Here is a 144,179-nt window from a genome sequence, read left to right on the forward strand (position 1 = left end):
ATTTCCAGCTGCTCATTTCGATTGGTAACGTTTATTACAATATTCTTCCAGTATCGAAACTGCGTAGCCGGGAAATGAGCGATTAAGTCGTGTTGAAAACTTGCCAGGGTGGGTAGGTCGCAGTGTATCGCATTTACGACATCGGGGTTCACGACCTCCTTTAGCATTTCCAAAATGGTGCATTTTTCGGCGAAATTGATTAAGTGGCGAGTTTTACTACGAAACAATACCAAGCTTCGCTTTAGTCGGAAACGTTCTTCTTCTATAACAATTTGATTTCAGAAGCAGTTTACTGGTTGGTCTGTCGCTTCGACCGCGTAGGTCAGTGACAGTTCGCTGTGAACAGTCGCAGCGTCTGACGGAGGTTCACTTTGGAATAAAAAGGTTGTTGGAATAATAGGAACAAGATAGATCCTGGAGTCCCTGCGGTACTACCGCTAGGCAATGCTTCTCAGGGCCAGGGTGCGCTTTGTGTTACTCCGGTGGACGTATTCTGGCTCTTTCCCTCTCAGCTGCACGCAACCGCTTCATCGAGTCCGCAGCGAAATTGCTGAACTGGCCCCAGAAGCACTGGTCCGAGATCATACGCTACCCTATGGTCGACGGCTCCATTATATTCCCCATTAAGCCTTCCCGGTCGCGGTCGAATCTCCGGCAATTAAAAATAATGTGCTCGGCAGTTTCCTCGACGCCGCATTCTGGGCAGTTGCGGTCATCATCGTGGCCGAACTTGCTTAGGTAACTTCTAAAACACCCATGACCGCTTAGGATCTGGGTCAGCCAGAAGTTAACCTCGCCATGACGTCTTAGGGTCCATCTGGTCACATCCGGGATTATCCTGTGGGTCCATCGCCCCTTCGTCGACTGCTGCCACCGACGCTGCCACCTTTCCAAGCTATGAGCTCTGGCGTTGGCTTTTATGGCTCGCCTCTGAGCAGTGCTGCACTCTTCTCCGATCTGCTTAATCGCGTCGTAGATCTCCTTTGCCTCTACCGCTAACAAGTCTATTGGGATGGTCCCAGCTATAACCTGGGCTGCGTCATCCGATATTGTCCGGAAACCGGAGCACACTCTCAGGGCACACAGTCTTTGCGTCGCTTCCAGACCCCTGATGTATGACTGCCTGTTGGTAGCTTCGGCCCATATGGGGGCTGCGTAAAGTGCTGTCGCCCTACAGACAGACTGTAGCAGAAGCCTGCGTCTCTGCCTAGGGCCCCTACAGTTGAGCATTATTCGTGCTAGGGCCCTAGCGACGCTCGCCGCCTTCCGATTTGTCTCCGCCAGGTGTTCTTTAAACGACAACCTGGTGTCTAGCATAATTCCAAGGTACCTGATTGCCCTTACCGACGTGATGGTGGCGCCACCGACTTGGATGGTGGCTGTCTCGACCTGCTTGCGGCTGGATATCAGCACGGCCTCCGTTTTGTGATCTGCGATATCTAGCCCGACCGATGTGAGCCACTCCACTATGGTGCAAATAGATGCATTACCAAGGCCCTCGGCTTCCCGAACTGTTTTTGCCACAACTACTATGGCAATATCGTCGGCGAAGCCGATCACCTTGGTTCTTCCTGGCAGTGGTAACCGCAGCACCCCGTCGTACATTGCATTCCACAGCAGTGGCCCAAGTACTGAGCCTTGTGGGACTCCGCAGGTTACCCTGTGCTCCAGTGTGCCTCCTTCTGTGTCGTAGACTAGTACTCGGTCGCTGAATTATGGCTTAAGAATGCCCACTAACGCATCCGGTACGCCTAGGTTCCGTAAGGCTCCTATGATGACGTCCCATCTTGCCGAGTTGAATGCATTACGGATGTCTAGTGTCACCACTAGACAGTACTCCTTGGTGCCTCCTTGCCACCTAGTCCCTTGCACTGCCTTCGAGGTGATCTCCTTCACTGTAGCGATCGCGTCCACGGTAGATCTCGCCTTCCTGAAGCCAAACTGCATTGGCGAAAGGTCCCCTGCAGCGGAGATAGCTACATGCAGTCTACTGCTAAGGCATCGCTCGAAAGCTTTGCCCAAGTATTCAATCAGGCATATCGGCCTGTATGACGATGGACTCTCGGGGGGCTTGTTTGGTTTGGGAAGCAGTACCAGCTTCTGTCTTTTCCAGCGCTTTGGGAAAAGGCCTTCCGTGAGGCACTGGTTGAAAACCTTTGCGAATGCTTCCGGGTGCTCGTTCATGCCTAGCTTAATGGCGATGTCCGGGATTCCATCTGGCCCAGGTGCTTTTCCCGATGGCATATCCCTGGCTACCTTGCGAATTTCATCCGATGTGAATATCAGTTCCGATGCGTCCGCAGAAGCCGCGTCTGCAGCTTGCGGAGCCAAGGGCACTACTGGGAACAGGTGTTCCACGATCGCCGTCATGTGGGCGGCGTCTCCGACTTTCAGGGGTTTCGCTTGACTTATCATTTTTATTACTATTTTGTACGCTGATCCCCACGGGTCCTGCTCGGCTGAATCGCATAGATCCAGGAAGCATCTCCTTTTTGACTGCTTGATGAGTCTCTTCAGGGTCCGACGGTTTTCCGCGTATTCTTGCCTCCGGAACTCGTTGTTGGGGGGGCCCTGCTCCCTTTGCTGTCGCCGTCTTGCCCGTATACAATTTCTGCGTGCCTCTGCGATCTCCTCTGTCCACCAGTAGACTGGCTCCCGATGACGGTGATGGCTCCTCGACACCTTCATGCTGGCTCTACATGCCGTCTCATGGAGTTTTCCACGGGTGGATTGCCAACTAATTGGTTACCACCTGGAGTAGTGCTGTTAATAATCGATATTCTTTACTCGTATACGCATTTTATACCTACTGCCAGGTTTGTTTTGCAGCTTATACCTACAGCCGGCCATTGTGGCACAGACGCAGACCACGGAGCCGCCCATTATGGGTCAGACGCTCCGTGGATTTCAGTGAGATGGTGAGAAGTGGGAAAGGGTTCTTCACCGGTGGGAGTTATACCGCTCCAACTCGGTCGCCAGTGCCCCAGCTTTAGGTGTTGGTCTGCTCCTTGACCTTTAACACCTATAACTACTGGCCCGAGTCTTTTGGGTCAATTTTCACTGTGATTCCATGAGTTGTCGTCAAGGATTCTCATCAGCAGCCCAGGAAAGTATGCTACAGCCAGCGCCAAGATCGTTTGTCGAGTTGCATAGCAAGTAGCTATTGACAGTTAGCGATAAGAAGTCCCCGAAAACCACAGCGCCACCTGTGGTTGGAGACGCTTGCGGCTGTCGTTTTCCAACACTGGGTAAACAGCTGGCTTAGATCAGCTGGTGTGACATTGCATCTCGCGTTGCACAAAAAAGAAAGGGGACGAAAGAGAAAACTGAAGAGAAAGCTCCGAATAATTCTCTCATCCTGACCTATCCCATGGCCCTGGAGGTCGCAGCCGGCGGACGGTCCATGGAACTCCGGAGATCATGTCCTCACCGGGTAAGTGCACTGAACAGCGTCGCTGATATAGGCCGCAGCCCCTGGCGCGTCCCCGCTGACTGAGCGCATTTTGGAGTTTTTCCGGGAGCGCCAACATGATGCAGCCGTCTTCGAACACTTCGCGCCACTCTTCCCTTCGTGGCCTAGTGTGACTCACTCTCTTTGAGGGTCCTAGAGATCATAGTAATGGGTCTTTTATCTTGTGATAGAACCGCCCCGATACCGTTCGCGGAAGCATCCATCGTTAAATCGAATGGCTTCCTGAAATCAGGGTATCTGAGAATTATATCCTCAGAAGCCAAGACATTTTTCAGCCTCTCGAATGCATCTCTCTACAAATCACTGAACTCGATAGGAGTTTTCTTGGACATGTGCTTGCTGACAGAGCCGTTTTTTCCTTTCATCAAGTCTGTCAAAGGCCTCGCGATCGCCGCAAAGTTTTTAATAAAGCAACGGTAATAACTAGCTAGACCCAAAAATGACCTTAGCTCATACAAATTTGTAGGTTCTGGGTATTCCTTTATGGCCTTTACCTTTTCTGGGTCGGTTTTTGCACCTCCACCCTGTCACCTCCGGTGACCTTCTGGTTCTAATAATGCCTTTCTGCAGTAAGTGTGCGATTTCTCGCTTAACAAACTCAGATACACCCATGGGGTTCGGGTATAATTTGGAATATACCGGCTTATCATAGCTAGTGCGAATTGTGGCAACAACGGAAGTGTTAAACGTCAGTGCCTCGTTAGAGGCTGTAAATGTCTTAGATCTGTTTGCGATCATGTTTCTAAACTCGGTTTTTACAGATTCCGGTACCGTAATGTCATTCACGTTAGTGAAATTTACGTCGTCACACTTATGATGCTGCAGCTCTTTAACCACAGAACCATAGTTGATTGTGCCTTTCTCTGTGTCTAGCTTTGCTCCAACTTGAGCTAGGAAATCAATACCAATAATGCCATCAAAAAGCGTTAAGGAAAAAATTCGCTGTTTTCCCGAAAACGTTTCTGTTCAACTCTGTTAGCACGGTGGATGGAACTAACCGTGAAAGGGGATTTGACCGGCACTACATTTTTTAGCTCCTTTACGGGCTTGATTTAGTTTTTCGCCGCCCCTGTAACTATTAAGATTTTTAATTTTCTCCCATGTAACTGGCGTTCAATGAACGGCAGTAGGGAGCGTTCCCTAAAAAATTTATTTGGTCACAACCGTCGGATTCTTCGTTTACTTCGGCGACAGCCGCTTTTAACTTTCGTCGTCGACGCGTTGCATGGTATTCTGCACTCTTTGACGTCTTTGATCAGTAGCGCGTGTAGATCTATGTCTTTTCTGGCCTCGAATATTCTCGCCCCTAGCATTGGCAGACTGACCGCTTCCGAAGGCGGTGGCTTGCCTGTGTTGTGTTACAGTGGAGCCTAACTTCATGGGTTCTGGTGACTGGTTAGGGCCATCGTTTGTGTTATGGGCCGCATTATTTCTTCCTTGGCCATCCACGGCCCTGCTACTTTTTCCTTGACCTTCCTGCGAACGGTTTTGGTTCTTTCGCTGCCCATAGGTGAATGACTTTTCTTCCACCGCCCTTGCATACGTGGCCGCGAAGGCGGTGCGCTCCATGCTCGCCTCGGATTCCCTAGCCAAAGCCAAGGCTGAGGGTAAATCTTTGGGTTGAGCTGGCAACACTATGGCTCTCAAGGGTTTCCTGAGCCCCGAAATGAAGGAGGGCATCATGTGTCATAACGATTTTGTTCGTCACTAGTGTTAGTCGCTTTCCTACCTCGTCATAGTATTGCATCAAGGTAAGCCGCCTTGCCTAACCGTTTCAAGACCCTGCCTAAGGACACGCAGCGACGTTTTGTCCGCGTCGGCTGACTGCCGCCACGCCACATAATCGTCTTGGTCCCCCTCAAACTCGGGAATGGACTTTACTATGTCGAGTTTTAAGTCACATTTAACGTGTGGCTTAAATTCAATTCTACCTGCTGTGCTTCCTTATTTCCGCATTTGTTGCTTAACCTGATCTAGTTGGGTCTGAAATGATTGCATCAGCCTACTTTCCTGCTGAGCTAGGGCCTGGTTAACGGCTCCTTCTATGATTGCCTGTAACTGAGCAGCGTCCATATCTGTACTATTGTTAGTCGTCGGGCGAAAACCTTGTTCTTCAGAATCCCACCCGTCGTCACTATCGTATTCTACCTTCACTTTTCTGTATTCTGTATTCGCCCGCCCAACTCATTTACCGATGGTTGGCACTTCGCACATATATTTTCTCCGAGCACAGTTTCGGTTTTCTCGAGGCGGCACTATTTAGGTGCGCGAGAAATAGAAATCGACGAAAAAATTTTTCAAAAGAAAAGGCTTGCGCAAAGGAATAATTTTATTTACTTATTTATTATTTATTTATTTATTATTTATTCCTTTGGGCAGCAATAGCTCACAGTAACTTGGGGTATGCTGTAGAATTTACTCTTGGTAAAAATATGCAATGGGATAACTAAGCCAATTCTTGAAGGCTGCAGAATTGAATTCTCTAATAAAACTTACATGGTTTCTCTTCTTAACTACCCTGTTAAGATACTCTAGGTTCGTAATTATAGTTGGGTGCCAATTAATTTATAAGTAGTGGATCAGGGGACGGTCCCCCGCTGCAGTCACTGTACTTTGGCCGGTTGGCCGATGAGCGTAGTCGGGTGGTCGTTCCTCGCTCTAGTTGGAGATCACTAAGAGCGTCTAGCCGGCTGGCTGTAGTTCCTATGTTAGATTAGGAAGATTATGTTGAAAGGGGGACTACCCTTCTTAACTGCTGGCCTAGAGACACAGTCAGCTTTCAAAATGATACAAGATATTTAACGGCTGTTGCCGGAGTAATTAGCTCTTCATTAGTAGAGGTCTCGCTTAGAACTAAATACAAAGTATATGGAAAATATGAATTTACCCTATCTCCAATGCATCACGCCATAATGGCCGGCAAGCCGACTCAGCATTTATGCAGCGCAGTTCGGTGCCCCGGCTACTGGGTGTCCGATTGCCGCTGCTGACCGTTCTTAGCGTGGAGCGCTGAACTCAGTTTGGGCGCATCAGCATTTTATATATGAAGCTACTTAGTTGCTAGGGCATTATAAACGTGAACTATGTAGCTGCTTTTATATTGGTCGCTCTATCAGTTGTTAACTTATACATAATATATATACTTTATATGGCCGGAAAGTCTTCTTTCTGCCTGTTACATACTTTTCAACGAGTCTTGTATACCCTTTTACTCTACGAGTAACGGGTATAATTAATTCTAATATACAAAAGATACATTAGTTGACAATAGCAAAACTATTTAAACAAGCTATTGTAAGCAAGGGTTATACTCCCCACTGAAAAGTTAACATTATTTATAAAAATATTAATAATCAAACATTTAATTTTAATCAGGAAAATGGCGGTGGCTGGAAGGGGCTATAAAAAATATCTTTTTAATGTCTTATACACTTTTGTTAATGCTCTTACAGAGGTATGTTGTAGGTAAGAATAAATTGAGTTGTCAATATGATATGTGTGCAATGAATATATGTGTGTGTAAACAGATAATAAGACAATGAAAAAACTGTGTTCCGTCAAATCTAATTCTATGCGATAAGATTTCAAAGCTCTGGATCCTGGGTATAAGAAGATATAAAGCCAAGACAACATAAAATTCTATATTTGAGTTCGCCGACTATCCCCGTTACTCAGCTAGTGGCAGTGCAAACAAGAAATTTTATGAAATATCGACCGAAATTGGAAAAAAAAATAAAATGAAAAAGCAATTATGAAGTGTGTGGGCTTCACAGTTTTGCGCGGCTTGTGGTCGTTAAAATGGGCGTGGCAAAAATTTTTTTGGGAAATTTATAGAAATTTACAAAACATATAAAAAAGTGAAACACTTTTAAAAAGTGCGGGCGTGACAGATTTGGGCAGTTTGTGGGTGCTGGCAAAATGCTGCCGATAGATAACCTGGAAAAATATGCTATTCTCGGAAATTTTTTATCCATTGGCAATAAAACGGTCTGCCATAAACTAGAGGGGAATAGTTGCATCCCTCGAATACTGAAAGGAGGAGGAAATAGTGGAAGGCATCTTCCTGACGAATTTTAACGGAACGGCTTACACTTTGACAAAAAGTCACTTCCTGGAAGGATCTTACATCATCCAATATGATAACGAAACGGTCATGATTGCTGACCAAATTTGTCAACACACTAAATGGCGATGTGAGCCCACATAAACAATTACGGGTTACGCATTGTCCTTTAAATACGTTCACAATTTTAGCGTGAAGAACCTAAGAAAACTATCCATCATGTCAGACGAAATTTTGATATCCTTTTCCACAGCAAAAATCATAGCCCTGTCCATCATGCTCCATGTATCTCATTTGGAGGAAAATCACTTCAACCAAAGGCATTCCGAAAGCCCCAGCAAATCTTAAAGAGCAGGATATCGTCAAAACAACACCTAAGGCCTAATCATCTGTGGGACACAGATCTTGCGGAGTCCAAATAACGCACTTCCCTTTACCCCTCTCGAATCATCCACAACGTGCCAGAAAGAAGTTCAAGTGGCTACAACAATGTAGCAGCTAAGCTATAAAATCAACAGGGTCGAGGCGAAATAGCAACCAGCGCCGAGTAGACAGAAAGGTCTTTTTTTTATTAAATATTAAAACAAATTGGAATTTAAATGAAACGTTTTATTCTACAGTAGATTGGTTGATTATATCAAAGGAACCCAATTGAAAACTTCAGCAAAGAAGAAAGAAATTTAAACCCAATTAACTTAACAAAATATGAGAAATACAAAAGAAACATGAAAACGTAACTTACATAACACGGTCAAACTAGGAATGTGGGTGACCAAACCTCGTAATAATAAGATACAAAGTTTGGGGGTGCTAGTCCTGTAGTTAATCTCCAATAATAAAATCTAACGATTAACTGGAGGTGTTGCATGGCCAACATGCCTCCACTGATAGTACTTAAGTCCAATGTTCTATAAATAGTCAAATTAATTTTAGCAATTGAAGATGAAAGTTATGCATGTTTAGGTACACCAATCTTACACTATAGGAATCTTGATCGTTGAACAATAACACTATTCCTTAATGAATACGAAAATTCCTTAAGCGCCATTTCTGTTTAGTGAGCATAATAGAGCCTGGAAATAGACTTGTGCTGAGGCAGAGGCATCATTCAGGCACCAGCTCGGTCGTGGCTCGCCGTATTTAGCTTCTCACCTCTCCAACATAACGAGCATGAAAAATAATTAGTGCTTCTACATTCCGCCATCCCCTGAATACCCATAATATTTTAATATAATATTTGTGCGCTATACAAAACTTCATGAGCATGAATGATATCAGAGTTAACAGAGTAGGAATATTATAATGGGTAACAATTAAAAACGAACATTTCATATAATAAAGAGGTTAAGATCATGTTAATGAGCTTGACCGAACAGAGCCGACGCTATCGATAGAATTGTCCTTTTCGTGGACGTTGCAATAAAGTTCTTTGTATGAAGTCCGTGTGCTGGTTCCAGCTGATCCCAAGAGCTTGTCAGTTCGCCTTTATTGGCGTTAAGGTCCTTGTTTGCATGGCTTTCTATAAATTCAACGTGATTCGAATGCCATTTGTTGAAGGGAAAGTGTCCTTGACGATGAGTTGATATTTCATGGTCCAATGCGTGTCCAAATAGTCAGCGCCGGTCAGCGGTTTTAACTATTTAGTATATTTATTAATACAAATTACTAGTAAACAAGTAAAGAAATATGCATACTTCTGTAACTGATCAATTTTCAGTATTTTAAATGCAAATTTTATTTTGTTGAATGTTTTTGTTATATTCTAATTTGATATTTGTAAAAACCGCGCAATTTTGGGTGGATTGAATTAACACATTGAATTAACTTAGAGTAGATATTTTGTTGGATATATTGCTAAGGGATCCAGTTGCGATAAATGCAAATAGAATCGGATTTCGGAAACTTAAAAGCCACCATCTGATCTCTTTTTTAATATCTGCAAAATACACATTTAAGTTTTTGAAAATATTTTTAAAAATAATAAAAAACAAAGGTGTATAAACCAATTTAATGTAGAGCAATGCATTAAGTGCACAAATGAAAGTAGCGATTTCTCATTATGGTTTAACTCAAATAATGACTGTTATGTGCATAAAATTGATATTTTACTTATAAAAGTTAAACTTATAAACGTTTTACTTTTTAAGCATTGCAAGTGGACTGTGACAGCTGAAAAAATAAACTCAGTATTCTATCTCATAAATGAAAAATTAGTGACGACTAAAAATAAATATATACATAATTTATAAATATATAGTACAAAAATGTAATAAAAATGAAATAAAAAAAGGAGCAAATTATATCAAAAAACAATAGTTAGAGAACTAGCTTAGTTGGGGAACATGGAAATATTTTAATGTTTAACATTTATTATTTCAAGTATACTCGAAGGTCATATACAAAATATACGACCCCATTACAATTGTAATGTCCTCCCCGTTGTGGGTACTAAAAAATACATATATTACAGATAATTAATAATAAAAATATTTATATGTAAACGTTAGCTAATTCGAGCGGTGCTTTTAACTAAAGAATGTTAAAACAACTTCTTAAAAAAAAATAATAGTCACGGCATAAATTTTTAAATAATAATATTATATATTTGGCTCATATTACAACGAAATTGACCAAAACAATAATCAAATTCGTTTCTTAGATCAAAATTGATTTCCCACCGAAAATCGTCTTCTAGCAAAACTACGCACACATGCACACTTTTTTGTTTACTGTTTTCACTCACACAAGCAAGTGAATTCTATTTTTAGATTTTTATGCTCTCAATTTTATGCGAGCGGGAAGAGAGCAATTACTGCCGCCACCAAAAAAGTGGCTGCATAGTGCAAAACCAATGTATGGCCGTTACGCATCTTATTATTCTAGTGTCTTTGCTCTGGAGCAGTAATTGCGTCATTGTTCGTTTGTGTTTAGACTCCTGTCAAGTTAATAAACATACTAGGAAGGACGCGTATTCCTTACCACACATTAATGGAATTTTGAGTCGCACGCCTTATATCTGGTCTCGACATGAAACATGCTTTGGAAAAGCACGCCCCATAGTACACCGCGTTTACTGTCTCGAATACCAGTATAAAGTCATGCCCTTTGGGCTCATTAATGCCCCGCAGACTTTATGCCGATTATGGGACCACGTTATACTTGCACAGCTTTGAAATAGAATTTTTGTATAGATCGATGATTTACTTATTTTATCAGAACGTTTTTACTCATACGTGATTCCGATTCAGGTAATCGCACTTTGTTTGAGGAAAGCGAATATGACCATAAATGTCGGATAATACAAATTCTACGTGCTTCCTGATTTCTGATGGGCACATAAAGATAGATCCGTTTATAATTCAGGCGATTAACAGTGGTTATCTGAATGCTAAAGGCGTTCAGTTGACAATTATGCTTCTGTGACTTATCTACTGACTGGGCTTGGGATAGGGCAGCGATAAACGCTTTTCAGGAATTGAAACGAAGACTAACAACTGCTCCTAGCAACTTACTTTTCTATTCCTTTTGTGTTGTGCAACGCGATTTCCTATGGACTTGGATGTGTTCTGCCCAAAGGAATGACTAGGGGTTCGAGATGCCTGTCGGTTACATGTCCGTTAAACTCTTAAAGGATCAGCAAAACTATACCGTCACAGAGCTAGAGTGTCGTGCAGTTATTAAAGGAATAAAGAAGTTTCGTGTGTACATAGAAGGCCTAGATTTCTTGGTACAATGGCATTACAATGAAAGACATCGAAGAACAACGGTTTAAGGAAAATCGCAAATCGCCCAGGACTTTTTTGCGATTTTTTCTTTGTTGCTATACGATATAGTGATCCCATCCGTTCCGACTAATTCGGACTACTATAATGTAATGGTACGGCTGTCGATTGATTTCCCGGTTACAGCTTCGGTTGGAGAGGGAATCGAAGTTTCAGTGCACTATGCTACGCTCTGCGCCTAGCTCGCCGGTTATGGGGTCGGGGTTTTCTTATTCCTATGTTCCCTTACTCACTATTCTCTTAAAAAAGTAAGTGCTTTTCCTGATTATTAGTTATCGCGCGTTCTATACCTGCCCTACCATGGTAATGGCTTGCATTACCCCTAATATAACTTCATATCGTGTCTACCCCAGATAGTTCCTATGGCATTATGTAATGAGACGGACTCAGAATTTACTTTAAAATATCATGTTATAATTTTAATAACAAAGAAAAATAGTTATACTTTTATATTTCTATTCAGTTTTGTTGGATATTCTGCATGATAATGTACACATGACTGACAGTATTACATTAAATAATCTAGGAAATTTAAGTTAAATTCATTATTTCAAAATTTACGCGTCATTAAAGAAATGTACCACACATGGTTACCTACTACAAGATCTTGGGCCTACTGTGCAGTAGCTGTGGAACAAGCGTTCATAATTTTATATAGATGTATGTATGGTAAATATAATGACTTCTACCCTGTACAGTATTGGTTTCGGAACGAATAGTTGGTTTTAAAGCTCCCACTTTCGAAATGCTGATGTACGTTTGTTAGAATTCGAAATAATGTATGACATTTCTACTTTTGGTATACTGGCCATTAGAACCACAGATTATGTTCAAGATTTTACGTTGGAATCGTAATCTGAAAAAAGGCCGTGTTTCCTTTTTTTTCTTCTATTTTATTTAAATATCGTTTACTTGATATACGCCCTATATTAAACCGTTTTAGTTGGAAAACGAATAATACGCAGGACTGAGTTTTCTTGTTACCGTCGCTGTGAGGAATACTCGAGCTAATTTATGAATGACTTGTTTGCTAGCATTGCTCTGAGAGAAGTTACGTACGGAAACCTGACCTCCGGCGTTGAATTGCCTATGTATACTTCTCAAAATGTATATTTTAGCATTAGCCTCATGGGCGGGCCCTTGCAGTTTTCATACTGTCCACTGTAAGGCATTAGGATAAACTAACCTCGTGTCATCTGATAGTAGATGAACTTTTCGCAAACATGTATAATATAATCTTTACCACACAAAATCATGTTTTTTCCGAAAGTTAGGAAGTTAAGTGAAAATCCAGTGGTCGTCTAAAGACTAGATGGGATAGCTCCATTTATCTCATTTAATCTTTGATCATTCTCTACGTACGCTCTAATAGCTTCCAATACGTATCGGTTCAAGCGTTCACTAGCGTTTGCTTGTTAGTTAGGCTTTTCTTAGAAAAAACCAGAACAAAATTGAGACACATTATCTGTCAAAATTGATTCTAGTACCTCAAATGTGAACAAAATATGTTTTTTGAACTGATCAAAAATGATTAGAAAGCCGATATTTCAAGCCTTCGAACGGGGATATGAACCTAACACATCCATATAAAATCGTTGACTCGGTCTATCTGTTTCTCTGAGTAACCCCATTCGCGGTCTAAGTACCACATTTGTGCTTTTCACACATCTTAATTTTAACTAGCTTTCTTAAGCCATAGCAGGTATCTTTTAAGTTTTTCAACCGCAATTGCCTATACCGCAATGACCAGACCCTGGCGAATCCTGGGCTTGCTGTAGAACTCTATCAAATTATTCAGAAGTCACCCATAATTTCCATGAACTCTCATTCGATTCAGTATCTTTAGGGTCAGCTTTAGTGCACTTATACACATAGCCGTCTGTAATTCTTAGGTCGGGAAGTTTCTCTTGATGGTGGCGAATGTGTTTGATCAGGTTAAGATTTACCAACGAACGAAAATCTTATGATTTTAAATCATAAAATATCGGTTATTTTTGGGACACAACATGTATTTAATAATATTTATATATAATATAATTCAAAAGATGACATGCGAGATTTAGTTTATGACATCTGTTTGCGTCTGACTAATGCTTCGGATTTGGATGTTGTGCCTTTCCCGCAGCAAGGAAAGGGTCTGCGGGAAATCCTCCGTTATGAAGTTCACCTGGGAACAGGAATCGAGAAGCACACTTCTGATCTTGAAGGTTCCTGATGCATCCTTTACGAGAACCATTGCGGTTGCCAGTAGGACCTGTGATTTGCTTGCAGGATTTGAATGTGTGTGTTTATTTGCTTCTAGAATAAGTGCTGGAGGTGCTGTTGTCTGTGGATGAGAGCTTTCTAAAGAATGGTTATTGTGCATATGCGACAACGGTTCATCGATGCGCAGCTTGCCAGGTGATGGCTGCCGCACCGGCTATTTAAGCAGATTCAATGCGATTTTACCAAATTAAAGCGTTTTACAAAATTCATTCACTTGAACCTGTCGCAGCCAAATAGCTTGTGTGACGTCGATTAGCAAAGTACACAAGAATTGTTGGTAAGTGCAAACACATTGATTCCAGGATGGAAGAGTAGCGTAGTCCAATGGCTTATTCCACTTGGCTTAGGTTTGTTGATCACACTTTTCTAATATAATGTAGATAATCATCACCTGCGAAATTTCTGCATCAGATTCTAAAGATGATAACGAACTAAATAGGGCAGATGCGTTGTCAATTAAGCTCCGTAACTGGTGGGCATTACATGAGCCAGCTGACGGCAACTTGAAAATTGACGCGACCGATTCAACGAATATAATTGCCGGCTTATCATACCTAGACTTCAGGGGTTCCAGGGATTAAATGTCCGATTGCACAGAAAGTGCTTGTTTGAAGTACGCTTCCAAGGTACTCAAACGACATTGAAGTTCAGATGGCGTTATTTTCGACTTCTCCGACTGAGTCTCGATCATTCCCTTGATGCAGGAAATATTTCATTTGATATTTGCCCGTTGGCGTCCTCTAATCCCATTTTTGTTGGTTTTTGTGAATGCATTTTGAAGTGACGACTACGTAGTTAGTAGAATAAGCGAGAATTAATACGATTAGAAATGTCAACTGCGGCGATAACAACTGATAGTGCCGTACAGCAATTCTAACGAAAGCAAAAATGAGGCGAGGGCAACAACTGTACCAAAAAGTTCCCAAACTGCGACTTTTTGGTCGAGCAAAACGAAATGAATGCAGTGGCAATAATAGGAATAGGACCTTTATGCGAATGTGTTGTCTTTAGCAGTTAATAATTTTTACGAAATTTGGAAATGTGTGTTGAAACTAATTAATTTATATTGTTACGCGAGACTTTATGTTATGCCAAATGTGGTTGCGGAGAAATAGAATATTGTTTAGTTTTCAAAGTATTTACTAGTTTAGCACACGAGCTGGGGAACGTCACAGAAACTTTTAGGAATTGATATTAATTTTTGTTAATAAATTGTTTATACGCAGCCCCACGTTGGGCGTCAAAATTATTGATGCACAACATTTTTTTGTGCTGCATGATATATCAGTCTTGGGCGTGTATAAAGCCTTTATACCTTTGTTAGTTTCAATGAGATTTCCGCGAGATGTGTGGTGTGTGTGAGAATTTGTAAACGACTGGTTTTATTAACATAGAAGAGCTTACGCTCTTCATGAAATCAGTGTTAACAGAGCATTTTTTAGCATACGGACTTAGCATACACGGACGGCCAGACGGATATGGCTAGATTGACTCGGCTATCGATCCTGATCAAGAATATATAAACTTTATATAGTTGGGAACGCTTCCAACGAATCTACTGTATGAATCTAGTATACCCTTTTACTCTACGAGTAACGGGTATATACAGTGGTGGACAAAATAATAGAAACAAGAATCACTCCTGCATGTAAAACAAAATTACTAATTATGTACGAAGTGTGTGTGGATAAACCGTTAGCACATAAGCCACTCATAAGGGTACTTTATTGTGCTCTTCTTTTTGAATTGATTTCGATCTTGTTATTTGCGGTACATAGCGATATTTGAAGTGGTCACGTGTTTGAGCTGGAAAAAATAATAGAAACAAGCTACGTTTCTGCGATTTGTTTGAGTTTTTCCATGTTAATTTTGTAAGTAAATTAATATATTAAATACTTTCAGGTATGTTTAGCTCATAATAAGTGATTTTGTAAAAAAAAAATGTTTAATTTCGCCTTTATATTCAGAATGGGGCGCGGAGTGCACTGTTCACCTGTAGAACGAGATATTATACAAAAACTAAAAAACGAAGGAAAAACAATAAGGGAAATTGCTGAACTAATGCACTGCTCTGCAAAAAAAAGTGTTTTCCGCGATTCATTATAAAGATACGAAGGAGAAACGGGGCAGGAAGCGAGCCACATCCCAAAAGTTCGACGACCTTTTGATTCGAACATCCAAAAAAAATCCTTTTATGTCGTCGACGGACCTGAAAAATACTTTCCAGACATCAGTGTCAAGTCGAACAATAAGAAATAGACTAAATGGAAAGAATTTGAAGGCACACTCGGCTAGGAAAGTTCCACTGCTTAGTAAAAAAACATATCGCTAAAAGACTGTCTTTTCCAAAGCGACACCTAGACCGTAAAAACTGGAATAATGTTCTATGGTCTGATGAAACTAAAATTAATTTGTTCGTATCTGATGGCAAAATACGTCCAGACGTCCAAAAAATACCAAATTTGATCCAAAGCACACAAAAAAAAAAACAGTAACACATGGTGGAGCTAACATCATGATATGGGGATGCTTTTCCACGTTGGTCCGATATTCCGGATAAAAGATAGGATGTGTGCTCCCGACTACTTTAACATATTGGAGAATGTTATTAAACCATAAGCTGAGGAGGAAATGCCCTTAAAATGGGAGTTCATGCAGGATAATGATCCGAAACATTCGTCAACCCTTGCTTAGAAATGGTTTCAGGACCAAAAAATTAATGTTATGGAGTGGCCTGCTCAATCCCCGGACTTAAACCCCATAGAACATTTATGGGGAATATTAAAAAGAGGAATTTGAGGTTTTAAATCAAAAAATAAGGAAGAGCTGTGGAAAAAAGTTAAGTCAGAGTGGTATGCCATTAACCCCGAAATTTGCGCCAGTTTAGTGAATTCAATGCCCCGTCGATCCTCAGCAGTTATAAAAAATAAAGGAAATACCACTAAATATTAATATTACAACTATTTTTATAAGATAATTCATAAAAATTACGTTTCTCTTAGTTTTAAGAGTTTTGTTTCTATTATTTTTTCCAAGCGCCAAAAATGAAGTTATTTATTTTTAGTTAATATAAAGATGAAAAAAATATTTTTGTTCCTTAATGTAAAATATACTTATATATGAATTTAAAAACATAAAGATTAAAAAATATTACTTTCGTTCTGAGCACAAAATTTAAAATCAATGATTCAACCAACGTGTTTCTATTATTTTTTCCACCACTGTATACTCATCGTATGGTGGATACAAAAAGGGTCTTGGAATAATATACTTGCTTGTTCCAAATTTTTTTCGGAGGTGAATTTTATGAACTTTCTGACATGATGTGCAATACATATTTAAAATGTTCTGGAACATATATAATATTTAACAAGATAGAATGCTAAAGTCGAGTTCCCCGACTATCAGATACCGTTACTAAGCTAGTGCAGTGCTAACGAGAAATTTCAAAATTTTCTGGAATATCGGTAGAAATTGCAAAAAAAAAATAATAAAATGAAAAAAAACTAAAAAATTTTTAAAAGTGTGGGCGTGAGAGTTTTGGGCGGTTTGTGGGCGTTAGAGTGGCAAAAAGTTTGTTGGCAAATCTATTGAAATTTACAAGATATATAAAAAAGTTAAAAAAATATCACAACATACATACATATATGAATAGTGTGGACGTAACAGTTTTGGCGGTTTGTGGGCGTGACAAAAAGTTTTTTGGTATATCTATTGAAATTTACAACATACATATATAAAAAAAAAAAAGAAAATTCACATTTTCCAAAATTGTGGCCGTGACAGTTTTGGGCGGTTTGTGGGCGGTTTGTGGGCGTTGGAGTGGGCGTGGCAACATTTGGAAATAAACTTGCGGTGCGTCTATGTCTCTGCAAGCTGCATGCTTAATTTCAACTTTAAAGCTTTTGTAGTTCCGAGATCAGGGCGTTCATACGGACAGACGGATATGGCCAGATCGACTCGGCTATTGATCCTGATCAAGACTTTATACTTTATATGGTCGGAAACGTTTCCTTCTGCCTGTTACATACTTTTCAACGAATCTAGTATACCCTTTTACTCTACGTGTAACGGGTATAACATTGTTTTAATACCAATGAAAGTAGTGCCCCCTTGGGCTAAGGTGCTCAGATTCTTATTTGATTAAAATTTAAACAAGAAATCACAAACTTTTCCCAGCTATTAATAAAATTTTTTTCGCTTTCGGGTGAATATCTTTCTGAGAATTCGATGTAAACTTTAAATAAATATTTTCTGATTACAAGCTGGACGGTAAAATTCAATATAAGTCAGATGATTTTAAGTCAGAAAAATTAAAACCTAATCACATTTGTTCCATGAACGGTCTACGTTATTCGCGTACTATGACAACATACGGTAACAGTAAGAGTTACAGTAAAGAGTTACAAGAAAATAGTGCCTTTTAAATATACAAGTTTCTTATACAAATGTTTTCTTTTTTGCTTGAGTTTGAACACTGTTTATATTAACGCAAACAATGCTCGACACATTTGTATTTTTTGACAAGTTTACCCTTGAAAATATTAAAAATGATTTTTTGTTGGCCGGAGTGCACGTTATAGAAACTACAAATATGCTAAAAATGCAAAATATAAAATGAATTAATTGAAACGAATTTATTAACCCTTAACTATTTAATAAACTTCCAGTGCCTATGCCCGCCTTCCAGCCTCCACAAAAGTCATCCATTTTTTCTACACCTGTAGACAGCCTCTTCAGTTGTTTAAGGGATAACAAAGTCAAAGCTTCGCATGTGCCGTGTTGTCTTAAAAGTTTTTATAGTTATTTTGTCGTAAATTATATAATAAGTACGTAGACATACGGGTAAGTACAACAAATATTATTTAATATTTTTACCGACAAAACCGACATTTTGTTATGATTAAAATACTAATTGGATGACTAAATAACTAGTTCTAAGTCTATGATTGTAGTACCAACATTATTTAAAAATTAGAATTTTTTAATGATTTTAAAATACCTTTTATTAATAATTAACCATTTTCTAAGATGTCCGATAAACGGTTAAGCTTCTAGGCAAATAATTTAAACAAGTTAACCCAACATTACTGTGACTGCATTTCGTGCGGGAGTACAACATGAGAAAATAATATACATACACTATATATACATATATGTATATATATATACACTACACATTATGCCAAATAAATTGCTAACCGCAATGAACTCAGCGCTATTCATCTTATTTTTATGGTCACCCGCAAATTTTAAGCAAATTTGGATATATTTTAATTTTCTTTTTTTCGACTTGTATTCATAAAATCAGACTTTGTTAATACATATTTATAATGTATTGAAATTTGTTTTGCAACTATTTTCCAACCAAATACGTTTATAATTTGTATTGATGTGTGTTTTACTTGCAAAGGAGGTTGTGTCTTTTTGCGACGAGTGCATCTTATGAAAGGCTGAAGGGAGTTGGAATTTGTATTGATGTACACTTACACATAAATATGTATCATGTTAAACTAAGGCTGTCTAAAATTTTTAAAATATCGTATCAATAATTGTTTTTTGAAAAAAAAAAACAATATGGCATTAAGAAATATATATTTAAAAATTCGATACATCGATAATTTTTGTGTTTTATAATTTTTTCAAAATAATAAATCCAAAAAGATCGATTCCTGGCCTTTGAAGTCAAAAGTCGCATTTTTAAAATAATGCCGTTTCCATTTGGAAAATTGTATAATGAAATTAAATCTAATAAAATTTTAATTGGATATCCATTAAGTTCGAGTTAATTAAATAAAATTGCTCCCTTATGCCTTTTTCTGAAGTCAGGATACACCAGATGATACACCTACTGCAAATGACCCAAGGACTCGCATAATTAATCCTGAGTTTTTTACCCTGCAAGACTCATAGGGTGCGGAATACATATATTTGTGATGTAATACCAACTCAAGTTGCAGCCTTTGGCCGAACACTTTATGATATTCCTGAGTGGATAAAATGCTGCTCGAAATGGACACAAGCGCTATGTTAGCTAGCTCTGCCAAGTTCAGCTGCGTGGTGTACGGAACAGGCAACTGGTGTACTGATTTTATCTAGTGTCCGGCCTAAATCCCTTCCTTGTTTTTAAGCACATTGAATTATTCGTATACTTCATCTTTATTTTTAACGAGGCATACAATTACTTTTCTGAGTATTAATAAATGTTATAAATATGACGCTTCTTCACTAGATCTCCAGTAGCTCTTCATGAACAACAGGCACCGGTTTACTCAGAGAACTAAACACAATTGATCCATTAAACCATCAAATATTTTACCAATTTCCCAGATTTGACATCTATTTTATACATACGTACATATATATAATTACAACTTCGCGGTTTGTTGGTTTATAAAAAAAATATTTTTATTAATCAAAAACTTAAGCGAACGTCGGAGAAAAATTCACGTCTTACACAATTGAAGTATGAATAAAATCTAAATCTAATTTGCAAAGCGAACGCTTAGCAAACTCTTGGCTGAGCTTATTTACTTCTTCATATTGAGCTTACATAGGCTCTCATTTATGTTCACGTTAATTAACCGCTCTCTTGAGTGGATTGCGCATTGATACAGATCAGCCGAGTTTGAGCTACGTGGAAAGTTTTGACCCTTTAAGCTGTGTAAGCAGTTTTCACCCTTCTAGTGGGAATAACGAATAAGACTGCGGATGTTTATGTTAAATTGTTTACATCGGTTGGGGTTCTTATGTGCTAAGGCATTCTTGGTTCTATGTTCTATTGTTGCTAAGTAAGAGAATATATAAAGTGGCTGGTATGTGTTGTAGATATATGTTATGTGGTTGAGCATTACATATGTTACTATATATATTTTATCCAGTTAATCAATTTTGATGGATAATATATTATGTATTATCTTATTTCTGTTATATATACTCTTGTTTTCCCGCGGTGATGAGTAAGCCAGAGTTTAAGGTTTCCAAAATTCTTATTGGAAGAAAAACGTTTTCCCGCGGTGAAGAATAAACAAGAGTTTAATGTTTAATTAATTAATCGTTTAGTACGTTTGGCACGGTTTGGTGATCTTGTACATACGTATTAGCTATAGTAGTATTTCGGATCAAATGTGAAGACCGGGTTAGCAATTTTCAATTCTAATACGATTTCATTTTATATTTGATATTATTATTTATAAAAATGATTATACCTGTTACTCGTAGAGTAAAAAAGAATACTAAATTCGTTGAAAGTAACAGGCAGAAGGTAGCGTTTTCGACCATATAAAGTATATATATTCTTATATCCGTTCGTCCGTCTATGAACGCCTCGATCTCAGGAACTACAAAAGCTAGAATGTTAAGATTAAGTATGCAGCTTCCAGAGACATAGACGCAAGGCAAGTTTATTTCCAAATATTGCCACGCCCTCTCTAACGCCTATAAATCACCCGAAACTACAGCGGCCACACTTTTGAAAAATGTTAAGATATTTTACCACTTTTTTATATGTCTTTTAAATTTCTATCGTTTGCACTGTGGTCCAGAATTCGATTTTTTTGGCATAAAGTCGAAAAATTGAGTTACATGGTTCAAACTTCACACATTTTATTGTTATGGCATTGATAATTTGTGACAAAAAAATTTTGCCAGTAGATTTACACTAGTCGACATAAGTATTTTGACAAAATAAACGCTAAACGTTTTGTCAGTAAAACTATAAAATGGCTTGATATAATACTAATGATTAATTTTTATTTCTTATTTGTAAGTAACATAAACTTAAAAATTAACAAACGAATATTTCTTCTTTGAAACCTAAAAAGAAATAAACAATTTAATGAAATATGATGAATTTTTGTATTGGCATAAGTATTTTGACAAGCCTTAATAAGAAAAAATAAGTTTAAATGAAGCTAGAGCTTGGAAGTTTTAAAACTTTTTGGAGTCGGTCCATTACTGAATCCACCAAATTGTGGAGTATCTCTAAAGTTATCTCTTTCTATAAGGAAGGGATCTCAGAAATCGTCTTCTCTCGAGTTTTGTGTAACGAAACTGTTCTTTTGCGTTTTAAAAGGGACCAGATGTTCTCAATAATATTTAAATCTGGACTTGGAGGTGGCCAGTTCAAGACGGTGACGCCAATATCCTTTAGAAAATTGATTATCATTCGGGCTTTGTGGCACGGAGCATTATCTTGCTGCAGGATAAATGACTCCCCGATCAGCCTATCTCCAGAAGGAAATGTATTTTCGTTTAGGGTTGTCAAATATTGCCCTTGGTTCATCCGAGAGATCCGGAGATAGGGACCAAGTCACCCAACCCATTGTAGGCAACACATCCCCACATCATGACATGGCTCACTTCACCATGGCTCACTTTCTGACAAACGGGCTTTTTTTTACCTTTGCTGAGTTGGCAATCTAACAAAAATGTTTTGTTTTGACGAGTTATACTATTAAGAGTTTTCATCTGTCTATAAAACAGTTCTCCAGAACGACTGTGGCTTGTCCAGATGTTCTTTTGCAAATTTCAACCTTTTAAGCTTGTTAATTTTTTAAATATACGGCACATCCTTAGTAATATATGTCTTCATGTCCTTTTCCTTTAAACGTCGCCAGACTGATTGCCTTACGATCACTTTTCGGAAGGTTGGCGGTAAGATTCCACTGCGTTGCAACGGCAGTGTGGTTTCGCAAGAGGATTTTTTAAATTCCCGTATAAGGATTTAGGACCTGTTCTTTTTAAGTATTTTAAGTCATTATGTGTTTTAAACTTTTTAATTTGATAATATACAGTTTGACGCGACACATTAAACTCTTTTGCAATGTTTTTTACTTTAAATCCAGCGTGCTCCCATTGATGATCTAATAAACGAACTTAACTAAGCCTTTTTACCCATGGCCATAAATTAATTTTTTACTTTTTAATAACGTTTAATATCCAAAGAAGTGAAATTTGAACAATTGTTGAAATACACGTGCTCAAAGGCAGAATACCATTTACTAAATGAGATTGTCAAAATACTTGTACCAAACAAAAATTGGTTGTCGGCGTGCATTTTTGTAAGTAGAAAGAGAATGCAATGGGTAAGCCGTATAAAAATGAACATTCTGTGTGCTAAATATTCATTCTTTGCTTTGCTAATCATCTTCACACCGTTAGTTAATGATATCAAGCGCAAGCGAGTTTCCAAAGAAGCTAACAATTTTGTCAAAATACTTATGCCTACTAGTGTAGAAAAAATGCATATTATTTTCTGTTCTATTTAATACTTAATTATTTTTTTAAATGCAATTTTCTTCTTCATCCAATTCACTCCAATGGACTGCAAAGCTTCAGGCTTTGGGTCAAAAAGATCAGAATTAAAACGTTATTTCTAATATTTTTTTTGCAGTGAAACCACAGATAGGAAACATTGAGTAGATTTGGTTGCAGTTAAAACGTTTAGCCCTTTGCCATCAATTAGAGTCATATGCATTTGATACGTTACTGTTATGTTACGATTTTCATTCAATTTATAAACAGAAGGTTTGAGATTATTTATTTGAGAATCTACAAGGTTCTTTTCCATCATTCCATACTCTTACTAGTTCTGTTATTAGAGGCCTGCAAAATCGTATAGATTGCGGTGTTCTATTATTCCATATGTTGTTTTCAAAGGGTCTATAATTTTTATGGGTATAACAGAAGTAACAAAAATTTAGTGATCTGAAAGCTGTTCGCCAGGTGTTTCGGAAGTGAGCTTCTGCTTGTATATTTAATGACCCGTTGAATGTAACTATTAAAATTACTGATTTTTTTGTTTATTTCCTTTAAAATCTTGAACTCCAAAACGTTTTTATTAGTTTTGGTGTATATCCAATCCGATACACATTGAATTTTTCTATTATTGCTGCGCCATATTTCGAAAAGTTCGCTGTGACTAAAACTTTTAAAAGCCCTCATAATGATTAAATGGAGTTTTAAAACTTTTAATTAAAATTTTTTTTATGTATGATGTATTTACTTTAGAATTAAAATATGAAAACAACGATATATTAACATCGAAAACTTGACTTTATGTCATAAAAATCGAATTCTGGACCAATATTGCAATGTTTATAATAAGAGTTTCTATTGTTGTATGATCTCCTCGGTGCTCTTTCATCTTGGCTATAATCTGTTTGGTTGTTTCTGCTTTCGTAGGTAGATTGCTTCTGACTTGGTTTGTAATCGTCAACCTTTTCGAGTAGTTGTTTTCCTGATTTTTATAGGGCTCTTTTTTGTTATTTTCTTTATTTTTTCGTAAAAAGTTGTCTCTTTCCCTAATAGAAAAGTCATAAGCTTCCTGTATATCCTTGGGTTAGCAGACTCTTAGAGGTAGAACCAAAGGTGTCTTAATTCCCTGTAGGAATACATAAATCCAAGTTTTAAAAAAGCGTTATTCCTTTTGTTCGATAATAGCTGAATTAGAAATAGAATTTTCTATAATGCTTGGAAACACTGTTTTGATAAACAAAATTGCCTAATAAAAACTGAAAGTTTCTTCTGAACTGAATTATGTAGTTCGAAATTTAATGTATCCTAATTGCGTTTGTTCGCAAGCTTATTTTAAAAAGTTTGCTTAATATTGTCTCAATTTAGCTGTGTTCTGTGTTCAGCAAAATTTCTTCAACTTCCTTGGTAAATTCACTAAGGTATACTGGGTTTCCTTCAAAGGAGATAAGCATTTTTATTCCATCTAGAACCTTTAGAGCGTCACAGATGGGCTAACAATCAGACCAGGGGAATATATTGGAGCTCGAAGTTCCTAAAGATGAATTCATATTAAAGCTTGAATCTCGGCTAGTTCTAGCCAGGGTTCTCGGTAATATCTCACAGACTTGCACTTAGTCTTGTCCTGCTTTTAGTTTTTGCTATTAATTTTTTAACTGAACTCTGCAATTTCAACATTAGTTTGGTTGGGTAACTTAATTTAAATTGTGTTATGATCTTAATTAGAAGTGTGACAATGTTAAAATTTAAAATTTTCATTTGCATCTGATTTTAACCACGTAGAAGTTTTTATATTTAACAATTTTTCGGAATTTATATGTAATAATGGATCATGTTTTAATAAGTCTTGTTAATTGCATACCAAGTTCTATATCTTCTTCAATGTATTCGGTAAAGTGTTAAATTATATATAAATAAATTAAATATTAAAAGTTCTAATCTTCTGTCACCTTCACTTATTGCGCTTAAATGGCTGATTACTTCAATGCCTCTATTGACTACATCTATTACTTCATTCAATTCATTAATTTGAATACTATGTTGAGAAAGATAGTTTATTTTGTTGTTCTAATTATTCGTTGTTATTTTGATCTAAAATGCCAAAAAGGTATTTAAATATGCGGTACCTATAATATTAATTAAACCACGTTTATTGCGTTTTATTATTCTTATTCCATTCATCTCTCTGTCTAATTTTTCAGTTAAATATTGGATTTGGGCTATAGTACCATATTCTTCAGCTAATTTAATTAAATTTGCAAAAGTTTGTTCGGTTTTTGTAAAGTTTACGGACAAATAGTGATATTCATAGTTATATTAATTGATCCTGTTTTAAATATAAGATATCCATTTTTAGCATGTATTGGGTTAACCTCTAGGCTTTGACCACGGACGGCACGGACGAAACATATTATAAATGTTATTATGAATAACTGTTTAATCGGACTCCTCTTGATTTTCGGGAGTTGAGCTGGAATTGTATACAAATTGTATTAATTGAAAATTGTATTAATTTTCTTTTGTTTTTTAAATTTAGAATTATAATATTCAATAATGTTTTCTTCCTCTATTTGTTTCTTCGTAATGTTTCTCATCTATTTGTTCTATGCGTCCTGTTTTCTTAAATGGGTTAGTTGTTTTACTTTTTACGAATGGTGCTTGTTTATATCTGGTATCTACTTGATACCTATGTCTATCTTTATTCAACTTATCTATTTTTGATTGTTTCTCCCTTTGGGTGTCATATGCAGGTGTTCCTGCATAAATGAAAATATCAGCTGGTATTCTCCCAGTTGTATTGTGTTTGGTTTTATGATTATATACATAGAGAATAGTTTCAAATTGTGTTATCTTATTTTCTGGGTCGGACTCACTATTAATGATTCTTAACTTTTCATTGACTGTTTTATGGAATCTTTCAATGTCAGAAATTCCATTTTTACTTGTTGTGATATTTATATTCACATTTTCGGACCTAAGCCATAAGTGTAACGCGGAACATATAAAAGCTGAATCTTTATCGGCCTTTATTTCGGACGGTTTTCCCATTTCATTGAAAATTTTAAGGAGAGCTCTTTTTGCTTCCAGCCAGTCTCTCCTGCTGACTTCAATCAAGGCGGCATATTTGGAATAAATGTCAATGCATGACAGGAATGTTTTATTATTGATTAAATAAAAATCAATAACATATTTTTCTCTGAGATTAAAATTTTCTGGTGTTAACTCATAGTTTAGTTTAGTATCTCTATGTTCTGTTTTGGATATGTTACATACTTTGCATTCATTAATAATGTTCTGTATTAACTTTTGGTAGTCTGGGTAATAATATAATATAAAAATATAATATTTTCTTTGAAAAGGTTAGTTTCTCTATTCCTGGGTGTAAAAGTTCTCTGTGGCTTTTTATAATTATTTCTTTAAATTCTGAATATGTTTCAATATCTTTTAATTTGATGTTTGATTTCATAACTTTAATTATGTTATTCGGACTGACAATTTCTATGTAAGCGTTTTGAAATGTAAGGAAATCTATTTCGTTATGAAAGAAAATTACGCTTCTTTTAGTACATAAATATTCTTTAATTATTTCTTTGGCATGGACATTTGTCATTTCTATGTAATGAATTTTAATTTTTGTTTTATGAAAGTATCCTTTGGTTTCTAAGGTATTATTATCGTCTTTTATAAATTATATCTGCCTGTGTAGTAATTAATTGGTCTTTCCGTTAAGGAAATATAAGATTGGTTATCTTCTTGAGCACTGTGAAGCTTGTGTTGGTAACGAAATGTTACTGGAGGTTTCTCCTAGGAAGTTTTCTTCAATTTTTACTCTTGATAGAGCATCTGCTACATGGTTTTCTTTACCAGGGAGATATTTGATATGGTAATCAAATTCATTTAATTTGATTTTCCATCTCTGAAGTTTCATGTTTGGCTCTTTAATTGAATCAAGCCAAACCAATGGCCTGTGATCACTGTAGATCTCGAATTTTCTACCAAATAAATAGGACCTGAAATACTTAGTGGCCCAAACAATACCAAGGAGTTCCTTTTCTATTGGGGAATAATTAATTTCATATTCGTTCAGAGTTCTGCTCGCATAGCATATAGGTTTATGCTCTTGCGATAATACCGCGCCTATAGCAAAATTGCTGGCACCAGTAGTTAGTGAAAAAGACTTTTTAAAATCTGGGTGTATTAATATGGGATCGGACGTTATTAACAAATTCAAAAGCTAAGTAATAGTCTGAGTCTTTGATATTTATTATTGATCCTTTTTTTTAGTCGTAATGTCATTTTTTTTTGCGTTAAAAACCGCAAAGACCAATAAATGATTTTATTTCCTTAGTGGACATTGGTATAGGGAAATTCACTACAGCTTTAATTTTTGTGGGATTTGGTTTAATACCATCTGTTGTAATTATATGCCCTAGGAATTCAGTTTCTTTTTTAAGGAATTCGCATTTGTCTAGCTGTAATTTTAAATTTGCTTCCCTGAGATTTAAGAATACCTTTCGCAAGGACATTATGTGCTCTTCCAATGAAGTGGAATACACAATTATGTCATCCATATATACGAGACAGTTTTTGTATATTAAATCTGCTAAGAGATTATTCATGCAACGTTGAAAAGTTGCGGGTGCATTTTTTAAACCAAATGACATTCGAGTATATTCAAAATGACCATTTTTGGTGGAAAAAGCTGTCTTCGCTATGGAATTTTCATGCATTTGCGAGGTCAATGGTTGTAAAGTATTGGCAATTTCCAAGCTTGTGCAATATTTCATCCATTGGGTATTGGTTATTGTATTGGGTATTTGTCATCAACGGTTATTTCGTTGAGGTTGCGATAGTCAATGACTATGCGAAATTTCGATTTTCCCGATGCATCTGGCTTTTTGGGTACTACCCAAACCGGAGAGCAATACGGAGAATTCGATTTTCTTATGATGCCTTGTTGCATCATGTCTTTCATTTGGTTTTCGACTTCTTCGTCGAAGCTTTGTGGGTATTTGTATGGACGTCTGTAAATTGGGTCTTCGTGTTTAATTGTTATGACATGCTAGTTGTACTTGTGAAGGTCAAATTTTCACCTTCTTTGTACTGTATGTCACTAAACTCGTATAAGACACTGGTGAGGGCTTTCCTCTCTTCATCGCTTAGATGATCAAGTCGAAATTCATTTGTTTCATTGAGTTCGTTGTCAATATTACATAATTGACATACTCAATATTTGGGGAATCTAATAGGTTTTCTTTTAAACTCTCTTTAGGTGTTTTTTCTTCTTCATTAATATCTTTATTAATATCAAGTCGCAATTTATATGTGTATTTATTTAAAGTAACTGTATTGGATGTGTAGCATAGTTGCTTTGGAATCTTCCAAATATTCTCTGCCTAACAAAATGTCGTATTTTTCTGAGAATTTATTTAAATAAAATGTTTGTTTTGTCGGACATAGTTTACTAGGTTTTAATGCAATTTTTGATTTTAAAATAATTTGACCTTTTTTTGTGTGTACATCCAATTGAGCTTTTGAGTTAATCGAACAATTGAAAAAATTTTTACTCATCAAATTTATTGATGAACCTGTGTCAATCAAACATTTGAGTTTGATATCGTACATAGTTATTTGTATGAATGGGTAGGTTCTTCTTCTTCTACTTCTGATTCCGATCCCGAGGCAAGTTGATGAAAATTTTCACTAGTGTCCATTTTAGACTGACCACTAGAACTTTCACGCTGCCTTTTTTGGGGCTGGTTAGTAGTAGAATAAGATGTGGGTTTTTGATAATTTAGAGCGTTTTGCGCTCTGCCTTGGTCTAACTTTTGTTTGAACTCACTGTATGTCGCTTGGTTATTTTCAACTTTTTATGAATTATTACTTGCATATTTATTTTGATTTTGATTTTGCTGTACTTGAAAATAATAGGGTTTTGTACATTGGTCATTATTATTTCCTTTATTCTTTTGAGAATCATTATGAAAGTCATGAACATTTTGTCTGGAATTCTTTTATAAATTACATCTTTTATAGTATTAGCCATTGCGGCGGTATAAAGAGTTGTATTTGTATAATTATTTTCTAGTGATAATATACTTAAAATTTCGAACATCTTATTTTCTAGTTCTTCTACAAACTTACGAATACTACCACTCCAGAACGTGTTGTAAAGTCTTTTTAGCAGCTCTTCGTATGGCATTTGGGTTTTGAATTCATCAATGAGGACTGATCGCAGTTCTGCCCAAGTGTTGCACTGTTGTAGCTGGGACACTTCTTGTGCGTGTCGGGACAGCTGCATCTCGATGGCACTGTAGAGTACACTATGTTGCCTCTTGTCTGTTGTCGGGTATAGGGACATCACGAAGTCCACACGTCTTACAAATTATGCCAGTTCTCTTGTGGAACCGTCAGATTTTGGGATGTGGCGAATCTGGCCCAAAGCCTGATTCAAATGTAACTCGGATAGAATCATAATTTGTTCATTTTTGCTGATATTTTTGATTTTTGCTTTTGAATCACTCGGTAGATTTATACCGGGGTTTTTTTAATTTTAAAATTCACACCTTCGAAGCGGTCCAATCAATGTTAGATGGGCTACCCAACACTGACCTGGTAACAGTCACACCTTTTATTTTATTTACAAACGAAACTTTGTTTGCCACGAGCTGCGCTTTATTAATCTCGAACTAATCTATTAGCTCTAAGAGATTATGTTCACACGCCAATTACATCTTCGCGGTTTGTTGGTTTATAAAAAAAATATGTTTATTAATCAAAAACTTAAGCGAACGTCGGAGACAAATTCACGTCTTACACAATTGAAGTATGCATAAAATCTAAATCTAATTTGCAAAGCGAACGCTTAGCAAACCCTTGGCTGAGCTTATTTACTTCTTCATATTGAGCGTACATAGGCTGTCATTTATGTTTACGTTAATTAACTGCTCTCTTGAGTGTATTGCGCATGGATACAGATCAGCCGAGTTTGAGCTACGTGGAAAGTTTTGACCCTTTAAGCTGTGTAAGCAGTTTTCACCCTTCTAGTGGGAATAACGAATAAGACTGCGGATGTTTATGTTAAATTGTTTACATCGGTTGGGGTTCTTATGTGCTAAGGCATTCTTGGTTCTATGTTCTATTGTTGCTAAGTAAGAGAATATATAAAGTGGCTGGTATGTGTTGTAGATATATGTTATGTGGTTGAGCATTACATATGTTACTATATATATTTTATCCAGTTAATCAATTTTGATGGATAATATATTATGTATTATCTTATTTATAATATTTCTGTTATATATACTCTTGTTTTCCCGCGGTGATGAGTAAGCCAGAGTTTAAGGTTTCCAAAATTCTTATTGGAAGAAAAACGTTTTCCCGCGGTGAAGAATAAACAAGAGTTTAATGTTTAATTAATTAATCGTTTAGTACGTTTGGCACGGTTTGGTGATCTTGTACATACGTATTAGCTATAGTAGTATTTCGGATCAAATGTGAAGACCGGGTTAGCAATTTTCAATTCTAATACGATTTCATTTTATATTTGATATTATTATTTATAAAAATGATTATACCTGTTACTCGTAGAGTAAAAAAGAATACTAAATTCGTTGAAAGTAACAGGCAGAAGGTAGCGTTTTCGACCATATAAAGTATATATATTCTTATATCCGTATATCCGTTCGTCCGCCTATGAACGCCTCGATCTCAGGAACTACAAAAGCTAGAATGTTAAGATTAAGTATGCAGCTTCCAGAGACATAGACGCAAGGCAAGTTTATTTCCAAATATTGCCACGCCCTCTCTAACGCCTATAAATCACCCGAAACTACAGCGGCCACACTTTTGAAAAATGTTAAGATATTTTACCACTTTTTTATATGTCTTTTAAATTTCTATCGTTTGCACTGTGGTCCAGAATTCGATTTTTTTGGCATAAAGTCGAAAAATTGAGTTACATGTTTCAAACTTCACACATTTTATTGTTATGGCATTGATAATTTGTGACAAAAAAATTTTGCCAGTAGATTTACACTAGTCGACATAAGTATTTTGACAAAATAAACGCTAAACGTTTTGTCAGTAAAACTATAAAATGGCTTGATATAATACTAATGATTAATTTTTATTTCTTATTTGTAAGTAACATAAACTTAAAAATTAACAAACGAATATTTCTTCTTTGAAACCTAAAAAGAAATAAACAATTTAATGAAATATGATGAATTTTTGTATTGGCATAAGTATTTTGACAAGCCTTAATAAGAAAAAATAAGTTTAAATGAAGCTAGAGCTTGGAAGTTTTAAAACTTTTTGGAGTCGGTTCATTACTGAATCCACCAAATTGTGGAGTATCTCTAAAGTTATCTCTTTCTATAAGGAAGGGATCTCAGAAATCGTCTTCTCTCGAGTTTTGTGTAACGAAACTGTTCTTTTGCGTTTTAAAAGGGACCAGATGTTCTCAATAATATTTAAATCTGGACTTGGAGGTGGCCAGTTCAAGACGGTGACGCCAATATCCTTTAGAAAATTGATTATCATTCGGGCTTTGTGGCACGGAGCATTATCTTGCTGCAGGATAAATGACTCCCCGATCAGCCTATCTCCAGAAGGAAATGTATTTTCGTTTAGGGTTGTCAAATATTGCCCTTGGTTCATCCGAGAGATCCGGAGATAGGGACCAAGTCACCCAACCCATTGTAGGCAACACATCCCCACATCATGACATGGCTCACTTCACCATGGCTCACTTTCTGACAAACGGGCCTTTTTCAGAACGACTGTGGCTTGTCCAGATGTTCTTTTGCAAATTTCAACCTTTTAAGCTTGTTAATTTTTTAAATATACCGCACATACTTAGTAATATATGTCTTCATGTCCTGTTCCTTTAAACGTCGCCAGACTGATTGCCTTACCATCACTTTTCGGAAGGTTGGCGGTAAGATTCCACTGCGTTGCAACGGCAGAGGATTTCGCAGGAGGATTTTTTAAATTCCCGTATAAGGATTTGGGACCTGTTCTTTTTAAGTATTTTAAGTCATTATGTGTTTTAAACTTTTTAACTAAGCCTTTTTACCCATGGCCATAAATTAATTTTTTACTTTTTAATAACGTTTAATATCCAAAGAAGTGAAATTTGAACAATTGTTGAAATACACGTGCTCAAAGGCAGAATACCATTTACTAAATGAGATTGTCAAAATACTTGTACCAAACAAAAATTGGTTGTCGGCGTGCATTTTTGTAAGTAGAAAGAGAATGCAATGGGTAAGCCGTATAAAAATGAACATTCTGTGTGCTAAATATTCATTCTTTGCTTTGCTAATCATCTTCACACCGTTAGTTAATGATATCAAGCGCAAGCGAGTTTCAAAAGAAGCTGACAATTTTGTCAAAATACTTATTCCGACTAGTGTAGAAAAAATACATATTATTTTCTGTTCTATTTAATACTTAATTATTTTTGAAATGCAATTTTCTTCTTCATCCAATTAAATAGTATAAGTATCCTCATCGTCATCAGAATCGCACTTCAGATCGTTTTCATTTTCAGATGTAGACGGAAGCTCCAAAAGACGTAATACCTCTTTTGAGAAGGGATTTTTTTTATTTTTTCTTTCTCTATCCTTTAGAGAAAACTAGACAATAATGGATCCGATGAATCTATAGCTCTATGAAAGATAACAGTCATGGTATTTAGCCGACTATTTTTCCTTGAATGCGACAATCTATCTTTCTTGTAAACTTTGTTGCGTGCTTCAGAAGCATTTTGGAAGCGGCAATAGCAATGACAGTAAAACGGCCTACCTTTTCTTGAACATATTTTTTTCTTTTGCTCATTTCAATCTTATCATCACCTTTTCCCTTTTTTTTCCTATATTCCCTTTTTTTATATTCATAAAATTGAAATGTTCAAGAACAAATCAAAAAATCGAATCCAGGCATGCATTGGTCTTACTCCAATGGACTGCAAAGCTTCAGGCTTTGGGACAAAAAGATCAGAATTAAAACCAGTTATTTCTAATATTTTTGTTGGAGTGAAACCACAGATAGGAAACATTGAGTAGATTTGGTTGCAGTTAAAACGTTTAGCCCTTTGCCATCAATAAGAGTCATATGCATTTGTTACGTTACTGTTATGTTACGATTTTCATTCAATTTATAAACAGAAGGTTAGAGATTATTTATTTTAGAATCTACAAGGTTCTTTTCCATCATTCCATACTCTTACTAGTTCTGTTATTAGAGGCCTGCAAAATCGTATAGATTGCGGTGTTCTATTATTCCATATGTTGTTTTCAAAGGGTCTATAATTTTTATGGGTATAACAGAAGTAACAAAAATTTAGTGATCTGAAAGCTGTTCGCCAGGTGTTTCGGAAGTGAGCTTCTGCTTGTATATTTAATGACCCGTTGAATGTAACTATTAAAATTACTGATTTTTTTGTTTATTTCCTTTAAAATCTTGGACTCCAAAACGTTTTTATTAGTTTTGGTGTATATCCAATCCGATACACATTGAATTTTTCTATTATTGCTGCCATATTTCGAAAAGTTCGCTGTGACTAAAACTTTTAAAAGCCCTCATAATGATTAAATGGAGTTTTAAAACTTTTAATTAAAATTTTTTTTATGTATGATGTATTTACTTTAGAATTAAAATATGAAAACAACGATATATTAACATCGAAAACTTGACTTTATGTCATAAAAATCGAATTCTGGACCAATATTGCAATGTTTATAATAAGAGTTTCTATTGTTGTATGATCTCCTCGGTGCTCTTTCATCTTGGCTATAATCTGTTTGGTTGTTTCTGCTTTCGTAGGTAGATTGCTTCTGACTTGGTTTGTAATCGTCAACCTTTTCGAGTAGTTGTTTTCCTGATTTTTATAGGGCTCTTTTTTGTTATTTTCTTTATTTTTTCGTAAAAAGTTGTCTCTTTCCCTAATAGAAAAGTCATAAGCTTCCTGTATATCCTTGGGTTAGCAGACTCTTAGAGGTAGAACCAAAGGTGTCTTAATTCCCTGTAGGAATACATAAATCCAAGTTTTAAAAAAGCGTTATTCCTTTTGTTCGATAATAGCTGAATTAGAAATAGAATTTTCTATAATGCTTGGAAACACTGTTTTGATAAACAAAATTGCCTAATAAAAACTGAAAGTTTCTTCTGAACTGAATTATGTAGTTCGAAATTTAATGTATCCTAATTGCGTTTCTTTGCAAGCTTATTTAAAAAAGTTTGCTTAATATTGTCTCAATTTAGCTGTGTTCTGGTCGTAACTGAGACTCTATTTTCCTCTCCAGTAATTTTGCTTCTGGTCGCTGATAAAAATTGTCCGTAAGGGGTCTTGTCCGTTCCTCTAATGATCAGCAAAATTTCTTCAACTTCCTTGCTAAATTCACTAAGGTATACTGGGTTTCCTTCAATTCAGCAATTTCAGCATTAGTTTGGTTGGGCAACTTAATTTAAATTGTGTTATGATCTTAATTAGAAGTGTGACAATGTTTAAATTTAAAATTTTCTTACCGCTATTTTTGCTTTTTTAATTAATATATTGAAACTAGATTTGTTATATGTATAAAATTAGATTTTTTTAATACTTGAGTTGAATTTTGAATTTCCTAATTAATATAATCCATGTGTACAAAAAAAAAATGGTTATGTTGTTGGTGTAACTCAACAGTGCGAGTGTGGTGGAGTAATTTCTTTTAAACGAATCTGTAAATATGATCGTACTTTAGTATTATTCAAAACAAGAAAAAAAGATAGTGGTTACTTGTTCAAATTGTATGGTCGAGCATGTGTGTCGCATACACATTCGTCATTAAATAAATAGTTTGAAACGGCTCATACAGTGCATTGGTTGTATGTTTGAGACGAACGTGTTCAGTCGCAATACAACAATTTCACGTGTCAACAAACAGAACAACTTGTTGGTGTGATCTGCTTTCTAACAATTATAATGACCTCTTCACAGATTCGAGCATGTTTGAGTCGTCATGAAACAAACTCACTTTCAAGCACTTGCGGTACACGACAATTTGAAGATCATTAAAAACATAACACACCCTTGCATTAGGCAGGCCACAAATCAATGTTGAGAGGCTTGAGTTGCCATGAAGCAACGCAACGCAACTCGTAGCCAGGCCACTCCAACTTGTACGACTCAAGATTAGCAAAGACGGCTTCAGAAAAAAATGTATTTAGGTGTTTTTTTTCTTTTAAAACTTTTAAAATATTTCTACATTCACTTGAAAAAAAAAAATAAAAATTGACACATACTTTACACTCTACTCAGAAAAAAATCCAAGAGAGCATTTTTGGTTCGTAGTCGACTGCGCAAGCTAACGGTTGATAAAAGTTATCCGTTGCCCAGGATTAATAAAAGGTCATTTTACTTAACGTGTAGAACTCGAATATAGCATTCTATATTGTTTTTTTTTTTTCTTTTTTAGACAAGATACATGATACATCGCATTATGCTCTTCGAATTAATCGTGCTTAAGAATCTTATAATATTATATATATTGATAATCAGGATCCCAAGCCAAGTCGAAGAAAGAAGCCTAGTCTTGCAAGTTTTTTTTTTAGCAGACTACCACGCCTATTCAAACGACCAAAACTGCGACTCCCACACTTTTGAAAAATGTAGTGATATTTTAAAAATGTATTTATAGTCTTGATTTACTTAATATTAGCTTATTAGTTTTTAAAAATATATAACAGATGTGAGGAAGTATTTCAGTGTTTTGTCTGAACAATAATTTTTGTCTGCAATATTCCGAAAGTGTTAAAGGCAGTGAACATTAAAAATTATTCCGTTGGTTAAGCAAGAATGGTTGGTTAAGGAGTTATATTTGTGCGCGTACCAATTAACGGAAGCTGTCGCTAATTTTTCTTTGTGATCATGTTCTCATCTTGTTGCTGTTGCAATGGCTGCTGAAAATTCTAGAAACGTTACCGCTGATGCAAACAGGGTGACAAGACCACTGCAATTTATAATATAGTGGAGAGTTTAGTGCACTCTTTTTCAAGCTCAGCTATAATTTTTTTTTACGAGTCCGTTCTTCATGTGAGGTTGGAGCTGATTGATGAGCTACAACGAACATTTAGAAAAATTCTAAACGAGCTGAAATAACTTGATTTGGTCTGAATTGATAGTAGTTTGAGGCAGAAATTGAATGATATTCTCGTAACGCTTAACGCGGAGGGAATTTTTAAAGCGCGCCTCGCAAATGCACTCCCACTCAAACTTTACTGACGTCCACTCCCCCTTTTGAGCTCCCGAGATTCGCTGGAGGCTATGCTAATTGGCTAGATTTTTATTCTATGTTTACTACAATCATAGATAGCCATCTTGCTTTCATAAGCTACAGCATCTACGATCATGTCTGAGGGACAGTGTGTTGGAAACCATTGACTCACTGCAAATTTCGGATGGCAACTATGCTACAGCATTGGAGTTATTACAAAACATATTTGCTAATCGTTGTTTGGTGTTTCAGACACACATTCCTGAGATTCTGGGGTTAAGGGCCAGGCAAAGTGAGTCCGTTTCAATAACCGTTTCAAAACCGTTTCTGTACTTTTTCAAACGCTTGATCCTCGGAGCCTGGCGAGGTGCGTTTGGAGGACCTTGCTTTACAAACTATAAATAAACAAAAATAAACAAACATACGAACTGCTGTACGTCGGTTAAGTCAAGCTTCTGCCGGAATTGCCCTTAATTCAAAAGACCCGTTCAGCTGGATTGTTTCTGGAGGTTGCATATCGCAATAAGAAAGGCCATGGACCGTCGTCTCGTTGTAGCCTCATAACTGATTGGCCACCTACGACATCAACAGAGATGCTAGTGCTGGAATTTCGTCGAAGACTCTTGTTTGGAAAATCTCCGTACACTTGCATCGCTTTCATCCTTTGTTGACCAAAATGGTGTTCTTCGAGAAGTCTTCGTTTGATTTTAATGACCACAACGTACCGAAGGATCGTGCACCAACATTATCGACGAAGCGAGCAATGAATCAGCTGCGTCTGCTACACCTTAAGGATGCTGTTGAAAGCTTCTCCTCCAAGAGGGGGGAATGTCGGGCCTCGCAGTCTACAGCACTTCCTAAATGTATTTATTAATTCATTTGCACACAATTGAGGTCTTCGGGATCTCAGCGATAATCTTTCCGAATCAATGCAGAGAAGCTGCGTCAGCATCTAAGCTCGCATGGACCTTTGCCGTAGCGCCTGCAGTCGCTCATCATACATTCGCTTTCGAAACCCATGCATGCGCGAGTTACAATCCTGTGGCCGAGGGAGGAAAGCTTTCAAAAAAAAAAAAACTGAGCAGCTTGGGGTATGAAATGAGAATCCTCTTTATTACAAAAGTTGTATGCTTCTCCCAAATGCGTATTCGTCCGAGTTCGTATTGGCGATCTTCGTTGAATTCACTCACCATACACAGCAGTTTCTCTAACACACTTTTAGATTTTACCGTTTTTCTTTCCAATTTCTATTTTTATGTCAACAAAATCACAAAATATCTTTTAAGCACTCCCTAACCTGAGTAACGGATATCTAATAGTTAAGGAAATGACTACAGCATTTTTTTTGTTTTTGTAAGGGTTTGGGATGCAAATTTTGTTTAGTTTTTGCGCTACGCTTCTTTACTCCTTGCATATCCAACCCTATGGATTCCTATTACCCAAGTAAACAGGTATCTATTGCCAAGGATCTCGAAAATAGCGCTCTCCCATGTTTTGTAATTGCTTACCAGACACATTTTTAGTTCAAGGTAGTCTTTACTCTGCAGTTACATTGGTTTTTAAACAAAGGACAGATAGCGAAACTCACTTACGCGAGCGAACACTGTGCAAACATCTTTTTCTGCATTTCAGTTTTTTTTTTTTGATATCGTTAATAACGTCACCTTAGTGTCATCAAAATATCACGATCAAAACTATATCGATATGCAATATTTCGGGCAAAAATATATTGCGGTAATAATATATCTTTTTTTTAATATCATTGATGTATCAAACAAAGGGACACCCCCAACATACCACACTAAAAATGTATCCTACACCGTCGGTGAAATATTCAATGATTATCAATATTTTATTGAAAAGAAACAGCTAAGAGCTATAAAACCATTGTCGGTGTATTTGTTATAGTTTCATACCTTCATAACTTATAAATTTCTTTACACTCAGAAACTCATTTCTTTTAAACTCTCAGTTTAAATTTATAAATAATAAAAACAAGATAGAGCGCTATAGTCGTGCTTCTCGATTATGAGATACCTGTTACTCAGCTAGTGGAAGTGCGAAGGACAAATTTCCACATTTTTCTGGTAAATGTGTATACCATGTAAAGTATAAATATTATTGATCAGGATAAATAGCCGAGTTGAACTGGACATGTCCGTCTATACGTCAGTCTGTTCCTCCGACTGTCCGTCCGTCTTCCCGTCCGTATGAACGCCTCGATCTAAGAAACTATCCAAATGTTGTATCCAAATGTTGCGACGCCCACTTTAACGCCAACAAGCGATGCAAAACCGCCACGTCCACACGTTTGAAAAATGTTTTAATATTTCTTCATTTTTTTTATTAGTCTTGCAAAGTTATATTCATTTGACAAAAAACGTTTTGCCACGCCGACTCTAGGGCCCCAAACCGCCAAAGCTGTCACGACCACACTACTGAAATTTTTTTAATTTTAAACTGAGTAAGGGATATTTGATAGTCGGGGAAGTCTCTTGTTTTAATTAACGTAAATATAATTCGTATGTGCTTTTTGACCGACGTACTTGGTCCAGTCGTTTAAGAGGTTCAAGTCCATAAAAAGCAGATGCGCAGATACTACGGTAACGCATTTGCGATGCGGTGCGGATATATCGTTTGTTTGTCGACCCAGTTCAGATGGGGTGGGGGGAACTGACTAAAGCTGCCGACTGCTGGGGGAAGCTGCCGGCGTACAAGGCTAACGAGCCAGGTCGTTTGAAAGGTTAGAGTCTTTATGGCTTCCATTACTCTTTTTGAAGCTTGAGTACATATCGGTCTTATAGCAGCAGTTTGTGGAGTCCGAATAGTCGCCTGATTTTTCGACGACTGGCGACTATTAGACTTTTCCTAGACGAGACTTGATGGAAGATAGACTTTTTGATCGCATAAAAGCAGCCCCAAACTTTTTATCTCATTATTTTAAGTTTAAGTCCGCCAAATTCGTTATACAGCGTTTCATATATTTATACATAAAGTGTAGAACGTTTTAAAAAATTATGAAGAAAGAAAACTCCAATACCTAAAAGAAGGGGAAAACAAAGAAATTGTTATTCCAACCAATCACCGGGGAGTTACCCGATTACGGACACCGGGGTAGACGCACTTACACTGTACGATACGCTTGATAGGGAGAGTCTGAAAAACATAGAGAACCTGTCAAAGCAGGTGGAAATCTTGACGCACCGAAGTATGTTCATAATGGATGAAGCAGCCGGATGTGTAGACTTACCACTAGTCCAACCTAGGGGTCGGTATGCTTCTAAATATGCTTCTGAAATACCAAACAAATTCGGAAGATCATTCGGATGACAGAGAATTAATAGATTTGTGTAAAACAGAGCAGGAAGACACGACTAGAGATGAGATTGCAAATGAAAGCTCTGAAGAAGTGGCAGGAAGTGGCAGAATTGCAGGCTTCGCAGACCATGCACGAACAGCAAGTCCAGCCACCACCGTCTGTACCGCCCTACCTATACCTTTTTACCCCTTTTTTGAGGCATCAAGATACGCCGACAGATATACCGATTAAGGGAGCACAGACGAACAGAAACACCGCATCATAGACCTCCGTAGTGCACTAGACCAAAACCTTTTTCAAGCTTCAGTGGCGAAGGAAGTTCGACTGGACAAATAGAATTTAGAATTCGATGAAACCGGTTTGATGCACAAAGATTTTTTTGTGCTGCATGAGATATCAGTCTTGGGGGTGTATAAACTTTTAATTAATTGTTAGTTTCAACGTGATTTCCGCGAGAAGTATGATGTGTGGTGAGACTTTGTAAACGACTGGTTTTATTAAGGTTTTTATTAATTAGCATAGGAGAGCTAACATGATCAAGATAACAGAGTAAACGGAATAAAATCTGTAGGAATTTTATAACGGGTTATTACCCCATCATTCATGTTAATGAGTTTGGCCCAACATCCCGCGCCCCTTGAAAGTATCCACTTTCAACAAGAAATGGCGGCTTGTGGACAGGTCGACAACAAGATCCCTTGCTGGCCCGAATTTGGGCCACTCGAATGAATACATCTTTGCCTGGTACGACCCCTTCGATCATCGTCATCAATGAGGATCATTGCGTCCACCCTAATGTTCGATTATGGTGTCGTCCATTTTGTTCGTCCTCGAAGCTCGTTGCTTAGCATTTGTCACGTCGTCAAATCGTTACAGATTTCTAGGTATAGACGTAGGGATGGTGTGTTCTGGAAGAGCACGATGAGATTTTCCTACCAGGAAATGGCCTGGGGTAAGTGCTCCGACATCACTGGGATCTGGAGACTGTGGCGACAAAGGGGATTAGGCGGTTAAGAATGGCTTCTACTTCAGCTGTGATAGCGCAAAGTTCTTCAAACGTAAGTCTAGATGTCGTCAGTGTTCTGTAGTGTAGGCGCTTTGCGCTCTTCACGGCTAAATCTCTGGCATTTACGATCCAGTATTCTGTAACTAGTGCTTTGGGTGCTGGATGTCAATTTTACAGATGCAAACGAGTGAAACGAGTGTAGACACTTACATCAAGCTATGTGAATAGCTTACGGCATACTTTCGTCCCAATTGAGTCCGGAGAGCCACAGCTCTTGGAGAATTATCTTAGCGACAATAATAATTGGTGGCAGGAGTTCTAATGGGTCGAACATAGCCGACGCTATCGATAGAATTGTCCTTTTGGTGGACGTTGCAAGACAGTTCTTTGGTATGAAGTTGAAGAGAAGCATGTCCGTGTGCTGGTTCCAGCTGATCCCAAGAGCGTGTCAGTTCGCCTTTATTGGCGTTAAGGTCCTTGTTTGCATGGCTTTCTATAAATTCAGCGTGATTGGAATGCCATTTGTTCAAGGGAAAGTGTCCTTAACGAAAAATTTATATTTTATGGTCCTCCAAGTCATCCAAGTAAAATTATGACTTAATGAATGAAAAGCCGAGTGGATAGTCTGAGCGATAAGTCTCAGCGATATGGTGCATGAACGGGGTATTGCCCCGAACGGGGCAGCAGCGGTACCGTAGGTCACCGTGTTCAGCTGGTGCGAAGAATGTTGTCTGGAAATGCTCTCCAAAGGATGTACTGGTATTTGAGGTCATTGATGTCAATAATTACATTCCTGTACATTTTATTCACGTCTGCTGGGATGGCGGCAGTAAATATACATCTTCCTGAATAGTCGGGCCAACGAGTAGTAGATCATTGAGCGAAGTTTGATTTGTCGTCCGACAAGACGCGTCGAAAACCACTCTGAGCTTAGTCGACTCACTGCTAGGTTTAGTGACACAATGATGGGGAATGTAGTAGTGTGGTTCGTGTAACTTAGGACGAATCACTAAAGACATGTGTCTTAGTTTCTCATAATCTTCCATAAATTTTGTATTCCATTCTCGCAATATTGTGTCCAAAGCGGAGCTGACTGCGACAAACGACGTTCCATACTCAGGAACCTGCGATGAGTGATATCAAATGAAATCCCCAATTGGCTTGGATTATCCTTGAATGGCAGTTTGACGACTATTCGGCCCGTGCTATCTAAGTATGTAGTTTTCTTGTTTTACTCCTCGCATAGATTATGATCGGGCTTCCTATTTTTTGATAGCGCCTCAACACCCTCGAGTTACCGTAGTTGCTGAAGACTGCGATCAATGGTGGTGGTGCTGAGAGCCAAGCAGATTGATGATTTAGTCTTGCCAATGGGCTGAAATCTGCCAGTCCAAATAATGTTCTCTGAAGCATTGGGCCAGAAGTACCAAGTTTGAGTTGTCCGATTGAGAGAATTGTAATGGTTGACTAAGCATACAAAGTTAAATAAGTACCCAAACACTGGTGATTCGGGATCTCACTCTTCTACTCAGTTATGAATAATGGCGGGTGGAATCCTCTGGTGCTTTAGCTCTTTCGGCGATGGGGTGGGACGGATTGCCTACCAAAACTTTCCACACAATTTTTAGGATTCCTACAGAAACTATATTTTCCAATGCTGGTAAATGCAATACTAAGAGGGATAAAAAAAGAAAACTGAAAAAAAGACGGAACTCACAAACTAAAACAAAAAAAAAAATGTACAGACTGCAGCAAGACTAAACTGTAGCAAGGTCTTTGGTGGAATTTCCACCTTCTTAGAAAAGTAAGAAAATCTTCTCCATTTACCTAAACATTATTAATTTCAATTCAATTTCAATTCATTACATTTCTTAAGTTCTAAGAGTATTGACAATTTAAATTAATTTTGGACGGTCTGATCTTAATGATTATGGTTAGTTATTGGATTTTCTATCAAACAAACTATGCATAAGGTTAGGAATATTTTGAATAATAATACTAGGCCAGATGAGGTCACTTTATGCAATAATAAAAAAAATGTTCTTTTGTAACGGGCTCTCTAGTATTTCAATTTGGGTTACTTGCAATGCTTAGATATATAGTTTTTTTTTTCTTCAGCCACCCCCCGAATTTTTATATTTGTTTTAAATGCTCTTGTAAGAATGTAGGTGTTGACTACGCTACGACAATACTGAATTATTCTTAGCTTTACGGAATTACATATGTACAGTTCCAGGGTTGAAAGGCCTTCCAGCGATGAAATGATGATTCATGTTGTCGATGCTAGCGGGGATTAATGGACTTATAAAACGAAACACTCTCTCGCAAGTCGACTCCCATATGGTCTAGCAACCACCACTTGCACTACTTTAATCTTAATCCCTTATCCGCTGACGGTCCTGGTTTTGTTTTTCATAAATTATCCTGGCTGGTAAAAGTAACTGGTACGGATTAGCTCATCCTTCTGGTAGCTGTTCCACTGCGCACCGATATACATAAATAGGTCGGTGTGTCCAATCAGTGAATGTAATCGAAAGGGAAGGCTTCGGGAGGTTGGCATATCTCCCGAAAAGACAATTTTCCAATTATAAGTAGCCTGGGATTGTCCTATGCCGAAATAATCACGCTAGTTGGTGGTCAGTAATCAATCCTACCGGACAGTAATTGCAGAGGCCCCGGTCAGGCCCCGGAGGCCAAATGAAAACTTTATACTGCCAACAGAGCGTGTTTTAGTTGCGGCACTAGTGCAACACAGCGACATACCTGATAAAGAAAAATTCTTGGGAGAATTCTGAGGCAACCCCCGCGAAGAACACAGATGCCACTCCAAATTTTGGGACAGTTTTCTTTTCTCTCCAGTACGGAATGCAATATTAGCGGGAATTAGTTTCGAATGTCCTTAGCATGATACGTTTCTACCTCTTTTCCTTGTAAATTCTCAAGCTGGTAATAACAATTTCCAAGTTACTTTTTAATTCGTGAATTTACAAATTGTGGGTCTAATTTCGAGTTAAAATTCTGCTTTCGGCAAAATTTCGACGAAATACTTCCTGTCCTTCCTTAAAAGAATTGGGTTTTACGCGTAAGTTATATTGCCGCACACTGTGATCATACGCACGACGAACGTCGTGAATGTCTTTTCGAATGATGGCTAAATTACCAGATTGGGAAAACGGTGCTATCGGTGCTATCGGTTCTTCCAATACGTTCTTCCAACGAACATGAGATACTAGTGTTCCTGTCCCACTCGGTTTGGTCGGTTTTTAGATAAATACGAATATCAGCTAATAGGGAATGGTTCACTCTTTCGTCTGCATTACTTTGTGCTGAGTATAATGCGGTATAGAGGTGGCTTACTCCTAATTCTGTAAGAAAGGATATTTGCTAAAGTGGTCTAATACTATAAGCAATCCAACGTGTCCTTGCTTACTACGGGGATAGAGCAGGCCGTTGAAATGGTCGATACGATGGACAATGCTCACCCATGGCTGGACGTAACGTATAATTCGGGGCTTTACTCCTTACATGCGTCACCTGGGCCAAAATAGATTCCGAGGTAGCTTCGCTATGATCTTCTGCATTCCGGCATGGGAGGACGTAACACTATCGGGTGCCTGTCGAGACGTTTCGAGAACCCAGAGTTTCCAGGACTGTTTATCGTGAAACTTATTTCCGTCAGCGCGTTCTGTACAAATGTATCTACTATTTTAATGTCGGGATATTTATCTTCGCTATTCATAAATTTAGCTTTTTGCGCCGTGTCCTCTTTAAAAGCTTCAGAGCAAAGGTCTATTATAGGTCTATTAAGGTCTATTATTATTGCATGTCCAATGCAATTATTTCGTTCTCAAATAGCCTGGACAAAGCGTCAGGGACAACATGATCTTTTCTTTTTCGATGCGGGAATGAAAATTTAAACTGTTGCAATCTAAAAAGCCACCTAGCAAGTCTTCCTGTTACATTCTGTCGGCTTATATTATATAAGCTAGAAATCAAATTCTTGCAGTTCTAAATAGCAGCGAAACTTTTCAATGGCTAATACCACGGCTAAACACTCTCGTTCGGTGACGCTATAAATACATTGTGATCGACTTATCTTTTTTGACATATAGGCAATGGGCTTTTCAGCTTTATCTTCCGCTGGTTGAACCAACACTGCACCGATGTTGAAATCGCTGGCGTCACAGTAAAGATAAAACTTCTTTTCAAAGTCAGGGTTTGTTAAAACCGGTGCAGAGGTCAATATGATTTTGAGCCTATCCATCGCTACTTACTTCTAGAGGCCAATAATTCCCCTTGGGAGCTGGCCAATTTACGATGTTACTCCAAACTGGCTTTTGTCCACGTTAAGAGTAAGATTGGCTTTGGGACATTCCTCGGCCAATCGAATCAGTACAAATGAGACACAAAATCTTCGGACACAACGCATATATCGTGTAAGTATCCAAAGACACAATAGCGCAGATCTGCTGGAATGATCTGATACATTAAGCGACACATCAATGTGCATTACAAAGCCCGAACGTCATAACCTTAAACTGGTATAACGGTCGTCCAGGCACTGTAAATGCAGTTAAAAGTTTTGATTCAGCACGGAGCTGTATTTGCAAATCGGCATATTTTAAATCAAGCTTGAATATGATGTTAGTTTTGGGCAATCGAGATTCCGTCAATGCTGGGCAACGGATAAGCATCCTTTTTAGTAGCCTCGTTAAGCCTACGTGCATCCAGGCAAAATCGAATTATATTAGGGCTTACAGAAGGCTCAATAACATCTAGTTGCACCATACGATCAATTTCTGCATAAAGTAATTTCTCTACTGCGGGACTGACTGAATAGAACTTCTGTTTAACGGGCTTGGCATTTCCGACTTCAATGCAATGTTCAATAAGTGAAGTGCGACCTAATCTAGATCTTCTCTTCTTGTGCTAGCTCTTCTCCAAGAACTAATGTTCGCTCCTGTGTACAATAGCCCAATTTCTGTATACCCCAAGAACGAGACTTCAGCAAAGCTTCGCAAATCACTTGTCTTGTTAAAAATAGTAGAAATTTGTAATTGTATTATTTCTCTTAACCTCGGCATAAAATGACTTTAATCTAAGTGTGCGCCGATTGCCATGCAACTTTATATCCTGATAATGTTTCACCCACTCTTCATATGGGCGCAATCGCATCGGAATGCGTTAAATCTTCGGGGGCATTCGGTTCTTGGTGAATGCTCCCGTATGTCGGTTTTCCGATTGCTTTTGAAGGCAGTTTTGACATTGCGGCTTGTAGGTGTCTGGCCTACCGCAGCCGTAGCAGAACACTCGGCGATCCGCTAAGCAGTTCTCCCAGATATGACCTAATTCTTCTCAGTTCCAACACTTAAGCTTTTCCGCAGAGCTACGTAAAGCAGCCATTTATGAATCAGTCATAACTTGTTATGGGATAAGTTTTCACTCATCGGAACTAGGCGACGTAAGTGTCCCACAGAATGCACGGGCTGATACAGCAACTTTTGCCTAGTCTCGGGTAGCAGGTGGTTCTTTAATATTTTAATAAACTCCTCTTCTTCAATTTTGACCGATTCCTTATCAATTAAAGAAGCCACTGCCTCATAGAAAGCGGAATACGATTCACCGTGCTTTTGCTTTCGTGCTCTTATCAACTCCATGCTCATAAAGTCTGATCGATGGTCCTTATATTGTTGACGGAGTGACGCACAAATGTTTGACCAAACTATTTCATCTACATGCTTGTGGTATCTAAAATACCATGATCTAGCTTTACCGGTGGACAATAGATCCATTTTCTTACACATACTTGCAAAGTCACTCCCCAAGGTTTCATCTGCGAGCGCTTTTATTCTATACATAAATTCTTCAACGCCTAACTTCAGTATTCTTCAGTAGATCCATCAAAATGTACTCCCCATTTTTTGCATAATGTCGACTGTCTGCCGAGAACTTATTGAGGATGAACTGAAAGAGGCTTGCTCCCGAGTCATGTCTGACCTTTTGGGATTGCTTGGTGGTGGCAGATTCTATATGCAAAAAGACGATAAAGCCCTGGTAATGGTTTGCTATATCATATCTTGAATTGTATTATAATCCACCGTTTGAGTTCGACGTGAGTCGATAGTTTTGACTGGTCTACCCGCAAGAAGCCTAACACGAGGGGGTCTATTAGAAATACCCTCATGATGCTGGGTACTTTGACTCGCATCCAATACAGAAGACGGAGCACCACTGGTATTTGAAGGAAGTGGTTCCTCTGAAAGCTTTCTAAAGAATGGTTATAGTGTAGAAGTGTTTGATGAGCCCTGTTGCATGTGCGACAACGATTCCTCGATGGGCAGCTTGCCAGGTGATGGCCGCTGCACAGGCAAATTAAGCAGAGTCGATGCGATTTAACCAAATTAAAGTGTTCTACAGAATTCATACACTTGAACCTGTCGCAGCCAAAAAGCTTGTGTGACGTCGATTAGCAAAGTACACAAGAATCGTTGGTAGGTGAAAACGAGAAACTATGTGCTCTGTTAAAGTTGCGACCCATTCGTTGTTACTCTTATCTTTGAGTTTGAACAGGACCACTCGACAGAAGAAATTGGCAATGACGTTCAAGCACTTTCACATTGATTCCAGGATGGAAGTGTAGCGTAGTGCAGTGACTCATTCCACTTGGCTTTGGTTTGTTGATCACACTTTTCTAATATATTGTAGATGAGCATCGCCTGCGAAATTTCTGCATTAGATCCTAAAGATGATAACGAACTGAATAGGGCAGATGCGTTGAGTTTGACCGAGCAATTACCGTTGAAAGGTTTCTATTACGCGTTAGAGGCTACAACAAGTTTTTAGGGAACTCCATAGTCTGCTTGTATGAGCAGCCAACAAATGGTAGTAACAAAAAACGGAGGAAAGAGCAAGGATTATGATTTTGACTTCTATTCGCTCAGCTGAGAAATTAAATAGCCTTTTTGCACTGCCGAAAGTGAACTGACGAAGGTCGAATAATTGATGGAAAGGAAATAAGGATAAAACGAATCCTTCAGTGACTATGTCTTTGTCATGCGCAACTTACACTTTAAGTTAAGCCAAAATTGCTGAAGACGAGTTCGTAGAATATAACATAAACACCCGAATTAACGGTTTACTGTTAACTTCCGCAATAAGATATTTTGCGGAGCTTAAAATGGAAGGGCTTACAGCGATGTCCAAACGAACTGGAATTGTGGTCGCAAAAACTCTTTACTGGACATGGCTTGCCATGTGTGTGGATACGGATTGGATTTCTACCGTCAACATCTGTCGTTTTTGTCGGCATTCTGGAAATAGTGACGATGATATTGCCAAGATTTTTCCGCGGAGTCCGCCATGCAAGGTATGGTATGTATGTAAGTTTCTGTCTTTAGCGAAGTTGCACATCAATAGCCCAGCTACATGAACGCATGATACAAAAAAAAAAAATTAAGAAAACAAGATCAGGAGATAATCTGAAAGGGGTACGTACCGTACGCTTACAGTCTTTCGGCTTCAAAAGAATATTCCGCGATTCAAGATTGTTCGAGGGGTAGAAGAAATCCTTGACTCCTGGATGCAAAGGTGGCTGCAAAGAAACACATCGTGAAGGAAGACCCGCAATTTGAAATAGTAGATAGAAAGTTCCAAGCTGGGCCGCAGGAAATCTCCGAGAATCCCGCCAACGTGGTGAAATCCGTGAATGTGATAATATCCACAAGAACCATATCTTAGGTACGCAGCATACTCTATCATCGTCATTGTGTTGGCGTTCCTAGTGATACTGAAATTGGTGAAGACATATAAGAGATCAGTACAGGGGCCAGATGATCACGACAAATATCATCATGCGTTTGATCGTGTCCAGCATGCCGAATACGAAAAAAATCTATAACGAGAAAAAAGCAGCAGTAAAAGACCGCGTCCGATTAACAAACATAAGCAGTGTAGTCCCACAAATTAAAACCGGCCATTTATACTCAAATAGTTACAGTCAATAAACAAACGGCCGGCAAAACGAACAAAATAAGATATAAAAAATGATTCTTTTTTGGCAGGCAAAAACAAATTAGAGAAAATAAAAAATAAAAAACACCCAGAACAATTGCAGGGACCGAGTAACAGATAGCTGTCCCGTATGTGGAGCCTGTAGCAGTAAAATTACATTATTTTTGCCGTTTATATTTATAATTTATATTAGTCCCGGTTATTTCATTTAATAATTATCCGGAATCCGAATTCCTTTCGTGCCTAATTAAGTCCTACTTAAATATTCTCGAAGTGCCGTTGGCGGCGTTTAACCTGTGCTATACAAACACAATATATAAATGGACACAGAAATACACTTTATAACCAAGTAGAAGAGTGACCGAGAAATTTAACAAATTTTCTGGTATATCAACAGAAAAAAAAAAAACAAAAACAAATAAAAACAATAATGAAGAAAGCAATAATAAAATTAAAAAAAAAAAAACAATAAATAAAAACAATAATGAAGAATGCAATAATAAAATGTTAAAAAATTTTCAAAATTGTCTGGGTGTTAGAAAAGCACAAAGTGATATTGGCATACCGATAGAAATTGGCAAAACAAATAATAAAGCGAAAAGAAAATCAAAGCATTGCTCAAAAGTGTGGGCGTGACAGTTTTGCCCATTTTGTGGGCTAACATTGCAAAATGTTGTTTGGCAAGCCTATAGAAATTTATATGGCTAATAAAAAATTATAAACTAACAAAAACTAATGACTAATAAAGTGGCAAGACTCGAATATTCGCATGATTAATCCCAACTTTCTAGCTCTTTGAGTTCATGAGATTCGGCTATTAATTCTGATATATATACTTTATATGCTCAGCACCTCCATACTATTCTTTTTTCCTACATACTTTTCAATGCAACAGGTATACCCTCCTACTCTACGAGTACGAACCGAGTAAGAACCGAAAATAACAATTTAATCAAAATCTAAACAGAGAAAAACATTAATAGGTTTCCACACTCCCAAATACGCCAACTTCAGGTTGAAAACGTAGGTTAAGCTCAGTATGCAGGATCTCAAATCATCTTTCGAAAGTTTCTTTACTGGTTTCTTTCTTAACACTGAACGACTTGTTTATCCTGATAAGCAAAAACAATTCGAAAAAGGACTACGTTCCTTGCAGTCCGCAAAACACTTAATTTGCTAACGAATATATTGAAACAGCAATATACGAGTTTATGGCAAGACCATCATTGCAACAACTATTAGAAAATCAGCAACTGCATAACTTTAGTCGAGTACTTACTACAGTTGTACCCCACTCAAAAGTTCAGACAAGTACACAAGATTTATGGGGTAACTGCGAGGCTGCGAAGTAATAAATTAGGAAAAATCTTCTAATTGGATGGATGCAAAAATGACCTTAATCAAGGAATTCAAAGACCACAGGGTATTTGAAGACATTATCAGCAATGTATACAAGACACCATATCAGGTTTATAATCCGAATTATAGAAAAAACTTTAATGCGAAAAGTCTAATTCATTCTCCAAAACCTCAGCGTTTACCAAACATGAACCAAAAACCCCCTTAATAGTGAAAATCTTTCAAAAATATAGAAAAAATGTATACCACGGTAAAGTTCTCAATCCAATAAAAAGGCAAGAGAATAGGATGAATGTTAATGTTCAACAATCAATTGCGGAAGAAAGTTCCGAGAAGATGTAAATAGCCTCCGAGATCGAAAGTATAGCCCGTATGTAGGAGTAATGGCCTTAATAGACATAGAATCATTTGGTAAAATCAAAAGAAAATATTCCGAAAAGATCAAAAGGAAAAAAGAAAAAATAAAAAGGGTATACTATAAATGGATAATTGGGATTAAAAACAATAATAAAGTAGCAGTCAATATGATGAGCAGATACTAGGAGGGATACGATCGTATTGTGTATTAAGGTCCATAAAAATAAGGATGAAGAGGATAATACCGTATTAAAATACCTTAATCCCTGTCTGCGGACCAATTTTTTAATTTGCTATCAACGATGTAATTATTAAAGGAATGTAACGATTTTTATTTAAATAGGAGGGGGGGAAACATATGTACTAATCTAAATTATAAAAAACGATTTCGGATTTTGGGCCTAAATGTAAGACCATGTGTAGAATGATATAACATTTAAATTTTCTTAACAACAAATATTTTTCTGCTTCTAGGGCATTACATTATGGGGACTTGATTACGGGTTAGGGTGGGTCTGGTTGTTTTTTTCTTTTGTTGTAAGTTTTCAAAAATTGGGACTTTAAACTATTATAAATAAATATTTATTTTCTTTTGGAATTGTTCGAACGAAACTTTCATTCCAAATCTAAAGCAAAGAAGCCCAGCATGTAGAGATTTTTTATTGGGCAGCTGCTTTTTATTTAGCCTTTTTTAAATGAAAGACGACTTTTATGGTAGCGAATTCAAGCGGTGTTATTTATTATTTCTTCGAGAAATTTGGAAGCGATGCGCATGCATGGGGTACGAAAAGGAGAGTGAGCAACGACAAAGATGCAGGCGAGAGTACAAGTGAGAGCGATCTGCAGCTGATTCGCATAGATAAAGCTGAGGTGCCGTGGACTAACTGTTTTCTCCAATTTTGGCAACAACTGGACATAAATTTAGGTGCTGCTGGCGGCTGCGGGACCCGACATACTCCACCCAGTATGTTCCAGTTACAAACGTCGATATTAAGGTTGGGCTTATGTTCGGTTATATTGGAGGAAATGACAGCAGTGATAGAAGTCAAGTATTCGGAGGTTCGAAATCGCATTGTTAAGTTAACTGACAAACCATCTGTCTTAAAACTAGGGTCACTATTCCGGTAACACAAACGGATGACTTTGTTTTTCTAAGCTGAAGCAAGTTTACAAATCGGGACGTTATTAAGTGCAGCTTGGTGCCAGAGTCGAGTACAGCACGGCAAGAAACAAGGGTTCCCGAACGGTTTTTAGTAACACAGTGGAAGTGGCTAGGAGTAACGCAGATCTTGATAACGAATCTGCTAATCCTTTCACTCTGTTATATATGGCAGTTGCCTTGCAACTCAAAAATGTCACACTGTTTGCATCAGCCGGTAAGGTCTCCAGAATTTTTAGCAGCCATAGCAACAGCAACAACAACCAATTCGGTTCAAGCGGAAGGATGAGCGCAAAGAAGAATCAGCGGTAGTTTCCGTTATTTGGGCTTAATGTGCAATTATTGTAGACAAATATTCTTTATGCACAAATCACTCAGCAGTAACAGCGAATAAAAGTTGAAGCTTTAAAGAGCTTTGTATAATTTGCACTAATATTGTTTATTTATATGTATATCACTTCATGGTCAACAAAATGTTGAGTTAATAAGCATTTTTATTAGCATTTTTTGTAAATGAAAGACGAGTTTTATGGTACCGAATTCAAGCGAATTTATTTATTTTTTGAAATTTTGCTGCGATGGGCATGCTTCGTGTACGAAAACGAGAAAGAGAAAATTACAGAGCGATGCAGGCGAGAGTACAAAAGAGCGCGATCTCGCAGTTGATCCGCATAGATAAAGTTGCCGAGGACTAATTGTTTTCTCCAATGTTGGCAACAACTGGACATAAATTTAGGAGCTACTGGCTGCGAGACCCGACAATATCAATTTATTCATTACTAAATTAGAAGGGGACTTCAGCCCCATACCTTGCAAAAAAGAACTATATATACCACTTACGTAGACAATTAAAACCAATGATACAAGCAGATATAAAATATGATATATAGATTCAGTCAAATTTTTAAATTCAAGCTTAACTATCAAGCTATATGGAGGATAAAGATTTTAAAATTTTAAAATCATTTTAAAAAATGAGGAGGAAGGGGGTGTTTCCGTACGACTATTTATATTGTTTTTAAAAGTTTTATGATACCCACCATCCAAGCATTGATAGTTTTAATATTTCTCTTAGTGAAGAAAATTTTATTATAGATGACTATGATTTCGCACAGATTGTATGGGAGACATTTAACTGTCGAACTATTGAAGAATTTAAAACTATATATAGAAAGATGTCTTTGAAAATTTTGTAGGAAAATTTGCCATAAAATTTATAAGTTATATCCCACCAATTTTGTAACTGCGCGATCAATATCATGAGATGCTATGCTCAAGTTCACTAATGTAAATTCAAACTAAAAAGTGATGGTGATATGTATAATTTTTTAAAAAGAGCAGTTCGGGGAGAGTTGTCTCAATGCACTCAGCGCATTTCTATCGCAAATAATGATTATTTAAATAACTTCGATCCAAAAAAACCGATTTCAGCTCGAAAAATGCACACAAAGTGCCCTGCGGTTCAAAAGCACCAGCAACAGCAACGAAGTGCCCTAAACAAAATATTGTTTAGTGTACGAAATAATTACCTTGTGGCAAAACATGGATGCTACCAAAACACGCCAAGAAAACGGACATTTTTTAAGTTATATTGATGCGAATAATTTGTATGGTGGGCTATGAGTCAGCCCTCACCCCTCTCAGGGTCTCAGTTTTTGGATAAGGAAGAAGTTGATTCATTCGACTATAAAAATATAGCATACCATTAGATGTTAGAAGTTGATTAATTCGACTATTCGACTATAAAAATATAGCATCTAATGGTATGCTATATTTTTATAGTCGAATGAATCAACTTCTTCCTTATCCAAAAACTGAGACCCTTATAACTTAGGGTATATGCTAAAATTTGATCTAGAGTACCCTGCCGATAGACATGACTTACATAATTATTTACCATTCTGTCCTGAAAATAAAATTCCACCCGGAGGCAATAACCAATAAATTATTAACCAATAATAGTGAACACATAATTCATGTAAAACAACTTTGCTTAGAACATGCTCTAATTGTAAGAAAAGTACACAGAGTTTTGTCTTTTACGCAATCATGATGGCTGAAGCCTTATATTGACTTGAATACAAATCCGAAAAATTGGATGCAAGTGATTAAAAAAAAAAAATTTAAGCTGATGAACAATGGAAAACAATGAAAAATGTAGCAAAGCGTCGTCAAGTAACTTTAGTTAAACATTATCAATCTGGACAAAATTCTCCAGGCTTGTGCCACCTTCCACACTGAGATCTCGAAATGCACTCCTCCTTAAAGGCCTCTCGAAGCATTTGATAAGTTTCCGATGCATTTTTGCCAAGTCGCACACAAAACTTTATGGCGTACCGCTGTTCCAGCGAACGCTCGCACCGTGACACAACAGAAAAAATGACTTCGCTCTACGACACGTCCTACCACTTCTATTGCTCAGAGCGAACTGAGACCGAGCGCGTTGGAAAGGAGAGACTCCGCCCCAAATTTTCAGACAGGTCCGAGCGTGCTACGACAGGTAGTTACGTGACAATGAAACCATGCGCATTACTTCATTACTTTCACCCTGTATAACTGTTGAACGCAATATCCAAACTAATCATGCATAGCGTCGTTTTGTAGGTTATGTCAAGACCTTTCAAATTATGTATAGCTCTGTAGCGCTTTGTACATAGCCGCGAAATTCAAAAGACAAAAAGGCGGAATGGAGATATTTGCCAACCTAATACTACTAGTGTATTAGTGTACTAATGTTCAGGTTGAGATCAAGTGTTCAGGTTGAGATCAAGGATAGGTTCTCATGCACTTATGATTGACCAAAACTGATATGGATGTTTTCCTTTTATTCCTTTACAATTTTTTATACTGTTCGTTTTGCTGGCTACTTTCCTGACTTTATATACATACTTCGAAGTTCTTTACTGTAAGTCAGGTTCCGAAATTACGATCTGTATTTTTGCTTGTGAGGAGTCTTAAAACTTTCCACAAATCGAGGCGCAGGAGAACGGCCTAGCAATAGCGAAGAGAACTGGAATGCAGGAGGAGTGAAGAAGTCATGTCAAACGGATCTTGGACCCTGGCAAAGAGGAAACCACGAGCTAACGGTACCGCGCTGGACTTTGGACTCGAGTCGGCCAAGGGCATGGAGGTCGAGCACAAAGAGGACACACCGTGAACTAACGGGACCTTGCTGGACCTTGAACCCGATCGGGTTGTGAGTAAAAGTAGAAATAACGGGATTGTCGCAGCTTATAAAGGGACGGCGCAAGCGTAGCTCGGGAGCAATCAGCTAAACACGCGTCAATTCATAAGTGCAAGAGGATAGCCGAGCAAAGTACAAGCGCGACATTTAGATCCACACGGTGAGGCTACTGCAGGAGGAGACGGCAAGGAACTGCCGTGGTCAGAAAGGAATTGTTAAGTCATTTGATGTGTCCTGTGGCATGAGCGGTCATAACAGGCGTGCGCCTCCGGGTGTATAAACGGTGGTTCTGGGAAGGGCTTTGGTTCGCCCCAACGCACGACAAACTTTGCGGCCCCGCCACCATAATATCCTAGGTCTCATTCTTGCGGGCACGGGTTCTGTTATCGAGGTAGACGAGGCCAAGACCGTCGGAGTCCATTAAGAGTATTCTGCTAATAAAGCTGACGTAAATCTATAACCGTGTCTTTTTCTTGGTCGGACACAAATCAAAAATTTGGTGGGACAAACACAAAATCCGCTGCAAATCGTAGCGAGCAGAGTAACAGTTCGTTACAGACTACATCAAGACATTTTGTAGCGCGGCGGAACTACGTACAAGAAAGACTATTTTTGAAGACGGGCCATTTCTGCCATTTCATGAACTTACAATCCATTTTGAAAGATCAACTTAGTAAGTCCTCTTTATGTCAGTGTAGATGACATCAGTTTAAAATATATTTTGAAACTCATAAAAAGTACCTCCTCCGACTGGGGCAGGCTCAACCGCAATCGAGATAACACATTTTCGCCTAGAAAACTTGTAATACCTGTATATTTTGTACGTACCTGGGAACACTTCGGACGGTAGGGTTTCTGGTCTTAACCAAGTCTCTGTAAGCATAGACAAATCCCCTTTTGTTCTTACATGGCAATGCTGATCTCTCCATCTGCAGCTTCTGCGATCGTGTCTGAAGACCACTACATTGGAACCCATTTGCTCATTGGCAATTAATAATCGGATTTGCTTAACCTCGTATTGGTACTGTCGTTCATGGGGATCTAAGCACAACCCGCGTCACATGGGAAACAAGAAAGATCACATAAAGAAAAACGCTTATCCCAGACTCCGTTAATCGTGCGTTCTGTATTATCTGTATTGCCTGCTCGTATTACACTGTATTTTAGTAAAGATTGGTTTGAGTGGAAATAAAATAACAGAAATTTTAAATAGTTTACACGAAAGCAAATCTTTGTACTATTGAATATTTAGTACTATTTTGTACGGCATAAATACGAACGCTTGTTGTAAATTTTTCTTTCTTTAATTTACCTTTGATTAGCCCTGGGACAATAAATGCATTTGTTGATCCCCTACCGATTAGAAATGTGAGTAGTTTTGATGTTGTTAATTTATAGTTTTATAAAAGAGAAACGTACAAATTTTTAATGTATGTTGCACAGAGTAGCGTTTGTTGAACGCACATTTCTGTTAATCTACGGTTTGAGGTGATCGTTGCTTGTGGCGATGTGTTGCGGGATCTATTATGTCGGGTCTCACAGCTAATCTAAATCGTATTTTCATTTCGTAAAAAAACTAATAAAAAATATATTACCTCAACACTATTCGTTAAAATAAAACAATATCTAGAGTTAGCGTTCAAAAGGAGTATTTAAAAATGGATTGTTATATAATGGTACTTTGGTACTTGATAAAAAATAAATTCAAAACTTAGTTAAATTTTTAAATAGACATATATTATTAATTTCCACCAATCAAAACTACGATTCGATGCGAATGATGTTAATGTTAATTACGTCGAAGCAAGGAGAAGCTTTCATTGCTGGGAATCGCAAAACACCATCTGCAGTGCAGCTTTCGGTTAAAGAATTAAAGAAAACAACCAAATTAAAGAAACCATTAAATAAACAATGAAAAAAAATATCAATCATAATCTAATGTCTTATATAAAAAGCATATAGCATAGAGATAGATGTTTAACTTTTGAACTAGGGATTTCATCCTTCCCGTGGCCAGACCAATGCACTTTCCTCCCCTTCTTCTTCTTCTTCTTTGTGATCAAACTCACATCTAGCCTCATTCGTTTCTATTTAACTAAATTGTATTCTGATAGTTTTCCCTTTGAATGTCATTTAATTGTGTTTACAGACACTTTTTGAAAACCGGAGATAATAACTGGGAACTTATGTAAGTTAACAAGTAACAGCAATAAAAGCTGTATGTGACGACGAACAACACATGAAGATTTACTTCCGATGCTGGTCGGCGGCCGTGATCTGTGCGAGATAGGGTAATCTTAAAATCTCTCTTCTTATATTAATCACTTCTAAACTGACAGCCGAAGAATAAAGACTCATCATCGTAATCGAGTCTTTTATTTAAAATAACCGCTGTAAATATCAAGTTGGAGCTACGACCCTGCTACCGGCTTATTCCAGTTGGTCACCTGAGCTATAGTCACCTATCCTGGTCACCACCAGGTCCCGATCCGCGATCTGTACCACACCACAGCTACAGAGGCGACATCGAGGTGACTGTGCTGTGGGCAGCAACGTGCCGCAACACCCGTGCAGCAATCCCGTGAGCAGCGACTTGCCACGGGGACACCTCCTGCAGCAAACGGCGCAGGTGGAGGATCTTGCGCACAACTTCCTTGCATCCGTCATTAAATCATATCTGGCGCCCAAACAAGTCGACGACCGCGACAAGGCACGACCTAAATAAAACCCATTATAATTGGCAAGCTAGGACGGACTGTCCTGGGCAGAAGAGACGGCGACTAACGCTTCAACAAAACCCGGAAAAAAAGAAGGAAAACTATCATAGATTCATGTGAGTGACACCCTTTTTATGAATTGCCAAAAGATATTAAAAGGAACAGTAATAAGATAATGCAATTAAATGTTAAAATCACAGTTAAGAGATTTATTTTGGAAAAAGTGTTGGCATTAATTTAAAGTAATTGCAATTTGAGTAATATTTACTTTACTAGAAAGTATAGTTCTCAGCGGACGACTAGTCGCATGCTTATCTTTCGGTCCCGTTGTTTTTTCCAAATAGTAAAATCTGATTGCAGTGTACTTGCCTGTTGCTGTAACTGGCAATGTGAGTTGTGAATTCACATCGATGCGGTGAAATCATTGCCAGAGTTTTATGGGTCTCAGGGAAAATATGTTTCTTGGCGACAGGCAGCAGCAGCTGCATATGAATTATTCAGAGGGTATAGCGGTAGCTCTAGACATTACCGCTGTTCTCATAATCCGCAACAAAGTTAGGGGATCTTCTGATTCTGTTCTTTCGTCATTTAATATAGTCCTTCATTTTGACGCCATAATTAGCCATACCGCCATAATAAAGGTCCATTACATTTGCTCGATCAAGAGCTTTCAACACTCAGGCAGGGACAGATGTCTATTAAACAATTTTATGAGGAGGTTAAAATGAAGCTCTCACTCCTTACAAACAAGACAACTACGATATATGAGGCGGACCATGCCCGATATATGAATGATAAGCATAGGCCTAATGCCTTGCGTGTCTTTATTTCTGGGCTAAAGAGAAACTTAACTGATGTTCTATTGATGTTGATGTTCAACCTGCAGACCTGCCTTCAGCTCTAGCAATGGCTCCGGAAATAGAGGCAAACCACGAGAGGCATGCCTTTGCGACACAATATTCCAGGTTCATAGAAGAAATATATCTCAGACAAAGGACATTACAAAGTCCATCACAAAGAACTTCAGAATCCAATCATGAGCAGACGTTTAAAAAATCCGTTTTTTACCAGGGATAATAATGAACGACCCGTTGTCGACAATAGACCGTTAGAGAAGATGGACGTAGAATCCAACATAGTCGAGGTTTCGTCAGCTGACAAACTTTCAGCGCCCTCAGGGTTCTTCCATGCCACAGGCGTTTGATGCACAGCAGCAAAGTGCACAGAATAGACCGACTAGCTCTCAAAGAACGTCTGATTTTAAGCGTCAAAGAGTTAACCATCTGTTCGAAGAAGATCGGAATGATCAAAAAGAGGATCATTATAATCAGATTGCTAACGATGCGGTTGATGAAATAGACGGTGAAGAGGAAACAGACTATGAAAGCGATTCCGTACATTTTTTAGGGGTTCATCCGTGCTTTCGTTCGTCCAGCAAACAGTAGGGGGCGTCTGGAAGCTATATCAAGAAAGATATAGGATTGCCGACTTCAGCTTCTGTCGACTCACCCTTTAGTGTTAAGTTTGAAAAAAATAGAACGCAAGTGTGAGCTTAATCTGTTTGCCCGGACTTAAAACGGATTTGATGGCATAATTGGCCTTCACCTTTTAGCGCAAGTAGGTGCGACAATTGACCCCAAGGGCAATTCTATCAAGTTTAATGGAGGACGTGAAGATCTACACTTTTAAAAATGCGCTCAAGTTAACTTCACGAAGATTGTGGATATTGTTGTGTCTCCAAAAGTTCAAGAAGATGTTCAGTAGATGATGTGTAAAATCTCGAGGGCCTTTGATGACCCCGATTAGAAGTTACCATTCAACACAAATGTCGTAGCGACCATTCGGACAGAGACAATAATGAGCCAGTTTATTCACAATTGTACCCGTTTCCTATGGGTGCTTCCGATTTCGTGAATCGGGAGATCAAAGATCTACTCAGAAATGGTATTATTCGTCCATCTAGGTCTCCCTAAAATAACCCCATATGGGTTGTAGGTAAAAAAGGCAACGACGCTGCGGGATCGCTCAATAAACGCTTAGTAGTCAAAATTTAGAAAGTTAAATTTATAAACTATTGCCAATAAACTATTTGACAAGCTTAGAAGTATCCTTGCATCAGAGGACGTTATTCTTCATTATCCTGATTTTACGCGACCATTTGATTTGACGACCGATGCGTCATCCGTTGGTATAGGTGCAGTATTATCTCAGGGAAACCGGTCTATAACAATGATATCCCGAATGCTAAAAGAAAGGGAATTATTGGCAATCATTTGGGCCTTGGTCTATCTCCGACACTACCTCTATGGCAACATCTTTAAGGACCATAGTGTTTGGGACTAAGACACGTCATCAAATTGATTTTACCGATTGGGAGACATTACTGGACTTAGTGAAAGAAGTAACGCCCAACGTAGTGAATGCCATACACTGTGAACTTCCAGTCCTGGCCCGTTTTCAAGATAGTCTGGTTCGGCTTTTTCCTGCGAACAAGTTTTGGTTTTGTAAGTCTTGGAAGTGGTGGACGTTATCAAGCCTGCTGAACAAAGAGAAATTTTAGTTATTGAACTCAAGCTCATAGGGCTGCTCAAAAGAACGTCCTACTTGACTATTATTTTCAAAAAATGTGTAAATATGCAGCCGAAATCGATTTAAACTGCAGGGTCTGACAAAATGAAAAATACATCAGGCATCCAGTAAAACAGGAATTAGGTATAAACCCAATACCAACGCAGGTTGGGAAGATGCTATAGACCTGTATAGACATCTTCTCAACAGGGTGAAAGTACTTCGTTACGGCTGTTGATAAATTTTGGAAGTTTGCGAAGGTTCAGCCAAATGTAAATATTGGATGGTCCCAATCCTTCAGCTGGTCAACCCTTTTCCTAATGTTAGACCAGAGACATAGACGCATAGAGTTTGTTTCCAAATGTTGCCACGCCCACTCTAGCGCCCACAAAACTGCCACGGCCACACTTTTAAAAAATGTTATAATATTTTTTCACTATTTTATTAGTCTTATAAATTTCTATCGATTTGCCGAAAAACTTTTTGCCACGCAATTTTTTTTTTTGCCATTTTGTTTTTCATATTTCAATTTTATTCGCAATTCTTACCAATATTCCAGAAAATTATTAAATTTCTCGTTCGCAATTCCACAAGCTGAGTAACGGGTATCTGATAGTCGGGGAACTCGACTACAGTAATCCATCTTGTTTTTGTAGTCTAGTCGATAATAAGTGTAGTCTAGTTACATTATTATCTTTTGCGTTTGGATCTTGTTCAACTGCCATTGGAACTGCTCTTCATTTGTTTAGTTTATTGATATTTTTGTTCATTTTACCCTCCATATTGTTTTGAGCTACTGGATATATGGTGTTTTGGAAATCATTTAACTTTTGTAGGTACTCGTTTTGGTTATTAAAAATTTTTCGGTCTCAAAACCATGTGTGTTCTTCCTATAAATAGTTCGTATGTTTAGTTGATAAGTGAATAGCATTATTATATGTTATAAGCGTTTCAGAAAGGATCATGTAAACTTTCCAATTCTTTGGATTTTCTTGTTTCTATGACAATTCTGTCAATCTCTGTTAGAGAAGAATGAGATTATAAATTTTGAGATTGTGAAAAAGACGTGACATGGATATTTATATTGTATTGACTTCAAAAATCGAGGAATACTTTTCCGGAAAATTCCGTGCACTGCAAACAAGTTTTTGAAAATTCCATGCATACTGAAAAAAATTTTAAGAGATTTTACTACACCTATACAATTTCTATATGGAATTGTGTATGCACTAGAAAATTTAGAAAATTATTCAATTGTAGTCAAGATTATTTTTCCATTTATAAATTTCAATATGTATACAATTTCTATATGGAAATGTGTATGCACAAGAAAATTTAGAAAATTAATCAATTATAAACAAGATAATTTTTCCGTTTAGTGTATGAATGTCAATATGTTTGTTCTGCAGTGGAGTATTGGGAATTTCCGTTTTCTGAAATTAATGAAGTCTTTCCACTGGTGGAAAATTTATTATTATTAACATTATAACATAATGTTAATTGTATGTTTGACTTATTTTGAAAACGATAATTTGTCCACATCCTTAAAAATTATATATGAACATATTTTAAGTAACTTGAATAATTTTTACTTTTCTTCTATGCTTAGATGTTCGGTACGTAGAAGATCAAAGGATTGAAATTCAGATTTTGTTCAGATTCATAAGCTTCATAATTGTCCTTATTAAATTCCGTAACATGTAATTTTGAATCGAGACAAAATTTTTGTTCTTTTGTGAAGAAATTATTAACTTCTAAGAGACTGAAACTATTATTTGCATTAAAAATTCCAGAGGTTATGAATAATTAATTATTTAGTAAAATATGGGCACAAAAGAATGGGCCATTTTTACCCGCATCAAAGAATTGATTAAAATCAAATAGTGAAAATGGGAATTTCGTGTCCTCCTTTCTTTCTTCAAAAATTGATAATAATGCAATTATGATCAATAATTGGATGTTCGTTGAGAGTGGTTGAGATAGATACTGGGTTCTCTAATGTTATTTTGTCATTTTCCGGAATGATCTCAGGGTGTACAAAATAACCTTCTGCCCCTGTATCCATTAGAAATTTTTAATTTTGATTGGTCTGTAAGGTATACTGTAATATAAGGTAACATAGATCCTAATTTAAATTTACTCATGTATCCTGTTTGTGATGTGAGGCACTTAACTGAAAATTCTTGTCTTCATCGAAGTTGTGCGGAATATTATTTCGGCTATCATTCGGATACGTCTCTACATTAAAAAAAATCGTTGTTTTTTTTATCTAGTTTTTTCATTTTTAAAATTGTGATTTTTATATTTTGACGTACTAGGCTAGTCATCGTTGGGCTGGGTATCTATTTGTGGGAACGTTGTTATTACCTTCAACTGTAAAATCCCTTCCGTCATATCTGTTATTAGGACGATTGTATCCTATGTTTTCGTACTGATAGTTCATATAGTTTCTGCAAGGGCAATGTCTCATCTTTTCTATCCCGGCAATGTACCATCAAAGCCTCCCTAATTTCATCCAAGTTTAGAGATGCTCCTGAAGCCCTAACTGCCTCGATTTTTACCTTACCCTCCATTTTTTCACGTATTGCCCTAAGTAACATCAGTTTTTATCTGTGCGCCTAATAAGTAATAATCTTCTCCACACTAGTAATGAAATCATTAAATGTGTAGGAGTCCCCCCATACGGTGGTAAGAATGCCCATAGAATTAAACTAGCGCTGCGTCTATGTCTCCGGAATCTGCAATATCAACTTTCTAGCTTTTACAGTTCCTGTGATCTCGACGGACAAATGTGATGACGGACGGATGTGATGTGTGATGGACGGACAAATGGACATACAGATGGACGGATAGAGCGCGGACAAACGGACATGACCAGATCGACTTGGCTATTGATCCTGATCAAGAATGTAGACGTGGCAGTTTGGGCGTTAAAGTGTCTATATTTGGAAACAAACTTGCGCTGCGTCTATGTTTATGGAATCTGCAACTTTCTAGCTTCTTTAGTTCCTGAGATCCCGACGTTCATACAGACGGACAGATAGACGGACGGACAGACGAACAAGGCCAGATCGACTCGGCTGTTGATCTTAACCAAGAATATAATAATATATAATAATATAATAATAATATAATAATATAATAATAATATAAACCCAATTATATAATATATACTTTATATAGTCGGAAACTCTTTCTTCTACTTTTAAACGAATCTAGTATACCCCTTTACTCTACGAGTATCGGGTATAAATAATTATCCATTCGTCTAATATATCGAAGAGTTTTTCGCTAAAAATGTAATAGGACTTATTAATATAGGAATTGAAATCATGAAAGCTTTTTCACTTGCATAACGTAACTTGGCGCTTCTAAGCACATTATAATTTGTTAACATAATTCCTTTATTTAAATTGGATTTTAAATTACAAGGTGTTTATTAAATTTCCTCGATTTAATAAAGTCCAATTTTTTTTTCACCATCATAACGCCAACTTCAAGGGTATTTGGTTCCAATTTTTACACTTGCTTTTCCGTTTGTAAATTTAATGTTAATGATGGATGCTGGCTTGTCCAAGATCCAATAAGAAGAGGCTTGGTAAATAGCAAAATGCTTTTTATATTTCCAAGCTATTAAAGTATACTTTCTGCTAAAATAAAAATAAAATATCGCACTCAGAAGTGGAAGTGCACAGTACATTGGATAAAACAGCGTAGAGTATATTTGATTAATATTTGATTAAAAATTTAATACCTACTGGAAAGTAATAAAAAATTTAAAGAATGCCAAAGGGTAGATTCGTTTCAGCCCAATAATGTGACGCATTTTATGATATACTGGCATAAATGAGTTGATAAATCAACTCGGTATATTGCTCGCTATAGGAGACGACTTCTAAAATTAATTTTATATAATTGTAAATACTGGAAAATGTAAATATATTAAATTATGTCTTGATTGTTTTTCATTGGTTTTATTTTACATTTAGGTGGTGCTTGAAATGTGAAAGGAAGTCTTTGGGAAGAAATACATGTCCTGTAGCAAGGCCGGTTTCAAATCCTCTTGAGAGCACATGCTGTACGACGGGGAATTTTGAAAACTTGTCGTTGTGGTCGTTCTTGCATTTGTGCACCAGGTTTGCGGCCTTTCTCGTCTTGCTTCTCGTGGTTAGATACCATTTCTTGTGCTAGAGCTGGAGCTGACGGAATGTCTTTTAGCTATGTCGTGAAAAGCATGTCAGTCAAGCTGGGTTCAAGTCTCCAAATAAATATTACTCTATTGTAAAAGGGTTATGGCTTTAAATGGGAAACTACCTTTAGACACTAATAAACATTTTTTTCTATTGTTTTAATCGATAGGTGTGTCAAAATTTCAAAAGCTAATTCTCGAAATTGTGGAAGAGATGCAGATGCCTTCCGGAAGTGACTGGCGCCCAGCCAGTCTTTCCTAGACCGCACACTTTAAGCGCTATTTTCTCGAAACCATGTCTTTCAAAACAAAAAACTACTAAACCGATTTTCATCAACTAGCACTCATTTTAAAGAACATAAAAGGTGTTCTATATGCACTACAACTGTTCTATATACACTACGTCATATACATACATACATATATACATACGTCAGCTAAAACGCCTCGCTATAACGGTCCTTTCTAAGCTACAAATGTAAAGCTGACCAATCACATCATATTTAGAGCCTGATGAAACATTACCATTATGGTGAAATCTATTTCTAGAATTTTCGAGAGCATGTATGCAAATATCAAAGTGTGTGTGTCGACATGTGCATAAGCTTATTTTACATGTTCTTCGAATATATGGACTGCTGAGCTGTTGTTGCTGTGGCCGTTGTCATTAAGCGGGGTCTGGACGATTTCGGAGGAGTGGGGAACGCGTAGTGGTAACTCCTCCCCCTAAGACTGAAGAGAGAGCCATTATGAGAGAGCCAGCGAAGAGATAAACTACACTCGAACATGCATAAAGGACTTTAAATTGTGTTCCATTCAGTCGTTGCGTATTCTATATCTGAAACTCCGTATTTGTCTTCCATAATCAGCTTGACGAAATCGGAACCAGTTTGTGACAGATTGTTGAGTAAGAAGCAACTTCGGTAGCTCCGGGATCGGATGTTGACGATGATCGCCCATCTGAACAGATAAACCCGGTTTGGGGCACTAAATACAAGGATGTGTCTCCACCGTGTCACAAGTTGCCCACCGAATATCCTTTTAATGCCCTCTAGGATGTATCGAAAATAGCTCTTTGCTTTCTTAAAATATAGTGGTTGTGTGTTCTTACTCGTTATAAAGTTATAAAGTTTGGTATTACAAGAAATTGTGTGTTATTAATAGATACGGAATTAATTAAGTTTATTAACTGATAAATGTCTTAAGTTAATATAGGTATTTTAACAGAGAGAAAGTAAATTGTAAACATTTTCTTACGTCGATTTGCTTTTCTAACACGTTTTGCTTTTTCCATTTTTTTGTTGATTTTATCGATCTTTTGTGTTATGTAATATAAATTTCGGAATTATTTTTAGTTTGGTAATAATAAGGTTTCTACAATATTATTGAAGTGAAACCTAGTCAAATCTTTATCAAACGTACATTCTAAAAACATAATTTTGTTACTTACAATATTTATTTCTTTAGCAATTTGTGTATCGCATCATGTAACCAGTTAAGATTTGTTATTCAGATTACATTTGGAATTCCCTACTTGCGTCCTAATTGTGTCTTATTTTTAGATTTATCTATTTTTTGTCTTTTGTTTGTAGTAAAAGAAACGCCCTCGTCAGTATTTACCGTCGGTTTTGTATATATCTAGGTGTGAGCTTACTGCGCCTATTTTCCTTAAGGACTACTACGTCTTCTGTTTCTACCTGAATACCTTCTTTCCTTTCTTGATTAAATTTCCCAATGTTATGAACCTTATTGTTTTCAACTTTAGGATATATTGTTTATTGGAATTCATTAAATTTTTGCAGATAGTCATGCTCATTGTTCAATTTAATAGTTTGAGCTCAAAGAAGCTGGGTTCGGTAAAATGGAATTTTTGAAATTTGAAAGGTGGAATCGTTTGCCCATGTTTGCCCACCAATTAGTTTTTTTGCCCACGTCCAGTTTTGAAGATATGAAATTTCGAAAATTTTCAAAAATCAAAAAGTTGACTTTTTTGAACTTTTTTTTTTTAAATCGCAATAACTTCGTTTGGCCACCCTTTAGAATTTTGAAAAAACTTTTAGTTTAGAAAATATAAGGCCTTAAAGAATTATGCATTTTCCACCTACTAAAACTAAATATTTTCAAACAAAATCGTTTGCCCACCCTTTAAGAATGGTTTTTATCGTTTGCCCACCCTTTAGATTTTTGGAAAAACTTTTAGTTTAGAAAATATAAGCCCTTAAGAATTAAGAATTTTCCATACCTCAAAACTAATTATTTTCAATCAAAAATAAAAAATTGTTTTCTTCGTTTGCCCACCTTTAAAAAAAATATTTTCGTTTGCCCACCTCTTAAAACTAAATATTTTCAAACAAAATCGTTTGCCCACCCTTTAAAAATTGTTTTTTTCGTTTCGCTTTTTAAAAATTGCAAAGAACAATCAGCACGAAGACGCTAAATTTCTACGCCAGAATCAATCGGAATGGCATTATAACGGTGGAGATAGAACTATGTGGCATTAAGCAGCTGGATAGCACTGACAATAATAACACTTTAAATAGCACATCTTCCGATGATCACCCAGAGTTCCAGATCATAGAAGCTTATAAAAATGGACCATTGCCTATTTTATATATTACCCTGGAATTATACCAGGAATTGTGAAAATCGATTGCTCCTTAAATGGACCAAAAAACGGAATTGAGATCAAAAAGCTATCTGCAACGTAACTGAACAGATATAATAGCCAAGCTAATATACGAAAAAGTTCCCCTACCGTGTGTATTTAACTTCAAAAAGGCAAAAATTTCCGACGAAATATAATATATAACATCTGGCTTAGAATTGAAGGCTATTGCAATGAGTGCAGCTTAATTTTAAAGGGACATTGCCTTGTGAAACCAGATGAACATATCGATATTCGTTTCGGTACCGGACACACGAGGTATTCCCCATAATAAAAAACGACGGTGCACTGGATCCAGAAGACTTGAAATTGGGAACGAATTGCTTTTAAAATAAAGCTGCATTGTGGAGGAAGGAAGCCACCGACAATATGAATGATGACGACCCAGAACCAAGTTTCATCCCAAAGTTACCGACTCTTCGAAAACTTCCTGAAGAGGCAACCAACAGGCACCTAGGAATCACCAAGGATCGTGATCCAGTTTCATCATTATACCTTAAAATGTATAAGGGTAAATTGGCTGGATGCATCCTTGATATTGGACTGGGTGAATTTTTTTGTATTTACTGCACGGGAGCCCAAATAAAAACATATGCATCAAGGATAAAAAACATCAGAAACATTTCTGTCGACGCAACTGGAAGCATTGTGTTACCCATTCAAAAACCAAACGGCGACTCAAGTTATGTTTTTTTATACCAAATTGTGATGGAGGGTGACGACAGCATATTTCCAGTTTTTCAAATGCTGTCGGCTAAACATGATACAGCATACAGTTTTGGCTGAGCAGATTTATATCGAAATCAGTATATTTTCCACTGGAGGTTGTGTCCGATTTTTCCTTGGCATTGTTCAATGGAATAAGCTTAAGCTTTAATGAGTGCCGCATTAAGACGTATATACAAAAAGTTGTTTTCAAAGCCTTTTGACGGAGGAACGGACGGATCTGCCACCCTGCTATATTCGACTTGACATCGCCCACCTCATTAAAATGATATGCCGGAAGAACGTTTTTTTAAGGATTTGCCGAAAATTGCCGGAAATTGCCGAACCTAAAGGATTTTTATATAAGATGCATGGTCTAGCAACAACGTGTGAGACAAAGGACAGTTTTGTGGAAACTATAAAATCAGTGCTGATTGTCGCACTAAGCCAATCCTCAGAAGAAGACGAAAAAGCAGATTTTCTTTCGAGCTACAGGAACGAAAAGAATCTGCTCACCAGAATAGCTACATTTGCTGCCCCGGATCATAATGAGAAATATGAAGAAAATTACATACCAGAGGACCAGGAGGAAATTGACGAGGACGTTTCGAAGTTTATCCTCAATATTCAATACGCTGCCGAAGAAGAAGTGTTAAAATGCAATTCTGTCCGCTGTCGACCAAATCCTTATTTCCTGCCTGATCTGATGCCACCACCATTAATAAAGTTGTGCAAATATTTTGTGTTATGGACAAACGTGATGAAGGAAAAGTTCTGCACATATGATGTCGGCTCTTCGGCACTCGTGGAAGCCTATTTTAAGGACTTAAAAAACACGAATATCACTATCTTCCACCGACCAGTGTGAGCGGATAAATTCGTGGTGCAACATATTCGCTGCATCGAAGCGGTTTGCAAGCTGGAACGAGCCGCATTAATCTCACGGAACGTTTCTCTAGCGGATTTGCCCTTAACGAAGGAAAACTTTAAAATAGCGCGAATTTCGGCGTTAGTGAACTCCATGTTTACACGTCTATAACTGTTAAACGCAATATCCAAACTGATCATGCATAGCGTCGTTTTGTAGGTTATGTCAAGACCTTTCAAATTATGTATTAGTATTTAGTATTAGTATTAGTATTAGTATTGCCAGATACGAGCTCTGTAGCGCTTTGTACATAGCCGCGAAATTCAAAAGACAAAAAGGCGGAAGGGAGATAATTGCCAAGCTAATATATTATATTGTTTGCAAAAATCCTTGAAATGGTTTGAATTGTATTCAGCCCCTTGATCGTAAACAATTTTCCTAGGTATGCCGTTCGCTTCTATGAATAGCGTACTATAATAGCGTTCAGTACATTTATTGCGTCTCTTGCAGTATTTATTTATTTATAGTCTAGGCAATTTTTGATTTCATATTAGGAAAATATAATTGTCTTTTTATGTGAGCAACGATTTCGTCCGTACCTCGATGATTATTATTCGTGTGATAGTTGTTAATTTGAAACTCTTGGTCCTGGGTTTCTAGTAAGTCAGTTAAGAAGGTAGTATATCTTAAAATGTAACAGATGTTATTGTTTGAAAAGTATTTTTTATAACTCTCTTGTATTTGTTGAAGAACATCGTCGGGTGCAAAAACTGCAACAGTCCTGTTTGGCTTCAGGGTTTTCTTTAAAATATCTGTAATTCGTTCTTCTGTAAAAGACAGTTCAGAAATTACTTGTTTTGTTTTGCGTTTAAATCAGTTTTAGATTCTATAGGGGCACCATATTTCAATATTACTTGGTAGTTCAAATCGTTTAAGGGTTTTTCCGAGATATGGATGTGATCATCCATCGTCTGCTGGGTGGATTGTAACTCCACACGCCCCTTTTATTGAGTTACTATCAATTATGTTCACGTCGATTTCTATCCTGCTCAATGCGTCCGCTACCAAATTTTGAGAACCTTTCTTGTACAACACTTCGTAATAATATTCTAATAGTTGCATTCTCAATCTAACTATTTTGGAGGATGGTTCCTTAAAACTCATCAACCATGTATGTGGCTTATGATCAGTTACTATAATTTGTTTCCAAACAAGCAAGGGCGAAAATACTTTACTGCTAATATTGCTAGGACTTCATTTTCAACAGTGGTCATAATTGCGCTCTGTATCGGACAATGTTCTACTAGCAAAATAGACCGGCTTGTCCGAACCCAAGGGTCCTTGTGATATCACCGCTACAAGGGCGGTGCGTCTGTTTTTAAGATACATTTTTTTGAAAGGTCTGGATATTGTAGTAAGGGATCATTGCAAATAAGGGTTTTGCATTTTTCGAATGTATCAATATATTCCTGGTCTATTGTAACAGACTTTTGATTGTCTTTTAATTGGGCTGTAAGTGGTTTTGTAATTCTGACCATAAATTTAATAAACTTTCTATAATAGCCTAGTAATCCTAAAAAGGATTTAACTTATATTTTAGAACGTGGCAAGGGAAATTTCTTGATGGCGATAATTTTGTCCGGATTTGGTTTAATACCTTGGTCCGTAACAATATGTCCTAAAAATTCTGGTTCTTTCTTTTAATATTTTGATTTTTGTGAATGGAGCTTTAGTTTGGCGTTACTTATTTTGCTGAATACTTCTGAATAAGTCTGATATGTGTTGTTGCAATGAACCAGAAAAATCAATGATGTCGTCAAGACAAACCAAACCACATTTCCTTTTCAAGTCACCTAAAATATTATTTATACCCTTTGGAACGTTGCAGGGGCGTTCGTCAGACCAAATGGTATTCTGATAAATTCATAGTGTCCGTCCAACGCCGTGAAAGCTGTTTTAGGAATATCTGTTGGTGCCATTTGTATTTGATGATAACTAGCCAAATCTAAAGTCGAAAAATATGAAGGGGTACCTATTTTATCAAGTACTTCGTTAATATTAGGGATGGGATACCTGCCTTTAACGGTTTTTTCGTTCAGCTTTCTATAGTCCTCCTTACTAACCTCCATGTTTGTTCTCTTTTTTCGGATTTCTTCGGAACCAAACAAACAGGTGAGCTCCAAGGTAAATGGCTTTCTCTAATGATGTTTTGTTCTAACATGTTTTGGATTTGGTCATTGAATTCTCTTTGTTCTTGGTAGGAGTATCTAAAAGGCTTGGCATATGTAGTCTGTAGTTTCTATTTTGTGTATTTGAAAATGTTAATCTATCTGACGGATCGTAAAAAGGGAAGGGAAATTGCAAACATAGCTGCTTAAGTTGGTTTACTTTCTTCGTCTAACTCGTCCGTATTGACTCGTTTGTGAAAATTTACTTGGTTTTTCATGTCCTCTATGGGGTCTTCGTCGCACCAATGAAAGTTCAATTCTACGTATTCATCTTGAATTAATTGGGTGAATTCCAAACAAATCGTCTGTTCCTGATCAGAATAGGTGACTATCTATCCATGCGACGTAATTGTCAGCTATATACACTTAAATGTAAACATAATCTACTAATTCTACGAAATCAAGTAAAAATGGTCCCTGTTCACATTCGACTGGTATCTGTACTACCATTCCCGAACTATATTCGATATTAAATATATCTGTAGTTATATTATTATATGTATTATTTTGTTCAATATGAATGGGGATAGTTGCTGTAGCGGTTTATAAAATTAACATTTTAAGATCAATATTTGCTTATAGTTGATAAGATATCGAGACCTATTAGTCTATCAAAATATTCGTGAAATTTGAGGAGTAAAAATGGAAATTAAATATGGCAAATGCTGGGTATTCAATCTTTTCGGAGACCTGATTTTCCTTTAGTACATGATTAATGACTGTATTTGTGCGTAAAGATTCTCTCTGCTGCATAGGAACAAATATAGGACCGATAAAAGAGTTTGATGCCCCTCAGTTTTGCGGTTTGTGGTCGTGACAAAAACTTTTTAGCATATCTATAGAAATTTACAAGATATATAAAAAAGTGTAAAAATATCAGTGGCAAAAAGTTGTTGGCAAATCAATACAAATTTACAGAATAAAATTAAAAAATGATTAAATATCACATTTTTTTAAATTGTGGGCGTGACAGTTTTGGGCGGCTTGTGGGCGTATACTAGATTCGTTGAAAAGTATGTAACATGCAGAAGGAAGCGTTTCCGACCATATGAAGTATATATATTCTTGATTAGGATCAATAGCCGAGCCGATCTGGCCATTTCCGTCTGTCCGACCGTATGAACGTCGAGATCTCAGGAACTATAACGTCCACTCAAACGTCCACAAACCGACTAAAACTGTCACTCCAAACACTTTTGTAAAATGTGATATTTTTTCATTTTTGAATATAAGTAAATAATTACAGTTTATTGATTTTTATTTTGTAGATCGCAAGCGACCGTTTATTGTAATTGTTCATTTGAAACTAAAGCTAAGATACAAAATATTTCCAAAATAGTCCCTAGCAATCAAGTGTGGGCGTCGGTAGCGTCGCAGCAGGCGTCGGCAGCGAATCAGTGGTCGTCAGCGGCTACGCGGCGGAGAAGTGCAGATGATCGCACTTTTAGCTGGTCGTTGACAGCGGAAAGAATGCATTTTGGGCACTTGTGTTTACCCAGAAATGATGTTGAAATATAAGATGTGGGACAATAACTTATAGGGCAATAACTCCTCCCCTCTTAATCGACGCTTGTCCTCAAGCGGTCATCAAAAAAACGGGATGTTGTTGAAACGCATTGTTGGTGGGGTGATCTGTGGTGGTTTGGGCACCGCGTCAATGGTTTGAATGCCAGGTGCGTCGATTTGAAGAACCACCTTTTTTTCTCTCCGGCAGCACCGATTTGTCATGAAGATCAGGACAGCAATCATCATTAGTATTGTTGCGCCGAACACTCTGTTTATTGTTGAGTGCGTTCGAAGTTTGCGCAACTCGGATGTGTTATTCAGATGAAGTTGCTCGAGTGCTTCTAGCGAGAGAATTCGAAGGCGTCCCACCTCGTATGGAGTTAGCTGTATCAGTGGTGGCGCAGGTTTTATTGAAGCCACTTCATTGTTACTGAACTCTCGGCCGTTGATTTTCAGGGTCTCGTTCAGGAACGTTATCAAGTAAGTGCCGCTCAATCGTCTCTCGATGTCCCTCCAGTTCACCGTGTTATTGAAGTCGTTGAGTAATATCAGCCCGTCGTCTATTTCTTCTATTGCAGGGATGTGTTCTGCATTGGCGAACTCACACCTTGATTGCTTTCCATTTAATAGTTCGGGTAGACAAAGGTCTTTACTTAAATTACTAATGAATTTATCTTTACATATTTTTAAGCTGTTGGAACTTTTGCAGAAGGCATTAATTCCGTACATTTCATCTTTAAATTTAAAAATTTCTTTAGCTGGTAAATTAATGATATTATTGTTTTTCCTTACCGGCCTTTTTTGATAATTTAGGAAATTAGTTGGTTTTAAAATTGGGATTTTGATAATATACAAAATTGTAGTTCCGTTATGCAAAACGGAAACGTCTGAGAGTTTTAACATTTCTTCGACCGTTAAGGCAGAAGTCGGCATATTATTGATTTTCAGTAGGCTGTCGATCTCTTTCAACTCGAACTCGTTTAGCAGGAATGTGTTCATAACACCCAGCCTTGCCCATTGAATGGCAAATTTAATGTTGACTATCTCTTCTTTTACGAGCCTAATCTGGTTCTGTAGCCTTATGGCCAACTCATCCTTTAAGGTAGAATCTTTTCTGATTGAGTTTTGTATTTTCGTGGTCACGTCAGTTAGTAGGTTCATTCTATTTTCTAGCTGTCTATTGATTATTACCTGTCTATTGTTGTTATCCGTCAAGTCGTTTATCCCGTCGGTCAGAGCTACAAGGTCATCGTGAGCCGGGCTACCGGCAACATACTTCCAGGCCGTCCCTATAAGATTTATCGATCTAGTTTTCCTTGTCTTTGCCAGGATCACAGTGTCGAGCAAGTTCTTCGTCTGTGTCAGTTCATAGTTCAGTAAGTGATATGACTTGTTCTCGTTGAAGTCCTGATCGATGTAGTCTGTTAGTTTTCCCATGGTCAGTTGTACGTGGTCCAAGTCAATGAAATGGACAATTCTCGTTGTTCCTATCTGTATCTGTCCTATCCCGTTGTAAATCGTCACAGTCTGTGCGTCGGTGTAGTTAGTTATTTCAATGAGTCCGTTTGTCGATGCGACCACAGTAAGTATCCTGAAAGTAATCATGATCTGATGTTACTTTTGTGCACTATTTTTCCTGACTTTGTTAGTATTGTAGTATTCCTATCTTGCTTAACTATTTCTTTCCTAAATCTGTTTGATAGCTTAGATCCTAATCTTGTATTAACCCTAACGAAAAGTTCTTGGCCCTTGATGTAGGTCTTTATGGGCTTTCTGGTCCGGTTGTAATTTTTAATGTCAGTTTCCTGTTTCTTTCTAAGACGGTCTACATTGTCCAGTCTAGCTTGTTCGTACTGTTCCGGTGACGCGATAGTTACTCTACCGAAGAACACCTCTAGGGGTCCTTTCTTTGTGACCGAATGGACAGTGAAGTTGTATTCATAGATAGCTCTATCGAGAAGTTCTTCGAAGCTTCTATGTGTTCCATCTCCTTTCAAACATATCATTATTTCGGAGAGTGTGGAGTGAAATTTTTTTTTCTGTCCGTTTACCGTACTCTTGTACGGAGGTGCTTTATAGAGCTCAATGCCCAGCTGGTCTGTCAACATGAATTTGATAGAAGCTGAGTTGAGGGACTTTTCGTTGTCCATTACTATTAGTTTGGGCACTCCATAATAGAATACGATATCTCTTAAGGGTTTTCTAATGTCCTCTACAGCTTTCGATTTAATGACTCTTCCCAGAGCCAGCTTGGAGAATTTGTCGATTGCTGTGAGAACCAGATATCGTTCTGTCGAGTAGATGTCGACATGAATAATTTGTCCGGGGTATTCTGGCAAGGGAGTTTCTCTGATTTCCGGATGTGTGGGGTGTCTGTCATATTTAGAGGTCTTACACACCAAAAACTGACTCACGATAGCTGAAACTTTTTTCCTCATTTTAGGAAAATACACTCTTTCAGACAGCTGAGCTTTATTTTCCAAAGCGTTTCTGTGTGCTCTGTTGTGTGTCCTAAGTATTTCTTCCTCCTGTTCGGCTTCGGTAACAAGGTCTTTGACCTCAGTCTGAGTGAATCTAATCTTGAAACCCTTAAAGTGGATGGGGTAGAGGATTTGTATTTTCCCCATTACATCCTTGGATGTGAAAATTCCGTTTATCACGGATGGGTTAAGATATTTCTTCAAATCTGACAAGAGGCTATCAGGTGTGAACAATTTACGGTCCACTAAATGTCTATGGAATGTCGGGAATGGAATGCTAACTGAGTAATTCTCCGACTCTGATTTCCTGAAGAAAATTTGATTTTTGAATGCATTTATTGGGGCTTCAACGCTAGGTATCAACCCATGGCTCGAACTGTCAGAGCTGTGCATTGTTGAGGTTACCGAGTTTATTTGCGCGGCTGTCGGTCCTCTGGACAGAGCGTCGGCCACAGCGTTTTCTTTGCCTGGTTTATAGAGAATTTCATAGTCGTATTCCTCGAGGTATGACTTCCATCTTTTGATTCTCGCATTTCCATTCCAGGTGCTGAGGGAATGGGTCAGAGGCTGATGGTCGGTAAAGATTTTCACCTTTGCTTTATCGTAAAGGTAAATTTTGAGCTTTTTTAGAGCCCAGATAATGGCTAGCATTTCTTTCTCATTTGTGGCGTAGTTTTCCTCTGCCTTCGAGAGTATTCTCGATAAGAATGAAATGGGTCTGTTTTCTTGTGAAAGAACAGCACCCACTGGTAAATTGGAAGCGTCCGTTGTTAGGTGAAATTCTTTTTTAAAATCTGGGTAGTGGAGTATCACGTCTGCGGAAATCAAACTGCTCTTCAATTTCTTGAAGGCTTCCATTGCTTCGTTATTAAGGGAGACGGATTTTTTTGACGATAATGTCTTGGAAATTCGTCCATCCTCCCCTCTCAAAAGCGAGCTAAGTGGTTTTGCCAACTTAGCGTAGTTGGGAATAAATCTCCTGTAATATCCGGATAATCCCAAGAATGATCTCAGTTCTTTGAGTGTTTTTGGAATTGGGAAGTCTGAAATTGCCTGTACTTTGATTGGATTGGTTTCTATGCCCTTGTCGGACACGACGAATCCCAGGAATTCTACCTTCCTCTTCATAAACTCGCATTTGTCCAACTGACATTTCATGTTGGCTTGTTGCAAGGTTTTAAAAATTATGTCCACGTTTTTGTAATGGGTTTCATCATCTTTGCTAAAGATAATGATATCGTCGATATAGATGAAACATATTTTGCCAATATGCTCATGAAGGATATCGTCGAGTGCGCGTTGGAATATTGATGGTGCATTTTTCAGACCGAATGGGAGTCGAGTGAACTCGTATTTTCCATGATTTATGGAGAAGGCGGTCTTTTCGATATCGGAGTCTTTTAGTGGGATCTGGTGAAACCCACTTTTAAGATCGAGCACCGAGAAAACTTTGTTGTCACCAAGTTGGGCTAAAACCTCGTTAATATCGGGGATAGGGTACCTATCTGCCACTGTTACCATATTGAGTTTTCGGTAATCAATCACGACTCTGTATTTCTTTATACCAGAGGAGTCGAGTTTTTTTGGCACAATCCACACTGGTGAATTGTAGGGTGACCTTGATGGTCGAATTATTCCGTCGCGCAAAAGCTTCGCGGGTACTGATAAAACTTCGGATACACCTGTGTGGTTCGAATTGCTGCCTTTACATTTGTTGTGATGGTCAGTTTTTGGTTTGGGTCTGCGAAGAGACCTGGATAATTATTAATTACCCGATTCAGTTTTTCTTTTTGTTTTTGTCCCAAGTGATCTATTCTGGGGCTGATTGTATTAACAGCCTCGAACCTTCGTTCCTTGATAGCAATCCTCTTCCCATTTCCTAGTGTCATGGTCAAATTTCCTAAATCTATCTGTGCTCCCATTTCTTTCAGGGTGTCTTTGCCGAGAATTGCGTCGAATGTCGTAAGAGATGTTAATAGGAAACATTTTATTTCCCAGTCAAAAAGGTCTGCTCTCTTGTAGTGCGATATTTTTATATCGCCACCCGGAGTGGCAGCTATGAAAGACTTGTTATTTGGTATTGCATTCGACACCAGTTTGGGCTGAATATAATTTTTGTTGGAGCCCGTGTCGATCAACACCTTTAGAACCTTTCCACTCCTCACTCTACATTCGAAGTATGGCAGTGAGGAGTCTTCTAATCTAAAAAATGCAACACTTGTAGTTGTTGCTCATCGTCATTTAAGTAGTCCGTCAGTTCGTTGCAATATTCGTCCATGGTGCCATTTATGTCGTTCTGGGTTTCATATTCTTGCATCGACCGTTGATAGTCTATCATGCTTGAACTGGGCCCAGCTATTTGGACACTTGGCTGTCCCATGCCCATAGTTTGGATATTACAATTTCTTTGTCTTTTGTTTATGTCTGTAGTCTGTCCGCTCGGTCGTTTGCCGGCGTAAAAATTAGTCGGTTCATATAATTGACATTTCTCGTCTGTATACTGCGGTCCACGTCCATTGGTTCTGGTCTTGGTTGCGGTTTGGCCGCGGGTAGGGCATTATATTGTTGTCATTGTTGTTGATAATTTTGTCGGGGTGCGGCGAACGGTGCATTACCGAAATTGAGCATGTGTTGTCTTGGCGCAGCGAATGGCTGGCCTAAGTGTTGTGGTGGTCCCCTCATGAAGTTTCGTGGAGGGACCGGTGGAGGCTGTCGATGGCCAAAGGCATTCGCCGGCTGAAAATTGCGGGGTGCCGGTATGGGTTTTTCGTTTACCCTGAAGCTCGACTGTTGCCCCTTATTTGCCGCATGGTTTGATCTGTATGTTTGGTTTTCAAGTTTTAAGCAATAATGCAAAGCTGAAGGGAGATCGGCTGAGGAGCCAGGAGGCGAGGTAAGTCTCCTCGAAGGCCTCTAATAAAAGTGTCCAGAGCTTTATCTCTGTACATTTTTGTAATGAAATGCTCGGATTCTCGGGTCATTTGCATGCAGCTAAGCTTATTTAAAATAAGCGAGAGATTTTTATAAACTTCTTGGTGGAAGTCTTCCACCGACTGTTGGCGACCTTGGACCAAAATTGACATTTGGTATTCTAGTGTAGTTATGTCTCGTGACATCTTGACATGGCATTCCAATCCAGCGGAATGCTGTAGGACTCGAGTGCCACGTCGGCACTGTCATGAAGTATACCATAATATTTTGGAGTACCTACAAATGGGGTATAAGTTTCCATGATTCTATCAACGCTCTTTTTCCAAGAGCCGAATTCTGCTGGGTCCCCAGAGAATTCCCTGATCAATTTTACGATATCAGGTACCCTGTCAAAGTCCCCTAAATTGTTTCTATATTCAGGCTCGACGACCTGATCTCTCACGTCAGTAAAGTCAAGTGTGTCATTGTTCATTTGTTTTATCAGTCCAGGTAAAATTTGGGCTACCGTTTGGCCCATTAACCCTGTCAACTGTTCAACATTCATATCTACGCGCTGCCGTTCAGGCAGGTCGGGTCTTTCTACGGGTACCAGTCTCTCATTTGAACTGAGAACCGGTGATCTTATTAGATTATTGGGGTTTGCCATGTTGGCTTTTAACTCGGACAACACTTACACAAAACGAACTTAAACAAAACAAAAAGGCACGAGTGTTATGATCTTGGCAATTTAAATCATTCGAACTGTTCGAGCTTGAATTATATTTTTCACAACCGTAAGTAAATTAAAAGGGAAATTTAAAATTTGAATGTCGAAACTGATCTGGGGTCGATGAAATGTTAAAGTACAAGTGTATTAAATTTTTAAATCTTAAAATAAATTTTATAAAAAAAATATTTCTTTCTTGTCTTACAATAAAATTGCTGTGGTCACTCCTCCTGGCTGGGTGAAGGTCATCCTTTTTGCCTTGTGCTACTGGGGATCCACGTCAGCACTCCAAATATTCTGCCGTTGAATATTTTCCTCTTCCGGAAAACAAAAGTTTTTTTTTTTTAATTTTATTTTTTTTTATAAATGCCGACCGCGAATTTTTTATTAACTCACGGGAGTTTCTTCGGCACTAATTTGACCAACGAATTTTTTGCAAAATTTTATTTTGCTTTGCGACTTAGAATTTTGTCTGTCGTACGCGTTACTCGCTGGTCCCTGTTCGGGCGCCAGTAAATAATTACAGTTTATTGATTTTTATTTTGTAGATCGCAAGCGACCGTTTATTGTAATTGTTCATTTGAAACTAAAGCTAAGATACAAAATATTTCCATAAGTCCCTAGCAATCAAGTGTGGGCGTCGGCAGCGTCGCAGCAGGCGTCGGCAGCGAATCAGTGGTCGTCAGCGGCTACGCGGCGGAGAAGTGCAGATGATCGCACTTTTAGCTGGTCGTTGACAGCGGAAAGAATGCATTTTGGGCACTTGTGTTTACCCAGAAATGATGTTGAAATATAAGATGTGGGACAATAACTTATATCTTGTAAATTTCTATAAATTTGCCAAAAAACCTATTGCCACGCCCATTGATGTTTTCTTCAAAGATTGTTCAACTAATCTTCTGCATCTTTTCTTTATTTGGATGTTCCGTTAGATTTTTGAATTTAATTACTATTTTCTTATCTATTCCGATTTTTGAGAAAATATTGTGTTCTAACTCGTCTTCCTGATGAGTTAATAATAAAATCCTTTTATCAATTTTGGATGTTTCATTTGCGTCCATATTTTCTGTTACTATTTTAATAGCGAAAACAAGACCGCCCATTAATTATATTTTTTATTTGGTCGATTTTCTTTTGTGCCCTCTGAGTATAGTAAATCTTTAAAAAGGTCAAACCTGGAGTGTAGCTTTTTGATGTTCAAGAAATATTGGTTTAGGTCAATTATGTGACCGAACGTCTTACTTGTTTGGACAAATCTAGCTTGGCCCAGTTTAATCCCCGCAAGTGGGGCACTGTTATTGATATGTTGAACGTTTCAAAATTGGGCACAAGCCAGGGGTTGCCTGTGAGAAGAAATTTATTTTCTATTAATAATTATCTTCTTGGTCTTTGATTTGTGAAATTTTTTGTTGAGATTAAAGTTGAAATTATCTGTGACCACTTCTTTTTTAGTGAATCTAAGTGTTATTTAACTTATCATTTAACTTATCGATATTCTTTGACTTTTGTCCAGTTAGTTCTTATTTAATTTTTGGATAAAACCCGTCTCTAAAGGTATGTAACTCCCTAAGATAATTCTGAAAGCTAGTGGGGATGTACTCTTTATCGAAAATATGAGATCGTCCTGTGAATAGTTCGTACGAGGTCAATTTAGTTATGGAATGTATGTATTTAGTATGGAATGCATTATTATAAGGTTTAAAGGTGAATGAATTTCATGTCTTTTTTTGTCCTAAATTATCCTATAAATTTCTGTTAAGGAAGAATGAAGTCTTTCTACAGGAGCATTACTTGTGGATTGTTGGAAATAAGTTATGTGTAGGGTTATATTGTACCGATATCAAAGATCTTTGAAAATAAATCCCTTAAATTCCGGTCCCTGATTACATACAGTCTTTTTGGGTATGCCATGATTTTGATTTGAAAAATAGCATCATATGTTTGGTTATGTTAATTGTGTCCCTAGATGGGATCGTAAAAAAATCCGAGAATTTGGAAAATTTGTCCAGGATTGTTACAACTATTTTAGCATTGGTAGTGTATAAATTAATGTGAATTATGCCCAATTATGGTTTATCGGGAGTTTCCGTATATTGAAAAACTAGCTTTTGAGGCTCATTTTTCATATATCATATTTTTGTATTTGGCAAGTGTCATATTTGTTTATGACTCCAGATATGCAGCCCTTGCGACTAGAAAATAAACTTCGATTTATGTGCAGTTGTGTTTCGTCAATGCCTCTGTGATTATTTTGTACATGATATTCGGAAATGTATTCTACCTGTTCTTCGAGTGTTGTTTAAAATGACTTGCATCTAGTATGACTTGCATTTTGTAAGTTTTGCGTTGTATATACACGTTGAAAAACCTCAAAGATTTGATCCGTGGTTTGGTTTCAAATTGGTTTTTAATATTTTTATGATGGTTATTTTGTTTTTTAAGGGGACTTCAATTTTGTTTACTGAATTTTTCGGAACTTTTAGGATCCATTGAATCCTGAATTCATTTAGTGGTTTGTCTGAGGTCGGAATTTTCATGGTTGGGTCAAAGTCAAAAATATCATTGATGTTTACTTCAAAGATTATTCTACTAAGAAAACTACTTTAAAGGTCCTTTTTTATATCGCAGTCATATTTCAGAAGCTGTAGTTTTCATCTCACCATCAAAGAATCTTTAGATTTTATTAGATTTCGATTTTTGAGCCAAACTAATGGTTTGTCTAAGGTGTCTAAGGTGAATTTCTGACCGAAAATATATAGTGTAAATTATTTCACCAACCAAACAATGGCTTAAAGTTCCTTTAATTGTGGAGTATTGTGATTCGGGGTTTTGTTATTTTCGCAAAATCTTTAATAAATTTTTGGTAATAACCTAACAATCTCAACAACGATTTAATTTCCATCTGCGTCTTCGGCAACCGAAACGCTTTTTTTTTATTTTGCTTTTATTTATTTAAGATCTGTCCGAGTGGACAATAATTAAATGGTTTGGCGGGTGACATTGACATAAGGGATACTACATACATGTATTTTGGGGCGGGAACGAAAAGCTTTGATGGCTATAATTTTATTGGGATATGGTTTAAGGGTTTAATGGATACGATATGGCCTAAGTATTCGATTTCTTTACGCATAAATTCCAATTTGTCTACTTGGAGTTTGAAATTTTCTTTCTTTGGCCTTTACTAATTCGGGGCTAATAAATGATGATGTAGCACCGGCCTCTTTGGGAAAAAACGAGCCATCGATATTGTGTAGTTGTTCTTGATTCTCACTTGCCTCTAGGTTATTAAAGTTTTGATTTCCCCTAATACTATTGTTGGTCTCTTCTTTGGTCATAATTCTGTATTGTGTGAAAAGGATCGATGTTGTAGCATTCAACGTTTAATAGTCGCTGAGAAGATGTTATATAACTGTAGGCGGTGTACGCGCTTGAACTTTTTCTTTGATCGATTGAGGGGATTCGATGGGATTATAGTCGCCTTGTTATGATGCTCGGATGTTCATTATTTTTATACCCGTTACTCGTAGAGTAAAAGGGTATACTAGATTCGTTAAAAAGTATGTAACAGGCAGAAGAAAACGTTTCCGACCATATAAAGTATATAAATTCTTGATTAGGATCAATAGTAGCCGAGTCGATCTGGCCATGTCCGTCTTTCCGTCCGTCTGTCCGTTAATTTCTATAGATTTGGCAAAAACATTTTTGCCACGCCCATTCCTACGCTCACAAGCCGCCCAAAACTGTCACGCCCACACTTTTGAAAAATGTGATATTTTTTCATTTTTATATATATATTGTAAACTTCTATAGATTTTCCAAAAAAAAACTGTTTGCCACGCACATTCTAACGCCCACAAACCGCCCAAAACTGTCACGCCCACACTTTTAACAAATGTTGTGATATTAGTTTTTTTTTTTTTTGTTACAATGTTTATAATCTGAGTTTCTATTCTTGTATTATCTCCTCGGCTCCTCTGCTCTCTTATCCTGGCTATAATCTGCTTGGTTTTTTGTGTTTTCGTAGATAGATTGTTTCTGACTTGGTTTATAATCGTCCACCTAGGGATATCTTTCGAGTAGTTCTTTCCCGGATTTTTAAGGGCTGTTTTTTGTTCTTTTATTTTCTTTATTTTCTCCTAAGAGCAAAGTCATAAGCTTCCTGTAAATCCTTGGGTTAGCAGACTCTTAGGGGTAGGTTAGAAATGGTTTTGGAAAAGGTTCTTTTGTTCGATAATAGCTGAATTCAAAATAAAATTTTCTATAATGCTTGAACAGGCTGTTCTGATAATCAAAATTTCCCCATAAAAATAATGAACCGAAAGCTTCCTATGAACTAAATTAAATAGTTCGAAATTTAATGTATTCTAATTGCTTTTGTTCGCAAACCTATTTAAAAGAGTTTGCTTAATATTGTCACTATTTAGTTGCGTTCTGGTCGTAACTAAGACTCTAATGGCCTCTCTAGTAATTTTGCTTCTGATTGCTCTTAATAAAAATTGTCCGTAAGGGGTCTTGTCCGTTCCTTTAATGATTAGCAAAATTTCTTCAACTACATTGGTAAGTTCACTAAGGTATACTGGGTTTCCTTCAAAGGAGATAAGCATTTTTATTCCATCTAGAACCTTTAGAGCGTCACAGATGGGCTAGCGCAATCAGACCAGGGGAATATATTGGAGCTCAAAGTTCCCAAAGATGAATTCATATTAAAGCTTGAATCTCGGCTAGTTCTAGCCAGGGTTCTCGGTAATATTGTCCTGCTTTTAGTTTTTTGCTAGTAATTTTTTAACTGAACTCTGCAATATCAGCATTAGTTTGGTTGGGTAACTTAATTTAAATTGTGTTATCATCTTAATTAGAAGTGTGACAATTTTTAAATTTAAAATTTTCTTACCGCTTTTTTGCTTTTTTAATTAATATATTGAAACTAGATTTTTTATATGTATAAAATTAGATTTTTTTAGTACTTGAGTTGAATTTTGAATTTCCTAATAAATATAATCCATGTGTAAAAAAAAAAAAATGGTGTACTTCGGTGTGTAATTATGTATAAATGCCGACCGCGAATTTTTTATTAACTCACGGGAGTTTCTTCGGCACTAATTTGACCAACGAATTTTTTGCAAAATTTTATTTTGCTTTGCGACTTAGAATTTTGTCTGTCGTACGCGTTACTCGCTGGTCCCTGTTCGGGCGCCAGTAAATAATTACAGTTTATTGATTTTTATTTTGTAGATCGCAAGCGACCGTTTATTGTAATTGTTCATTTGAAACTAAAGCTAAGATACAAAATATTTCCATAAGTCCCTAGCAATCAAGTGTGGGCGTCGGCAGCGTCGCAGCAGGCGTCGGCAGCTAATCAGTGGTCGTCAGCGGCTACGCGGCGGAGAAGTGCAGATGATCGCACTTTTAGCTGGTCGTTGACAGCGGAAAGAATGCAGACCTTTGGTCAACATTTTGGGCACTTGTGTTTACCCAGAAATGATGTTGAAATATAAGATGTGGGACAATAACTTATATCTTGTAAATTTCTATAAATTTGCCAAAAAACCTATTGCCACGCCCATTGATGTTTTCTTCAAAGATTGTTCAACTAATCTTCTGCATCTTTTCTTTATTTGGATGTTCCGTTAGATTTTTTAATTTAATTACTATTTTCTTATCTATTCCGATTTTTGAGAAAATATTGTGTTCTAACTCGTCTTCCTGATGAGTTAATAATAAAATCCTTTTATCAATTTTGGATGTTTCATTTGCGTCCATATTTTCTGTTACTATTTTAATAGCGAAAACAAGACCGCCCATTAATTATATTTTTTATTTGGTCGATTTTCTTTTGTGCCCTCTGAGTATCTTTAAAAGGTCAAACCTGGAGTGTAGCTTTTTGATGTTCAAGAAATATTGGTTTAGGTCAATTATGTGACCGAACGTCTTACTTGTTTGGACAAATCTAGCTTGGCCCAGTTTAATCCCCGCAAGTGGGGCACTGTTATTGATATGTTGAACGTTTCAAAATTGGGCACAAGCCAGGGGTTGCCTGTGAGAAGAAATTTATTTTCTATTAATAATTATCTTCTTGGTCTTTGATTTGTGAAATTTTTTGTTGAGATTAAAGTTGAAATTATCTGTGACCACTTCTTTTTTAGTGAATCTAAGTGTTATTTAACTTATCATTTAACTTATCGATATTCTTTGACTTTTGTCCAGTTAGTTCTTATTTAATTTTTGGATAAAACCCGTCTCTAAAGGTATGTAACTCCCTAAGATAATTCTGAAAGCTAGTGGGGATGTACTCTTTATCGAAAATATGAGATCGTCCTGTGAATAGTTCGTACGAGGTCAATTTAGTTATGGAATGTATGTATTTAGTATGGAATGCATTATTATAAGGTTTAAAGGTGAATGAATTTCATGTCTTTTTTTGTCCTAAATTATCCTATAAATTTCTGTTAAGGAAGAATGAAGTCTTTCTACAGGAGCATTACTTGTGGATTGTTGGAAATAAGTTATGTGTAGGGTTATATTGTACCGATATCAAAGATCTTTGAAAATAAATCCCTTAAATTCCGGTCCCTGATTACATACAGTCTTTTTGGGTATGCCATGATTTTGATTTGAAAAATAGCATCATATGTTTGGTTATGTTAATTGTGTCCCTAGATGGGATCGTAAAAAAATCCGAGAATTTGGAAAATTTGTCCAGGATTGTTACAACTATTTTAGCATTGGTAGTGTATAAATTAATGTGAATTATGCCCAATTATGGTTTATCGGGAGTTTCCGTATATTGAAAAACTAGCTTTTGAGGCTCATTTTTCATATATCATATTTTTGTATTTGGCAAGTGTCATATTTGTTTATGACTCCAGATATGCAGCCCTTGCGACTAGAAAATAAACTTCGATTTATGTGCAGTTGTGTTTCGTCAATGCCTCTGTGATTATTTTGTACATGATATTCGGAAATGTATTCTACCTGTTCTTCGAGTGTTGTTTAAAATGACTTGCATCTAGTATGACTTGCATTTTGTAAGTTTTGCGTTGTATATACACGTTGAAAAACCTCAAAGATTTGATCCGTGGTTTGGTTTCAAATTGGTTTTTAATATTTTTATGATGGTTATTTTGTTTTTTAAGGGGACTTCAATTTTGTTTACTGAATTTTTCGGAACTTTTAGGATCCATTGAATCCTGAATTCATTTAGTGGTTTGTCTGAGGTCGGAATTTTCATGGTTGGGTCAAAGTCAAAAATATCATTGATGTTTACTTCAAAGATTATTCTACTAAGAAAACTACTTTAAAGGTCCTTTTTTATATCGCAGTCATATTTCAGAAGCCTTAGTTTTCATCTCACCATCAAAGAATCTTTAGATTTTATTAGATTTCGATTTTTGAGCCAAACTAATGGTTTGTCTAAGGTGTCTAAGGTGAATTTCTGACCGAAAATATATAGTGTAAATTATTTCACCAACCAAACAATGGCTTAAAGTTCCTTTAATTGTGGAGTATTGTGATTCGGGGTTTTGTTATTTTCGCAAAATCTTTAATAAATTTTTGGTAATAACCTAACAATCTCAACAACGATTTAATTTCCATCTGCGTCTTCGGCAACCGAAACGCTTTTTTTTTTATTTTGCTTTTATTTATTTAAGATCTGTCCGAGTGGACAATAATTAAATGGTTTGGCGGGTGACATTGACATAAGGGATACTACATACATGTATTTTGGGGCGGGAACGAAAAGCTTTGATGGCTATAATTTTATTGGGATATGGTTTAAGGGTTTAATGGATACGATATGGCCTAAGTATTCGATTTCTTTACGCATAAATTCCAATTTGTCTACTTGGAGTTTGAAATTTTCTTTATTAGGTTTTTTGAAAACTTGTGTTAAATTTAAAATATGTGTTCCTGTAAATAAATCGAAAATCATCCAGATAAATCAGGCAAAATTTGCCTTTGAAATCTGCCAACTCATTGTCCATAACCCTTTAAAAAGTTGTTGAAGTATTTGATAGTCCGAAGGGCATTTTTAGGAATTCATAGTGATTGCCCACTGCTGAAAATTCAGTTTTTAGAGTGTCATCGGGGTTCATCTCCATTTAATGATATCCGCTGGCCAAATCTAAGGCCGAAAAATTTATGTTTGGCATAGGGTATCTGTCCTTAAGTGTTTTCCGAAAAGTTTTCTATCAATCTCCATTTCTCTTCGCCTACACCATCGGTTTACTTAGGCACCAAGAATACTAGTGCACTCCATGGTAAACGGCTATGTTTACTTTAGAAACCTTTTTGAATACCTCGACTCTTTCAGTCTTTTAAAAAGTTTGATTCTACTCATTACATTGTGATTGCATAAGGCTGTCTTGATTCTGATTGGTGACTCTAATTAAATTTGATCTTTGGCCTTTACTAATTCGGGGCTAATAAATGATGATGTAGCACCGGCCTCTTTGGGAAAAAACGAGCCATCGATATTGTGTAGTTGTTCTTGATTCTCACTTGCCTCTAGGTTATTAAAGTTTTGATTTCCCCTAATACTATTGTTGGTCTCTTCTTTGGTCATAATTCTGTATTGTGTGAAAAGGATCGATGTTGTAGCATTCAACGTTTAATAGTCGCTGAGAAGATGTTATATAACTGTAGGCGGTGTACGCGCTTGAACTTTTTCTTTGATCGATTGAGGGGATTCGATGGGATTATAGTCGCCTTGTTATGATGCTCGGATGTTCATTATTTTTATACCCGTTACTCGTAGAGTAAAAGGGTATACTAGATTCGTTAAAAAGTATGTAACAGGCAGAAGAAAACGTTTCCGACCATATAAAGTATATAAATTCTTGATTAGGATCAATAGTAGCCGAGTCGATCTGGCCATGTCCGTCTTTCGGTCCGTCTGTCCGTTAATTTCTATAGATTTGGCAAAAACATTTTTGCCACGCCCATTCCTACGCTCACAAGCCGCCCAAAACTGTCACGCCCACACTTTTGAAAAATGTGATATTTTTTCATTTTTATATATATATTGTAAACTTCTATAGATTTTCCAAAAAAAAACTGTTTGCCACGCACATTCTAACGCCCACAAACCGCCCAAAACTGTCACGCCCACACTTTTAACAAATGTTGTGATATTAGTTTTTTTTTTTTTTGTTACAATGTTTATAATCTGAGTTTCTATTCTTGTATTATCTCCTCGGCTCCTCTGCTCTCTTATCCTGGCTATAATCTGCTTGGTTTTTTGTGTTTTCGTAGATAGATTGTTTCTGACTTGGTTTATAATCGTCCACCTAGGGATATCTTTCGAGTAGTTCTTTCCCGGATTTTTAAGGGCTGTTTTTTGTTCTTTTATTTTCTTTATTTTCTCCTAAGAGCAAAGTCATAAGCTTCCTGTAAATCCTTGGGTTAGCAGACTCTTAGGGGTAGGTTAGAAATGGTTTTGGAAAAGGTTCTTTTGTTCGATAATAGCTGAATTCAAAATAAAATTTTCTATAATGCTTGAACAGGCTGTTCTGATAATCAAAATTTCCCCATAAAAATAATGAACCGAAAGCTTCCTATGAACTAAATTAAATAGTTCGAAATTTAATGTATTCTAATTGCTTTTGTTCGCAAACCTATTTAAAAGAGTTTGCTTAATATTGTCACTATTTAGTTGCGTTCTGGTCGTAACTAAGACTCTATTGGCCTCTCTAGTAATTTTGCTTCTGATTGCTCTTAATAAAAATTGTCCGTAAGGGGTCTTGTCCGTTCCTTTAATGATTAGCAAAATTTCTTCAACTACATTGGTAAGTTCACTAAGGTATACTGGGTTTCCTTCAAAGGAGATAAGCATTTTTATTCCATCTAGAACCTTTAGAGCGTCACAGATGGGCTAGCGCAATCAGACCAGGGGAATATATTGGAGCTCAAAGTTCCCAAAGATGAATTCATATTAAAGCTTGAATCTCGGCTAGTTCTAGCCAGGGTTCTCGGTAATATTGTCCTGCTTTTAGTTTTTTGCTAGTAATTTTTTAACTGAACTCTGCAATATCAGCATTAGTTTGGTTGGGTAACTTAATTTAAATTGTGTTATCATCTTAATTAGAAGTGTGACAATTTTTAAATTTAAAATTTTCTTACCGCTTTTTTGCTTTTTTAATTAATATATTGAAACTAGATTTTTTATATGTATAAAATTAGATTTTTTTAGTACTTGAGTTGAATTTTGAATTTCCTAATAAATATAATCCATGTGTAAAAAAAAAAAAATGGTGTACTTCGGTGTGTAATTATGTTATGTTATGTTGTTGGTGTAACTCAACAGTGCGAGTGTGGTGGAGTAATTTCTTTTAAACGAATCTGTAAATATGATCGTACTTTAGTATTATTCAAAACAAGAAAAAAAGATAGTGGTTACTTGTTCAAATTGTATGGTCGAGCATGTGTGTCGCATACACATTCGTCATTAAATAAATAGTTTGAAACGGCTTATACAGTGCATTGGTTGTATGTTTGAGACGAACGTGTTCAGTCGCAATACAACAATTTCACGTGTCAATGAACAGAACAACTTGTTGGTGTGATCTGCTTTCTAACAATTATAATGACCTCTTCACAGATTCGAGCATGTTTGAGTCGTCATGAAACAAACTCACACTCAAGATCATTGGAAACATAACACACCCTTGCATTAGGCAGGCCACAAATCAAGGTTGAGAGATTTAAGTCGCCATGAAACAAAACAACGCAACGCAACACGTAGCCAGCCCACTCACACATGCGAATCACATTTTGGTTGTTAACTTGTACGAAAGTCGGCTTATTCCAACTTGCACGACTCAAGATTAACAAAGACGGCTTCAGAAAATAATGTATTTAGGTGTTTTTTTTCATTTAAAACTTCTCCACATTCACTTGAAAAAAATAAATAAAAATTGACACATACTTTACACTCTACTCACAGAAAAATCCAAGAGAGCATTTAAGCCAGACGATTGCACAGAGCGTAAGAGAAAAATGACGGGTCCGGCCGGATTACGTCAAGGGACTGGATGTTGCGGCTAGCACGGCTGTTGCATTGAGAGCCCAGCGCCTGTTCACCCTAGTCTAGGTGACAAATGTGTTTTTAAAAATTTTTAACGCTATTATATATAATATATATATATGGATAGATATATAGATAGTTTTTGACATTGTTGACCAATAAATTCGTGGAAGAGCTCAGAGCGAGAACAACAACAAGTAGCTTATACAAAATAAAAGGTTGGAAAATATCTCCCTTCCGCTTTTTTGCTCTTTATTCAATGCTTTATAAAAAGTGTTACAGTTATCGGATAATCTGTTTCCATCTAGACGGCAACTTCATAATACCTTCCTCGTAGAAGTCCCCCTCCTTATTTGCGAAGAACTCGGACAGCCACTTTTCACAAGCCTATTTTGAGTTCAACTTTACACCACCAAGGGCATTCGCCATGGACAGGAACAGGTGGTAATCACTTGGCGCTATGTCCGGGCTATATGGTGGATGCGATAAAACCTCCCATCCGAGCTCCCGTAGCTTCTGACGAGTCATCAACGAAGTGTGTGGTCTGGCGTTGTCCTGGTGGAACACTACATCCTTCCTGTTGGCCAATTCTGGACACTTCTGGTCGATCGCCTGCTTCAAGCGGTCCAGTTGTTCCCAGTAGATGACTGCAGCTCATAGTGGATGATTCCCTTCCAATCCCACCAAACACACAGCAAAACCTTCCTGGCCGTCAATCCCGGCTTGGCCGTTTCGCTTGATATTGTCGTATGTGATCCATTTTTCGTCGCCAGTCACCATCCGCTTCAAGAATGGGTCGAGTTCGTTCCGTTTCAGAAGCATATTGCAGGCGTTGATTCGGTCCAGAAGGTTTTTTTGCGTCAAATCATGCGGCACCCAAACATCAAGCTTTTTTTTGTATCCAGCCTTCTGCAGATGGTTTAAAATGGTTTGGTGACTAACTCCCATCTCCTGGGCGATGTCACATGCCGGACTAACTCGATGTATTCCATGATTTGATCGGTATTTGTCGTCACAGGTCTTCCGCCGGCTGGCTTATCCATGGTGTCGTTTTCACCGGCTCTGAATCGTCGAAACCATTCCTCCGCGGTTCGAAGTGATAGAGTACCATCCCCCAAAACACCATTAATCTCACGGAACGTTTCTCTGGCGGATTTGCCTTTAACGAAGGAAAACTTTAAAATAGCCCGAATTTCGGCGTTAGTGAACTCCATGTTTACACGTCTATAACTGTTGAACGCAATATCCAAACTAATCATGCATAGCGTCGTTTTGTAGGTTATGTCAAGACCTTTCAAATTATGCATAGTATTGCCAGATCTGTAGCGCTTTGTACATAGCCGCGAAATTCAAAAGACAAAAAGGCGGAAGGGAGATATTTGCCAAACTAATATTAAAAAGAATGTGCATTAATGCTTGTTGGTTTACTTTCAGAGAAAAATTTTTCAAAAGCATTGAAATCTAGCGTGGAAACAACGTCCAGTACCAAGTTGGTGGAGGCGGCTTAAAAAATCGCAATGCCAACATATGTATATCCAGCTAACGATGTCTTCTTAAATGAAAAGAAATTGTGCTATCCAGAAGAGAAATTATAATGAAATATGACTTAGAATAATTTAGATTTTGGTCACGCGCTATGTAACGCGTCAAAACGGTCACTTCAAAACTTTTGAAATTTTTTTGGATTTTTTAAAATTTTATTATTTGCTTTGCAAATTTATTTATAATAACGAGTTCGCGGTTGCAAGTTTTGAAAAAAATATAATTTTTCATTTCAAGACAATAATACAATGTTGAATCGGAGACAATTCACGTCTTAATGGTATAGTGGATTAATTAGATCGAAATCTGTAGTTTGAGTTGAACGCTTAGAACGCTTGGTCGACTTTGTTTATATGAGCTTGAGTGAACATCTTCTTTGTTCAATTGGGTTGCGCTCTTTAAGAGAGTTGCGCATGGAAAATTACCAGGATTTGTGCTGCGTTAGCTATTTGGTTGCTTAGCGGGAATAACGAATTCGGCATCGGCGGATGTTTATGTCTATGAATCAATTGTTTATGTTAACGCGGACGAAATTGTTATTGTCATCAAGAGCTTGGGATCTGACTTATGTGTTAGGGTTGTAAGTTTAAGTGTGTTGCTAGGCAAATGGATTGAGTGGGTGTGATCAAGTGGTACAAATGTACTGTGTGTGTGTGTGTGCGTGAGTATGTGTAACAAAGTGTTATATTATATAGTGCTATACCATATGCTACTTCCCCATCCTTAAGAAATTAGCCTGTCCTCAGCGGATAATTTAGGATACAAAATAGGATTTACATTATTTTCTATTTCTATTCTATTTCTATTGCTTACAATATTTGATTCAATAGGAGTGGGGATACTTGTCTTTTGAATTTGATTATAATTTTCTTAGGTATGTTCTTATATATGTAGATAAATTAAACCAAATACGTTTGTATTATTAAATGGTTATTTTATTAGAGCCAACTACTCTGAATTCTGGTCTGTTACGAAATAAAGACAAATCAAATTTATTTAGGCCGCCAAGTCTTCGGTTGGAGGCAGCTGACTCAGCAGAGCGCTTGGTCAGCGCCTCGTGCCGTCTGGAGTTTCCTGCCTTCAACGGTCACCCAGCGGGCACATGCCCGCCTCTCATTACGCTGACCCTTGCACATCGCTTTCGCTAAAGTGAAATGCGTTACTGGGCTGGCTCAGCGTCGTCGATGTTATTGTTGGCACATCCGTTCTTGGATGGCATTTCGGCGGGTCGTTGCACCCCTCTGACTTGCTCGTTCTAACTCCTCCTTGTCTTAAGATGAAGTCGTCACCAAATTCAATGGTCTTGGACGGTAGTTGACGTTTGGCTTTCAGACAGTAGATGAGAAAGATGATGACCAGGGTTATTGAGGCTGTGGAGGAGACAGAGCAAAAGAGCCAGGTGTTGCCTGATGGCAGTCTGGATTGAAGGTGGTTGATGTGCTGCAGATTTTTAACGCTCATTCCGTGAATTGACTAAGGCGATCTAGATGTCTCAGAACGTTTACTTGAGCCATGGCTGAAACTGCGGCCAATCCGCGACCGTGCTACCGTCCTTGAAATCTAATATTCTATTTTCATGCTGTACCGGGAATATTCTTATTTTTCTACAAGTTAACAAAAGCTTCGGAAATTTTATTAAAAAGTACAACAGGTCTCGATTTTGAAAAGTTTTTATGCTGGCTACCTCTACAATATCTGCCACGCTAACGTAAGTGGAATGCTTACTTTCAATCTCCTTTACGTCAACGTCATTCAAGATTATTGGACTTATTACGTTTAATTTGGGAAGGGTGATTGCAAGTATTAAATTTTCAAGTTCTTGAATTTCAACACGGTTTTTTGCCAAAATCGTCTCGTATAAATGTTCTGTGTCTAAGTTGTCTGATTTTAGAATAGAATTCATGGATGAGGTCAGTGTGTTTAATTGCAATTGTATTTTGTCGTTTATTTCTATCTGTCCGTTTCAAGTACCCGTCTCAAGTGCTCCTTCACGAAGAAGTCCATCGCGTGTTTCGTCTCGTCCGCGTAAGTCTCGTACGATGTAACTTTCGTTGTATGTCCCATGTAACTGTACTCGTCCCATAAAGTAACGTATCCGTCCATTATTGGTATGTGGTTAGCGTGTGAGTATTCGTTTAGTTTTGTAGTCCAGGGGGGGAGTTGGCAGTAGGACTAACGGGAGCAGCAAGTTTCCTAACCTAAGTGCAAAAATATAAAATGAAATTGGGCCTCGTACCGAAGGTTGTCCTTATGGACCACCCTCCCTTAAATAAGCACTGTCGTGCCCAGATTAGCCTCAATGACCTCTACTGAGCAGAGTGGTACCAGAGTGGTACCAGACTTTTTCGCCTACTTTTTATTTGTAATCGAGTGGACAGTTCTGCTATATTCTATTGGTGCGAATAGAATAAGGTCGGTCGCCTCGGTTATGTTTTGATCTATGTGCCAACATAGGTGCTATGAAATCTCTCAACTTGGTTCTTAGATGTGCTGTGGAACGGGGGGGCATTTGAGACCTGTATACCATACCTACTTTCTAGGATGGTTCGTATGGTTTGTGAATTGATAGACCTTTCATTGTCGCAGTAAACAGTTTTTATTTTGGAGAACAGATTTATTAGTTGCAGTATCGGAGTTTTGATATCTACGATTGCTCTTGAATCGATTGGTTGGACTATAGCGAATTTTGAAAACATGTCGATACAAGTTAGAAAATGCTATTGATCAGTTGAAAATATATCTATGCGGATAATTTCCCCAGTATAACCGAGAATTGGTGTTTCCGCTATGGTTTGTTGCACTGGGTGACGATTGTATTTTGCTTTGGAACACGTTCTGCAATTTGCGGTGATTTCTGCCGCTAGCTGGCCCATTTTTGGAAAAAAGTAGTCACGAAGGGACCTGTTTTACGTTTTCCTGTCCTGCTCTATGGGCTCTATTGTGATCCGTGGTCATAATTTCCCTTTGTTCGGTACTGTTTGACATATCGATGACCAAGCTCTTACAATGTCTAAATGTCTAAATGTGCTGAATGAAGGCGAGTATAGGTAGCTCGCAGTGGATTGCATTTACGACATATATTTTTACTAAATCTTTTAGTGAGCGAAGCAGTGTTGTGCGGTCTGTAAATCGCACAATGTGACGCGTTTTTGATTTAAAAAGGATGATTGACTTTCTAGACGGGAAATCCGCTTGTTCGATCACTATTTGGTTCCTAAAACAGTTTACAGGTTTTTCTGTTGACTCTACAGTGTAGGTCAACGACTCCTCGCTGTGGATAGTAGCGATGTCGGAGTGTGTCTCATTATCTAAAGCATTTACGTTTTGTCGCGACAAGGCGTCGGCTACGTGGTTTTGTTTTCCCGGCTTGTAGAACACTTGTGCGTTATGTTCATCAACAAACGCTTTCCGCCTTTTGAGCCTGGGATTCGGATTTTTATCCGACATTGAACCGGTCAGTGGTTGATGGTCGGTGAAGATGTTTAACTTTTTTACGCCATATAAATAGGTTCTGAGATTTTAAAGTGCCCATACTATTGCTAGTAGTTCTCATTCATTTGTTGCCATTGTAATCTCGGTTCCGCGTAACGTGCGAGAAATCATGGTGATCGGACGACCTTTCTGTGAAAGAACAGCCCCTAGGCTTCCAGAGGCGTCAGTGGTCAAGTCAAATGGCTGAGTGAAATCTGGGTATGCCAACATGATATCCTCAGGTGTTTCTTAGTTTTTCGAATGATTTTCGCTGCTCGTTGGTCAGTTCCAGTTTGACTTTCTTTGAGTGGTTTGCACCAATTTTCCCGTTGTCACCTTTTAGAATATTTGTCAGAGGTCTTGCGATGCTAGCAAACCCCTTTATGAAACATCTATAATAACTGGCCAATCCCAGAAATGACCTGAGACTGAACAATGTGGATGGAGGTTGCAATTCTTTTATAGCCTTAACCTTTTGGTGAAGTTCATTTTCACTTTGTCTGTAAAGCCGTCTATTAGGTTTTTTAATTCTATATCTTCGTCGGTCTCAGTACCGTCAATGTAACCCCTTGTTGGTTATTATTTCTTATGTCCTTATAGCTCTGTATTAAGTCCTCGTCACTGTCGTTTTTTCGATTTTTTTACTTTATTTGTATGAGAAAGAACTACTTTTTAGGAAAGACTTTAATTTTCCTTCTTCATTTTTTTTCAACAATTTGTAAATGAAAATTACTATACTTGAACTTTTAATTGCAATCAATCTTTTTTTTATTTGTTTTATTTCGTTATTTATTATGTGTATTTTTTTCACACATGTCTGGTTGACGTTAAAAGAGGTAAATTGAAAATAAAGATCTCACTTACATGTTATATTGGTATATTGAAATGCAGCGAAGACGGTAGCTGGTTGATCCGTTTATCCTCTGGCTGTCGTTGATTTTGGTGTTTACTGTTAATAGCAGCGGTTTTCACTGTTGCTTGTGCAGCGTTTTGTTTTTGTATGATATTTTTTGTTGTTGTGCGAAGTGTTTTCAAAGAAAAACCGATTACGAAACCTTGATTTCTAGATCTTTTTATTACGGATTTTACGTTATTACGACACTTAAGCGCGTTGGGCGTCAATTAAACCAGATCCGTTTATATTATTAAATGGTTCTTTTATTAGAGCCTGAATTCTGGTCTGTTACGAACTAAAGACAAATCAAATTTATTTATTAGGCCGCCAAGTCTTCGGTTGGAGGCAGCGAACTCAGCAGAGCGCTTGGTCAGCGCCTCGTGCCGTCTGGAGTTTCCTGCCTTCAACGGTCACCCAGCGCGAGATACCAGTGTGCAAGGTACACCGGGTGTAGAAGAGGTTGCCCAAAAATATATCCAAGAAGAATCTCTAGAATAAAACCAATGTCAGTCTTTGTCGTCCAAAATGGAACTAACTGTGCTTTTATTTTCCAGACTTAAATGTTTACAAAAGATTTCTAGTGTTCGTTGGCAACGTGTATACATCGAAGTGCTGGTGCGGAGGTTCTTGTTTCTTAACCGAGAATTATCGCAATCACATCCTGTCGAAGTGCTGTGTCTGCATTTGTAGCAGTTTCGAATCAGCTCATAGGGGCAATGACTGTTTGTGTATACTCTGTACTGCGATATCGGTAACTCGCGCACATGCCCGCCTCTCATTACGCTGACCCTTGCACATCGCTTTCGCTAAAGCGAAATGCGTTACTGGGCTGGCTCAGCGTCGTCGATGTTATTGCTGGCACATCCGTTCTTATTGGATGGCATTTCGGCGGGTCGTTGCACCCCTCTGACTTGCTCGTGTTAAATTATATATATATATATTATATATATTATTATTATAATATTTTATTATTATATTATATATTATTAATATATTTTGTTTTTGGGTAGTTGTACTTGTATGGTTTATTTGTTCATACATGCCATTCTATTGTAAAAAGTTTAAAAGTGATCGCAAATCTGGTATGTTATGGGTTTTTATTCTTAAATAAATGTGTAGGTAATTTTTCAATAGGTGATTTTATACTGGATTTAATTGATTTTAAATATAGTTTTTTTTCAAGGTTTTGTACTAATTCTAGCTTACTGGTAATTGTTTGTCTGCGGTTTTCCGCTTCCTCCAAGAATACTCGTAAACTGCCTCTGAATGGGGTCTTCCGAAATTCCTCCAAAAGAACGTGGTTAGGGATCTGGGGTTTATAGTAGAGTACAAATCGTCTTCTAAGCTGGGGCTAGTTGGTCATGTTGTTGGGTCCAATGTAACGCATAACGTCTCCGCTGATGCTGCGTTCGATATGTCTTAATATAATCTGCTGCTGGCGTCAATCTCCGGTTATATAAAGGGACATAAAGGCGTGTCCGAATCACCGTTAAATTCCTGCACATTGCCAATCTGGAGTTACAATCGAATAATATTCTAAAATATTCTATATTAATCACGCAGGCAAAGAGCACCGTTGGATATCGTTGTATATATATTATATAGTATATGTATATGTATAGTATTTTGTACGCATTTAAATGTATATGTATGTATTTTATATATTTAGTATTTTGGTGTATTAGATTCCACTAGATTCAGAGAATGTCCAACACTACATAAACAACAAGAATGTCATAGTTCTAGTTCTGATATCAAAAACCCATTACTCGGCTAGTCCAAAAAAAAAAACAAAAAATTGAAAAAAATTATAAATTTCTTCTAAAGTTTGATCGTAGCAGTTTCGGATGGCTTTAAGGTGGGCGTGGCAACATCATTTAACAAACTTTCGCAGCGTCTATATCTTTGGAATCAGCATGCCTAATCTCAACTTTCTAGCTTTTATAGTTCCTGAGATCCCGACGTTCATACGGATGGACAGACGAACGGACATGGCCAGATCGACTTGGCTATTGATCCTGATTAATAATATATATACTTTTTATGGTCGGAAATGTTGCCTTCTACCTGCTACATTCTTTTCAGCGAACCTAGTATACCCTTTTACTCTACAAATAACGGGTATAAAAAGAGAGGGAGTGTTGTAGTGGTCGAGATTGGGTATAATTTATTTTTTCCAAAATGAAAAACTCCGTTTGGGAATTCAAAATCAAGTGAAGTGTATAAATCCCATAAATCCTTAGCATGTGGTCAACAATACAAAAAGTAGGACGCTGCGAAGCCTCTTACTCGGCCGGATGGAAGGTGCAACTCCCTGGTCAGTCGGTACTTCTTCAGAATCCCCATTCCGCGGCTTGTTGTTCTGGCTCCGATCGAATGTTTCGGGTTGATTGTTCTACACCCCAGTAAATGCTATGGGTTTCGGAGGTGGTGATGGCATGATTGTGGCGTCACCGATAATCCCTCCCCCCTGAAGACGAAACGACGGCCATAAGGAAGGTATTACAGGTGGTTAGCCGCTCTACTCTGCATGATGTTAAGAGCTCAGTCGGTTTTGAGTATGCTGAGATGTAGTTTTCGGAGGTTAAGTGGTTCAACTGCCAGTATGGGGTTTGTTATGTTTATTTGTCACTCGTCGGCCAATGCTTCGGCATATCTTGTCCCATTGATTGAGAAACGCTAGTGACATATTTCAGGATAAATAATCCGCTTATTATATTGCGCGGTGCACAGTTGGAAGTCACGTTGATGTTTACTGCGTTACGGATGATTAGAAGACCTTCCATTTGATCTGTTGATTTGTGGCTTCTACCATGGTGCAGGTCCCTGTCCTATTGTCGAATAAATGATGTAGGTATCCTGTATCGTTGAAGGCGGCGGGTGTTTCGCAAACAAATAAATCATGGTGAATTTAGGGCTCGAATTCCTTTTCTGTTTACTACAGTAAATACTTGTATGTTTACATTTTCTTTTTCATTAATCGTTAAGGTTAGAATTCTTTACAATGCATAATTTTAAAATAATAATAATATAAAAAATCAAGTGTTATTTTCGGAACTAGCTTTAAGTGATACGAAATCGTCGGCCTTATGGTCTGCTTTTTTTAAAATCTTTGTTATGTTAATTAGTTTTTCTGATTTCGGGGTCATTTAAAATGTATTAAGGAATTATTTTAAGTTTTGAAAACAAGATACTCCGCTATGCTCGCCAAGTGGGTATAAAGAATATCAAGGCTGAAATTAATCCTTGTTAACAATTGGTTCTATTTCGTTATATAAGTTAAGTTTGCTGACAACGCTGTTTCGCAAGCAGCCTGATCGCCCGTTGGAGCATTCAGCCGGCAGCGGCATCTTCATGGTTCAATGCAGCCTGCCCGGCAGTTTATATTTTGTTTATGGTTCTAATGAACTTGAATTACAAATAAATTATAATAAAATATTCTTCCTGATCGAAATAATAAGGAGTCCTATTTTAATTGGCGCCCAATGGGAAATAACCCAATAAGAACGTATTTTGTGGCTTAAGCAAGCAACAAACCAAACCAAACTCAGTGAAAAAATAACAAAGATATAAATTAATGTCTTAAAACTTAAAAATAACAAAAAGCCTACCAAGAGAGTTACAAAAAAGTCCACAAATACGGGCGGTCGCCGGCAGTTTTGTGGGTCTTAGAGTGGGCGTGGCAACATAAACTGGGAATAAACTTGCGCTGCGCCTATAGCTTTGGAAGCTGCATGCTTAATCTCAACATTCTAGCTTTTGTAGTTCCTGCGATCGAGGCGTTCGTTCATACGGAAGTCGAACATGTCCATTTCGACTCTGCTATTGATCCTGATAAAGAATAATTAATATGGTTGGAAACGCTTTCTTCTTTTCCTTTCAAATTTTCAACGAATCTAGTATACCCTTTTAATCTGCGAATAACGGGAATAAATATATTATCTATTTATTTGTAAAAGTGAAATCAAGGTAAAAGGGACAAAATCAGGTAATAATGTATAGTAATAAGTATAACAGGCCAGGTGGAAATTTAAAAGTAAAAGAATGTATGTAACAATTAAGCAAGACTTTGACTTAATAAAATAATTAATTAAAAAAATTTGATTTATCCTTATACAAATTTTTCTATGCTGCACACCCTCACGAAAGATATATATAAATATAAAGATATATATAAATATAAATAAAAGAATATATATAAATAAATAAACAACTAATAAGATAAGTATATTGAAATATATTGAATCACTAAAAAATAATTACAGGTGTTTTTTTTTTGCTCTTATTGTTATCACATTAATTTATATTTTATTGATTTCATATCATTTTTTCATATTCTTTAAGATTTAATTTAATTTAATAATGTAAATTATTTAGAGATATCCTTAAAAAAAATGTTGTAAATCTTATCAACTACATATGTATAAACACTTTACATTTATAAATATGTTTCTCACTTTTTACCTATATATCTAACTTTATAACTATTATTATTAAATTTTATAAAATATGCCACGACATGAGTCCTAACTTATGACTATACGAATTGAAGTTAATTAAATTATCTGATACTGAAACATTAAACACTAAAGTTAAATAATTGGGAGTCATGCATCGAACAGGGGGAGAGAGAGAATTAAATAGTTGTCCGATAGTTATTTTTGGGATCGTCAAAACGTGGCGATCTCGGTTGGGTGGGCATCAACTGAGCTCAAACATCTGCTCAGTAACACTATACGGCTACCCTAGAGTGCCATCTCCCAATGTAGTTAAGAAAAGATATACTTCCCCATCAATTTCCCTATCTAGCTTATTAACCAGCGTCTATCTGAAACTTTAACGGTTTGTAAAAGCTAAACTACAAATTTTATCAAACAAATTTAAACGCAACATATTTCTTGTATGTTTCAAGATATTATTTACTAACTTATTTTATTTTTAATAATTTTGGTAGTATTTTTTTAAGAATTAATAATGAAACAATGCAACAGCTTATTTCAACCAGGTGGTAATATTAGTATTTGTTCTTATGCTTAAAACTATTACATTTTTTTTAATATTTTGTGTGACCTCCCTTGTTCTCAACAACCATTTTAAGCCTTTTCGTCATAGAATCCACTAATTTTTGGGTGAGTTCTGGGGTGATTTTAGCCCATTCCTTTCAGCTTTTACAGACAGTTGAAGTTTCAGATAGACGCTGGTTGAAAAAAGCTGTGAGCCACTTTATGTACATCTTTAAAAAGCTGACTTTAGTTTTGGTACGGACATCACAGACGACGTTTTAAAGTGAGCCGAAAATAAGAGAAACCAGTGAAAATAAATATTGAACAGTACAAATTTCTGCGTACTTATTTCGGCCGCTATTGAAAGCGCCTTTTTATTAGCGTCGGCGAACTCAACATTCCTTAAAACTTCGTTGACAAAAGACACTTATCGTGCCAAATTTTTGGCAACTACACTCCCTAATAAGTAAGAAATCACCACGTGTTTCGGAAATTTGCCAAATAAACACATTTTGACTGAAGCGTTTCATTGTAAGAAGTGTAGACAGGAGGATAACGACCGAATTGTACAATGCTGCCACTGCAGCTCGTGGTACCATTTGGGTATCTAGAGTTGCGACTGCAGTAACAACTAGCAGGAAAGGGCAGCTATGAAAGCTACGGCAGACTTACTTCTTGATCATGAAAACATAGTGCAAGCGGGTAAGTCGCAAGTGTCAACAGGCTCTCGGACACCCGCTCGTCGAAGTGGAGTACATAACCTCAACATTAAGCACGGCCCATGGAGCGTGGTCTGCCTTCACAACAACCACAACTATGGCTAATAGGTGAACTCCAACGTTAAATTAACAATAGAAACCATTTAACAACGTAGCACAGCACGTAGACTACGAGGGATTGCTACCAAATACATACATACATACCCACTTATAATCGTGGCAGACGCCAGGCCAGTGTGCGACATTCCTCGGAACAAATCAAGTCACAACAACGCAGAGAACCACAAACGCGGCACAAATCGCTGCCCGCCAAGCGATTTCGAGAAAACTGCCCACCTTCGACGGCAACCCCCAAAGTAGTTTCCAGTCAGACGAGATCGCCGACTATAATCACGACGAAAACCTAATGCGCCTGCACGCAAGCCTAAAAGGAAAAGCTAGGGACATGGTCCAGAGCAAGTTAAGGCTGCCGGCCATGCTGCCGGAAATCATTAAAACACTGCAAATGTGCTTTGGTCGCCCGAACCACATCCGCCACTCAACGACTTCCGCCACCCACGGACAAGCTGGAGCCAATACGCTCTGGGCGTGTGGAATATTTACTCGCCGACGGAAGCTTGCGAGCTCAAGGATCATATATACAACCCGATGCTCATGTAAGAGCTGGTGGACAAGCTGTTCACCCAACTAAAGCTACAATGGGCGATATATTCCAAAGACGGCAAAGCATTCTCCGTGCAGATCTTCAGTGAATGGTTATTTGAAATCGCTGAGCGAGCCAGGTTACAATGCCTTTCTACAACACAAAGAGCGCCAGCCTACATCACCATACGTAGAGATGTGAGCCAGAGACTTAGACGCCAAAGTGCGCAGCCTGCCAAAGCGCGGAACACAAAGTGCAAGATTGTCCAGAGTTCGAAGCTATATCATACGCACAAAAGCTACACTTCAAACGCATCAAATGTGTTACAACTGCCTAAATGGACAGTGCTTTTTGAGAAGAGTGTGCGGTATCAACGGTTGCAAACAAGCCAGGGAATATATATTATACATCTTATTTGAATTTTTTTTTTTTTTTCTTTTTTGTCTCTTCACTAATTTATTTTGTCAAAATTTATTTATTTTGTTTATCAAAACGCATACTGATACGGGAACCAATTAAGTGCTTTATTGTTCATGGAATTAATGTAATTGGCCGGTTTCGGTGGCGCAAATACGTCACTATATATCTCCCTGTGAGATGGGTTTAAGCAGCAGCATGACGTCGATGTGATTTACCTTTAGGATTTGCGTTATTAAAAGTTTATGCCGTGAAATGCCGTAGGCATTTATTAGACATTTATTATTTGGACTGTTGTGCTACAAGCATCTGAATCACTATATTCTGGTTCCTAAAAAGGGTTTGCATAGGTATTTTCATAAATGACATGAGTTCCATCATACTTTGTAGCATACTAAACATCATAGTTTCCAAATTCCTTTGTGGCTGCCCTTGGACATGTTGAGTGTTAACAGAGTGTGGCTGTAGTGGGTTTTCCATGCCTTTTCGTATGGCTTCTCCCTTAGTGGTATTAGCGGCGTTGTGTTGACGCGTTGCTGTCGCGTGTCGCACGCAAATCTTCAGCTCCTGATATACCGCACAGTCTCTGTAGTTTGCCATATGGTTTCCTCCACAGTTTCCACACTTTTTCTTTTGGATGTCTCATTAGCGGGGAAGTTTACGGAATTGTAAAAGTCTCCGCAGACTACGCAGACTGACCGAAGTGTGCAGTATGTCCATACTCCTGACAGTTTGTGCATTGTACAGGACCGTTGCGTTTCTGTGGTTCTTCCACGAAGATCCTTCGATGGTCGCTGCGTTTTGTTTCCGTTTATTATATTGTTTACATTTTCGGCACTGAGGCCCTTGTCTTTAAGGACTTCTTGAATATCAGAAGGGGCGACGTCAAGTTCGATTCCTTTTAGTAGAACTTGCAGTCTCTTGCTGCTTTTTAGTTGATAGGTTTATAAGTTCTTTTTTGTTTCCTACAGGTATTTAGAGACAGTTCGGAAGTATTCTTCGGATTTTGTTTGAACTTTGGTTTCGTGGATGTTCCCTTTAATAAGCGGAACAACATGGAAATTTTCGTCTCCGACCAGCGCAGCAATTTTGTTGACCAGGTCGTTTGAGTTTTTTTCCCTTATATAAATGGCTTTGGTTTTTTTTTTTTTGGTCTCTTGTCCCAGCTCTGCTTGGTTGTTCTCCGCTTCTGCTAAGATGGAAAATGGTATATCATTGGAACTCCTAGTTTCTTCGTTGCTTTTGTTGGTATGGTTAATATTTGGCTTATTACCAACCGTGTTTAGTGGGCTAAGCTAACGCTTAATCTGGATGTAGAGATCCATACCGGTCTGTATAGCCGGGACCTTTTGTTGCTTCTCGAAGTTGAGGGTTTTTTCTGCCGTGCATTTTGCGCTACAGCAGTTGGCAACGAATTCGCAGTATTGGTAGTTGATGTAGTTGTTGGTGGTTCTTTTGCTGTGACAGTAGAAATTGTACCACTGCTAATTGTGGAATGTCTCCTATCGACCCCGGCGGTTGTGGGGTTTGGCATTAGTAGCTGCATGATGTAGGAGTTGGATGAACAAGATCTCGCTTTCTTGCTGTCGACGGTCAGTAGTTCTTTGTTCTTTGTTTATTTGTTTTCTACATTGGTATCACGAAATGAGAAATAAGAGCAACAGCCGTTTCATTCATTTAGGAGCTTTTACGCTCATTTTTTGGATTGCTGCTCATTTTTCTATCTTGTTTCGCGTGGCACTTATTAATTTAAATTAAATGTGCACTTTTCTGAATTAAGAATATAGTTTGATTTTGTTTAATTTTGATTGTCGTATTTTCGTACTATTATATACTTGTTTTCAATGGTTCATCCACTTACCGGAGCGCATCCATAGCCGCAGTTCAGATTGTGTTGTTGTCGATTTTTGCAGGTAGTAAACAAGTGTAACAGGTAGAAGCAAGGGTTTCCGACCATATAAAGTACATTCTTGATCTTTATTCACTAGAAATTTGTACCCCTAATTTTGAATCATTGCAGATCTAACTATAAGTTATACCCTTTATAAGGTTTATCGTATCATCTCCAATTCTGACTCTCTGCTGATCTCAAATCGGTCATTAATAACTATTTTAGCACAAAATTAAATCTTACTTATTATATCCGTTACTCGTACAGTAAAAGGGTAAACTAGATTCGTTGAAAAGTATGTAACAGGCAGACGGAAATTTTTCCGAGATTCAATAGCCGAGTCGACCTGGCCCATGTCCGTCTGTCCGTCAGTGTGTCCGTATGAACGCCTCGATCTCAGGAACTAAAAAAGCTAGAATGTTGAGATTAGGCATGTACCTTCCAGAGATATAGACGCAGCGCAAGTTTGTTTCCCAATGTTGTGATATTTTTTAATTTTTGTAATCTTGTAAATTTCTATAGACTTGCCAAAAAACTCCTTGTCACGGCCACTCCAACACCCACAAACCGCACAAAACTGTCACGCCCACATGTTTGAAAAATGTTGTGATATTTTTGAACTTTTTTATATATCTTGTAAGTTTGATAAAAAACTTTTGGCCACGCCCACTCCAACGCCTACAATCCGTCCAAAAATGTCACGCCAACACTTTAAAAAAATGTGATATTTTTTCATATCCATATTCCATCTTGTTACTTTTGATTTTTAAGTGCTTCACACCTTCACGAAGCGTTTTATAACTACAGCCATCTCTCGATGTTGTTTAGTTCAAAAAATGTTTATACATGTATTATATATTATTATATATGCTAAATTTCAAGTCGATGTTTTATATATTTTTCTTGTTTTATTCTCTTTTACCATACTAGATGCTGGCCGTGTGATAGAAACGGAAAAGTCGAAAGCCTATTTTACGTAATGGAGCAGTCCGAGCCCATGCGTTATCAACAGCTATCAACATTATCGCCGACCACCGCAGTATACTCAAACTTAAATAACCCTTGGGAAGCAGGAACAGCAGAAGGAATGCGTTTTAATAAAACTGGGTCACACGTCCATAGCCCGTATGTAGGCGACGGTCAAGTGGAACAAGTTTCTGAACTCTTATCTTTTCCCAGTCACCAGAATCTGTACCAACATGTTCGTACCACGGGAAACACCACATTCAACAGTCGCAACCGATATATTCCGTACTATAACAACCGTCCCCACGCCGCTTCGGCAACTGTTTTTCCTATGGCCATTAATCCCCTGATCAGCAGCCATACGCAGATTCAAGAGCAACAAGGTGCAGCGTCTTACCAAAAGATTGTTCCCCTTTATCACACAAGTCACTATGCGCAGCAACAGACAACATGGTCAGCGGTGGCTCCAATCCTAGACAATTTAATCACTGAAAGCAACACATGCTCCATGGCCGGCAACTCAACTCACAACATCAAAATTAACACGATTCCGCCTAATGTATTGGTGCCTTGCTTCAGGCCAACAACAACCGAGGTTGCCATACCAAGGCCAACCGGCAAAGATGGTGGAGATAATGAAGGTCATACTTTTGCCAAAATTACAGAGATGAGCGATGCTGTAACTTTGCAGGTCACCAACTTGGATTACTCGCTTGATGAATCACATCTACGCAGTTTTCTACTTAATCAACTTAAGCCCATTACACCTGTTGTTTCACTTCTCTTCGAGGGAAGCTCCTACGCCAAAATTACTGTTCCTGATCTTTATGTAAGAATCACGTAGAGTAAAAGGGTATACTAGATTCGTGGAAAAGTATGTAGAAGAAAGCGTTTCCGACCATATAAATTATTCTTGATCAGGATCAACAGCGGAGTCAAACTGGCCCTCTCAGTCTGTCTGTATGAACGCTTCGACCTCAGGAGCTATAAAAGCTAGAATTTTAAAATTAAGGATATAAGGATATTGCGCTGCGTCTAGCAAATTTGTTAAAACAGAAACCGACCAAAACTGCCACGCCCACTCTTTTGAAAAGTGAAAAAGTATCTCATTTCTTAAAAGTGTGGGCGTGACAGTTTTGGGCGGTTTGTGTGCGTTTCCATTTTTTTTTTTAGAAATTTTCACGGATATCCCAGAATATTTTCTAAATAATAATTTGGAATAAATTTCTAAAGATTTGCAAAAAACGTTTTGCCACGTCCAAAAACCTCCCAAAACTGTCACGCCCACACTTCTAAAAACTTTTAAAGTTGTTTTTATTTTATTATTTATTTCCCCAATTTCTACCGATAGTCCAGAAAACGTTAAAATTTCTCGTTCGCAATTGCACTAAATAGGTAACGGGTATCTGATAGTCGGGAAACTCTCTCTGGTTTTTTATTTAACTTTCTTTAATCAGCCCGGCTAAATTTGTTTTCTATCTATACATTGTTAATTTATAATGTTTAGGCACTTACTCTACTTTCGTCTGACCATCTGTTTTCTTTAGTTTGCAAAGCAGGTCGTCTCAAATTTGCACCGCAAGAAGATTGGACACAAGCGCATGCTGGTCAGTTATACTCGCGATTCATCCCTGACAGAGGTCAATACACTACGCTGCCAGGTCGCAGGACTTCTAAAGGTAAACATTAATTATTTTTGATTAACCAATTTTGATTAACAATACTTACTTTAAAGGATGTCCCGTTCAACACCCTCCCCATGTATAAGTTCAGAGAACTCTTTCAGTCGCGCTTTAAAACCTCTATCAGTGTTTTAGATTTATACAAAATGCAAGACATATGTACCATTAACTCGGACAACAATGAGGAAAAGTTTATCAGATTAAATCCGGAATTAGTAAACACCCTCGATATATCCCCCTTAATGGAAGGACTCCAGCATAGTGTTCCTTACTGTAGTATTCATTTTAAAAAGGAGCAGCACAAGGGATGGGCCGAGCAGGAAATCGAGCCATTACAAAATGTTTTCATGAGCATTTCGGAAATTCAGAAACTAATTTATCCGCTCCTCAAGGTACATACGGGGGACATTCCAGTGGCAACCCTTCTTCACTGCATTAAAGAAGTGCTTAATGTATCAATAATGGCGAATGAAAATGGCGTCAACTTGGAGCACTTGATCTGCTGTGTTCAGGGAATTCAAGTTCGGGCTAACAATTTTGGCATTAAAATTGTCGGCTGGATAGAAATAAACAAAGAAATGCAATCAGGATCTTTAAATGCCAGCTCTAATGCATGTAACCTGACTGCCAGTGATCGCACGAATTGTGGAAGCTATTTTAAAAACTCAGTAGCCGATCCGCTATTCCAAATTTCCCGTGAGGTTATAGAGCTGTTAAAGATGTCACCAAAATCAACTATGAAATTCAACCGTTTTATTCCGGCCTATCACAATCACTTCGGAAAGCAATGTCGAGTTGCAGACTATGGCTATACAAAGTTAATTGAACTGTTTGAGGCGTTGTCAAACGTTGTTCAAATTATGGGAGACGGCGAAAATCGTCAAATTACGCTTACCCACCGTATTCAAATACGCAGGTTTACATCCGACTTATTGCGTGTTTTACGTGCAAATGGTAACAACTCAGTTCTGCTTTCCCAGTTGCCGTTAGTTTTTACGCAGACCCAAAATAAAACTTTTGACATCACTGATTATGGGGTGTGCGACCTTATAGACATTTTAGACGGCTTAGTAAGCTCAAATATCGTGACTTTAGGCACTGTACAGAACGGAAAAGATATTCTTATATCAATGCCAAAACGCAAACAGACAAACAGTGAATTGGAAAAAACGTGTGTGTTCGCCGGCGAAATGGTTGAGCTCTTTCAAAATGCTCTTCAGTACACTATTTTATTTCAGAAGTTTGTACGGTCCTATCATTATCACTTTGCATACCAATGTCGTCTCAGTGACTACGGCTTTCTAAAACTGGCCGATCTTCTAGATGCAATTAACGGTTTAGTGGATATGGAGTTGACAAGCGATGAGGACAAGAAAATAGTTCTCTCGCCAAAAGTGGCTAGAAGAGTTTTCGCTGAACAATGTGAGAACCTAATTCGCAACGCCACAGGAAACTCATCGTACTGTATGAAGCTAGATCAAGTGCTTACATTGCACAAAAAGAAATATGGCTACCAAATTCAGCCGAAAACTTTGGGGGTCTCGGATATGGCTATGGCAGTTGAGCTGTTGCCTTACGTTGAGCTAAAGAAAAAAGAACAAGCAATTTGGCTCATCTGCCACAATAACGACCTTGAGTTTCGTTTTCTTTGCTACAGGGTGTGCAAGTATGTCATTGAAAGGGACCCTTCGGCATCAGCTTTAACAAATGTTAGAGGAGAAATTAAGTTAACTCAATCTCAACAATTTGTAAAAGCGATTCACAAAAGCACATTGGTAAGAGATTTCAATGCTAAGCATAAGGATCAGCTTTCAGAGTCAGCTCTTTTAGCCATGCGACATGCGATTGAGGTAAAATTGTTTTATTATTTATTTTATACCAAAAACGTATAGCTTCATATTATATATTTCAGATATACAATGATGGTGGCATACAGTGTATTCGTCTAACCCGTTTCATGAGATTTTTAATTGCCATTGTGCGTATGCTAGAACAGCGACCGAGCATGTATCTCTATGAAATCAAGAATGGTTTAAGCTGTGGCCTTAGCACCACGTTTGAATTCGGATTCCCAAATCTATATTCAGTGATCGCAGCACATAAGGACCTATTCAGAATTAACAACGGACCAACGCAAGAAAGAAGCGAGGTTTCCATCAATACAAAATGTGAGCGTAAGTAAAATCTAGGTATACCTATTAAACAATAACAAAATTAATGATTATAATTTGTCCCCCTTGTAAGTTCGACAAAGTTCCTTAAGCAAAGACCTTTACATGCTGGAATCCCAGAAGCTACCATATTATAAACATCGGGCACAACAGAGCATCCATAGTCACTTTGGCGAGTATAATAGAGTTCCAATCAGTCAGCCCCCCCTGAAACGGAGCGCAACAATCAACAATTGTTCCACATTCCAAACATACCATGCCGCCGATAGCGGCATTCTTAATCTGCTAGAGAAGCGTTTTCCTTCAAGAACCAACTCAACATTGCCTAATAGTTTCGGATCAGCTCTGGAAAGTGCAAGTTTTTCCAATAGTTACTGCAACAAGGAAAACTCGATGAATTCTCTTCAGTTATTTAATAGTTCATTTAACTCGTCTAGCGAGCTAAATGCCAGTCTAGGTGCAGGAGATTTAACAAATATATCTGCAGGGGCAGCTATCCCAGCTGATACTTCATATGATCAACCATCAGAACTTTGGCGTAGACGTCAAAAAAACTTGAATCACCGTAATTCATCCAATTTGCCCGAAGCAGATAATGGAGCTGACACTCCTTACTTCATGGGAAATTGCATCGGACCACCAATAGAATCCATTTATGAGCCACTAAAGTATGATGCCCAAGCTCAAGAGGTAAAAGCTTAAAAAATCCCAAATATATTTTATAATTTTTATTTTCAAGTAGAAATTACCCTTTTGGATTGATCCAATTTGGAGCAAAGGGTCGGCACAGCTAAGGAACGACATACTTAACATTCGACTTCCCAAGGCCAAAACAACTAAAACGTTTTCCAACATACTTTCGCCATACACCATTTCGAAAAATGAAAATTTGAAGCGACAATTGTTTAATTTTGATAATCACGATCGTAAAATAGCTTAATACCAACTATTGTCAAAATAATACTTATTGTAATAGAACTAAGAATTATGTAATGTGCTCATTTGGTGATTCACTTAAATGACTTCCTAAGAATACAAGAAGAAAAAATGTATTTTCATTAATTGTATTTATATTGTGTTAAGTAAAATTTTTAACGTTATTGTAAGTACATTTTATTTTATAAATGTTTTATATTGTCGAATTATTGCTTGTAAAGAAAATCAGGTATAGCAAATAAATCAGGTAAATAGCAATTCCACATCCCCGTATACCCCTTGATACATACTGAACTGAATTCACCACGAGACAAGCATTTGTCTCGCTCTAACGTATCGTTGCACCGAGGCTATGTTGATTTCGCAATAACGGAACACAGAAAACAGCGATCGTAACGAGTGAAACAAAATACCAAGAAAATCTCGCTGCGAATATTAAAGATGACATAATATCATGGAGATGGAACTTAAAAAAATTCACACATTCTCGTGAGTAATATACGTTTTTAAAAAATGTTTGGATTTTTTTTTTCATTTTTTGTTAGTTTGGTAAATTTTTATAGATTTGCCGAAAAACTGTTTGCCACGCCCATTCTAACGCCCACAAACCTGCCAAAACTGTCATAAAATGTTTAAGTTCTTTTCATTTTATCCCTGTTTTCCCAATTACTACAGATCTTCCAGATAATGTCGTTCGCACTTCCAATAGCTGAGTAATGGGCATCTGATAGTCGGGGAACTCGACCAGAGCGTTCGCTCTGGTTATTAAATTAGATTTCTTATAAGTGACTTCGATTGTAGTCCTGGGCAATATGACGCTATTTGGCTCTGTACTCCAGATCTATAGCAAGTAACTGACGCGTGTTTTGGGTCAGATGACCCAACACTGTATCCCTGTTGACTTCTAAAGTTGTTTTTAATAGAGCGCCCGTCAGACATCTTGTGACCAATCACAAAAGTGACACAAACGCTGGGTGCCGGATTCATGGATAGGTCAGTGTGCTTAATTGCAATTGTATTTTGTCGTTTATTTCTATCTGTCTGTTTCAAGTACCCGTCTCATGTGCTCCTTCACGAAGAAGTCCATCGCGTGTTTCGTCTCGTCCGCGTAAGTCTCGTACGATGTAACGTTCGTTGTATGTCCCATGTACAGTTACATAAAGTCCCATAAAGTAACGTGTCCGTCCATTATTGGTATGTGGTTAGCGTGTGAGTATTCGTTTAGTTTTATGGTCCAGGGGGGAGTTGTCAGTAGGACTAACGGGAGCAGCAAGTTTCCTAACCTAAGTGAAAAAATATAAAATTAAATTGGGCACCCTCTTACCGAAGGTTGTCCTTATGGACCACCCTCCCTTAAATAAGCACTGTCGTGCCCAGATTAGCCTCAATGACCTCTTCTGAGCAGAGTGGCGTTAATTTGGTACCCAGGCGTCTGTTGGTTTTTAACCAGACTTTTTCGTCTACTTGGTACTGCTTATTGCTTTTGTGTGCATTTGAGTACCTAAGTGTTTTCTCTTGAGCCTCTTTGATTTCGTCTCTTATTGTGCCCGCAAGATCTGGTGGAATAGCGTGAATTATTTCATGAGGCTTTTTATTTGTAATCGATTGGACAGTTCTGTTATATTCTATTGTTCCGAATAGAATAAGGTCGGTCGCAACGGTTATGTTTTGATCTATCTTGATGAACCGTGCGATTTCCGCTAGGGTGCTATGAAATCTCTCAACTTGGTTATTAGATGTGCTGTGCAACGGGGGGGCATTTGAGACCTGTATACCATACCTATTTTCAAGGATGGTTCGTATGGTTTTGAATTGATAGACCTTTCATTGTCGCAGTAAACAGTTTTTATTTTGGAGAATAGATTTATTAGTTGTAGAATCGGAGTTTTGATATCTACGATTGCTCTTGAATCGATTGGTTGGACAATAGCGAATTTTGAAAACATGTCGATACAAGTTAGAAAATGCTATTGATCAGTTGAAAATATATCTATGCGGATAATTTCCCCAGTATAACCGAGAATTGGTGTTTCCGCTATGGTTTGTTGCACTGGGTGACGATTGTATTTTGCTTTGGAACACGTTCTGCAATTTGCGGTGATTTCTGCCGCTAGCTGGAAAAAAGTAGTTACGAAGGACCTGTTTTACGTTTTCCTGTCCTGCTCTATGGGCTCTATTGTGATCCGTGGTCATAATTTCCCTTTGTTCGGTACTGTTTGACATATCGATGACCAAGCTCTTACAATGTCTAAATGTCTAAATGTGCTGAATGAAGGCGAGTATAGGTAGCTCGCAGTGGATTGCATTGACGACATATATTTTTACTAAATCTTTTAGTGAGCGAAGCAGTGTTGTGCGGTCTGTAAATCGCACAAAGTGACGCGTTTTTGATTTAAAAAGGATGATTGACTTTCCAGACGGGAAATCCGCCTGTTCGATCGCTATTTGGTTCCTAAAACAGTTTACAGGTTTTTCTGTTGACTCTACAGTGTAGGTCAACGGCTCCTCGCTGTGGATAGTAGCGATGTCGGAATGTGTCTCATTACGGCTACGTGGTTTTGTTTTCCCGGCTTGTAGAACACTTGTGCGTTATGTTCATCAACAAACGCTTTCCGCCTTTTGAGCCTGGGATTCGGATTTTTATCCGACATTGAACCGGTCAGTGGTTGATGGTCGGTGAAGATGTTTAACTTTTTTACGCCATATAAATAGGTTCTGAGATTTTAAAGTGCCCATACTATTGCTAGTAGTTCTCATTCATTTGTTGCCATTGTAATCTCGGTTCCGCGTAACGTGCGAGAAATCATGGTGATCGGACGACCTTTCGGTGAAAGAACAGCCCCTAGGCCGCTTCCAGAGGCGTCAGTGGTCAAGTCAAATGGCTGAGTGAAATCTGGGTATGCCAACATGATATCCTCAGACTCTAGGGTGTTTCTTAGTTTTTCGAATGATTTTCGCTGCTCGTTGGTCAGTTCCAGATTGACTTTCTTTGAGTGGTTTGCACCAATTTTCCCGTTGTCACCTTTTAGAATATTTGTCAGAGGTCTTGCGATGCTAGCAAACCCCTTTATGAAACATCTATAATAACTGGCCAAGGATCATATATACAAACCGATGCTCATGTAAGAGCTGGTGGACAAGCTGTTCACCCAACTAAAGCTACAATGGGCGATATATTCCAAAGACGGCAAAGCATTCTCCGTGCAGATCTTCAGTGAATGGTTATTTAAAATCGCTGAGCGAGCCAGGTCACAATGCCTTTCTACAACACAAAGAGCGCCAGCCTACATCACCATACGTAGAGATGTGAGCCAGAGACTTAGACGCCAAAGTGCGCAGCCTGCCAAAGCGCGGAACACGAAGTGCAAGATTGTCCAGAGTTCGAAGCTATATCATACGCACAAAAGCTACACTTCAAACGCATCAAATGTGTTACAACTGCCTAAATGGACAGTGCTTTTTGAGAAGAGTGTGCGGTATCAACGGTTGCAAACAAGCCAGGGAATATATATTATACATCTTATTTGTTTTTTTTTTTTTTTCTTTTTTGTCTCTTCACTAATTTATTTTGTCAAAATTTATTTATTTTGTTTATCAAAACGCATACTGATACGGGAACCAATTAAGTGCTTTATTGTTCATGGAATTAATGTAATTGGCCGGTTTCGGTGGCGCAAATACGTCACTATATAACTCCCTGTGAGATGGGTTTAAGCAGCAGCATGACGTCGATGTGATTTACCTTTAGGATTTGCGTTATTAAAAGTTTATGCCGTGAAATGCCGTAGGCATTTATTAGACATTTATTATTTGGACTGTTGTGCTACAAGCATCTGAATCACTATATTCTGGTTCCTAAAAAGGGTTTGCATAGGTATTTTCATAAATGACATGAGTTCCATCATACTTTGTAGCATACTAAACATCATAGTTTCCAAATTCCTTTGTGGCTGCCCTTGGACATGTTGAGTGTTAACAGAGTGTGGCTGTAGTGGGTTTTCCATGCCTTTTCGTATGGCTTCTCCCTTAGTGGTATTAGCGGCGTTGTGTTGACGCGTTGCTGTCGCGTGTCGCACGCAAATCTTCAGCTCCTGATATACCGCACAGTCTCTGTAGTTTGCCATATGGTTTCCTCCACAGTTTCCACACTTTTTCTTTTGGATGTCTCATTAGCGGGGAAGTTTACAGAATTGTAAAAGTCTCCGCAGACTACGCAGACTGACCGAAGTGTGCAGTATGTCCATACTCCTGACAGTTTGTGCATTGTACAGGACCGTTGCGTTTCTGTGGTTCTTCCACGAAGATCCTTCGATGGTCGCTGCGTTTTGTTTCCGTTTATTATATTGTTTACATTTTCGGCACTGAGGCCCTTGTCTTTAAGGACTTCTTGAATATCAGAAGGGGCGACGTCAAGTTCGATTCCTTTTAGTAGAACTTGCAGTCTCTTGCTGCTTTTTAGTTGATAGGTTTATAAGTTCTTTTTTGTTTCCTACAGGTATTTAGAGACAGTTCGGAAGTATTCTTCGGATTTTGTTTGAACTTTGGTTTCGTGGATGTTCCCTTTAATAAGCGGAACAACATGGAAATTTTCGTCTCCGACCAGCGCAGCAATTTTGTTGACCAGGTCGTTTGAGTTTTTTTCCCTTATATAAATGGCTTTGGTTTTTTTTTTTTTTGGTCTCTTGTCCCAGCTCTGCTTGGTTGTTCTCCGCTTCTGCTAAGATGGAAAATGGTATATCATTGGAACTCCTAGTTTCTTCGTTGCTTTTGTTGGTATGGTTAATATTTGGCTTATTACCAACCGTGTTTAGTGGGCTAAGCTAACGCTTAATCTGGATGTAGAGATCCATACCGGTCTGTATAGCCGGGACCTTTTGTTGCTTCTCGAAGTTGAGGGTTTTTTCTGCCGTGCATTTTGCGCTACAGCAGTTGGCAACGAATTCGCAGTATTGGTAGTTGATGTAGTTGTTGGTGGTTCTTTTGCTGTGACAGTAGAAATTGTACCACTGCTAATTGTGGAATGTCTCCTATCGACCCCGGCGGTTGTGGGGTTTGGCATTAGTAGCTGCATGATGTAGGAGTTGGATGAACAAGATCTCGCTTTCTTGCTGTCGACGGTCAGTAGTTCTTTGTTCTTTGTTTATTTGTTTTCTACATTGGTATCACGAAATGAGAAATAAGAGCAACAGCCGTTTCATTCATTTAGGAGCTTTTACGCTCATTTTTTGGATTGCTGCTCATTTTTCTATCTTGTTTCGCGTGGCACTTATTAATTTAAATTAAATGTGCACTTTTCTGAATTAAGAATATAGTTTGATTTTGTTTAATTTTGATTGTCGTATTTTCGTACTATTATATACTTGTTTTCAATGGTTCATCCACTTACCGGAGCGCATCCATAGCCGCAGTTCAGATTGTGTTGTTGTCGATTTTTGCAGGTAGTAAACAAGTGTAACAGGTAGAAGCAAGGGTTTCCGACCATATAAAGTACATTCTTGATCTTTATTCACTAGAAATTTGTACCCCTAATTTTGAATCATTGCAGATCTAACTATAAGTTATACCCTTTATAAGGTTTATCGTATCATCTCCAATTCTGACTCTCTGCTGATCTCAAATCGGTCATTAATAACTATTTTAGCACAAAATTAAATCTTACTTATTATATCCGTTACTCGTACAGTAAAAGGGTAAACTAGATTCGTTGAAAAGTATGTAACAGGCAGACGGAAATTTTTCCGAGATTCAATAGCCAAGTCGACCTGGCCCATGTCCGTCTGTCCGTCAGTGTGTCCGTATGAACGCCTCGATCTCAGGAACTAAAAAAGCTAGAATGTTGAGATTAGGCATGTACCTTCCAGAGATATAGACGCAGCGCAAGTTTGTTTCCCAATGTTGTGATATTTTTTAATTTTTGTAATCTTGTAAATTTCTATAGACTTGCCAAAAAAACTCCTTGTCACGGCCACTCCAACACCCACAAACCGCACAAAACTGTCACGCCCACATGTTTGAAAAATGTTGTGATATTTTTGAACTTTTTTATATATCTTGTAAGTTTGATAAAAAACTTTTGGCCACGCCCACTCCAACGCCTACAATCCGTCCAAAAATGTCACGCCAACACTTTAAAAAAATGTGATATTTTTTCATATCCATATTCCATCTTGTTACTTTTGATTTTTAAGTGCTTAACACCTTCACGAAGCGTTTTATAACTACAGCCATCTCTCGATGTTGTTTAGTTCAAAAAATGTTTATACATGTATTATATATTATTATATATGCTAAATTTCAAGTCGATGTTTTATATATTTTTCTTGTTTTATTCTCTTTTACCATACTAGATGCTGGCCGTGTGATAGAAACGGAAAAGTCGAAAGCCTATTTTACGTAATGGAGCAGTCCGAGCCCATGCGTTATCAACAGCTATCAACATTATCGCCGACCACCGCAGTATACTCAAACTTAAATAACCCTTGGGAAGCAGGAACAGCAGAAGGAATGCGTTTTAATAAAACTGGGTCACACGTCCATAGCCCGTATGTAGGCGACGGTCAAGTGGAACAAGTTTCTGAACTCTTATCTTTTCCCAGTCACCAGAATCTGTACCAACATGTTCGTACCACGGGAAACACCACATTCAACAGTCGCAACCGATATATTCCGTACTATAACAACCGTCCCCACGCCGCTTCGGCAACTGTTTTTCCTATGGCCATTAATCCCCTGATCAGCAGCCATACGCAGATTCAAGAGCAACAAGGTGCAGCGTCTTACCAAAAGATTGTTCCCCTTTATCACACAAGTCACTATGCGCAGCAACAGACAACATGGTCAGCGGTGGCTCCAATCCTAGACAATTTAATCACTGAAAGCAACACATGCTCCATGGCCGGCAACTCAACTCACAACATCAAAATTAACACGATTCCGCCTAATGTATTGGTGCCTTGCTTCAGGCCAACAACAACCGAGGTTGCCATACCAAGGCCAACCGGCAAAGATGGTGGAGATAATGAAGGTCATACTTTTGCCAAAATTACAGAGATGAGCGATGCTGTAACTTTGCAGGTCACCAACTTGGATTACTCGCTTGATGAATCACATCTACGCAGTTTTCTACTTAATCAACTTAAGCCCATTACACCTGTTGTTTCACTTCTCTTCGAGGGAAGCTCCTACGCCAAAATTACTGTTCCTGATCTTTATGTAAGAATCACGTAGAGTAAAAGGGTATACTAGATTCGTGGAAAAGTATGTAGAAGAAAGCGTTTCCGACCATATAAATTATTCTTGATCAGGATCAACAGCGGAGTCAAACTGGCCCTCTCAGTCTGTCTGTATGAACGCTTCGACCTCAGGAGCTATAAAAGCTAGAATTTTAAAATTAAGGATATAACTTCATAGACGCAGCGCAAATTTGTTAAAACAGAAACCGACCAAAACTGCCACGCCCACTCTTTTGAAAAGTGAAAAAGTATCTCATTTCTTAAAAGTGTGGGCGTGACAGTTTTGGGCGGTTTGTGTGCGTTTCCATTTTTTTTTTTAGAAATTTTCACGGATATCCCAGAATATTTTCTAAATAATAATTTGGAATAAATTTCTAAAGATTTGCAAAAAACGTTTTGCCACGTCCAAAAACCTCCCAAAACTGTCACGCCCACACTTCTAAAAACTTCTAAAGTTGTTTTTATTTTATTATTTATTTCCCCAATTTCTACCGATAGTCCAGAAAACGTTAAAATTTCTCGTTCGCAATTGCACTAAATAGGTAACGGGTATCTGATAGTCGGGAAACTCTCTCTGGTTTTTTATTTAACTTTCTTTAATCAGCCCGGCTAAATTTGTTTTCTATCTATACATTGTTAATTTATAATGTTTAGGCACTTACTCTACTTTCGTCTGACCATCTGTTTTCTTTAGTTTGCAAAGCAGGTCGTCTCAAATTTGCACCGCAAGAAGATTGGACACAAGCGCATGCTGGTCAGTTATACTCGCGATTCATCCCTGACAGAGGTCAATACACTACGCTGCCAGGTCGCAGGACTTCTAAAGGTAAACATTAATTATTTTTGATTAACCAATTTTGATTAACAATACTTACTTTAAAGGATGTCCCGTTCAACACCCTCCCCATGTATAAGTTCAGAGAACTCTTTCAGTCGCGCTTTAAAACCTCTATCAGTGTTTTAGATTTATACAAAATGCAAGACATATGTACCATTAACTCGGACAACAATGAGGAAAAGTTTATCAGATTAAATCCGGAATTAGTAAACACCCTCGATATATCCCCCTTAATGGAAGGACTCCAGCATAGTGTTCCTTACTGTAGTATTCATTTTAAAAAGGAGCAGCACAAGGGATGGGCCGAGCAGGAAATCGAGCCATTACAAAATGTTTTCATGAGCATTTCGGAAATTCAGAAACTAATTTATCCGCTCCTCAAGGTACATACGGGGGACATTCCAGTGACAACCCTTCTTCACTGCATTAAAGAAGTGCTTAATGTATCAATAATGGCGAATGAAAATGGCATCAACTTGGAGCACTTGATCTGCTGTGTTCAGGGAATTCAAGTTCGGGCTAACAATTTTGGCATTAAAATTGTCGGCTGGATAGAAATAAACAAAGAAATGCAATCAGGATCTTTAAATGCCAGCTCTAATGCATGTTACCTGACTGCCAGTGATCGCACGAATTGTGGAAGCTATTTTAAAAACTCAGTAGCCGATCCGCTATTCCAAATTTCCCGTGAGGTTATAGAGCTGTTAAAGATGTCACCAAAATCAACTATGAAATTCAACCGTTTTATTCCGGCCTATCACAATCACTTCGGAAAGCAATGTCGAGTTGCAGACTATGGCTATACAAAGTTAATTGAACTGTTTGAGGCGTTGTCAAACGTTGTTCAAATTATGGGAGACGGCGAAAATCGTCTAATTACGCTTACCCACCGTATTCAAATACGCAGGTTTACATCCGACTTATTGCGTGTTTTACGTGCAAATGGTAACAACTCAGTTCTGCTTTCCCAGTTGCCGTTAGTTTTTACGCAGACCCAAAATAAAACTTTTGACATCACTGATTATGGGGTGTGCGACCTTATAGACATTTTAGACGGCTTAGTAAGCTCAAATATCGTGACTTTAGGCACTGTACAGAACGGAAAAGATATTCTTATATCAATGCCAAAACGCAAACAGACAAACAGTGAATTGGAAAAAACGTGTGTGTTCGCCGGCGAAATGGTTGAGCTCTTTCAAAATGCTCTTCAGTACACTATTTTATTTCAGAAGTTTGTACGGTCCTATCATTATCACTTTGCATACCAATGTCGTCTCAGTGACTACGGCTTTCTAAAACTGGCCGATCTTCTAGATGCAATTAACGGTTTAGTGGATATGGAGTTGACAAGCGATGAGGACAAGAAAATAGTTCTCTCGCCAAAAGTGGCTAGAAGAGTTTTCGCTGAACAATGTGAGAACCTAATTCGCAACGCCACAGGAAACTCATCGTACTGTATGAAGCTAGATCAAGTGCTTACATTGCACAAAAAGAAATATGGCTACCAAATTCAGCCGAAAACTTTGGGGGTCTCAGATATGGCTATGGCAGTTGAGCTGTTGCCTTACGTTGAGCTAAAGAAAAAAGAACAAGCAATTTGGCTCATCTGCCACAATAACGACCTTGAGTTTCGTTTTCTTTGCTACAGGGTGTGCAAGTATGTCATTGAAAGGGACCTTTCGGCATCAGCTTTAACAAATGTTAGAGGAGAAATTAAGTTAACTCAATCTCAACAATTTGTAAAAGCGATTCACAAAAGCACATTGGTAAGAGATTTCAATGCTAAGCATAAGGATCAGCTTTCAGAGTCAGCTCTTTTAGCCATGCGACATGCGATTGAGGTAAAATTGTTTTATTATTTATTTTATACCAAAAACGTATAGCTTCATATTATATATTTCAGATATACAATGATGGTGGCATACAGTGTATTCGTCTAACTCGTTTCATGAGATTTTTAATTGCCATTGTGCGTATGCTAGAACAGCGACCGAGCATGTATCTCTATGAAATCAAGAATGGTTTAAGCTGTGGCCTTAGCACCACGTTTGAATTCGGATTCCCAAATCTATATTCAGTGATCGCAGCACATAAGGACCTATTCAGAATTAACAACGGACCAACGCAAGAAAGAAGCGAGGTTTCCATCAATACAAAATGTGAGCGTAAGTAAAATCTAGGTATACCTATTAAACAATAACAAAATTAATGATTATAATTTGTCCCCCTTGTAAGTTCGACAAAGTTCCTTAAGCAAAGACCTTTACATGCTGGAATCCCAGAAGCTACCATATTATAAACATCGGGCACAACAGAGCATCCATAGTCACTTTGGCGAGTATAATAGAGTTCCAATCAGTCAGCCCCCCCTGAAACGGAGCGCAACAATCAACAATTGTTCCACATTCCAAACATACCATGCCGCCGATAGCGGCATTCTTAATCTGCTAGAGAAGCGTTTTCCTTCAAGAACCAACTCAACATTGCCTAATAGTTTCGGATCAGCTCTGGAAAGTGCAAGTTTTTCCAATAGTTACTGCAACAAGGAAAACTCGATGAATTCTCTTCAGTTATTTAATAGTTCATTTAACTCGTCTAGCGAGCTAAATGCCAGTCTAGGTGCAGGAGATTTAACAAATATATCTGCAGGGGCAGCTATCCCAGCTGATACTTCATATGATCAACCATCAGAACTTTGGCGTAGACGTCAAAAAAACTTGAATCACCGTAATTCATCCAATTTGCCCGAAGCAGATAATGGAGCTGACACTCCTTACTTCATGGGAAATTGCATCGGACCACCAATAGAATCCATTTATGAGCCACTAAAGTATGATGCCCAAGCTCAAGAGGTAAAAGCTTAAAAAATCCCAAATATATTTTATAATTTTTATTTTCAAGTAGAAATTACCCTTTTGGATTGATCCAATTTGGAGCAAAGGGTCGGCACAGCTAAGGAACGACAACATACACGACAAAACGTTTTCCAACATACTTTCGCCATACACCATTTCGAAAAATGAAAATTTGAAGCGACAATTGTTTAATTTTGATAATCACGATCGTAAAATAGCTTAATACCAACTATTGTCAAAATAATACTTATTGTAATAGAACTAAGAATTATGTAATGTGCTCATTTGGTGATTCACTTAAATGACTTCCTAAGAATACAAGAAGAAAAAATGTATTTTCATTAATTGTATTTATATTGTGTTAAGTAAAATTTTTAACGTTATTGTAAGTACATTTTATTTTATAAATGTTTTATATTGTCGAATTATTGCTTGTAAAGAAAATCAGGTATAGCAAATAAATCAGGTAAATAGCAATTCCACATCCCCGTATACCCCTTGATACATACTGAACTGAATTCACCACGAGACAAGCATTTGTCTCGCTCTAACGTATCGTTGCACCGAGGCTATGTTGAACTCGCAATAACGGAACACAGAAAACAGCGATCGTAACGAGTGAAACAAAATACCAAGAAAATCTCGCTGCGAATATTAAAGATGACATAATATCATGGAGATGGAACTTAAAAAAATTCACACATTCTCGTGAGTAATATACGTTTTTAAAAAATGTTTGGATTTTTTTTTTCATTTTTTGTTAGTTTGGTAAATTTTTATAGATTTGCCGAAAAACTGTTTGCCACGCCCATTCTAACGCCCACAAACCTGCCAAAACTGTCATAAAATGTTTAAGTTCTTTTCATTTTATCCCTGTTTTCCCAATTACTACAGATCTTCCAGATAATGTCGTTCGCACTTCCAATAGCTGAGTAATGGGCATCTGATAGTCGGGGAACTCGACCAGAGCGTTCGCTCTGGTTATTAAATTAGATTTCTTATAAGTGACTTCGATTGTAGTCCTGGGCAATATGACGCTATTTGGCTCTGTACTCCAGATCTATAGCAAGTAACTGACGCGTGTTTTGGGTCAGATGACCCAACACTGTATCCCTGTTGACTTCTAAAGTTGTTTTTAATAGAGCGCCCGTCAGACATCTTGTGACCAATCACAAAAGTGACACAAACGCTGGGTGCCGGATTCATGGATAGGTCAGTGTGCTTAATTGCAATTGTATTTTGTCGTTTATTTCTATCTGTCTGTTTCAAGTACCCGTCTCATGTGCTCCTTCACGAAGAAGTCCATCGCGTGTTTCGTCTCGTCCGCGTAAGTCTCGTACGATGTAACGTTCGTTGTATGTCCCATGTACAGTTACATAAAGTCCCATAAAGTAACGTGTCCGTCCATTATTGGTATGTGGTTAGCGTGTGAGTATTCGTTTAGTTTTATGGTCCAGGGGGGAGTTGTCAGTAGGACTAACGGGAGCAGCAAGTTTCCTAACCTAAGTGAAAAAATATAAAATTAAATTGGGCACCCTCTTACCGAAGGTTGTCCTTATGGACCACCCTCCCTTAAATAAGCACTGTCGTGCCCAGATTAGCCTCAATGACCTCTTCTGAGCAGAGTGGCGTTAATTTGGTACCCAGGCGTCTGTTGGTTTTTAACCAGACTTTTTCGTCTACTTGGTACTGCTTATTGCTTTTGTGTGCATTTGAGTACCTAAGTGTTTTCTCTTGAGCCTCTTTGATTTCGTCTCTTATTGTGCCCGCAAGATCTGGTGGAATAGCGTGAATTATTTCATGAGGCTTTTTATTTGTAATCGATTGGACAGTTCTGTTATATTCTATTGTTCCGAATAGAATAAGGTCGGTCGCAACGGTTATGTTTTGATCTATCTTGATGAACCGTGCGATTTCCGCTAGGGTGCTATGAAATCTCTCAACTTGGTTATTAGATGTGCTGTGCAACGGGGGGGCATTTGAGACCTGTATACCATACCTATTTTCAAGGATGGTTCGTATGGTTTTGAATTGATAGACCTTTCATTGTCGCAGTAAACAGTTTTTATTTTGGAGAATAGATTTATTAGTTGTAGAATCGGAGTTTTGATATCTACGATTGCTCTTGAATCGATTGGTTGGACAATAGCGAATTTTGAAAACATGTCGATACAAGTTAGAAAATGCTATTGATCAGTTGAAAATATATCTATGCGGATAATTTCCCCAGTATAACCGAGAATTGGTGTTTCCGCTATGGTTTGTTGCACTGGGTGACGATTGTATTTTGCTTTGGAACACGTTCTGCAATTTGCGGTGATTTCTGCCGCTAGCTGGAAAAAAGTAGTTACGAAGGACCTGTTTTACGTTTTCCTGTCCTGCTCTATGGGCTCTATTGTGATCCGTGGTCATAATTTCCCTTTGTTCGGTACTGTTTGACATATCGATGACCAAGCTCTTACAATGTCTAAATGTCTAAATGTTCTGAATGAAGGTGAGTATAGGTAGCTCGCAGTGGATTGCATTGACGACATATATTTTTACTAAATCTTTTAGTGAGCGAAGCAGTGTTGTGCGGTCTGTAAATCGCACAATGTGACGCGTTTTTGATTTAAAAAGGATGATTGACTTTCTAGACGGGAAATCCGCCTGTTCGATCACTATTTGGTTCCTAAAACAGTTTACAGGTTTTTCTGTTGACTCTACAGTGTAGGTCAACGGCTCCTCGCTGTGGATAGTAGCGATGTCGGAGTGTGTCTCATTACGGCTACGTGGTTTTGTTTTCCCGGCTTGTAGAACACTTGTGCGTTATGTTCATCAACAAACGCTTTCCGCCTTTTGAGCCTGGGATTCGGATTTTTATCCGACATTGAACCGGTCAGTGGTTGATGGTCGGTGAAGATGTTTAACTTTTTTACGCCATATAAATAGGTTCTGAGATTTTAAAGTGTCCATACTATTGCTAGTTGTTCTCATTCATTTGTTGCCATTGTAATCTCGGTTCCGCGTAACGTGCGAGAAATCATGGTGATCGGACGACCTTTCGGTGAAAGAACAGCCCCTAGGCCGCTTCCAGAGGCGTCAGTGGTCAAGTCAAATGGCTGAGTGAAATCTGGGTATGCCAACATGATATCCTCAGACTCTAGGGTGTTTCTTAGTTTTTCGAATGATTTTCGCTGCTCGTTGGTCAGTTCCAGATTGACTTTCTTTGAGTGGTTTGCACCAATTTTCCCGTTGTCACCTTTTAGAATATTTGTCAGAGGTCTTGCGATGCTAGCAAACCCCTTTATGAAACATCTATAATAACTGGCCAATCCCAGAAATGACCTGAGACTGAACAATGTGGATGGGGGTTGAAATTCTTTTATAGCATTAACCTTTTCAGGTGAAGTTTTAATTCCGCCTCGGGACAATATGAATCCCAAATATTCTACGTTCTCTTTAAAGAACAGACACTCTCATGTCGGCATCGCACAACGTTATTAGAACCGTGTTTATATCGTTGACATGACTCTCCATTGTTTGGGAGAAAATGATTACGTCATCGACGTAGGCATAGCAAGTTTTACCGTTCTCTCAGAACATCATCTATGGCCCGTTGGAAAATACTAGGGCCATTTTTTAAACCAAAGGGAAGTTTGCAGAATTCATACTTCCCGTTGGTGACCGAAAAAGCTGTCTTTTCTCGATCGCGCTCCGCGAGCTCAATTTGATGGAAGCCCGACTTCAGATCAAGAGTCGTGAAGTACTGAGCTTTTCCAATGTTCGACAGTATGGTCGATATGGATGTCATAGATGTTGATAAAGTTTACATTTCTGCATTTTGAGTAAAAAATTTGCTCCGTACCATGATCATGCTCGATGATGTTTTTTGTTAGATAAATTTTTGTCGGACTGATTTTTTTAACCCTGTCACAAAAGCGTTTAAAGCGTCCTGCCGTGATCTATTATTTAAGATAGCGGCAGTACCTGTGTCATAAGACAACAAAGTCTTACTAATAATAAGAGTTAGCTTTTTCTCAATCTCATTATAAAAAGTCATTAGGGGAAGTTCTCCTTGACGCATAGTAACCATTTGCTGCTGCGTAACCTCGATGGGAGTTTGTTCTGCATATGCTCAGTCCATTCTAGCTATTACTAAGGGTTCACCCTTATTTATTCTCTGCCTATTTTCAACTTCTTTAAGCTTTTCTGAGAATATTCTTTGTTGGTGCTCTAGTGCGCTATATACGGCCGCTTCCATGAGTCTAATTACATCTTTATTACTAATGGTACCTGAGGTTTTCTGTGTTGGTGTTAAAAGAGGTAAATTGAAAATATAGTATTGGTATTGGTATACTGGTATTGGTATATTAAAATGCTGCAAAGACGGTAGCTGGTTGATCCGTTTATCCGTTATCCGTTTGTCGTTGATTTAGCTGTTTACTGTTGATATGCAGCGGTTTACACTGTTGCTTGTGGAGCGTTGTTGTCACCCCTCTGACTTGCTCGTGTTAACTTATACAACACTGTAACGTCTATGTATTTTCGTGACTTATATTTACAAATTGGTTTTATTATAAAATTTAAATATCCGCGTACTATATGTTCCGTAATTACGAGAAGAATTATGACGAGGTTCAGAAAAAACTCACCTTGCTCACCAACATGGTCACTATGTCGTACAAAGCGTCGGCAACAATGGTCCTGTGCGAAAAGTTCCGGGATGACGCTTTCCGCGATTTTGTCTCTGGACTCAGACGCAACCTCACAAATGTGCTACTCGCGGCAAAGCCAAAGGACATGCCGTTAGCGCTCGCTTTGGCGGAAGAAGTGGAGTCCAACCATGAACGATACAACTTCGCAACTTCGTTTGCAAGAAGCCAGGAGGAAAGGGACCGTAAACAATATCCTAAAGAGCAGAAGCTCCTTCACAAGCTAACTCGCAGGGAAGAACCCGCACTTTACTAGGCAGCACAGGGCGCAGGTGCACTCTACTCTACGAAGCGACAGGATGACTCGAGAAAATACACCATGGACGTTAACCCGCCATTGTCCAAAGTGGTGCAACCATCCAATGCCCCGCCTTACCAGAAATCGAAGCTGGCCGCGTCTGGCCGCTCGGCTCCTCACAAAAGGCAAAGAGTCAACCTCGTTGCTCAGGCCCACGATAATTCCGACACAGCTTATGCCACCGCAGCCTCCAGTGCAGCGGGAAAGGTCGACGACAATGCCAGTCTATTGTACGACTCTGACGCTATACATTTTTTATGGGAATATCCCTGCTAGCCGTCACCAGACGAACAGTAGCAGGGATTGACATGTAACTCTTGGTTGACACGGTGCGGCAAAAAACTTCATCCGAGCATTTAAGGGGTTGAAAGGCATCCGCCAGGTTGAGTCACCATTTGATTGATGGCGTGACTACTATCACAAAAAAATTGTTCGTGTCCATTTTTAACCTTAAAGCTACCTTCTTTATACTGCCACACTTGACTATCCTTTGACGCGATCGTTGGACTAGACTTTTTAAAACAGGCCGGCGTATCGCTTTGCCGAGCTTCCGGTCTGCTCAAATGGGGCGCTCCGAATTGAAGCACATTGATTTTTACACTTGCCTCGATGTCAATTTTGCTAACGTAGATTGCTCGGACGCATCGCCCTTAGTCAAGGGTGCTTTTTTAAAAATCCTCGGGAATAGGAAAAAAGCTTTTGCTGATCCTAATGAGGCTCTTCCTTACAATACGTCGGTGGTAGCCACCATCCGGACTATTGATGAGGAGCCCATTTATGCCAAATTATACCCATATCCCATGAGAGCAGATGACTTCATCAACGGCATGATTGAGGAACTGCTTAAAAATGGCATAGTCCAAAAGTCGAAGTCCCCCTACAATAACCCAATAAGGGTCGTAGATAAAAAGGACACCGACGAATCGGGCAATAGAAAAAAGTCGTTTGGTACTGGACTTTTGCAAACTGAACGAAAGGACGGTACCCGACAGAATCTCGGGGAATCTGAGGAATCTCGGAAATCTCGTCGCAGGACGTGACCCTGAAAAGACATCGTTCTCGGTGAACGGCGGGAAGTATGAGTTCTGAAGACTCCCATTCGGTGATGTCACGTCGATGATATAATTATCTTTTCAGAAGATGAAAATGCCCATGTTAGACACGTAGATTGGGTTCTAAAGAGACTATATGATGCGAACAAGAGGATATCTGCAGAAAAGTCACGATTTTTTAAGAAAAGCGTGAGCTTTCATCGTCACCAACAATGAAGCGGCAACTGACCCAGAGAAGGTCAAAGCCATAAAAGAATTTCCCGAGCCCAAATACGTATTTGAGGTAAAATCATTCTTGGGCTTGGCCAGCTACTATAGATGCTTCATCAAAGACTTTCCATCAATAGCGAAACCCATTCCGCACATTCTGACTATAAAAAAGCGTTTGATCTAACGACAGACGCTTCGGCCTATGGCATTGTGCAGTGCTCTCCCAGGAGGGACGTCCGATTACAATGATCTCTAGTACATTGAGCGACAGAGAGGTCAATTATGCTACCAATGAAAGGGAGCTGTTAGTCTGGGAACTAGCCAAGTTACGGCACTACCTTTACGCGGTCAAAGAAATAAACATCTTTACCGAGCACCAACCTTTGACATTTGCTGTATCGAAATCCAATCCGAACGCCAAGATAACCTCGTTGCAGATGCCCTCTAGAGACAACAACTCAACGTTTTTGAAGAACAGGAACCAGAGTCGTGCGCAACCACGTGCACTTGGAAACGCACTTTTATACTGTTTGGAAATAAGAGGCGTCACTCAATCAATTTCTCGTGCAAACAGTCTTTGCTAGAGGAACTTGTCAATACCATTATTCCTAATGGTGTAAATGAATTCACTGTGATCTTTACACGCAGGCACTAATCCAGGACGATTTTGGTATTGTAAAAATAGGGTCACCGACATTATCGCGGTCGAGGAGAGAAAAGAAATCCTCACCGCTGAGCATAACAGAGCTTACATGTCGCCCCAAGAAAACTTGAAGCAGGTACTCTCCGAGTACTATTTCCCAAAGATGACAAAATTGGCGAGCGAAATAGCTAATAGCTAATTGCAAAACTTGCGCCAAGGCGAAGTATGACAGACATCCGAGAAAACAGGAGCTCCGTGATACAAAATACTTCCTCACCTGCATATACAAACTTTTGAAATTCGCCATGGTACAGTCGATTCCGTCTAGAACCATAAAATATCTGAAACCACCCCTGCTACAACTCATGAATCCAAAGCCGGGCCATCTACTGCGGCAATGAGCCGATATTGAAATCGCATACGATAGTATCCATGCTGGAGAACCATTTTGGTTTGGAATGTACCGCCCCTCCACCAGAAACCGAGAAAACGTTTTTCGGCAGAACAGAGTGTTCCAGGTCGGCGATAAAGTCCTAGTAAAGTCAATACATGACTAGGCAACAAACTCTCTCCATTATGTGAGGAGAACTTGGGGACCGAAGCGGACTTGGAGATCACAGTCCTAGTTAATAGGAGGGTGGTCCACAAACACAACCTCAAGTAACCCGAACGAGCAGAAACCAGTTGCGGATCCCCCGGAGCCTTTTATTTTTTTATTCATAGCCACTTGGCATAAGTTTTCATTGTTTTTTCATTATTTGTAGCCAATTGTTTTTAATAAGTTTTTATTACCTTTTATTATTCATAGCCACTTGGTATATTTTCATAACATTCTATAATTGGTGGTGGGCAACTCCACCAATATACCTCCACCTTCTGAATACGTATTAATCAAACACACATATTACAGGATGTTACTAACGATTCTACTCTGTCTCCTAGCCGTAATAACGGCCCATATCACTGATTATTTCCAAGCGAATTACATTCCCGTCGTCGACGTCTTAGTATGGGAGGCATTTGCCTATGTTAGACACTCAGCTAATCTGACAACATTGTCGGCATGTTTCCCCAATCCCACATGAGAAAGCTTTTGATCATTGATATCGCTCATCTACGTGATATGGGAACTGCGTTAAACGTTGTCGCTGGGACACCTGATGCTGAGGATTTGAAGAAGATAAAATTTACTGAAGCACGGCTAGTTGATGTACACAATAGACAGATCGAAATGAATACCAAAACATAGATTCGAATTAACGAACTCACCAATACGAACAATCCAATTTTAAAACTTTCTAAAAGTACACAAATAGATTCAGGGCACTTGTACGAGATGTTATTAACTCGTCACAGAATTATTATCATGGAACTGCAGAATCTCATGTTGACTATTACCCTCGCAAAAATCAACATAGTTAGTCCAAGTATTTTGGACTATGCAGGTCTGAAGAGTGGCTGGGTTGAGGAGCCCACCGATACCCCTATAAGGGTATCGGAATCTCAGCACAATATTAATTGTAATACACATAATATTATACACATATATTATATAAAATATTATAACGAACTCTATTTTTGGGGTCTCGAACCGTGTTTGAGATAGCCAAAAGTACGAAGAAAACAGTCACGTTGTGAAATTGGCCACCTGGTGAATTTACATTTTCTGAAATTGATCATTCCTCTTCTGCCTGAATACAGACAACAAATACATTTATAAATGACGCGTCAAAGTCCATTAAAATATAAGTAAGAAACTGAAAATCTGAATAAAATTACGTAGGTGGGTAGTGGTTAAATTAAAAAAAGTAGATAATATATTACAGTTGCTATCGTTAAAAATCCAGTCTTCGGGAGAAGCTTAAAATTAATAATTTTGAGAAAGTAGTGAAGGATTTTAACGGTCAAGCAGTTCATTAACGGTTGTGAGGAGTCTTAAAACTCCCCACAAATCGAGGTGCAGGAGAGCCTAGCAACAGCGAAGAGGCTGGAATGTAGAAGGAGTCAAGGGCAACCAGGTCAAACAGGAAATAATGAACCTTGGACCCGAGCAAAGCGGAGAGACCGTGAACTATGAACTATGAACATTCAGTGAGAACGCGAGCGGCGCAGGAGGACGGTCCCTGAGAGTGGAAAACAAGGCGCGATCAGAAGGGTCAGTGAAGTCATTGGTCGGTCAAGGTGGTCCGGACTCACGGGCGATACACCTCCCCACCATAACATCCTAAGCCCTATTCAAGCCAACATGGTCGTGAAGCAAAGGAAGGACAACGAGAGAGCGACACCGCGCAGCCGACGGCGAGGACCATAGGAATCTGTCATTCAAGAAGTTGTCGCAGAGAGAGACACTGGAGCGGCTACGAGTGCGAGTGCCGGAACCTGGACGTCCTGATGGCCCTGGCCGACGAGTTCGAAGAGCTGGACATCCAGGGAACGGTTCGAGTTGGAGCGGACTCACAGGACTCGCGACAAGCGGGATTTCCCATTTCGGGAGCAGAACGCGGGGTGCAGGAGGTGCCAAGAGGACACCACGGGTCCAACGGGCAAGGGCCGGACTCAATGCGGCGGGGGTTTGTATTGTAACCCGGCACAAGCCTGCCATAGGTGCGGAAGCCAAGATCACTGGACGCGGGAGTGCCGGAACCGTCCGATCAGTTTTTGCGGTATATGCGGGAGGATCGGCCCGAGGACCGTGGAGTGCTGTCCGAGATCGGGAAACGCCATGCGACCCCAGCCTCAAAGGGGCAACCAGGGTTCGCAAGGTGCCTCCCCTCAAAATTAATGGGCAAACTGAATGCGGAGGAAAGGCAACTGTCCGCCACAGTTCTCACAGACGGAGTTGAAGTTAAGGCCACTATAGACACCGGAGCCACGGCTAGTTTCATCAGCGAAGAGCTGGCGGACAGTTTGCGGGCGGCGGGAGAGGTCGTACCCGCGAGGAGAGAAGTGCAGGAAGAACCCGAAGTTGCAGGTGGAAATCAACGCTAAGGTCGACGAATTGATGCAAAAAGGATGCATCGAGCCGTCGAGGAGCCCATACAACTCACCGAAAGTGATGGTAAAAAAGAAGACGGGGGAATGGAGGTTGTGTATGGATTTTCGCCAGATAAACGCAAGGCCCGTGAAGGACGCGCACCCAATGCCAATGATAAACTACATACTGGACCAATTAAGGGAGGCGAAGTACATAAGCAGCCTGAATTTGAAGGACGGATACTGGCAGATTCCGTTGGAGGCGGGAAGCCGGCAGTATACGTCATTTACGGTGCCGGGAAAGGGCCTGTTTCAATGGAAGGTAATGCCATTCGGACTGCACTCCGCGTCGGCAACGTTCCAGCGGGCGTTGGACCAGGTGATAGGACCCGAGATTATGCCGCACGCTTTCGCATATCAGGACGATATCATAGTAATCGGACGGACGCTACAAGAGCATATGCGCAATTTGAAGGAAGTCTTCCGGAGTCTGCGGGCGGCGAACCCGAAAGTAATTGCGGATAAGTGCATTCTTCAGAAAGGAGCTGCAATACTTGGGTCACCGAGTGACGGATCAAGGTATTGGGACGGACCCAGAAAAGGTAGCGGCAATAGCGCAGCAGAAGCCCCCAGGAAACGTGAAGGAGCTGAGGCAGTACCTGGGAGTGGCGTCGTGGTACAGACGTTTTGTACCCGATTTTGCGACGCTGGTACAGCCACTGAATGCGCTCCTCAAGAAGCAGCCAAGGTGGGAGTGGACGGACGCTCACCAAAAAGCATTTAAGGCCCGGATTTCTCGAAGACGTTCGTGTTGCAGACAGACGCCAGCGACTATGGGATTGGCGCTATCCTCACACAACATTCCGACCAAGGCGAGCGGGTCATAACCTACTGCAGTAGAACGCTGAACGGAGCGAAAAGACATTATTCTGCAACGGAGAAGGATGTTTAGCGATAGAGTGAGCCGTTAAGAAATTAAGACCGTACCTGGAGGGCTACCATTTCAGAGTGATAACGAATCACATGGCCTTGAAATGGCTAAATATCGTCTTCCGTCCGGAAGAATCGCAAGAGGGGCACTGGAACTTCAAAAGTATGACTTCGAAATCTCGTATAGGAAGGGCCAGTTGAACGTTGCCGCGGACGCCCTGTCAAGGCAACCGCTACAGGAAACGTACCGCAGGGTGAGAACGCAACAGTGAAGAAGGCTGGAATGTAGAAGGAGTCAAGGGCAACCAGGTCATACGGGAAATAATGAACCTTGGACCCGAGCAAAGCGGAAAGACCGTGAACTAACGGTATCGCCCTGGTACTTGGACTCAAGCTGGCCAAGAGCACAGAGGTCGAACGGTAACGGTGCGGACTTTGGACAAGCACAAGGAGGACGCACCGTGAACTAACGGGACCTGGTTTGGACCTAGTACTCGAGCGGACCGTGCGCAAAAGGGGGAAATAACGGGATCCTCGCGGTCTATAAAAGAGACTGCGCAAGCGCAGCTCGGGACAGACAGTCAGCTAAACACGCGAAGAGCCGTACGTGCAAGAGGATATCCAAACAGTCACTGAGAGTACGCGAGAGTACGCAAAGAGCTGTACCCCGGGACTAGTGAACATTCAGTGAGAACGCGAGCGGCGCAGGAGGACGGTCCCTGAGAGTGAAAAACAAGGCGCGATCAGAAGGTTCAGTGGAGTCATTGGTCGGTCAAGGTGGTCCGGACTCACGGGCGATAGACCTCCCCACCATAACATCCTAAGCCCTATTCAAGCCAACACGGTCGTGAAGCAAAGCAAGGATAACGAGAGAGCGACACCGCGCAGCCGACGGCGAGACCATAGGAATCTGTCATTAAAGAAGTCTGCAAATAAAGCTGTTTTAACCAAACTTCTGTCTTCTCTTTGGTCGGGCAATCACACAAATCACAAATTTGGTGGGACGAACACACAAACTCTCTGAGCTAGCCGTTGCAATTGGTAGCGAGCAAAACTAAGGAAAACAGTTCGTTACATCTGGCGCCCAACGTGATTGTCCTGGCCAAAAGAACAGAGAATAAGATGGTGAAGTCGTGGATTTACAGCCTGAAGATGAAGGATCATTTTCCTGCCATAGAGAGCACTCTAGGGATCAATCTGGTGGGTTTGGTCGAGGAAATGCGGAAGATGCTGTTCGAATTAATCGAACAGACGGTAAACGAGTCCGAAACGGTCGCCACGGAAACGGCTTTACAAAAGGAGTACGGAAAGAGACCGGCCGTAGAGGTAAAAGTCACCGGCGTTGAGGGCATGGTGAGGAGCCTCGATTTCACCAGCATGATGGAGGCCAGCGGGGGCAGATCCGGAAGGCAGGAGGTCGGTCATGAACGGCCGGAAAACAGCCGTTCGAGGAGAGAGAGTCGGGAGGCCAGCAGTGAACGTCGGGGTATCACAAGAGCAACCCCGCAAGATTACGCAAAGGTGGCGAAACAGGTGCGAGAGTGGAGTTTCCGGTACGACGGGCACGAAAAGCAGTTAGAATTTCTGGAGCAGGTGGAGTGGTCAGCAATGACGTATGGGCTAAGGATCAACCAGATCCCACGAGCGATGCCAGTGCTGCTGAAGGGCAGGGCCTTAACGTCGTTCATTGCCAAAAACGTGGACTGCTGTCCGAGATCGGCAAACGCCATGCGACCCCAGCCTCAAAGGGGCAACCAGGGTTCGCAAGGTGCCTCCCCTCAAAATTAATGGGCAAACTGAATGCGGAGGAAAGGCAACTGTCCGCCACAGTTCTCACAGACGGAGTTGAAGTTAAGGCCACTATAGACACCGGAGCCACGGCTAGTTTCATCAGCGAAGAGCTGGCGGACAGTTTGCGGACGTCGGGAGAGGTCGTACCCGCGAGGAGAGAAGTGCAGGAAGAACCCGAAGTTGCAGGTGGAAATCAACGCCAAGGTCGACGAATTGATGCAAAAAGGATGCATCGAGCCGTCGAGGAGCCCATAGAACTCACCGAAAGTGATGGTAAAAAAGAAGACGGGGGAATGGAGGTTGTGTATGGATTTTCGCCAGATAAACGCAAGGCCCGTGAAGGACGCGCACCCAATGCCAATGATAAACTACATACTGGACCAATTAAGGGAGGCGAGGTACATAAGCATCCTGAATTTGAAGGACGGATACTGGCAGATTCCGTTGGAGGCGGGAAGCCGGCAGTATACGTCAATAGCGCAGCGGAAGCCCCCAGGAAACGTGAAGGAGCTGTGGCAGTACCAGGGAGTGGCGTCGTGGTACAGACGTTTTGTACCCGATTTTGCGACGCTGTTACAGCCACTGAATGCGCTCCTCAAGAAGCAGCCAAGGTGGGAGTGGACGGACGCTCACCAAAAAGCATTTGAGGCCCGGCTTTCTCAAAGACGTTCGTGTTGCAGACAGACGCCAGCGACTATGGGCTTGGCGCTATCCTCACACAACATTCCGACCAAGGCGAGCGGGTCATAACCTACTGCAGTAGAACGCTGAACGGAGCGAAAAGAAATTCTTCTGCAACGGAGAAGGATGTTTAGCGATAGAGTGAGCCGTTAAGAAAGAAATCGCAAGAGGGGCACTGGAACTTCAACAGTATGACTTCGAAATCTCGTATAGGAAGGGCCAGTTGAACGTCGTCGCGGACGCCCTGTCAAGGCAACCGCTACCGCAGGGTAAGAACGGAAGACGAAGGACACCCAGACGCGCAGCAGGGATGCAGGTGGACGGAAGGGATACGGAGGAAAGTGCAGAAGGAGCCACAGGCTGGCCGCTGTACCGCCAGATTCCGCATCGGGCAGGGAATGAAGACGTGGCCTGATGAAAGCTGTGTGTACCGTTCCAGGAGAGGCAGCGCGTCATGGCCCAGAACCACGACATGCCAACGACAGGACACCTGTGGAGTCGATAGACGTTTGCGAGGGTGGCCTAAGGGGGACCTAAGGAAATACGTGCGGAGCTGCGAAAACTGCATGAAGTATAAGCCGAACTACTACTGGCTGCCGGGAAAATGCTGACCCAGGTGCCGGGGGAGCCATGGGCCACCGTGTGTGCGGAATTCGTGGGACCCTTGCCACGGTCGAAGCACGGGAACTCGATGGTCCTGGTGAACAAGTTCCCTAATGGACCGAGATCGTCCCGATGCGGAGGGCAACCACCGAGACGATAAGAGACGTTAATAACGGATAATGGAGTGCAGTTCTCCAACAGGGCGTTCAAGAGGTTCCTGGAGAAGCAGGGGTGCGACACCAGCTCACGTCTCCATATACCCCGCAAGAAAACCCCACGGAAAGGGCTAACAGGACCGATAAAAAAAAAAAATCGCGCAGTTCACGGGGGCTGATCAAAGGAGGTGGGACGAGAACTGGCCGGAGCTGCAGCTGGTGGTGAACACGAGTGTGGCGGAGTCCACCGGATACTCGCCAGCATACTCACGCAGGGAAGGGAGCCAAGGCTGCCGAACGCGTTGTTTGACGAGCATACGACTGCGACAGGCCGGTGTACGCAGACGCCTGCAAAAAATGCGTAAAAGCTGAAGGAGATTTTCGAGTTGGTGGGGAGGAATATGGAGAAGGCGGCGCAGGACCAGACGCGCTACTATAATCTCCGGAGACGGCCATGGAAACCCAAGGTGGGGGACACAGTGTGGACCAAGGAACATCACCTTTCGAAGGCAGGTGGAGGCTTTCCAGAGAAGTTGGCGGCAAGGTTCGACGGGCCGTTCAACATAAAGAAGTTCACTTCACCGGTAATCTGCATCCTGGAAAAGGCGGCAACCAAGAAGGTGAAAACGGCACACATAAGCGACTTGAAGGCGGGCCAGAGGACACCGAGTGCTAATATAGCGGAACAGTAGCGGAACCCCTTTGATGATGAAGGGGGGAAGACGATGCGGGGTATCGAAAAGCACATAAGTCACTCTTCATACAGGCCGATATGCCTGATTGACCACTTGGGCAAAGCTTTCGAGCGATACCTTAGCAATAGACTGCACGTAGCCATCTCCGCTGCAGGGGACCTTTCGCCAATGCAGTTTGGCTTCAGGAAGGCGAGATCTACCGTGGACCCGATCGCTACGTGAAGGAGATAGCCTCGAAGGCGGTGCAAGGGACTAGGTGGCTAGGAGGCAGCAATGAGAACTGTCTAGTGGTGACACTAGACATCCGAAATGCATTCAACTCGGCAAAATGGGACGCCACCATAGGAGCTTTACGGAACCTAGGCGTACCGGATGCATTGGTGGGCATTCTTAAGTCCTACTTCAGCGACCGAGTACTAGTCTACGACACAGACGGAGGGACACAGGAGCACAGGGTAACCTGTGGAGTCCCACAAGGCTCAGTACTTGGGCCACTGCTGTGGAATGCAATTTACGACGGGGTGCTGCGGTTACCACTGCCAGGAAGAACCAATGTGATTGGCTTCGCGGACGATATTGCCATAGTAGTAGTGGCAAAAACAGTTCGAGAAGCCGAGGACCTTGGTGATGCATATATTTGCACCATAGTGGAGTGGCTCTCATCGGTTGGTCTAGATATTGCAGACCACAAAACGGAGGCCGTGCAGTTTGAGACAGCCACCATCCAAGTCGGTGGCGCCACCATCACGTCGGCAAGAGCAATCAGGTACTTAGGAGTTATGCTAGACACCAGGTTGTCGTTTAAAGAACACCTGGCGGAGACAAATCGGAATCGGAAGGCGATCGTAATGCTCAACTGTAGGGGTTCAAGGCAGGGACGCAGGCTACTGCTACAGTCCGTTTGCAGGGCGACAGCACTTTACGCAGCCCCCATATGGGCCGAAGCTAACAACAAGCAGCCATACACTAGGGGTCTGGAAGCGACGCACAGACTGTGGGCCCTGAGAGTATGCTCCGGTTTTCGGACAATATCGGACGACACAGCACAGGTTATAGCTGGGACCATCCCAATAGACTGGTTGGCGATAGAGGCGAAAGATATCTACGACGAGATAAAACAGATCGGAGGAGAATGCAGCACTGCTCAAATGCGAGCCAGAAAAGCCAACGCCAGAGCTAATAGCTTGGAAAGGTGGCAGCGACGAAGGGGCGATGGACCCACAGGATAATCCCGGATGTGACCAGATGGACCCTAAGACATCATGGCGAAGTGAACTTCTGGCTGACCCAGATCCTAAGAGGTCAAGGGTGTTTTAGGAGTTACCTAAGCAGGTTTTGGCCACGATGATGACCGCAACTGCCCAGAATGCGGCGTAGAGGAAACCGCCGAGCACATTATTTTTAATTGGATTATTGGTACCGCCAGGCCGCGACATCAGAGTTTTCCAGTATTTCTCCAACTCGCAGAGCTACAAATTGGTTGAACTAGCGGGCATCGGATCGTATCCACCACAGATAGTCTCTAGAGTCTGACCAGAACACTTTCCGGCTGCTGTTACTACATTCTTAGGAGGGATACCGGCTTAAGAGAGGCCACGCGTGTTTTGGAGGCGATTAAGGAGCATTGTGTTTTCCCATCAATCTTTTGCACGAACACCACAGCATCTACGAAAGTGTGCAGTCGAATTTGTCGACTGCCGATTATCATCGGAACATATCTCAGTATCCTCACTTCCCTTAGCCGTTGCAATAAATTCAGCCAATGCCTCCATTCTGATGCGTCGTCGTCGTTGAGGGATCGGCCCAATGCTGGATCGCCAAATATTTTGCAGTATGATTATCGCCCACACGATGAAAAACCCTAAAAGCGTATTGAAAACCACTAATAGAGTGGGTCGAAAATGGACAACGCTCAGCACTCAGACGTCCAATTCTAGCATCCACAATGGACTTTCCAAGCACTTTCTCCTGGTTCTCCAGCGGTAAGGCGGAAATACCCAGCGGAAATATCGGCGCCATCCTCAAGCTTGCGCAACACTTTGAGTGAGTTTGAAGTTCACCGTCGCATTTCAAATCCCACTTCGGCGTGGATTTTATTTACAGTTGTGGCGAGCGACACCATTTCATCGTCGGAATCGGCTGATTCCAGCCACTCGTCGACAAAGGTGTTTCTACATATTACAGTCACGGCATCTGGTGATTGTGCCGCATTTCGATTTCTTATATAGTTGGCCAAGGCTGAAGATCCGATCGACATAACCTTCATCGCATTAGTGTCAGGTCTACGTGAAGAATCTTCCCATCTCCACAGAAACATTTGAAAGTTTTGATTCTCAGGTTATAGCGGCTTCACGTTTACGGAATCGTAGTAGCACGCCCAAGAGGGCCACTAAAATGTCCTGTCCTTTAAGCAGAATATTGTTAAGCGATGTATCATTAACTTCGGCCGCAGCATCCTGGTTTTCCCTTTGCTTGGATTGGTGACTGTAAGTATTGGAACGTACCAGGAGCGTGAGCTGTGTACGATCTCCTTACTTCCAACTGACGGATGTATCCTTTCTTTAGATAATTCAGCATGCTGTCATTTATGAAATCACGGAGAGCTGGGTCCTTGGCGATCTTTGTCTCCAGACAGCGGAGTCGCCTTACCGCCATAGGGAACGAGTCGGGTAGATCCACTTTGTCGCGTTTGTTTTTTTTGCCGCGGTGTCGTATGTGGTCGTTGCCTCCATTATGCGGGTAGAGCGTTCGTCTTTTATAGACCTAAGGGGCATCTTGGCGACAGTTACGCTTAAAGATTCCACTGCAAAATGGTTTCTCATAGCCTCATCTAGCCTGCATAAGACGTTAGATCTGTACCACCCATAAGCGGACCATCCAAGTCGGCAAAGCAGTGCTATAATATCATTACTTTCCAGTTCGCGCACCTCAAGCGGGACGTTGGTTTTTAATGTCCAGACCGATAATAATTCTCGCCCTCACATTCTGATAAGTTGTAATCGGAATGGATTTGAGGTGACAGCACGAGTTTAGGAGCACTTCCTCTAAGATTTGAGTGGTTCTGTTTGAGAGATGTCCTCGGTCCAACGCAGGCAAAGTTCTTCCAGTTCGTCCCATCCAGCTCAAGCTCATCAGCTGGTTTTCTTTCTATCGAAGTTTGTCCATATAGTTGTACCGGGATGTACCGAAACAGCGCCTTTAAGCGTTCCCTTCCATGCAAGAGAACTGGTGAAACGCCTGATGTTTCCTCGCGCCTATCCGTGGTATTATTCCCGAACGTGTCGTTTGATGAATAAGCGTGGAGCAGAGCGTGGTGAATTCTTCTACAGTCGTCCACTCCGCAACTCTTTCTCGATCTGCAGTCCCGAACTGCGTGTGGCCTCCGGCAGCAATAGCATAGATTTCTGGTTTTCACAAAATCCCAACGTTAGTTTCGGGACATATCCAGAAATTCTGTGCATACCGACAACCTATGAACTCTTCCACACTTACGACAATATGCAGCTTTGTCAAGCTGTTCGTGGATGAGGTGTCGTGTCCGCCTGCGGTGGCGAAGTTTCGGAGTGCACGACCACTCGCTCCCTCGGGTTTCTGTGATCGCATTTGGCGTAACCATAGTTTGTCGAACATAGCCAAATTTGAACTGCTTCCTCCTGATGATAGCCGATGTCGGCCCAAGTGAAATTTCAAATCATTTGGCAGCTTCTTGACGAGGTCCTATAACAAGGCTTGATCATTTAGGTACTCGCTAAGACCGACCATTGATTGTCGTGCAGTAATTTTGAACGGCCAGTGCTACTCTGATAATTGAAGGCTGGAGAATACAACCCCGGGACGGCCGTATACCATTCGTAGGGTCCTAATCACATAAGGAACTGTAGACTGTAGCTGCTCCTTCTAGGCATTTTTGAAGCCGTACAATATTGTCATCATTACTAAAACCGCATCTCTCAGTAGACTACTCGTAATTACTGACGAAATGCAGTTATTCTTCTGGATTGAATATAGGCAGCTCTCTGTTCAGTACTTGTCATGCGGCTATGTGCATAGATGATAACCCGTTCCCGGCTAGTGGCTGATGGATCGTACAGATCTCCAAGGCCACGAGGATAGTTGCGGGGCGTGATTCTGAAACGGCATTCTGACTAACGCTTCCCGCGCCCCAGGGGCGGTTGCATTTCCGAGGCTCGCCGTGTTAGCCTGAAACACGGCTGATGTTTCGAAAGGCTGCACATTCTTGAAAGGCCTGAGAGGTTTGTGTTCGAGTCAAATAGCCTCTGTTAGCAGTGACGTCAAGTCCTTCTGTTTGATTAATCAACTCGCCATTGTTTATCTTTCTCATATTTCCCGCGCCTTCTATGTTCGCATACGCGTTGAGTGGCGTAGACATCATCCCAGTTAGCCGAACTGTTCCATGTCGCCCATCTTCACCTGGACGGGGCCGTATATCGGTTAGCGTGGAATCCGATGGTGACCCGACAGGGGACAGATTTACTTCATTTTCCGTTTTATTTTCCTTTGCTTCTCCTGTGCAGGCATTTCAACGATCACGTGTTAGACGTTATGAAACGCTATGTACATATGTAGGATATATTGAACCTTGACCGCAATAAGGTTAGGCCTCTACTTGTGGCTCAACGCTTAAATTAAGCCGTGCTTTAACCCTTTCCAGGTCACCGAATGCCTAGGGTAGTCACTCATGAAGACTCCAAATGGCGACCTAAACTTCGTTTGGTCACAGGATGTTGGTTCGCGGTGACTTCGCTTGGATCTCCAATGATCGTTAAAGTATAAAATTATTGAAATCTTTATTCATTGTTAGTTAATTCACTGGCTTACAATATTAATCCTACATTTGTACTTTCTTCGTCAGCTCGCACGTCCACGCCGTTTGCCAATTTCTTACAACTTTTGCTTCTCAGCTCTTGAAATTTAAACGGTTCCCCAATACTACGGGTCTAAGCCTGCGGTACAATATCAAAAATATACATAAAAATGCAGTGCTCCATCTGTATTACCTCGGTTTTGGGCGCGTTATCTAGGGTGTAGGTAAATCTGGGCGCAGGGCCGAATTAATATATTCGGACTTAAAGCACGACGGCAACATTTAATTTGTCGACGTAACAGTAGTTTAGATATCTAGGGAAATTTAAAGAAAAAACTTCATTCTATTAAATGCTTATGATGCTTAGAAAATGTATTAAATTTAACTTAAACTCTAAATTCTAAAATTTTATACTTCCTTAGCAGTATATTTTTAATTAGACGTGGTTTAATTAGACGTACTTAAAATGAAAACAACATTTGCATTTGAAACGACTAAATCTTCCGGAAACAACTCAACCTAACCAAGCCTTTTGAATTAGAGATAATTCTGTATAGAAGCACGGCTTCTGTCTGCGTAAAAGAGACTGGTGCCAATCAATAAATCTACGCGCTGAGGACGATAGATATCTGTGTCCGCGAGCTTCAGACTTTAGGGTAAGTTTCTGCTGCAAATGTCAAAAAAAAAAGTTGGGCTGACGTTTTGTTATATTTCAGGCAATAAGAGATGTGATGTGATCAAGTACTCAAACCATGTATTACAAAACTAGAACCGCATATATCGGTAACGCATGCGGACGATTTTCTTTTTTTCTTATGCTGGTGCTGATTTGCTAAGGTATAGTTGGAAGCCCGAGTCAGGCACGTTCGGGAAGAAAGGTTCTCATAACAGTTTTTAATACTACGTTGGCAGTACGAACCGCACTCCTCCGAACAGCTTCCATCCGAGATGACGCCGCCGCCCAATCCTACGAGAAAATACCATCGGAATCGAAGTACAAGACAATTTGAGCCTGAGCAAATCGCCTTCTAAACACTAGGATAAACACTAGCATAATCGACTGCCAAGTGAACCTAGTCAAGTGGTTCTTTACGGGCCATCAATTGAGACATTTATTGCGAGCGGTAGAACTGTTAACCACGAATTTCTGTCAGTGGAAGGCAGCACCTCTAGCCTGTTAGGTATGGACTTCTTATTGCGTTGATTTCGAAGATCTTCAAATACGGTTCGAGAAAAAGTCGAGGATGAACCGTCTCTATTGGACCGCTTCCAAACAGAATTCGCTCGAAACGATAACGCCATTCAGCCCAACCAATGCGATAGCTACAATCCTGAAATTTTAATTTATTCAAAACCAAGGTTGGTATTAAATTGTTATTAAAAGAATTACAAGGTTATTTGCTTCGACAAACTAAAAGTCAAACTGACGATGCCACCTGTTCTAACATTCCCCGCACCCCAGAGGCTATTCATCCTTGTCACAGACGTGACAACCCACGGTGTGGGCGATGGGCTTAGTCAACATTCAAACGGTCAGACAAAGGGACAGGGTCAACTTAAAAAAACGCTATTTTTAGATCGGACCAATTCGGTCCGATCGGATGATAATTCGGTGAGCACTGGAGCCGACACTGTAGGCCGACTACATTTTATAGTTATATTGTGATGGTCATGTTATACTTCACTAAATTGCCGATATGAATGGATTTGCCAACCAAACCGCTAAAATAGCAGCCCAAGCACTCGTCAAAGAAGTCTTCTGTAGCTTCGTAATTTCCATTATTCTCTAATAAATTGTCAAGCCCATGGCCGATTTAACATTGGGCGATTGCTTTACTTTTCCTTCCTTCTTCCAAACTCGATATTCAGGTGACGCACATCATTCAACAGCGTTTTATGGGATCTCAATAAAGTCAGAAGCTTCCAAGAAATGCTATTGTATTAATTTCGGTGTTCCTGGACGTTACCACAACTATCTGAAAAGATCCGCTCAACTTTTCGTAGCGAACTCGGCTTCCATTTTTATTTTCATCGTTTTTATCTTCAACATTTTAATTTTTAAAATTTGTTTGAATAATGGATTTATTATATTTATCCTTGACAGACTTGACATATCATCGTGCTGGAGTGGTGCTCAGCCAACTAATGTTGACGGTTATAATAGTGATCTAGAGTATTACAGCAAATACCCGTGGTCCCATCCATTTAATATTATATTCACCAGCCAGCGACCTTACCTCAAACTTGGGGATTCTGGAAGTTTCGGATGCAGAATTGGCTTCTACTTTTGGTGGCACACATAGCACAGCCTGTGCCTATCCAGATGGACTCGAAGCCATCCTGGCCCCCTTGTCATCAGGGTCGCCGCCCGAAGAGAATGACTTACAGCCTCAGAACAAATATACAATATACACCCACACAATATGCAGAACGACGGGATGCGAACTGTGCAGCATCACCCATCAAGAAGCGTCTGTAACTGGTGCACTGTCCGCTATTACCGGAGCCGCTGTCTGACAACTCAAGGAGGTTCTATCGAAGATACCGGTTGGTGCTCGCCACTGCATGACAGAGGAGCCGCTTCCTTCTAATCTACAGGTAGCTACCGTCAAGAACGGTTAAACCCGGTTCTATGGGAAGTATCGACGTCGTAACCACTTACGGATTCCCTCTACCGTGCATGTATAACACCTGCTGGTTCTCAACGATGGATTTTCCATCAACGCTATAGGCATTTTAAAATGGACAAGAGCTCCATACCGAAAATGACTATTATATGGGACGCCGGTCTCTTTGACCGTTCGACCTAACAAACGTGCCAGCGTTTTGATCGCCAGATGGATTGGCTGTTTTTCGGCCCTGTTTGGAAATTCACGACGGTTTACATCGACGATATCATAATGCACGCTCGTATGGTTGCAGACTTTTTGGATCACTTGGTGCAAGTCCCCTAAACATTTTAAAATACCTTTGGATCTTATAGTCAGCCGCAAAAGTTTAATGGCGTGCCATCTGTTCTTACGCTACTCCCTTTGGGATTATATATAGTGACATATTCACTCTTCATATAAACAGCTAAAGCCGATTTTTGGGAAAGCTTCACTCTTCAAAAGCCTTATAAAAAACATTCTCCCAAGACACCAACCGCTTAACGGTAACAACTTAATGATCCGGTAAGATTGACATATAAAGCTAAGTAAAACTTAAAAGGCTTATGTTAATCCTCTGTAAAAGGTTCGCTGGTCCGAAAGAATACATTTATAAATTAGTTCGTAACTAATAAGATTATTAGAAGAAAAATTTATTTTTTTTAATTAAATCTATCACCTAAAAAGTTTATTGGCGCAGTCTGTAGGATACTGAAAAAAGTCCTAGTAAATTCGTTATCCTTTGAAAATCTAGTGAAAAGAGGAAACTTGTACGACCTTTTCTGATTGTACCCGCGAATTGGCCGCAACAAAGTGATTTCAGTTAGTTTAAAGTGACTAAAATCGGTATCCGTACAAGAACCTGTGCGATCGGAGTTAATTTAAAGTCCTAATTTTTGTCTCGCAGCCGCCAACTGTTCCTTAAATTGTGTTTTTATTCATTGCCAACATTGGAGATACAATTACCTATGCAGAGAAGCTTCCTGAACATCTGAACTCTCCCCACTCGCGCTCTCTCTCGCTTTTAGCTTATTGTTCTGCACTTAGGTCGGTCGTACTCACACTCTTTCATAACTCCAGTGTGATGCGATCTCGACGCTGTGAATCCTGGGTTTTCTAGATATTGAGTTTAAATTATACATACTTATTATAGACAAGAATGTTATTCACATAAAAAACCAGATAGAATGCTATAGTCAAGTTCCCCTACTATCAGATACCCGTTACTCAGCTAGAGGAAGTGCGAACGAGAAGTAGGAAAAAAAGGAATAAAAATGAAAAATAAAATAAACAATTTTGTAAAAGTGTGTGCATAACAGTTTTGGCGGCTTTTGGGCGTTGGAGTGGGTGTGTCAAAAAGATTTTTGGCAAATCTATTGAAATTTACAAGATATATTCATAAATGAAAAAATATCACATTTTTCAAAAGTGTGTGCGTGACAGTTTAGTGCGGTTTGTGGGCGTTAGAGTGGGAGTGGCAACATTTTGAAACTTGCGCTGCGTATAAATTAGGGAAAGGTTTGCCGGCGGTTAACGCGCGCGGCTTTTACTAATCGGACGTCAGGCGGAGCCGTGGCAATAAGAAGATTAGGAGTTTACTTTTAATGCTTACGCTGCAGTATGCCGATGTTGTCGTATTTC

The 144,179-nt window shown here is 39.1% G+C and overlaps 2 protein-coding genes across 6 annotated transcripts; both read left to right on the forward strand.

Annotated features, from left to right (window-relative positions):
• Positions 1-41,546: 41,546 nt before the first annotated feature.
• Positions 41,547-109,496, forward strand: LOC113563693 (meiosis regulator and mRNA stability factor 1-like). Of its 4 annotated transcripts, none has more exons than XM_026982881.1 (9): positions 41,547-41,634; positions 56,640-56,781; positions 56,972-57,323; positions 104,591-105,455; positions 106,174-106,305; positions 106,362-108,158; positions 108,221-108,482; positions 108,553-109,169; positions 109,222-109,496. In XM_026982881.1, the coding sequence occupies exons 4-9, from the start codon at positions 104,640-104,642 to the stop codon at positions 109,417-109,419; spliced, it is 3,822 nt and encodes a 1,273-aa protein (XP_026838682.1). In that variant the 5' UTR covers positions 41,547-41,634; positions 56,640-56,781; positions 56,972-57,323; positions 104,591-104,639; the 3' UTR covers positions 109,420-109,496. The 4 variants fall into 4 exon arrangements, with proteins under 4 accessions (XP_026838682.1, XP_026838681.1, XP_026838680.1 ...); XM_026982880.1 differs by having other exon boundaries at positions 56,640-56,678; positions 56,830-57,323; XM_026982882.1 differs by having other exon boundaries at positions 41,552-41,634; positions 56,640-57,323; positions 104,591-104,785; positions 104,840-105,455; positions 109,222-109,485.
• A 6,272-nt stretch (positions 109,497-115,768) lies between these two features.
• Positions 115,769-120,642, forward strand: LOC6548543 (meiosis regulator and mRNA stability factor 1). 2 transcript variants are annotated; one of them, XM_026982904.1, is made up of 7 exons: positions 115,769-115,957; positions 116,012-116,627; positions 117,342-117,473; positions 117,530-119,326; positions 119,389-119,650; positions 119,721-120,337; positions 120,390-120,632. In XM_026982904.1, the coding sequence occupies exons 1-7, from the start codon at positions 115,812-115,814 to the stop codon at positions 120,561-120,563; spliced, it is 3,744 nt and encodes a 1,247-aa protein (XP_026838705.1). In that variant the 5' UTR covers positions 115,769-115,811; the 3' UTR covers positions 120,564-120,632. The 2 variants fall into 2 exon arrangements, with proteins under 2 accessions (XP_026838705.1, XP_026838704.1); XM_026982903.1 differs by having other exon boundaries at positions 115,769-116,627; positions 120,390-120,642.
• The last annotated feature ends 23,537 nt before the right edge of the window (positions 120,643-144,179 follow it).

Source organism: Drosophila erecta, unplaced genomic scaffold, assembly GCF_003286155.1.
Source record: "Drosophila erecta strain 14021-0224.00,06,07 unplaced genomic scaffold, DereRS2 tig00000246-arrow-arrow-pilon, whole genome shotgun sequence".
Classification (NCBI taxonomy): Eukaryota; Metazoa; Arthropoda; class Insecta; order Diptera; family Drosophilidae; genus Drosophila; species Drosophila erecta.

Bases quoted from the DNA above. Each gene is read 5' to 3' on its own strand.
- LOC113563693 (XM_026982879.1), top strand. From the start codon at position 104,640: ATGGAGCAGTCCGAGCCCATGCGTTATCAACAGCTATCAACATTATCG. The intron at 105,456-106,173 runs GTAAGAATCACG...TGTTTTCTTTAG, and splicing joins TTACTGTTCCTGATCTTTAT to TTTGCAAAGCAGGTCGTCTC. The intron at 108,483-108,552 runs GTAAGTAAAATC...CCCCCTTGTAAG, and splicing joins CATCAATACAAAATGTGAGC to TTCGACAAAGTTCCTTAAGC.
- LOC6548543 (XM_026982903.1), top strand. From the start codon at position 115,812: ATGGAGCAGTCCGAGCCCATGCGTTATCAACAGCTATCAACATTATCG. The intron at 117,474-117,529 runs GTAAACATTAAT...CTTACTTTAAAG, and splicing joins AGGTCGCAGGACTTCTAAAG to GATGTCCCGTTCAACACCCT. The intron at 120,338-120,389 runs GTAAAAGCTTAA...ATTTTCAAGTAG, and splicing joins ATGATGCCCAAGCTCAAGAG to AAATTACCCTTTTGGATTGA.